Source organism: Myripristis murdjan, chromosome 13, assembly GCF_902150065.1.
Source record: "Myripristis murdjan chromosome 13, fMyrMur1.1, whole genome shotgun sequence".
In the NCBI taxonomy this organism is placed as follows: Eukaryota; Metazoa; Chordata; class Actinopteri; order Holocentriformes; family Holocentridae; genus Myripristis; species Myripristis murdjan.
The window spans coordinates 11,559,846-11,704,024 of record NC_043992.1 but is presented as its reverse complement, the minus strand read 5'-3'; the positions used below and the strand labels follow the sequence as shown (position 1 = coordinate 11,704,024).

Here is a 144,179-nt window from a genome sequence, read left to right as displayed (position 1 = left end):
ATGTGCTGGAAGGCGAATCTGAGATATTTTCTGTGAGGGAAATAAATAGGGATGTGAAAATAGGCGTCTTTTAGGTCTATGGATGTGAACCAGTCGCCTGGACACACGAGGCGTATCAGAGTCGAATGAGTCAGCATTCTGAACCTGTACTGCGCGTGGTTTAGAGCGCGTAGGTCTAATATGGGCCTTAGACCCCCGCTCTTCTTTGGGACCACAAAGTATCTCGAGTAGCACTTTCCTGGGAATGCACAGCTGCAGTGCTTCACCTTCTCTCTTCTTTTCCTCACAACGTTTTTGCATAGTGGCGACTGCTGGGCCGAATAAGCCTTTCAGGTCCACGGGAACGTCGAGGAGTTGAGTCTTCTCCTTCTGAGAAAGACTGGACAGGTTAAGCCATCTAGCTCTCTCTTGAGTGACCATCAAGGCCATGGCTCTTCCGGAGGCTTGGACAGCGCACTTGTGGAGACGCAGGCAGAGGTCTGTCGCCACGCACAATTCATCCCACAGGGCTGGAGTGGGTGAGTTCGATATGTCATCCTGCAGTTCGGCCTGGTAAGCTAGCAGCATCCACGAAATGTTCAGGGCCCTCACCAACATAGTCACCACCCTGTCGCCTTTCTCGGTCACCGACGACTGGAAGCAGTCTGCTTTGCCAGCAGTGGTTCGACCGGGGGCAGGTGGGAGAGACCTTTCCCCTCCATGTTGACACAGCCAATCGCCGTCCCTCCCTGGACGGGGTTCTTGGCTGAGAGTGGATTGCTCCATGACCGAGTGGCCTCCTCCAGGCACTCGGGGTAAATTGGCATCAGCTGTCTGGTTGAGGATTTGACTGTCGGCAGCCTCTTTCCCTTGTAGCGAGACGTGGTGGTCATGGTGAGGACGACAGGCCACGCAATGCCCAGCTTTGCAGCCGCTCTCTTGCAGACATCGTGCAGGTTCATGCTGGCAGCCGGATTTGGAGAATCACTGTTCGCACCACCCGTGGCCATCGGCTTTGCAGCCGGAGGGAGAATAAAGGGTTTGTTATCATCATCCCCGTCGTCGTAAGAACCGAGGCTGATGCTGATGGACTCGTCCCGATTCATCTACCACAACACCACCATGCTCCGCCATCAGGCTGGCTACGGGCTCGTCGGGGTCAGTTAGTGGGGCAACGGCGTGGAGCTGTTCGCCCCAGCTGGATTCCGCCGGGATGGTGTGTCCCTCAGGGCTCAATCCCTGAGGTGGGGGATTGGCTAACCCCATCATAGGGTCCGCTTCCGATAAGCTAGTTTGGCACGCTAGCCTGCATCGGCGGGTCTTGACTGAGAGGCGTGCACAGTGCTCACAGGTAGCCAGGGATGCTAACGCGGCCTGGACGTGCTGCAGCCCTAGACACACGTGGCAAGCAGAATGGGTGTCTGCTCAAGCAATTTTGTTGCCGCATGCACACGCCTTGGCAGGCAGCTTAACCTCGTCCATGGTGAGGACAAGTTTAGGCTCTGCCATTGGTCCGACCAAGTAGCTTTGTACGAGAAGCAGTGAGCGGCTGGTATGGTGTCCAGCCTCACCAGCTACTGTTTGGAGACAGTCCAGCTACTGACTCAGCACCAGTGCAGCGCCAGGTAGCATTCGGTGACCGAGTGGTTAGCTCGCTCTGTGAACTGAGACGCTAGCCTGTTAACTAGCCACCGGCCGTCTGAGAGATTGCTTCTGGGAGCGAGAAGAGGTTTTAGACTGAAGGTAGGACGTTATGTAAGGCTTTTATAGCAGAAGGAAGTCCCTCCTCTAGGAGGCAGACATCACATCTGTCTGCCAGTCAGGACTGGTGTAATTTAAAATAGATAAAATAAAATAGCTTCTGGGGGACAGCGCGGAGGGCGTGTCCAATAGTGAGATACCGAAACAAATGTTGAAAGAGAGCTATTATTATAACAGCTTCAGCCGCCATGAGCCTACGTTTTATTCACTTCAATGAGTTATGACGCACATTAATCTGGTTGATTTTTTGTGGCATGTAATTATTTGCTTGACATTCATTCAAATGTTTTAAGACGAGCAACAACCCAAAAATCAGTATTACATTCTCAGAAAGGTGTCATTTTTTTTAAAATCTAAAATAACTCACACCATACAGAGGTAACATCACTTTAATAGCACATTCTTTACCAAGAGTGGAAGAATTACATTTTCCACACATTAATGTACCTGACACTTTTTGAGCACTTTTACATTTTGAGAATTAAGTCAGCAATTTAAATTTCACTTGTAGCACTGTGTAATTGTATGATGTTTTAGCACAATCTATTGCTGTACATTTGTACGCAGACTCAGTTACAAGCTTTGTAGTAGTATTGTTGTAGTATTAATTATAAAGGCTGTATTTTTATACCACAACACAACTTATATTAGCACAAAGAAATAATTAAAAGAGCTGCAAGTCAAGCAACAATGATAGAGGCCAAACACCAGTCACAATGAATCTGCTGTTACCAGGAACATGAAGAGGTAAGGCTCAGTTAACTACACACAGCAGATGTTTACTTGAAGAACAAATGCTGAAGCTGATTATTAGTTCCATGGACGGTGCCACTGGTCTGACGGCCCATCATTCGGAAACCCCAATACTCCGAAAAATGTCCAATTGGACCAAAAACTCAGCTACCTTGACAAAAACTCTGTAGTAAAGCTCATAGGAAAAACCACAAGGGTCTTCGAATTATCACGGGATTGCTCAGGTCTATAAGTCTGACCGCCTATTATCCCCGAAAACCAATGCCTGTTGCTCTGTAAATCCACACTGTGGAATTGCTGGAGTTTTGCATCCCTGCTGAGAAATGCATCCACCCATTTAGCCTTTAACCATACCCTGAGGAAACCCCTGCCTAATGCTAAACCACATTCACAGAGTGGACACGGAGACATCCGATTTCCACCACTGCACTAGTCTGACACCTGGTCCTAAATGTCCCTTATGTTGCGTCGAAGTTAGAGATGTTCTGAGACAGTCACAAAACCAAAGCATGAAGCTGGAGGTACGTGGCATGGCAAGTTATTGTTTGCTTTCCTCTATTTTCCATGGCAACTCTTCAGTTCTCTCTAAATCAGCTCTTGTCTCGGCATCTCTCAGTCAAACTTTTAAGAATATCAAGCAAACTGAGGATGCCCACATATCTTCTGGATGTTGCTTCTTTTTTCACTTTTTTCGCTGTACTCATACAAGAAATATTGGCCCTAAAATGCAAGAAAAAAAATTCTTCCTGACTTTGGCTCCCACAGCTTCTGTGGTAACTTTCTGAGACCTTAGTCCCTCAGTTTCCTTCTACTCACACTTCTACCTTTCTTTCTCTGCCCCACAAAGAAAAAAAAGAGCACTTAATGAGGACTAAATTGTTTTTTTTTTTTTCCAGCGCCTACATAGATTTAAGTTGCCATGGCGACCTTGCAAAATAAGGGTAGGGCTTAGTTAAATGTACTCCTAATGTTTCAGCAATCATCTCGCTGTAATGAAAAGCAGCATGGTAGAAAAAAGACGATGTCACCAGCTCTCTGGACTCTCCATCTCCTCATTTTTGTAGTTTTTATCCCCTTTTTAATAGAGTTTTAAAAGTTTTTTATATCAGCCACTGAGAGTGATGTTTTTTCTTTTTATGCAAGCACAAGCAGTGGCCACCCAGAGCCGTATTAATTTAATTTTAAATGCAAGAAAGCTTCAAGTTGGTTAGTACACCAGGGTTGGGTTGACTAAACAGTGAGAGCAGCTCCCCTGGGTTCCAGCCTGCCTTCCTGCTGAAGACACCAACCACGAGAGGTTCACTTTCCCCACAGGGACTTTGCACAATTTAAACGCTTGCTTGCTCTCACACAACAAAAACGCCTTTTGTTATCTGAAGGAGATGGAAGCGATGGATGGCAGGAATCCGCTAAAGATGCCAATAGGCTTTGATCCCAGAGAGCGGCCTCAGCTCCGCTTTGGCATGTCCACGTTTGGACACCGATCATGTCCTCTCACATGCTGGGCTTGTACATACCAGCTGCACACACACACACACACACACACACACACACACACATACACACACATTTGTAGGTGTGCATGCTTAGATGTGCCTGCACAGAAATATCGACCAGTGCTGTCTTCAAACTTTGAACTTACTTGTCTGGACTTACTTAAGTGATGGGAGGGAAAGTTAGGAGACTGGAGAAAGAAAGCAAGAAACAAGAGTAGAAGTTAGGGAGGGTAAAAAGAGAGGGGAGAAGCCGGGGGAGAGCTGTTTCTCAGCTGTAATAACGCTGACTGTTCTTATCCTGTAAAAGGCGTGGAGTGAGACAGCATGGTTTTAATCACAACACGCTGTGTTTGCTTAACAAGTTTACACTAGAGTGGTTCCCCTCAGCCCGCACTGATGAGCCTCTCTGAGGGGAGGCAACGTTTCGAAGGATAGTTTCACAGCGAGTCGCTCAGGCGGAATAGAAGCAATCTGGAGGACATCTAATTCACACATACTCACACACTCACACACGTCTCACACGCACATGCACTTGTGCACGCACGCACACACATGCCTGCGCGCACATGCACCGGCACGGACGAACAACCGCGCGCTCACTCTGGCAGGATAAAAGTAATGAAATCTCCAGTGTTGCGCCTCTTCTCCTTTCTGTTGAGTGAGCTTCAATAATGTCTGGCAGCTTAATTAACTGTGTGGTACTGTGCAGTGAGCTGTCCACCCAGCCCATTCTCTCTCTGTCCAGTCTATCAGGTTCACTCAGCAGACGTCTGTTGTTATGACAAACCACGTTTGAACTCAGGTTATCTCCAATTCAAACAATATCGCCTCTAGCACTCTGAACTGAAGCCTGTTTTCACGGTTACCAGGCGCGATTACATTCGCCATGTTTCCTCTGCTTTGCCAAAAAACTGAGGACGTTTGCTTAAGAATTGAACATTTCGATCGTTCGGTGGAGAACCTCTTTACCTAAATCATATGGATGGGTTACATAATGTCTTCAGGGTTTCTTTTCTTTTTCTTTTTTTTTTTCAACCACAGGAAATGTGCTTATGTAGTCCAGGCTGTCTAGGCTTACTATTACATTCACGCCATTACACTGCTTTGAGTGTGTGTCATAGTGTTTCAAAAACATGGCTCTTTTGGTGGAGTGAGGAAAACATGCAGTCAAGCCTGCATACGCAAGGGCAGTGAAAAAAAAACAAAACTTTTTTTATTATGGGTGTTCTCATGCAATCCGCAGAGCCTGTTTGCAGTGTGACAACATTGGATCAAAGACCACAATACTAAAACATATGAAACACTAGACTCTAATGCCGGTGACTTGAACTTTATGGTTTGACAAGGTATCAGGTGTCTTGCTTGGAGAGAGAGAGAGTGATGTAACCCGCCAACAGAGGACTTTCACAGACTAGGGCAACACAGTCCATTAATCACTGTCTTCAAAGCGATGGCTTGCTGCACGTTGGACCAGTCAGAGTTCAGCTGGGATGCGAGACAAGCGGAGTCCAAAGTAAAACCATGCAGCAGCTCTATCTCCAGCATGTTCAGCACACGTCGTCTTCAGCGATGTCTATTCTCATATGTCTGCTTCACTCCCTGAAACTGTCTGTCATGATTTGCAGCAAGTTAGAGGTAAATGTAAAGCAAATTGTAAAGGTTTTCCAAAGCGCCCAAATTAGTGCGCTGTATATTTAAATCTTTATCATCAAAGCATCTGAAGTCAGGTGTGAAGATAGGTTCTCACGAATTTATAACTTTAAATATTCATGTGAAAAATCTTCAGACATTTGGTGAGGTGTCTTGTCAAAAATGTGCTAACACTTCAGGAACATCGAGACCTTGTAATCCCTGAGCAGTGCGTGGCCTCAGGCACTGGAAACAATAAAGTGGGCTTACTTTTATGTAGGGTTCCTTATTTAAAAGCACTCAACTCTGGGGAATCTACCTAATATTTCCCTCAGCATTACACATATGAACTCTGCCAAACTACATCAAGCCGTTTTGAGTGTGTGTGGAAGTGTTTGTGTGAGACAGAAAGAGAGCGAGAGTGAACAAAGCATCTGGATCCACTCCAGCTCTATCAACAAATTGCTGATCAAAGCCTGAGATTCAAACCTAGTCTCGTATGTCATTTTTGCAAAAATTACTTTAAAGAGCTCGCTATTAAGACACGTGAGGCATGCAAAATGAAGACGCTCACATGTATTTTGACCTAGCAGCTGAAAAGGCTGGGAAGCGAGAGCATGCCTCGTGGAAACCATGTCTTTGTGGCAAAGTCCACCTCTAGTTTCCTCAAGGAGTCAGGGATTTGTGACCAGGGATTATTATGGCAAGCCACAAAGGCAACTGCTGAAGTGGCTAAGAGTAGCAAGCGGCTCTGGCTGAAAAGAGGAGAGGAGAAGCAGGGGTCCGAAGCATGTAAATCAATCCTGTAACCAAGACAGAACCTGGTTGGTTTGTAAACCCACAGTGGTTGTACAAAATATTAACTTCCTTCTGATGCTGATTTGCTGCACTTTTTTTATCTTTCACTGTTACTGCAATGAAGAGTGTCCAATAAGAAACAACATAAATATGCATGCAATGCAGCTGTTTGACCAGGATTTTGAGAAGTTTATCGTCCAAAAAACTTGTCTTGTATTCCTATTCAGTTCCCAATGACAGAATTTCTAGTTTACTCAGTGGCAGCATTTACCATGACCACAGTTAAATATCCCAAGCTTTCTTGTTTATTTGGCAGTAGGCTAACCAGCAAATTAGATAACTTGTTTGGCATGTGTCATTCACACATACAGATGTGTGGTACAGATATATTCAGTTATGGATGGCAGAAATTATGCAGCTGTTTATTCAGCAGCTGCCTTTACCATGACCGTATGACTAACTACATTTGTTCACTAGTAGGCAAGGTAATGTTATCTTACTACTGACATTGAAAAAAAGTGAAACTAAAAAACAGTGTTCAAACCTCACCAGAAACTTGCTTAAAGGAAGGTAATATTGTCTCCTATAAATTGACGTACTTGGCCTGCATAGTCAGTACACTGGCCGAGGAGACCAGCCTCTACAATGCCTCTGATTGGATAATCCTAAACCAACCCCAATCATAACCTTAACCAACCTAATCCACAAAGGCAGCAATTACCAGCCAATCAGAGGCAGAGTATGCAGGCGGGTATGAAGGCCCAGTATGTCTATTTAGTTTCTCCCTTTAGGGTCCACATAGAAAATACAAACAATATAAAATTTGCAATGTATACCACAACAAGAAACAAAGCTACTGCAGCCAGATAATAAACAATTAGATGAGTAAATTGATTTTGCCTTCCATAAGAGTAAGTAAGTAACCCTGTACATTTAAAATAATGTCTTTATGTAATAACTTATAGTCCAGTTTAACGTCCTCATTCTTTCCTAGAGTAAAAGCAAATTATCATTCCCTGTTTGTCTTGGAGAGTGATAAGAGCACAGCCTAGATGAAATAATAATAACTCTGTACATACATTTCATTGTATCAGCATGTATATTAATATCAATATGTTTGCCTGAGGTGTCTGACTGAACTCTTATTAGTTTTGATCATGCTCTTGACTTTTTAGACAGAGACGAGTCGTGACTGACCACTGCAAAGTCCCGCTGAGGTGAGCTTCTTGGGTTCCCACTAAGCAGACACTGAAGCTTAAAATCCTTGCACCCCAACCATGAGCCGTGGTGTTCAGCTGTCATTGGTTTACAATGTCAGTGCCCCCTCTACACAGAAGCTGAAAATGCTGCTATCAGACATCAGGCACTTTATATTATCAAGTTTCTGATTGTGAGACTACTGCCCTTTTGCCACAGTCCACATCTCAGTTGTCTCAAAGCTTCTTTTTTTTCTCAAATCCTTCTCTTCCTCCTCAGTTATGTGAGTGGTGCAGATTTAATAAGGGAAATCATTAAGAGATAGTGGGTTTTGACCTGGATCAGTGTGCTATTGGTAGTGGTATCATTGGTGTTCAATGAGCAAAGCACTGATTGTCCAAAAGAGCTTGTGAGACTTTTTTTTTTTCCTCTGAGCCCTGACATGTTATCATGATGAGCAGGTGGACCTTGGGCTGGAAAAGGTTGCGAACCCCTGCTCTGATGTCAAAACTGGCCGATGATCAGCCGTCAGCCTGTGTTTGGCCATCAGTGAGCGTCTGGAGCCGGGGTTTTTGCAGTGTGCCTGGCACCATTGGCAATAATCGGACACCTTTTGCCGCCATGTTGAATCGGTGGCAGAGCCAATTGGTGCAAGAGATCACTGTGACTGGCTGCTCAGCTTAGCAAATCAGTGCACAAGAAAACATTTTTTGGAATATTCTCTATTAAGAGCAGATATATTACGAAGCCATCAGTGGTGAACGAGTGTGAAAATGGTAAGTACACACTGCCCTGTTTACGGCTTGTGTATCTTCATTCCTGGGTCTCCCGGTTTCCCTTTTTGAATGAGAAATACAGCTGCTGGTGTGGAGAGTCATTTCCTCTCATGCAGGTGCAGAATGTATGAGCTTTTTGGTCGCTGGCTGTCATCTTTGCGGTGTATTCAAGTGCAACTTTTTGGCCTCAGCACACAGTCGGCCTCTGTTGGTTTGGTGTGTCTGGGCCTCAAGCGCTCTCCCAGAATAGCTCAAAGCATTGTTGCATCATACCTGCTATACTGCATGTGACAATCAGTCAGTCAAAGCATTATGAGTGACAACCAAATCACCACAATATATTCTGCAGTGGATGTTACATAAAAGTGCCAAGACATCAGCTGGGGGCGCCCCCGTAGCTCACCTGGTAGAGCGTGTGCCATTTATCAAGGCTGAGGTTCAAACCCAAGCCCAGGCCATTCGCTGCATAGTGCTCCCTCTCTCTCTCTGCCTGTCCTGTCTCTCTCTACTGTGGCTGTCAAATAAAGCAGAAATGAACAACTAAAAAAGGAAAAAAAGACATCAGTCAAAGTGCTTCCAAGATCAGGTCAGGTCAGGTCAAGTTTGATGTAAAATCCAGTTGAGGTTAAGTCAAAGCCAAAACCAGAGTAAACCATAAATTTCAGGATGAACCTAAAATGCATTATAACGTTTACAGGTGAACTTAATGTGACCTTCTGTAAACTTTTGAATGCACATGTCCAACTGTTCAATGTTTCAGTACTTTTTGCACAAGTTGCTGTTCTCTAACAAGGAGTTTAACGGCAAAATTCACATCAGGTGTTTGATGCTCCAGCTCATCAAGGTCGTATCATTAGGGAATGGCTGCTGGAGACTGGGGTACCTCAAATGGAGTGGCCTGCACTTTCTCAGAACTGCATCCCATAGCAAACCTATGGGATCAGCTGAGTCGCCGTGTAGAGGCTCGGAGCTCTGTACCCCAGAACCTCAATGTCCTGAGGGCCGTCCTTCAAGAAGAGTGGGATGCCATGCCTCAGCAGACAATAAGTCAACTTGTGAACAGCATGAGACGTCGTTGTCAAGCTGTAATTGATGCTCAAGGGCACATGACAAGTTATTGACACTGACATTTTTTGTTGTGGTATATCCACCACTGTTGTTGGCTTTTGTTTCAAGAAATTGTTTGAGATGCGGAAATCACCAGTGTATGCTTCTACTTAAATGCCCTACTTTCATGATATATCACTGTAGCGTGAACTTTTTATATTTTCCATAAATTTCACCCAAAAGCCAAATATCCCTAACTTTTTGTGAGTCGTGTATGTAGGGAAAAGATGGGGGGGAAAAACTAAACCTCAACACAAATACCTTTTTTATATATTTTTCAGATTGGCAAGAAAAGGCCAAATCAACATCCAATAATAGCCAGGTAAGAAAGTAAGACAAGTTAAATTTGGCACAAAACTGAGACAAGTCAAAGATCTCAGGGAAGAGTTCTGGAAAGTGGGCTCAAGTAACACAATCCTGTCTGGACGAGACTCTTGCGCCATGTCCCACCGTCTCTCAGTAACCACAAGTGGCGCCAAGCCTCACATCCTGTACTCTGTCACCAGCACAGATCGGCTCTCTTCTTTTTTCTGCAGCTGATGAGCTTATACCTGCAGCTCTTCTCACAGTAACTAACAGCACCTTCAGTGTAATCGGCACCACCATCTCCCTAAAAGGCCTTTTACCCCGTAGGACTGGAGACGTGGACCGGACAGCTCTATTCAACAGACGATGAGGTCATGGCTACCTCCGTGAACCCCTCCCCCACCCCCCAAAAAAACCCAAAAAGGTTTAAATAAGGACCTCGGCACAATCTATCCAAAGACAACTGTCTGCTCTGTATAGTGCTCTAATTGGCAGTGAGGGGGGAGTTATGTGCCCCCTGCTTGACTTGATTTTTTTTTTCTTTCACTGACTGTCAGATTGTCAATAAGCCTGTCCCATATTAGTGTCGACTTTAACCACAACAGCCCCGCTGAGGCCTGAGATACAGAATTACTCAATCCTTGTGGTATTAAGCTTGGCAAAAGTAAATATTTAAGTAGAGAGACTTGGTTGTGCGCATATGTGTGTGTGTGTGTGTGTGTGTGTGTGTGTGTGCATGCACGCTTCATGTGAATGTGTGTGTGTGTATATGCATGTGAGGGAAATCTCAGGTTACCCCCCTCATCATTCCAATGCACTCTGCAATACATCACTGTCATTATGAATTTTGCCTCGTTCCAAATATTTTAGTCTGACAGGACCCACTTCAACATGATAGCGGAGATTCTTGTGCGCAGAACATCACAGACATTTATGATAAGCTGATGAAGCTTCATAGTTGAAATAAATAAATGGACTCATGTTATCAGTGTTGGCTGAGGCATGGAGTCCATTATTTGGCAATGGGTCGCACATGTATAAATCCTCTGCATGCCTTAGATACTCACTTACTCATGTAGAATAACCTACATAGATAACACTTATCTAGCCTATATGTACAATGGAGAGCATGAATGAGAGGGTCAGAGCAGGTGCCGCAAACTTGATATTGTAAAGCCAGATTACATGACAGGTGTTTCGCAATATTTCCTCTAATTGTCTGAAAGTATGCCTATGAATTATAATGACAGAGGCTGACAATTGCACATACCGGACAGATTTAGCATTAAGACAGGACTTATTCAGGTAGCTTAACTCGTCAGCACCGTCTCTGTGAGCCAACCCTCGTAGATCCCACTCAAGACTCCTTCATGTCCTGACGATAGATCTTCTGCTTCTGTTACTTTCAGCACCAGCAATTCCTGTTGCATTCTTCCTCTCCTGAAAGTCAGTACAATGTGTTGTGGAAATCAACACCTCATCTGTCCCATACCACCATGAAAAAACATAATCAACAGAAGGTGCATATTTGTTCAGTTCGAGGAAAACGGCATGGCCAGACTAAAAGACATATCTGAAAGAAAATCATTTTAACAACATAGGCACATTCTGCTTGACTATGAAACTCTTGAATTTGCTATTAAAATACATTTTGCCTTTGTAATGTTTATCATGGAATCCAAGTGCAATATAGAGGCTCATCCTATTAGCTCATGAGGATGTAATTCAAACCCAGTGGTGATTTCATAGCTCTGACCTTGAGGCCTGGTGCAGCCAAGCAGTGTGCTGCAAAACAAGAGCTGCAAGCTGTTAACCTCTCTGACACACACACACACACACACACACACACTGCTCTGCATTTTTGGAAGGAACCTGCTAGACAAATTCCATGCATTTGTTGGTAAAGGTAATGCATAGAGCACTTTTCCAAGAAAGGGAATGAGCAACAGTTCATGTTTTGCTGCCCACATTCCCATCTTGAGTGATTCCCTTTTTTGTCTACTTGAAGCTTAAATATGCAAAAAGCGCAGACATATAGGCAAGTATAGAAGCACTGTTGAGGCTGTCAGATGTTGTGTCTGGGAAACATATTTAACTGTATGATGTGTGTGTATTTTAATTTCTTGGCTTGAAAAACAATGACATGCTGCCAAGGAAATACTGAATATGGACAATCAGGGCTTGTGTCCACATAGCTCTATTAGCCATCATAGGCATCTAGAGAAAAGGTCTTTTTTCAGTGCACTTCGACTTTTTTTTGGTGGGCGTTCCAAGCGCTTGTAGTTGAAAATCTCTGAACTTTTTGGAAAGGCGTTGGTGTCAGGGTGCCCTGGTGGCTCGCCATGTAGAGCACGTACCATGTAACACCGAGGCTCAGCTGCAGCGGCCTGGATTCAACCCTTTGCTGCATGTCATCCGCTCTCTCCGCCCTGTGTGTCCTGTCTCCCTCCTCTGTGACTGTCTCATAAGGCACTGGTGTCGTCACTGTCGCTCCCTTTCAGGCAGCCAATCATATCGTCAACCTGGGGCTGACTCATCATCACCTAGGTGACAGCGTTAACTCTGTACCAACCAAGAAAATGGAAAAGCTTGATGATGATATGTCACACAGGCACTATCATAACAAAGAAAGAAAAGCTCATTTGTGGGAGCAGATCGGCCGGACCTTAGAGTGATGATGCTGGTATTTAAATCTTGTTGTCACAGAAACAAAACCCCTGGCGCGCAGTTTCCTAACAGTAAAAAACACTAGGTGGACACAACCCCTCAGGCTTCATGGAACAATAACACAAAGTTCGACCGATTATGGATTTTTGAAAGCCAATGCTGATACCAATATTTTTGGACTGAAGCTGCTGACATGTTGCGCTGATACACAGTATTAAAATTTAAATCTGAAAATTGTCAAAAAGGGTATTAATTCAGTGTTTACCCCCAAAATTTTGTTCTAGTTGGGCTCAAAAAGCTGGTCAGGAAACACCAGCCCATGATTTCAGAGGCAGACAAAATTGATGTGCTGATATTCAGTATTAACTATAATATTGGACTCATATTTGTGTAACCTTGGCGTAAACAGTCTTAACAGAAACTATATGGACGACAAAACTCATTCTTGTCATCATCATTATCATCTTCATCTTCTTCATCTTCTTCTTCTACATTAATTTCCCCCATCTTTTGTTTACCGTCTCTCCAAATGCGCGCCACAGTTGGCTTTGATTCCAAACACTTCTGTCATGTGCCTCTCAGTTACGAGAAGGCTGCTCACGCTGTAATAAACCGTGAGAACCAGACTTCCTCAAGTGTCCCTGCAGAAAAATGGGAGAATGCTGGCGAGAAACAGCTTTCACACCCATCGCTGCATGGTCAGTCAGGCTTCATCCATCACAGTCCCCTGTCAGCCGTTCAGTCACAAGTGGAAAGGATGAAGAAAATGATGCCATAAATGTCAGTTTTATTGAATACATTGTTGAAAATATATTAATGTGTTTGAATTTACGCACCTTTGCAAATTACAAAACAAAAAAACACAAAAGAGAATAAAATGAAGTGTTTCATGGGGCTTTCATCCAAAGTACCTCACAGACCTATGAGTGCATTTCCCTTCAGGATGGGAGCTGCTTTTAGGAATCAAACACCCTTAGTCATATGAAAATGCTCCAGCCGTTGAACTATCTGAGGAAACCGAGCAGGAACATTAAACAGAAAAGTAGGAGTAGGAGTCCTCAGGACAACATTTTGGGTTCAATTACACAGCAAAGTCACGCTAGGTTAATGGTGGATCTGACACAAGTTTTATGTCTGTGTAAAAATGACGAGCCAGAGAGAAGGGAGGTGAAAATATCCTGGCTCAGAGAAGCCCAACCAGACCCAGTATTTGCTCTGTAAAGTGAAGCCAGAGAAATGCCTGTGCCGCTGTAATGCTAACCATCTGCTGCTGCCTACTATTAACACTATCCACCCATGCATATGTAACATGCATTAAAAAAATTTGACAACTGAATGTCCCCTTTTCTGAATCGTTGAGTTCCACTGCTAAGTTTGGCAGACGTATGATCCAGCAAGCCACACTTTATTTCTACAAGTTTTAGAATTGGTTCACACTCTTTGCTGTTGCCCATAAAAGTTTATTTTGTAAGGTGAACGGGTGGACCATTTTACATGTATGATGAACTGCAGGGCAGCTTGCAAACTCAGAGAAGGTCTGGAGTCATACTTTAAAGGGATAGATCATCCATTTTGAAAAATGTGATATTATGTCACTCCCCCCTCCCAGCTGTTATGTAGGACAGTAGTGGTGCTGTCTTCCTCTCATTGTTACTGAGTGCTGGATACTGGCTGGATGCTCCAAATGCTAACTGTTAGCCTCCTGTTATTGATTTGGATTTCCCCCCAGTTATCGTTCTTAAAAATAACCACCTTAATCCACTCAAACTGTTAAAATAGGTGAACTGTCCCTTTAAGCAGTACATACCTTTGCTGAAAACAGGGTCACATTAAGTTCCCAGATTTTTTAATAGAGGTCGCTGTGACTTTCTCTCCACACAAGACAAGGACACATATTGATTCTAGTACAACACAGGCGGTATTTGTTTTTAAAATAGTCGACAAAGCAAAAATCATACTGGAAAAGTACACGCGCGACAAACTATTAATTCCATGCAGGCTCTAGAGTGGCTTGTTTACCCCGGGCAGATGTGTAAAGAGCGCTTTAGAGAGCTACATTTATCCTGAAACTGTCAATACTGACTGCTAATCACCAAATGTTCAGTGGCAATCAATTACACCTAATAGACTGCAGTTCCCATCAAGAGCATGCAAACGCAGTCCCACATCATCCGTTATTATTGACCTCAGATGATTACAGTGTTAAGATGGCCATTCCACTTGCATTTCCAGACTGGATTGCCACTTTTAAAACACTAGTGGCTGAATTAGACATCCATCAGACTCCTTTCATTGACAGCCCCCAGCTAATCCATCAGGATTATTGACTGTAATGTGGAAATGCCTCGGCGAGAGCCACTTGGGAGTAGTTTATCAGGCTTCTCCAGTGCTGTTGTGACACCAGCAATGATTCAAGTCCTGCTGCAGGTGGTCCCAGCTATGCTGCTTTAATATCCTCTTGGTAAGGACTGTTTAAAGTAGAGTGTCACTGCATTAATGCTTTTAATGTAATGGAGTGTCCTGGACTGATTCTTTTGCTTTAATGGATACTAAGTGATGTTTTAGTAGAGAAATAATTTTGTAGAATAGAATAGGATAGAAAAATATAATCAAACACCATAATCTCAGACTAATGTGCACATCCCCTGTCCTGTGGGAAATTATGGGCGGTGCAATAAAATAAAATCTTGGCCCTTTTCGACTTGTTGCCACGTACATCCAAATATTAGCAAAACACAAAACCTCCAAAGTTTATATAACACACTTAAAAAAAGACAGTGTAATCTTCTTTTAACAGCTATCCTCTTGTAGCGGCTGAAAGACAGAAGCCAGGGGTGTGAAGATGCTATGAGAAGCCGAGATTAAGAGAAGCGTGGGCGTGACAGGAGTGTTTGACTGCCTCACAGTTTCCAACTCCATTTATCATTCCCAGATTCCACATGTAGAATGTGTTCACTGCAGGGAGGAGAGGCGGGGCGGCACGGCCCTGACAGCCTCTGATGGATCACCTGCATACTTCACAAGATTTCTAATTAAATCTACTCCAACAGAAAAAGTACAGGTGCCTCTCTCTCTTTCTCGGGAACTTCTACATTTTCTACCTCTACAAGTTGTAGTCTGGACTGGTGACAGGTTTGGAAAGCGGGTCTGTCTGGAGACCGTTCTGACAGGAATGTAACTGTAGCAGCACGTTGCCAAATGGAGAAATATGCTGCTATTACAAAAGCACTTTCTGGCAAATTTCACCCTCTGGAAAAGCTCGAAATTCTTTTGCTATGAACAGAGCTATCTGAATTCATTGCGTCATTTTCCTCTGAAATAACCTCAGCTTGCTTGAAGCCCAATTTGGTAATTGTTTCTCCAGCATAGATATGGTAATTGTAATTATACCTGAGCTATTCATAAATTCTCATCCCATCCAAGGTAACCATGTAGTAATTTTCCCTTCCAGCCTTGGTGATTTCAGCCCCGGTGTCTTTCTGTTTTGTGCGCTCACAGGTGGTCCAATTGGTCTGATCATCCTAATCCCATCTCGGCAGTTTCCTTTGGGTTTCAACTCATTTGCAGATGATTTCAGCACCAGCCCTGCTGTGTCCTGATTGCCAAAGTGCATTCAATTTCATTTCCCTCTGTGAAAACGAGGCTGACATGGACTCGCTTCAGGACACTTTTGTTAATTTAATTGGTACGAACCTACTGACACCTAAACTATACACTGCTGCAGAGCCGGTTGGGCAAAGAAGGAGGTGAAAGCCTGCCTGGAGAGCTTCCCATGGTTTGACTTTTGTTCTCAAGCTGGTGTTTTATAAACCCCAAACATGACATGAAAATATGAGTACCTCTGCAGAGTCTCTGAGCCATGCATACACACATTTCAGCAGTACTGAGAGATGTTTATGGCAAAGCAATGAAATAAATGGAAATATTTTAATTACACTTTCACTCAGATTTTAAGGTTCATATCAAATTACACATACCAAGACAGGCTCAGTAACAAGCTGAATAACAAGCCCATAATCATGTATTTGTGCCTTTAGACTAAATGAAGTCTAGTTCCCTAAAACCCATCCCTGTTTGTACTCAACTTCCATTATGGGCTCATAAGTTGTTCCAGTTAATTGCTACATTATTAAATTATAAAAGAACTGAACTGTTTATGCACAAGTTTATGAAATGCTGATGAACTATGGCTGAGCACAGTGGAGACTCTGTAGACACAAAGACGTCCATATTCTTTTATCTGTTTTTTTTTTGTTTTGTTTTGTTTTGTTTTGTTTTTGTTTTTTTTTAGTCAAACCTAATCCTTGTTTTTGGCGTATTAACACTAATTATGGGTTCTCATTACCTCAGAGGCATTGACCTCTCATTGCATCAACCCATTAAGCACCATTCCCTTTTTGGTTTTTAGTTATTTTACTTTCTGACAAAGGGTATAGCGATCAGAATCGGTTGCATGAACATGTGAAACCTGCATTTCTGAGGGTGCACACACTGTTTTATAAATCCTATTGTTTTCGCCGGTTGCACATCTCCTTTTTTGTGCATGCATCACCTAAAAATACCAAATACTTAAAACAGAGCTGGCAATACCTCTAAAGCCTCTACACAGGCCAAGCAGTTAACTAACGGCTGAATAATGCACAGACAGACAGATAAATGGAGACTTACTAACCTCATGAATTTCCCTTGGGATTTATATGTTTTCCCGACATAACTGCGGCTTACTTTTACAAACGAGCCTCAGTCGGTTGGTTAAGAGAGCTCATCTGTCCTGGATCTGGCTCGGATCGTGTGCTATGTAGGACAAGAAGAACTCCGACCTCTGTCTAAATTTAATCCCATCCAAACCCACATGTATGCGCACTTCTTTTCACGTTTGTGTCAGCACCTTGCACGTCTAACGGGTGGTATACTGGAGAGCTTTGACAGATGTACTAATGAAGTGTTGTTTAACATGACTTTTAACGAGCCTGAAAAGTGCCAGCAGCGAAGCCTCACCTCTCTGTAATAATGGCACTGAAGTGTTATTACTGTCAGGAGCAACTCTGAGTCACAAACAAATCACAAGTGGCAGAGGAAACACACCTGCATGTACCAGCTATCATTGCAGTGTTCGTAAGTGGTGGTTCCACGTGTAACCATGGTGTTAACACCGTGTTGATATTTACTGGTGAAATCATGATCGAAGGAGGAGTGTGTTAAACTGGTTTATATGGCTGTTGGCTCGCTCGCCAGTGACCTTGTATTATCAGTCAGCGTTCTCCACCACCAACATCATGAATATAGTGTAGTTTGTTTGATAACATACTGTAGTATATTAGGTCTAATATTACACTGGCTGTTGTTTTTGAATTATCCAGTACGGTAATGCCCCGTTAGATTTCCATTTCTGATTTCACTCAAAGCTAAAAATTGTGTCAGTGTTGGTGAACAGAAAAGTATGGAGAGACTGAACTTTTTGGACATGATAACGTCAATAAAATTACAAAACAAATGGATGGACTGATTACAAAGTCAGTGCAAAGGGACACGAATTTGCGCTGAGCGACGCAAAAGACGCAAATTTCAGTGTCGGAAATTTCACGTCTTTCGCGCGTTCAAATTTTTCAACTGAAGAGAAGAAAAAATTGTGGCCACATTGGTGCAAATCTGAGATGCAAAAACACACAGCGGCAGACCTGCTATTAAAAATTTCTATCTACCAGTTCGGTGACTGCAGCTTTCTCCTGCGATATTGTAAAGAAACAGGAATGAAAGCCAAATGATCAATCAGGGTCCCATGAAAGGCTGCAACCGCTGGACTGAAGGTCGCATGTTGATATTGAACTTAGCTGTAGACGTTAGCTCTTTTAGCTAATGTCCTCTACTTTGTGTTGTAACATCATCTTCAAAATGACTACAATAAATTTGAAAACTTTCTGCAGTACAAGCCTTAACTTATTTGCAAGATATTGACATACTAATGCATTATTATATTACTCAAATGTTATAGCTGCAGCTCACAGTTAAATTTTGTTGTAACACATTAATTGAGCTCAGTGACGTTTGTTGATTAAATTTACTGCTGTTAAAACTATTATGGGTCAAAATTATGCTTCCCAAGCCACTTGTGGCTTTGAGGCTTTGATGAAGCCGGCTATGCTCATCTTACGATACTGAAAGATAATTTTGGAGTCTATATTTTTTTATTTTTATGCAAAGAACTGTTTGAGTTTGCCTGTTCACATCTGCTTCATGTTGCAGGTTGGGTTTTCTGCCATTGATATGTAAAATGACTGTCATGTGAATCATCAAGATATTGAAACAAGCAGAACAGAGCTGCATCGGTTTCTGATATAATTGGGGAAATGCTAACACTGATGCACACGCTGCTACAAATACTCTTTTCTCATTTTATTGTAGATTCCTTATCCACCGCTTTCTGTTCTGTACCTCGACCAATCTTTTCAACAAGTCCTCAACTCATATGATCACACAGGCCGTTTGGTCCAACCATGCCATACAACCAGCCAACAGGGGCGTCTCTAATACGCTTCCTGAGTGAGTTAACCAAGCATTTAAGCCATAAAAAATACTTGGTTAATGTTAGGAAGACGTCAGGGTTAAGGTTAGGTCACCCCGCGAGACATGAGGCAATGTGCCCGTGGGCAGGCCGCAGCCCAGTGGGAGCTGGGCTTGAGGTTGTCTGCATCAAAACAACATAACACACCACCGTACGGGATGCTTTCTGGCATTCAGCCCAACTCACTGTCACTCTTACCCATTGTCCAGCCTCACAGCCTCTCAGATTCCTGTTTGGCATTACACGTAGACCTTGTAGCTATTTTCTTCCAATTTATTACTCTCACAGAAACTTATTTTTGAAGGAAAAAAGAAAGAAAAACAGGTAGAGAGGTGGTGATGGAGCAGTTTTTCAGAAAACAGTGACCTTCACAAGCTGACATGGCACATTCATCATTTCGCCATCATTCGCTTCACTCGAGTCACATGGCGGTGATGACTCAGCTTGAAAAGATATCTCACTTGTGAAATCAGCAAAGCGGTTAACTAACAGCCAGATGCACTTGTTGCCAAACTGTTTGAGATGATGCGTTTTTACCGTAATATGTTGGAACATACCGGTTTGGGTTTATGTCATCTTGCAGTGATGTATTATCTCCCATGAAGGCGAGAACGCGATCACCCCGAGATGCTAGAAATACTGATAGCATCATGTCACATCTGGTTGGGCTATTTGGAGTTGAGAAACAACCTGCTGCAATGGTTGAAGTTGGTTTAATAGTTTAATTCTTATACGACCCGTAGTTCTAGCCAAGCAGTCCACTCGCTCGGGCCAGGTGGGCGGTCCAGCTGTGCTTTATGAGCCTGTAAAACACATCAGCACATACCCTGCACTTTGGTTGCTGACCAGTGGTAACCATGGAACTAGCTGGCAGATTTTACTGATTTCTGGATTGTTTTTTTTTTTTTTTTTTTTGCAACATGGTATTTCTGCTACCTATTGCAGCAACACCATAGTACCAGTACCATGCCAGTGGTCGCTGATAAGCCCATTAAACTTTGCTGTGATGCTGCTACACCCACAGTAATAATAAATAATAATCCAATTTTCTTTGTTGGTAGTATTTTAATGCATGTGAGTCATATGCAATGCAAACATCATATTCCATTTCAGAGATAAAACTATCCATCTATTCTGTCTGATGTACTAAATACACTATCTATTCTATAAGTACTGAATGATATTAGCACAAAACGGTTCCCTTTTAGGGCGAGGAGGGCACTTTATATGGTTTTCTAGCGAAAAGAACATGGCTGGGATCCCTTCAGAGCGTTCCAAGCCAGGCACCGAGCTCAAGCACCAAGTCCAAGAATTTAAAAGAAAAAAAAAAACACCTTTTTCTTTTCATCAGCCAAGAAAGCAGATTTTTGTAGAATTTAAAAAAGCTTAAAGGCGACATTGATAATATTTGTGTGCATGTAAACACATTGAATGGAGTGATATGTGGACTAGGGGAGTTTGGATGGACGGCCACACCTTGAAAGTGACAGTTTTGAGCGTCGGGGCCGCCGCGATCACACTGAAAACTGGATCTGCAGCCTCAGAAAGACGTTTGGCTCAATCTTTAATACGGCACACAGCACTTTGAGCTTCTTTTTTGGACGCTTTGGAAGGGTTTGCTTCGCAGTGTAAGGGTGGACCACAAGAAGCCACTATTCATGCAAATGAACACACGCATACACAGAAGACACACACACACACACACACACACAGCACATATATTACACCATGGATGCTATGGAGCCATATGATTCAATTTTTCAGATATGTGCGGACATATGCTGCCAATTAAAGTTATAATTTATAGGCCTTGAGGCTTCTAAACACTTGAAATTCCCCACCACATATGAATTATGTGTGCACGACTCATTGGTGATGAATTCTTGATCATCAAAAAAAAAAAAAAAAAAAAAATCAGGCATGTTCCCTCTTTCAGTATGAACTTCCTGTCCTTTAAGAACCATAATAGAAGCTTCAGAGGAGAAAATGTGTTCCTCAGATGATAAGTCTCTATCGCCAAAAGGTCTCATCAGAGCACCGTTTGGGTCCAAAGTTAATTTCAGGACTGGAGGGAAGCGGGTGGCATGCCTGTGTGGTCTCGACAGGTTTCCTTTAACTCGATTCACTCGGCCGTGTGAGCACTGCCACCTGATCCACCTGGAGTCACCGTTAACAGAGGGAGTGAGAAATAACCATTCTCACTGTGTTAAATTAAAAGTCAATCAGTTATATTGCGGCTTGTAAATCTCTAACAATTAGCGTCTAATGTGAGTGTGACTTCCTCGAACTGGAGCCAGACTAGAAAGGCCTCTTTGTGTCTGGACATTATTCAAACAGTCACCGTGTGTGTATGTGTGTGTGTGGGTGTGTGTGTGTGTGTGTATGTGTACAAGCCTGACTACCTGGGTGTACATGCATGGTGACGTATGGTGTGTGTAGACATACGTACCCGCACACAAACACACATGCATGACTGACAGCACCTGGTAGAGATTACCTTTCCGAGAGCCAAGCATTGATCTGCAATTAGTGAAGGCCAAGCGGCTGGCCGGGCCTGCTGGGCCAGTAAACAGCAGGGGGGGAGCTTAGCGATCGGGTTTTACAGCCAACACCTGCCCCTTACGGGCCAGAGGTACACTGCTCTACAGTCACACCATTAACCTGAAGAATAGGACCTTACTTGTGGTGCCACTGAGAGTGACCCCTGCAGTCACAGTACATGTCGTCGGAGGGATCTTGTGGACGACCACATCCACCTTGGGAGATGATGTAATATAAAGCCACCCATTGTACGCACTTTTTTTAATGGGATCGTCCATTTTTGTACCATTGCAGGGGGCAAGGAGGCAGTTTTTGGCTCATTCATGGGTGTTTTTTCATTTGGGGACATGGGGCGTCTCACCACAGCGTTCAACTCTTCAAACTGGTACAGTGCGATGTTATTTAGTTTATGTGTCATGCACAATATCTATTAAAAAAAAAAAAAATTCACCGGCGTGTTCCAGTATTTTTATCGACTTTTGGGGAATCTTTGGGGAAATTTTCCATTGCACAACTGCATTCCAGCATTTTTCAATTAGCCAAAGGAGCGTGCCACAAATATAGACTCAGTCGAATTTGTAATTTGTGTGGGACAACAGATTTTTTGCCATGTTTTATATCATGAACATAAAGCAATCTGGATGTGTTGCAGATATAAAAAATAAAAAAAATTCAAACCCAACAAATCCCTCAACCCTAACTGATAAAATGAAATAAAATAAAAAAATCTCTGTCTGAAACAATTGTAATGATTATTAAAGGACATTTTCTCCTATTGTTTTTAAGAGGAACTCAGGTCACCGCTCCAAACAAAAGTTCTTTGTGTTCCTAGATAAATACTACAGTATCTCCACTGTCCCCGGTGTGAAGGGGGAGAACAGTGAAGAGAACATGGCTTGAGGCAAAGCAATTATTAAACTTCACAGAACTGACAATTAGACAGAAAGGGGGGAGGGGGGAGAGATGGATTGATCCCAGTGACAGCTCTGAGCATTCCTCTTTCAGTCAGCAGCCGGGACTTCACCTAACAGAGCCAAAGGACAAAACAGCTCAGAGAAGGACCCCGACGCAGTGCACGGCTCTGGTTTCAAGCAGCCTGTCAGACTCAGACAAGACAGCCCTGAAACTGACTGGCTGACTGACTGACTGACTGACTGACTGACCACTGGTGATAGTTGCAGTCTGGTAAAAGCTATGCGTAATGCCACTCTGACACGCAGGGGCCGGCAGTGTCAGTGAAGCAGACTCAGGTAAACCTCCACAACAACACAGCACTTTGTCACAGTTGGCTGGGAGTCTGTCTACAACCAGCTGAAGGTGTAAAGAAGACACTTCCACAAGAATGGAGACAAGCCAATAGCTTTATGCAAATCATTCCTCATATTTAACCAAGCACTGCAACTGAGGAAGAATTGAAATTTTACTACCAAATGGGATATTTAATTTTAAAATTACGGCGCATATTTACCAAGCAGTAAGCTGAGGAACATTAGGCTGTATGTTGGGAGCATGAGGCATAGTGGAGCTTATGCCATGTTAATGTCAAGTCTGATTTACTGGATGTAAGACATACCAATTGAGCGTTGCAGTTTGTGGTCCAAAAAGCCGGAAACGAGCTTTTTGAAACAAGCACTTTGGGTTCCTCTGCCAGGTTTCTAATGCTTTTTTCCCCAGAAGGTTTTGTGTTTATGTAGAAATTAAGGTCCATGGTTAACATAAGCCTTAGAGAGTTTGATGTTTTGTTCTGTGACATAAATTACATCCATTATTTTTTCAACATGGCCACAGTAGGCGTGGCCTCCAGTGCATTACATTTAGTGTGAACGAACAGCAACAGTGAAACATGTGAAAGTCAAAACTCAAAATGAATTATTTCTGTTCATGAGCATGAAGTCATCTGTCTGTCACTAGGGAAACAGAAACACAGTGGCTGTGTTGTATGTAACAGTGTTTAAATCATTATCCGTTTCATGGAATTTATTTTATTTTATTCATTTTATCAGTTTGGTGGCTTTCGCATCTGTCTGCATGGGGCACATCAGATCACTCCTTCAGGACAGGATTCGGGACAAATGCTCGTAACACGGGACTGCCCCACATTTTTCAGGATGTCTGGTCACCCTACTCCAACCATAAAATTTTGAGCTGTTGTGTGCTCTTTAGGCATAATAAATAGGATTTCCCTAAAAAACAATGTATAGACTCATACAAAAATAATTCATCTCAATCATCACATATGATGCACTAGAAGTGTGTGTTGGTGTGTGTGTCTGCAGAGACCCTGCCCTCTGCCTGGATTTTCGTGTTGCGCTGAGCTCAGGAGTCTTCTGGGTGTCGGCGTGTGGGCAGTTGGTGTGTCACTCCCAGCCAATCACAGTGCACCATGCCAGATTGACAGCATGACATTCAATCCAGTGAGGAGAAACGCCGTGTGGACGAAGCTCAAAATGCCAGCTTTCTGCACACTAATTTAATTTAATGATGATTATAATGTTAATTCTGTTCTGTTCAATGTTAATTTGCAAGGTTTTTCTATTGTACACTTTAACAGCAAAAGTCTTTATGCCAACTTTGCAGAAATCAAAGATTATTTAGAGTCACTAAAACATAAATTCCAAGTTATAGCCATAAGTGAGACCTGGATAACAAAGGAGAAGGGCGCTGATTTTGCTCTAGAAGGATATGATTTTTTCAGTGTCAATAGGAATAATAAAATGGGTGGTGGAGTGGCATTTTATGTACAGAATGACTTTCAGTGTAAGGTTATTGACACCACAGTTGTTAATGAACTCATGGAAAGTTTGACTGGTTTTCAAATGGATGGTATGTAAAGCAGTTTTTGAGGGCTACAAGTGTTTTGTTGTTAAAGATTTGATTTATCTTATCATTTCTTTCTTTATCTGATACAGTTATGATATCAGATGTAATTTTGTCTTCGTTTTCCATTTGTATTATAAAAATGCTGAAGGGTAGCTTGATCTGTCAAAGGACAGGCTTAAAATAAGCATATGCTTCTGCCTGTGCCTTTTCAGTCACGTTTTCTTTTTTGGATGACACTGTCAAGAATGTGAACTTGTATTATTTATTGTTTGTGTGACTGAATAAACGCTCAAGCAAACAAACAAACAATAATTGAGTGTGTGGTTCAAAAGTCAAAAAAGCTGAAGAGTAGGAGTGCTGACTGGAACTACTTCTTATTGTTAAGATGGTGCTCTTTAGTTAAGGGCTGGGTCCATAGAAAAAACGGAAAAAAAAAACTGAAAAAAATACCAAGGCACTCATCTTAGAGAAAATATTAAAATGCTTTTATTTAGTTACGGGCCAAGCATGGTTAAACAGGAAGCCTTCGTCAGGGAGTGTGTGGTCTGACACCAAGACAGGTATAATTAAAAGCACATGTGTGTCTGGTCACATCTGCACAGTCAAAAAAGTGTATTGGTTTGTGGAGATGATCGTGTTGAACAAAATGTATCATAAGCCTTTGTTTCTGCCAGGGCATATTTGCTTAAAATGTCACAAACCCTATGGCAAAATACACTGGAAATCTGTCACAGGAATCCATGATCTGAGTAACTTCCATCTGGCCTACAAAAACATCCTCTCTCCAGTTGGCAAAAAACATTCTCCTAACGGTAAAAATACAAATCATTAATTCAAAATAATACAGTCAGTCGTCTTACAGAAATTGATAAACACCTGCTGCAATTCATTTGTGGTTTACTTTAAATAAATTTATAACTACAAATAATTTTTCACACATGTCCCAATGAGTTAAACACATGAACGCCTCCACACTGTAACATGTTCATCTTCCTCTGACATGTGAACGCAGCATCAGAGCCCAGCCATTGAAGAGGATTGTCATATCTGACTGGGCTGATCTGTCCACGTACAGCCTCCTCAACATTTGTTCTCTTCTTTTAAAAAAAAGCAGTGCCCGAACTGCAGGGTGTGAAGGGAAATAATGGTTGTCTGGTGTTTCAGTGTTACCCACACGTACAGCAGACACTGAATTCTTTGTCAAAGAGAGGAAGATAAATTGGAGGTATCTGGCAGCCACAAACGCCCCATACATCAGGGCTTTGGCAAAAGCAGATCTATTTGTTACGTGAGTATGAGGGCAGAGTGGAAGCTACGACACCATATCCCACTTTGTCACTTTGAAAACCTGCAACTATCTTCCTCCCAAAATGATAGGTGAGAGTGAGGAATGATGCCCCGGAGGGGAAATGCAGGAGATGAGCTGCGGGTAAGGTGGGTGCAATCTTTCTACACCTTCAACTATTGCGTATTTTGCGGTGTTGAAACCGATGTGAGCTCAGCACATGGAGAGCAAAACTCCGGAAAACACTGACGTCAGTGGAGCTGGCCAGCGGGGCACGTATTCAACACCCTCAGAGCCAAGAGATGGGCTGGCCACCATGAATCTTCAACGGCCTGGATGTGAAAAAAATCATTTATCTAATTCCAAGTGACGTCTAGATTCCCACGTGTGGACTTCAAGTGTTGCAAAAGAGCTCCATGGTTCCATTAAGGAGATGTCTTCATCAGCTCTGGAATGTGTTAACCAATACTGTGTGTGTCTGTGTGTGTGTGTGTGTGTGTGTGTGTTCATGTGTTACCGGCACTGCAGATTCAAAGACTCTCATGTGATGTGCAGACTTTGTTTATTTGGAGTTCCCACAGTGTGCACATTGCCAGAAGTGCGTATCTATTCCTTTGCAAGACACATAAAGTCAAACAATGTGCTGTAGAAATAACAAAGCAATAAAAAGTACATGTGTATGGGCATAAAGCCAGCGGATTTTTGTCTATAAACTTCTTCAGAACATGACAGAAGGCAAAAGAAATGACCCAAACACATTACAACACCATGTTCAAAACAAAAATCCAGTTTTGGTATTCACAATCGCTTTCAGTGGAACTACTTTTATATTACTGAGAGATAACAGGTCTCATTGAAATGTGGTTAAAGCAATATGGCTAAGATATCAAGGTGGCCTATGAGAGTTTGTATTGTGAAAAGAGAGGAGCTTGTTAGATCCTACCTCCCTACTATCACACATGCCCAACATGTGAAAAAAATAAAATAAAAACAATTTGTTACATGTTAGCATGTGCAATTTCATTGTGGGGTTGGGTTGGGAAGGAGAGATATTTAATGATGTTATAAAGCAGATAGCTTACAAATTTCAGACCATTACTATTTCATGTCCTTGCAGTAATTTTACTGTTGATATTTTCCTCATAGCTTGCGTGCAATAAAAGTGTCTTTCACAATTATTGTGAGGTACTGCAGAGAATAGCGCTATTTAACTTGGGCAATAAAGTGATTTTTACTGAATTGCAGTAATAAGTTCTTTGACTATTGACTGGGTTACCTTGCAGCTACACTGGGCTTGTAGTTGTGTTCCAGTAAGAGAACATGCGTGAGAGACTTGTAGGGTGGGGGGTGTGGATTTGCTAATTCCATATAGCGGTGGGTATTTTCCATAAACCAAAGAGGGCCGGCAATGCCAATTCTGCTGCTATGTCCCATCAAATACAATGACATCACTGTTTTGTTGAATTGTGTGTGTGTATGTGTGTGTCTCAGAAACTGTTCTGTAGTGTTGTACGGTGCATGGTCAGCTGTTGGCCTGCTAGGACTCCATGACTGATGGGTAGCAGAGCTATTGGCACAGACTTGCACAGCTGCACTAGATGATGCTTCAGCGCTGCCAAGCAAGGCAGTCGACACTCGGCCAGTAGAAAGAGAGATGAGGTAGTAGGCAAACGTAGAGGCACGCAACAGACAGAGGATATACATACTGTATATAAATATACTTCTACATAACACATGTATCTGCACTAGTCTCCATACACATGTGGATGGACAAACAATGTTGGCACAGGCATAATAATAATACATCCACCTCCTCGCTATCCTCTTTGATTTTATGATGACATTGTCAACTCTCATTGTAAATAATAGGTCTGCAAGTGATTTAGACTGGATAGAAAGCCTGCCTAACCATCACTTTAGGTTTATAGTTGTATACAAAATGATTAAATTGAACGCATAACAACCCATAAACATATATTGGACTCTAAATGTATGCCTTAGAGTTACTGGGCTATTTATCCACCTCTTGTATTAGCTAGTGGGATGGTTTCCATTCCAAAAAGTCCCCAATATATTCTCCTGCCAACACAATGAGTCAATGGAACAGCTATTGCATAACTGAAGCTCTGAAAGTCGACCACATACTGTATGATGTGGCATGTGTAAATCAGATTATGAGTTCATATTCACCAAGTGGATGTTTGAAAATGGCCTGTTCTGGTTTTGCAGTGGCACGTGGCTTGAATTATAAGAGCACTGACAAATTGAGGAGCTCATACTTGATGTCAAAAGACACTTGTTCCTGTTCAACAGAATGGTGCCAAAAAACACACAAAAAAAAAACACATTTGGACAGTTAATGTTAGTATTTCATCATTCGACAATGCCAGAACCCTAAATACAATGAAAATGATGCTGTAAATCTCCAGGAATGATCTGCCTTCAATAACTCTGGAGAGATAGGCCATATTACATATTTTGTATTTGCACAGGAGCAGGTTTGCACAGCCTTTGACGATGACAGCTCATGACAGAGCAAGCTCATTTGTCGCTTTCTCAGTAGGTTATTACGTTTCAACATGTCATTCAGATTTAAGATTATTTACCATTGCAGACAAGGATTCCACAATAAAAATAGTCCTAAACAGAAAACGGCATATATTGCACAACTAATACACAAAACTTCAAAGCAGTGGCCTGGTAAAGTGTCTTTGTACCCCCACTGCCCATGAATTTTCTGTTAGTCACTCTGCCTCTTTGTTGCAGTTTAGCTCAACCAGGAGAATCAGGAAACCACCATGTCTTAGTTATGGCATCCTCCGTCTCCATTAAGTTTAGTTATGGCCATCAGTGTGGCAAGAGCCAAGTCCATTGTGTGTGTACTTCTACGTGTTCACACACACACACACACACACACACATCCATGTTATAATGCTCAACTATGAGATGTGTAATAGACAAAGAAATTAGACATCCTGCAGTGGGTCAGTTCCCATAACCAGTGAAATATTAGAAAGACTGAGAGTTTTTCAAACCCCACTATTTTTACAGTCCTTGTAGCTTTGCCTTATTTGGAAGTTCTGCTCCTGAGAGGTTTATTTTTTTCTAGTTTATTTAACATTGTTTATCTAGCTCAGCCCCTCTGAGATCAAGGGTTTCTGACATTTGCAGTAGTTAGAGACAAAACACACAACTATCATGAGTAAAGAGAGAGGGAGACAGGAGCTTTCTGAAACAAGAGGAAACAGATGGATATTCCTAAAATAATCAGCTATATTCTGATACTTGTACATGGTAAGATACACACAGGAACAGTGAAGATAAAGAGAGATCAACTAAAACTTTGTTTTTATTCTTGCTCCCTTTCAGGAATTTTATACTATTTAGGCATACACAATTACAGGTTTCTAAGGAACCTTTCTTCAGATCGAGTGTTTTTCTGAGCAAGCTAGGAAACTGCAGCAGTGGAAACAGGAGATAAGTAGAATTTGACTGAGGACCAAGACAGTCCCTGGTGAGAAAGAGTCTGATTGGAAGGATGTTGTAGAGAGACACACCAAGGTGTCTGGACAGGATCCACTAGGGTCTTGTCACTAATGATGGAGATGTCTGGAAGAGGGATTTTCCAGGAAGAAGAAAAGCTCAGAGAAGTTGTGGGATGTGATGACAGGACCAAATAATCTGGCACTGACAGCAAAAAGAAGAGGCCCAAGACACATCCATGGGGAACACCAGTGGAGGCTGCAGTGAAGAAGTAGGAGTAGGTGCAGGTAGGAGGCAAACCATGATGGAGTGGAGCTTGAGATGCCAAGATCACCAAGGGTGGCAAGGAACATCTGGTGGTGGACAAACTCAAGGTCAACAGTTAGGTCTGGGACGATGAGGACTGAAAAGAGAATCTGACTGGTTGAGATCCAAGAGGCTTTCCTGTGGGAGAAATTGAGTTTGCTGGAGGCAGCATGTTTTGGAGTGAGAAGTCAGGAGATACCGTTCGTTATGATGTCAGAATAGGTCAAGATTTCTTGAGGAGTGTCTCTGGCTGAAGTGAAGGCAGCTGGTCCGCAGCCAGATGTCAGGGAGGAGTCAATGATAGTAGTCAGGAAGGGAAGCAGATGAGCAGCCATCATCTGGAGAAGGGAAGAGGGGATGGGGTCGAGAGGGCAGGAGGTGGGTCTTCTCGTTTTTGATGTTCCCTAATGAGCCATTCATCTTGTAGAGAACAACAGGACAGGCTGCAGGCGGCATGGTGCTCAAGCTGGCTGGCTTCCAGACTCAGCGCTCTGACCGAGTGATACGGAAGCTGTTTGCCATGTAGGTGTTCAACATCCATCATGAACTAACTGAGTGCTGAGGGGCCTGCTCCTGACAAGGCCGGTACTCTTTTTCCACTAAGGATCATTTTTCTTTCTCTGACAGGTTGTTCATTGTTTATATTAATACTCCAACTCAGGATACACTTGTTCATATGGTAGTACACATGACAACATATCGCCGTACATATGGATGCAGGGCGGAGGCTACTATACATTAGCATGCACAGCATATAAAAACTGCTGACATATTGTACATACATGAGTTATTTAGATAACCCTGAGTCCGATGTGAGTGGGTGAGGTGTGAATTTTTGGCAAAATATCAAGGTTCATTAGTTGGCAATTAAACATTTATTTTTCTTTTTTCTGTTTTGGAGCAATTAGATTTGAGTTTGTAAACCGCGATTCAAGTCCACGATTCAATTTAGCACTTTTGGCCAAAATATTTCCAAATATACAAATTAATCTGCTATATCCATTAATAAACGTGTAATAATACAAGGCTATTCTTGTTCTGAAATGTGATTTAAAAAAATGATAATGGAACTCCTTAAACTTTATTATCTTAAAAAAAAAAAAAAAAAAAAAAAACTACTGACAGTTGCGATTTATAGTACTCTGTTTAGTCACTTCAATGGTAATTTTTTTAAAAGAATTTCTTTATTTTTTATTTTTTTCTATCTCTTTCAGCAGATTAGTTCAGTTAAATTGAAAGAATTTATAATTGATGCATCAATGAAATCAATGAATCGTCACACCTCAACCAATGACAAACCCCCCCATCACCAATTCAATATCCTCTTCACATAAACCCATTTATGTGATTCCAACATACATGTACATCTTTTGCTGGATATTATAGTGAACACAGTCACTAGTTTGTATCAGTTTGTATAATTGCCACCTATGTCTGATGTGAAGACAGCTGTGCTGAAAGGAATTATTTACTAATGAGTGTTTTACCTTAGGTTTGACATAGGACAGTTTAAATGCCTCTTGTTGCATTCTTCTTGAATTTGCCACAGTCTCAAGGCTGATAATAATCTGCACCAGATCCTGAGAGAGGAATGAACACAATTCTGCACTGGTGGCTGATGTAGTATGATGTAATAAATCCTACTGATACTGCCTTTCTTTCCTGTCCCGGGCCAGGTTAAAGCTCTGACTGCAGCTGTTCCACATATCACTTTAATCACATCCCAAGAAATGTAAGCCTTTACTCACCACACTGTTCCAGTCAAGCTGTTTACAACAGTACAAGCACTGTATAAGGACTTGTTGACATGTTACAAATATTGAGCAACTTAAGTGGACAAATGGACGAAATAGGAGGGAATTAAGTATGTGTGTATGTGCATGTGTGTGTGTGTGTGTGTGTGTGTGTGTGTGTGAGAATGTGTGGAGACATGCGTGTTTGTGTGATGTTGAACTTCACAAGGACTGGAGCTGAACTGTTGACTTAGCGAGTGCACTCTATTTTGTAAATGGCAAAATATCCTTTTTTTAACTTTCTGTCAGCCTTGAACTGTTTTCCCTCTCTGTCTAAACCACCCTTTTTCTGGCAGCCAGGGCTAATACATCAAGAACAAAGCACTGTCTTTAAACTGAGGAATTTACACTTAGCCACATCTAGGCCCCTAGAAAGACAGTAATTAATGATCGCTATAGTGTTTTGGCATAAAGCCTTGCTCTTTGAATTTGTTTCTTTTCTTCTGGTATGTCAAGGAGCGAATGGCAGAACATTTTTTGGAGATGACACTCTTTAGCTCTGTGGATACTGTTGTTGTCTTCCTGTCTGCTACGCATCAATCAGAGAGCTGAAAGACCTGGAGCAGGTAAACCTCCACAGTGCCCAGCAAACATTTAGATGTTGAATAGACAGTCATACAACAGCAAGAGCAAATGTCAAAAACTTGTGGAAATAGAGCAGCAATGTGAAATCTGAGACAATGTCTGTATTCATTCATAGCTGCTACCTGTATTGTTTTGTGACTTTAATATCTAATTTAATATGGAGCAAAAATCATGATGTTAAAGGTGCACTAAGCAAAATCAAGTTTTTACAAAGGTAAGGACCTTTAGACTTAGGTGACAAAAATGTGGAATGAGCGTACCATTTATCAGTGCATTTTACGGAATGTACCTTTAATGAAAAACAATTTCATTAAAGGTAGTAGAAATCTTTTCACTATTTCATTAGCGACCTTTTTTCTTTCATTTTCAGCAATTTTATAAAAAGTCTGCTGAGGCTCATGTTAGAGAGGCTTCATTGTCAAAACTATAAACTTCTGCCTTTTTTTTTTTCTAAACAGACATTTATGTCTCACCACAGATATTAACCAACTTTATGTTGGTTAATTTATCATCCTCGGCTTACATCACAACAGGTTATGAATATTAATCTTGAAATTGTATTATTAATTAACACTGTGAATAGAGCAATCGTGAAATATTTTGCTTGAGACAGGTTACATAATACATAAAGAGGTCCACATCTTTGCATGGTCTCCTAATTGAGATAGATTTTTATGGCACGCCCGTCACCCGTCCAAGGCTGGGAAGCAGCGCAACACTTAGCATCAAACACACACCTCTGTGGACATGTACCATTGGCCACACCTGTAATTCCTCAAAGGACGCTGATTGGTCCAGCCATTTCTGTGTTCTCCAGCAGCACTTAGGATGGTTTCACGACCGTCTGAGCACACAAGATCAGCTGGCTGTGTGAAGTCAGCATGACGGATCATGGATTTCATTGTAACTACAGTATACCTTGAAGGAAGAACCCACACCCTGAATCCAGAACATTTGAAACTGAGCTTTGCTAGAGTGTTGGGTTGTATAGTTTCCTGGACGTGATGTGAGTCCACATGGTGGTGAAATAACGTCAGTAGTTGCTCCATGCTCCTCATGGCTGCTAATCCACAATACTGTATTTCTTCCACTCCATTCACACTCACTGCTCCGAAAGATGTCCCAAAATAACACTTTTAGCACATATTCAACTGCAAACAAAGTGAATTATGCCAATATATATATATATATATATATATATATATATATATATATATGAAAAAAAAAAACATTCCAGTACCATCTTTACACAGCTCTTTGCTTGTTATTTTCTCACCTGAATTGGATAGTAGATTTGTAGGGTCTGCAGGAAATGTCTGCATAGTAATTTTGCAACCCCCCAAAATTGTACCAGGGCTTGTTTCTTAAATTGGCATAATCCACTGTTTGCGTATGTTTGTGCTAAAAGTGCTATTTTTGGACTGGCTTTGCTGCACTGTGAAAGGGAACAAAGAGAAACAAATACAGCATTGTGGATTAATAGCCCAGCACTCCACCGAAGTTATGTTTTGCCTTAATCTATCATGTATCTTCGACTTTTAGCGGGGATGCCTGACAAAACACACTTTGGGTTGGAAATCTTACTGACAGAAAACTTCAGATTATTCTTTTCCTTCTGTTCAGCACTGGAACATGTAAACACTGTAGTGTGTGTTACGGCCATAGAGCCACACAGGCAGCAGGGACTCTGTAGGGACGATAACACTGTTTCTCTGTAGTGTATCATGGTGCCATGGTAACTCTCCATGGGGGCACAGATGACTCCAACGCTGGCAGAGAGCATGGCTCCGTCTGCTGACTGAAACCGTCTCGGGGGAGGGCGGGGAGGCTGGGGGGATGTGGGGAATTCAATAACTGCAGGACATCAACTGTTCACTCATATACATGCACCCACCTGCCCTCTTACTCACCGCCTCCGAGGAAAAACAATCCCTTGCCTGGAGATGTCATACTGAAGGAAAATATTTTTCAGGGGTTTTAAGGTTTTTGCTAATCCCTCTCTCTCTGTCTTTGCCGCTCTTTCAAACTCGCCCTGACTATTATGCAATGCCCTGAGAGAACCTCGAGGTCGGTAATTTCAAGTGACACGATCCCTCGCTGCTCTCAGGATCAGATGGAGTTTTAAACACTAAATATCTCATTATCTGCTGTATCTCCTTAACTGACATTACCATCAAGACATGTCTGTATTTTCTCCCTCCTTCACCCCTCCCCAACAGTTTGCCTTCCTTATCGCCTTCCCCGTTCATGAGAGAGAATAAAAAGCAGGAACGGTGGAGGGCATAGCACCAATATCTTCAACCACACTCGCACTGGATTTGAGAATCCACCCCTCAGTGCTGACTACTTAGGCTACTTTGCCCCATTCCTGCTCTTGTGACCTGTGGCACGAAATCTTATCATTGCAAAAGAATGATGCATGTTACATATCAGGTAAACAAGGAAGAGATTTAGACTGCACACTGTGGAGCAGGAGAGGGCAAACGTCCCACTGGTTTCAGAGGACAATGTCCCATTTATAAATTCTGAATCGTACTCTCCTTAAACTCTTTCTGAAGATTTGTATTTTGACTCCTGGATTACACCATGTGTTTTAATGCAACCGCACAATAAATATTGTTCTCATGATCAGTCTTAAAAGGGTTATTTGTATCTTAGAATTCTTTCATGGCAGTGCTCAGACAATCACGATCTAAAGACCGCAAATCCCCACACAGCCCTTGGCGTTCCAGATTCCCGCTCTCCAACTCAGCAGGACTGAACTGATTGCTAACTCACCTTGTAACCATGGCGATCCTGAGTGATATCCTCTGTTTTTAAGGATAACAGAAGTTCTCAGAGGGGATAAAATCATCACAAGCCTTAACATGTGGAGGAATTTAGCTGCTTCGAGGGTGTGGTCAGCGGATTGGTCAGATGTCCCGTTTGGCATCTCCCACGCAGGACTAAAACTGTTGAAACATTAACTTTTCAGAACTGTTGAAACATTTAATAATGAGGACAGATTTATCCTCATAACACGCAGGCTAAACCAGGAATATTTCTGCTTTTGAAACATAACGGTTGTTGTGGATCATGTCTAAAGTATCGCACGGCAGCAGCACCTCTGCAGGATCGGCTTCACTGCCTCCATCTCCAGCTGGGCAAAAAAAAAAAAAAAAAAAAAAAAATCTTTGGAAAGTCCCCGAGGAAAAAGGATCACGATAAGTGACTCTGATGGCATAACCTAATTGGTGAGAGTGCTGGAGCTTACGGACATCAGATATTTGACATGAGGTTCCCAAATGAGTGAGAGTGAGGCAACAGGTTCCACAATTAAGGTGCTTTACTGCCACAAGAATTTCCCCTTAATACCAGCAAGTGGCGGTCTGTATTAATTACATAAATAGAGAAATGGATAACAAAGAAATTAGTCATCATGTACTTCCTCATATAACTATTTTTAATTGACAAACAAAAGCTTTCAATGGCTGAGAACAAATTAAAGGAATACTTATACAGAGCACTACCACAGTTTGACATTGAAATTAGCTGTAAATGCAGCTAAATAAATACATTTTCAAATTCAAACAATAAGGATAACTCAGTTCTGATGCATCTGACAGGCATAAGGGGTGAGAGATCTTGTTGGTGGCAGAGCAAACAGTACAGACAGATTTCACCTGTAAACTGCAGATAGAGGGGTGGTCCTCTTTGCTCCTCCCAGAGCTCAACAGTGTCCTCACAGACCTGCAAGACTTCAACAGACACAATGAACACAAAGTGAAAAACTGGCACTTTAAAGAAATCCCTCAAGGAGCGGCCAAGCAACAGAGCCAATGCGGGAGCAGAGATGGCAGCATTTAGACAGGTAATGGACAGGTAATAAAAACAATCGAATCGCACTGCCGGTGATTTATTCTCAAATTTGAACTTCTATCAGTTACTGGTCACAGTTTAAATACTGGCTGTAGCTGCATGAGCTTTGTTAGAGGAAAACTTTTTCTGTGTAACACCACAGGCATCACAAAACTGCAAAACCTACAAAGTGACACTTTAACCAGAGACTTACGACCTCCACACCTGATACCGTCTGTTTTGAGGGGTCTGTACTGCCCACTATTTATCACACTGCTACATCTATGCATTATAGCTCTCCAGTGCCAGTAATTAACTTCATGCATGTAATTCTTTTCAGTAAGGCTATGCTGAGTAACAATGGGTCAATCGCTACACTTCCATCTACAATCACAATGTGCCATTCTGCTCAAAAACACAAGGCACACGATGAAAATGCACACTGTTCGATGATGACTGGATGATAATCCAGCCGGCCAACATCTATACAGAAACTTAATTATTACAATGTAGCTTCAATGCTCTAAATATGTAATGCATGAGCTTACAAATGGGAATGACATTAGCTGATAGAGTTAGTGCTGAAGTATATGAGGATACTTGAGAGTATATGGTGGCAAAATGAATTTATCAAAATATATATACTATGTGTAAGCTATATAAACACAGCTCTTGAACCATGTAGTTTGCCTGTAGGGCTCATCAGTGTGTGGATGATGTGCTCAAAATGGGCCTCAGCCTGTTTAGTCTGCCAGGATACAGTGCATCTAGTCTGCACTGTGCAGTGTGTGAGGTCCAGTTACATTTTGTCCTGAGGGGCCTGTATTGTATAACTGTCCGACGAATCACAGGGCAAATTAACCGGGTCAGCCACCTTGTTCACCTGTTTCACTCGGTGAGTTAAAGTAAAAGTTTGCTTTCCCACTTCTCTTGTAAAGCAAATAGACTGCAGCGAATCAGTTTTTGCACTTCTGGTTGGGCCTGAAATCTAACCTCTGTCCCTTTTCTGATGGGTGTAAAAATCATAAAGAGCAAAGGAGAAAGAAAGAAAGAAAGAAAGAAAGAAGGAGCTAAAGAAAGTGAGAACGCTGGTGAATTTGTGTGTCACTGTATGTCTGGAGAAAGAAGAATATTGATTTCTATTTTGGACTGAAGAATACATGTACTTTAGACTATTCTGGGGGTAAAAAGCATTTTTCTTTTTCTTTTTGGACAGGTTGCTTTCACATCTGTTGGGAATAAAAACACACAAAAGCTTCTATTTTGGGCAAATACTTTGAGCTCCTCCAGCATCACACTGAGGCGCTGCAAAGGTGACAAAATGGAAGAACAGAATTTGGCTGCACACTCACTGCGCCCTCAGATACACTGTTTATACTTGCAATAGGCCTAATGATGAAAATATATTACCGCATGTACATGGCGAACATGAAATGAGCTCATATTCTTTCTTTGAAAGGTGAAAAACAAAGCGCCGCTCGGCAGTCGTTTTTCCTCGAGCTGACTTCACCCGTGTGGTATGCTCTCAGTCAAGATCCTCGACTGCGGAGTCCACCTTGACTTGACATATGACTGAAATACTCTCGACACCTGATAGTCCATGAAACATTGTGTAAATGTTTTCAGAGATGTTAACTGGAGTGCGAACATGTCCCCAGAGGAGGCAATATAACGCTAATATCCTGATGTCATCAAGGGCGCACTAGCTCCATATATTAGATTGATAGCAAGGACCAGGACACATTGGAACAAACTGTTCTGTACATTCTGCACATGTAACGTTACACTGAGCATCAGTCATGCAGCCGGCAGGGCATCCAGACCTGTGTGCCAAAATGTCTTCATCTAAAGCAAAGCTACAATGGATCATTATGTGTGGGAGTAGTTGATCATGTTTTCAGGTCAAAAACGCCACCCCATTATACTCAAATTATACTTGTCATGGTTTTTTAGTGGCTCATTAGTTTTACCATAAACTCACACCAGTGGCTGCTGCTGGTGAAAATGTTTGGTGAAGCAGAAGTACCCCCCCTACACACACACACTCCACCCCACTCCACTCATTATTTCTAATGAGCCATTATGATGAAAAATGACTGTTTTTCTCTTTTGTTACACATATTATTTTGTATTTTTTGTGTGCAGTTCTTATTGTTATTCAGTTATTCCACAGTTATATACATTGTAGAACTAAAAAATGTGACAAAAAAAAGACAATAACAAAATGACAACAACCACACACACACACACACATGCACACGCACACACCCACAATACAGTGGGAATTTTAGATAATATTTATTCATATTTAACCCTTTGATGCATGAATTATGAAAGCCTGAGTCAAGATTTTTTTCTTATGTGTTTTTACTCTTCTTAGGGCATGAACACTTTTGTGAGTCTCCATACTTCTTTAAGGATGCAGGACTGGTATTATCATGTCATGATACTAGTATTAATATGTTTTCAGCAACAAGAATTGACAGTCTCTGCATAAACCTCAATGGAGGGAGCAGCAGAAAGCATTCTAACAGCTGATATGCAATTCCACCGTAGAAACCATTGCATTTAGGAGAAAATGACTTTTAAACAGCTGTAAACTGTAGTGACCGCTATGCACCAGAGGGTTAAGGAGTGGAACAGAAGGCTGGTGCACCGAGGGACCTCCATCAAGCAAGCCATCGTCCCGACACCTCAGCCCACCATCAGTGCAAAATCATAGAGACACTGCCCGGTACCGCCGCTCTGCATCTCAAACGACAGACACAGAAACAGACTTTAATATATTTCTGTTTGCTGGATTTGTTTAAAAAGAAGTAAAGGTCGTCTGAGGCTGCACAATGTTAGCTGGACAAATGTGCTCAAAATTTTATGTGGATATAGGGAGGATTGCCTAAAATGGTACATTGTGACTGAAATGGGTTTGGTTTTGTAATGTTCTATAATGTTCTAAAAAAAAAAAAAAAAACATGTGTATTCCGTATGTTCTCAGTATGGACCCCAGGAACAGTGGCTGTTATGTTGTAACAGCTAACGGGGATCCAAATAAACAATAAATGTCCATTTTCAACATTTTTGAACCAAAAATGTATTGCATATCAACATTTACACTTACAGCCAATGTGGTGGACTGTCATGTGACTGTTAACATTTGCACATTCATGAACGCTCACCACCGTTGGACTGTTAGCTCCTTTAGCCACCTCTCATTTGCTTTGTCAGCCACCTAAACCTGGTTAAGGTTAGGAAAAGGTCATGGCTATCGTTAACACACCACATCAGCTGTTAAGCATCAAACTCCCCCTGCTGGTCACATCTGTCATCAACAACCACAGACGAACGCTCAGTTTTCTCTCAACAGTGTATGTTTCCCAGCAAACGTACCAGACAGCATCTGTGCGAGCTGAAAACTGAGTACATTCCTGAAAATGCCAACATAAATGCTCATTGGATTCCTCTCCACTTCAATAATCAGCTTTTGTTTGTCCGTGTGTGTGTGTGTGTGTGTGTGTGTGTGTGTGTGTGTGTGTGTGTGTGTGTGTGTGTAAGCAGTAGAATTTAGTGCTTGAGGCCCTGGCGTGGTGCATGCTCTCTGAACATGTCAAATGAACAACACTGGCTCTACCTGGGCGGCACTGAGACTCAGTTGCTCACATGGCAATAAAGCACAAACTAGAAACATCACCGGGAGCTCTTTAGTGCAGCTGTAAATTAAAAGGTAAATGTACAGGAGGGTGACTTCGAGTCAGTGATTGGCGAACCAGTGTGTTGTCTGCACTCTTGCTAATTGAATCCAGTACGGGCTCCTTGTTGCGACACCACCGGCAGCTTTGGGGAATATCACTTTAAATTGCACAATCATAGCAGCTCCATACAGCAGTGAGCACCAGTACTCCTGCACGTTTTTCTACAACTAAATGAAAGATTCCTCAGCCTTTTGAATTTCCGCTCAGGCTCTTGAGACAGCCTTTTCATCGAGTGCTGACAGGGGATTGCATAGAGCCAGTGATCAAAAGACCGATGCTCTCATTTTAGGAAATGATGTATGGGGCTGGTTTTAAGGCCAGACCCCTCTCACCAAGTGGAGTGGCTGAAGCCTCTTAAAGCACAGACGGGGGAAATTTCATCGGTGATGTGGCTCAAGTGGAAAGGTCAAAGGTTAAAGACACCTTTGATCAGACGGGACGCTTTGTCCGCGAACATGTCGAGTCCAATGGGGAGGAACATGCACAATGCAGCTTGCAGAGAACACACACTCTAATCAGTCACATGATGTCATTCAGAGAGCGGGAGAGAGAGGTGTCTAAATTAAGTCAGCTGTCTAAATACAAGTTAATGGCATGGTTCATATCTCATCCACAGAATAACAAGGGAGACTGAGAGGGACTTGGCAGGAACATGAACTTTCTACACCGCCCTCTATTAAAACCACATAGCAGATCAGGCACACACACGCACAGCATATGCACATGCATTGTCTCCTGTGTGAGTGTGTTTGTGTGTGAGGCGTATTTGTTTCAAAAGCCCCCAGACGCAAAATGACACCTAATTACCAAAATATTCGCTCTGGGAGTGAGCCATCGTGTGAAGTATTTACATTACAATCAGCCAGGGCAAACTCTGCGCGCACACTGAGCAAATAAACAACCATCATTTCATTGCCAATCACTGGAGAGAGATCAGCTCCCAAAATCATTTGGACTTCCTGAGGGTTTGTCCCAGTGAAGCAGCCGCCCGCCAAAGCCCTCCCCGCGGCAAGTTTAAAATGAACCAGCACTGGATGTATCGCTTGCTGATATTGAAAATGGATATTGGCCTGGATGTGATGCAGTTTTTGTGCTTGCCTCTGCCTTTGCAACCTGTGTTTTCACCCTCAAGTGAGTGCTTGGTCTCAGAGTGATTTATAGGAAATTTGGTTGACAGAGATTTACTCCATTAGACAGTTATCATTCAACTCAGTATCAGTGATAATAATGTCTTTGGCAAATGCCCTCCAGTTATTGTCAAATGTAAAGATAGTTAAATTTAGATTTCAACCAATTATCGGTTGATTATCTGAGACAATTATTGGAATATTCAGAATTTTTCAATAATCAGTAATGTAATTTTGAGTAACGTGATAACCAAGATGAAAATTTTAAATACATTTTTTCTTTTTTTTCTCCAAATTTTTATTTTTTTATTTTATTATATTTTATTTTACTTTTTTAAAATTTAATTTTCAGCTCAACCAGCATTTATACAATAAATGTGCTTCTACATTGCTTGGTATAGGTATAACACAACATATCAAAAACCATAATACAATCAAATAAGGTTTTGAAAAATAAATATATATATAGTATAAATAAAAAGGGATAATTATAATATTTTTTTTCTCCAAATTTTTAGGTGATTTTGTCCCCAATTTTCTTTCTTTCTTTCTTTTTTTCAGCAATAATGTTAATTAAACATTTGCTAATTCAAAGTAAAGTTTGTGTTGGTGTTTCTATTGCTGTAAATTTTGACACTGTAATTCTCAAATTTACTTCAAATGAATACTGTCCCTAAATATTGGTTCTCAGTGTTCTGGATTACTAATAATCAGCATGAACCCTATTGAAAATCAGATACCAGTACCAATATCGCCTGACAGAAGTCTGTGCTGGTGGAAGACGGCAGAGCACATCAGCAGCTCTGGTTGTTCTCGGTTGTACAGCAGGAATACATTTAATACATTTACTTCCTTTCACCGCTGTTCTCGCAGGCATCTCTCCTCTCACATGGCCAAATGCCTCCAGGGAACGTGGGACTATAGCAGGTTGTTTCTGGACACTGGCCATGCCTCCGTCCCCCACCAGCTGTACAAACCAGCAACAGACTCACATCTGGCAGCATCGGTCAGCCGCAGCTCGACGTCAGCCGGTCTGAGGTCACCAGCCGGCTGTCACTGGGAGCCGCCCACCGCCCACCTGTCAGTCACAGCCCAGGTGCACAGGGGAATGATGTGTGGGTGGGAGGGAGGATGTGGGCATATGCAATGATGTAGCGGTACTGTAAATATAACCGCTAAACCATGATCTCCACTCTGTAATCATCATAAGGTAAATAACCACTGGATAAACAAAAATCAATTATACCTTGAGGTCAGCATTAATTTACATTTTTCTGCCCTTAAAAGATGCTATAATTAGTCATTTTACTTCAGTATGCTTTGACTCAACTGTTGTACCATCATGCATTTTAAATTGAGGTAATTAAAAATTGTGAACTCTCTGTAAGCATTACATCAGGAACTGGCCCGTCTCATTACATTGGTGTGATGAGAAAGCAAAACAAGCAGTGACATAGTGGTAAATCAAAAGTATGACCTCTAGTCATTGATCATCTTTAGACAAACAACCACTAATGGTAAGTACCTTGTAAGTATTTTCCTTGTAAGTATTTTTATTAATTTATTTACTATGATGTGTGCTGCTAATTTCAATAGTTTGCCTCCAAAACTACTTGGTTAAGGTTAGGAAAAAGTTGTGGTTAAGGTTAGGAAAAAAAAAATATGGTGGACGTTACAAAGCATTAATTTATTGTACATTATTTTGATAAAACTTACTGTGATGTGTGCTGCTAATTTCACCTTAAAAAGGGCCGACATCGACTTTAAAAAGCTGACTAAACTGTGTTTTGCAAATTAAAAATGTGGGCAAACTGGGTGTACTGACCCAACACCATCGCCAGAATAAAATATTGCCATTTTACATTTCTGCAAACTAATTAAAACTTTGAAATGTCACTCTTTCTGAACCAAAAATACATCGCATATCAACATTTAGATTTAAAGCCAATGTAGCAGAGGACATATCAAGGTCATGTGACTGTTAATAAAAGCTAAATGTAGCTACTTTAGCCATGGTTAGGGTTAGAAAAAAAAAAAAAAAAAAACATCTGTTGGTTTGTCACTTGCTTGAAAAAGTGACATTTCAATGTATTTTTGGTTTACAGAAACGTAAAATGCCAACTTTTTTTTCCCTGGTGACTGGGTTGACTCACCAGTACATCTTGAACTGTGTGTGTGTGTGTGTGTGTGTGTGTGCTTTGTAGTGTGTGAATGGGTGGGGGGAGGTATGTGTGTGTGTGTCAGAGTGAGAGACGGAGAGCGAGATCTCCTGCAGATGCCAGACCCACCACATTAGTTGGTAACCACACAGCATGTTGGCCAACACTAACAGCTGAAACGCCTGGGTGACTTTACTGCTCCGTCAGACACCATCATGTAAGCACCACACCCAAACCCAAGCAGGCCCAAAATCCCCTTCCCTCGCTCTGCATCTCGCTCACAACCTCTGCAAGCTCCAGGTAATGTGATGCTAACAAGACACACATGGACGACGGGGACGCAAGAAGGCAACTTTTTCTTCCTTGTTTTTGTTTTGTTTTGTTTTTTTGTTGCCACATTATCATGTAGCGGTAACAACACTGTCCTCATTTATCCTCTGTTGCTCTCCAAATATAGATACGAAACACACATGCCACACTTGCACGCTTTTCTCTTTGTGAAGTGAAATGACGTCATGATGTTGTCCGGCAAACTGGGAGCGGGGAGAAAGCCCCCGGGCTACGGCAGATGTTCTGCATTAGCATCTCTGCTAGCTTGCTCACACACAGAGTGGATGCACGCTGCAGGCCAGGGGTTTTCAAACTTTTTCATGGTCCGGACCCCCAAGTCGACTCTCGTTAAAGGGCCGCATCAGATGTAATTTAGAAGGTTTGGCCCATTTCCCCACATTTTACATGGCAACAAACCATTTTGCGAATCATGTGGGGGTCCTAAAGATTTCACAACACATAATCAAAATCCCTCGATTCAAATTTGAATTTTTGTTTGAAACACCCACTTTGTAATGTTCTGCTTCTGTGGCTAACAAAGGCGTCACTATTCATAAACCACAGAACTGATAATTGGATGTGTAATGCAAGCGTTTCCCCGGGAACTATTTTTCCTGGTGGAGGGACTGTTTCACTCCACCCAATTTCAAGTCATCAACACAAAACAGTGCTGCTGCTTTTAGGAAAACTAATGCGGGGGACTTTATTACAGTGATGGAAAACTGGTGTGAAGAAAGTCTAAAGTCTCTGGTAGTGGAATGAAGGGAAATGGATGACTGGATAAAAGGGAGGAAAATTATATTGGAGTTGGATGACTAAAATGTCTAAATTACAACATTTTTTAGATATTACGCTAAACATGCCGAATCACTGGTATGTCCCTTTAAGCCCGTACTTGAAATGATTTTTGGACTCTGATATGAAAAGACATAGTAGAATTATCTAGGTGTCATACTAAACAATAAAATCAAAGTGGTGAGATCAAAGTAACAATAAAACAATCACTCATATCGGGTTGATGAAGAAATTAAGGGGAAAAAATGACCAGAATATTAGTTTAAAAAGTAAATCTTATGTCAAAAAAATTATTGGGACTTACGAGAAGATTTTTTTTTTTTGAAAAATACAAAAATCATCGCAACGTAAGTAAAAAGCTATAGAAAAATTACAAGAAAGAAAAGAAAGAAAGATGAATAAGAAAGCAAAAAATAGAAAAAAGCATCTTTTTATTGCAAGAAAACTGTGTTTACAGTTAGTAAAATTATGTTTAAATATCAGAACAGTGATTCTAGATTAGATTTGCTGGTGAAAGTTTAAATTCAGGTGAAATTAAACTATTCCTCATTCCCTGGAAGGTCCTCAAAGACCCCTCGGGGTCCCTGGACCCCACCTTGAAACCCACTGCTGCAGACCATACTGTGTGTGTTCTTTATGTACAGTGAAGGCAACAGACGGACACACACACATTCCCTCCAACATGCACCGCTCACATGCAGATATCCTGCACGGGCAGCGCAGGCGTCCAGTTGTGTTGCATGGTTACTTGCACATCAGGCACAGTGGATGTGCATGGTTCCATAAAGGTTCTTCTTACATAACAGCCAATACATTTAGAGATGGGCTATATTTGATATCTAATCTGATGATAACTATAGTGTGATCAGTGTGGTGGAAAGTGAACACAGTAAGCTCAGTTGTCCTCTGAGAGCAATATAGCTTGAGGGTCATCATTACTATATCGTGATTCCAATGAAAGAGTGGCTTTACATACTACAGATGCGCTTACATAATGCCTGTATACACAGAAGGGGTTTTCTGCTAGAAATAGCTCGCATTATAAGGCAAAATGTTACTCTCCCAAACTTGGCCATTTGTCTCATTGCGAGGGAATTCTCAACACTCATGTATTGACCAGAATCGATGGTGACAATCAAGTCAAACAGAAGAGGAATGTTAATCTCATGAGAGAAATACTACAATGACCAATCAGATAATCGGATTAATAGGGGGCGGGAAAGTGCTGCCCCGCATTAGCCCCTCAGTCTGAGCATGAACAAATGCACAACTGTTTGGAGACGTTATCATCAAAATCATATGCCTCCTCTCTTCCTCCTCTGGCTCGGTGTCATGAGGCTTAAGCCCGTGCAAAGCTTTAGCAAAGCTGTGATACGGCCAAAACAGGAATCTGAAGCCTTGGAAATAGTCTGTGTCAGTTCTGTTAAGTTCCGCACGCTGTTTAGAGACACAAATACTTTTTACAAACACACATATCCTACTTGAGTGTACGCCTCAGTCATCATATGCATGTGTTGGAGCTGCTGCATTTTAGACCTTAACCTCTTCCAAATGTGCTGTAGCACACTGAAGAGATGACATCATGAATGCATAAACCATTTTGTGTTGGAGCCTCCTGCTCTGGAAAGTCCCTCTGTCTCTGGTGATATGTGAAAGCAATGCTCAGAATACTACATAACACTCGCCTCTGACCTTAGCTACCTCTGGAGAGGCTGACCAAGCACACAGGCATGTTCCCACCGATCTCTGGATCCGTGTGTGTGTGTGAGAGTGTGTGTTTTTGCTTGAGCTATGTGTGCTTGTAGTTGTTTGTCTTTTGTGTGCATGTATTTATGTGCATATGGGTGTGTGACCACGTGTAGACACATATGTGTGTGTGTGCTCCCACCGAGTGGTCCTGGAGTCTGCAACAGGTGCAGCTGATTAACTAATCCCCCTCTCTCTTAGAGGAATTTTGCGAGAGGAAAAACTCCACTCCGCTCCTCTCCCGGTGGGAACATTTGCTTTTCGTCCATTTGGCCCCGGTCCAGATGGAATAGAGAGATCTCAGCTGGTCTCTGAATGGACGCTCGTCATCCATCAACTTCCAAAACTCCAGCCTCAAAGCTGTTGGTTAAAGTGCAGTGGTCGCTCAGTGGGAATCAAAATATTTCAGGAAATCTCAACAGTAAACAACAAGGTGGCTTTTATGCTGCAGTACAAATCTTGATACAAATCTTGCTATTGCTTATAGCTTGTACAATAGATTACCTACACCAGAATCTAGGATTCAAATAATATGGGTTTTGAAAGACTAATACCAATGCCAGTATCTTCTAATTAAAGCCTATAATACACTCAGATTTTGTGCCACCATTCAGTATCCTCATACTTAACCATTTTCATGCCAGAAAAAAATAAAAGCATTGGGACACCAAAACCTTCCATTCATTTCCAGGATAATAACAATAAGAACACTCAAAATAATACTAATTATACTGTTACTGCTACCACTACTAAAAATAACAACATCAATAACATATGACTGATGTATCACAGACGTCCTCAGTGATTTTAGTCAGAATCAACCACGTCTGTGTCTCTTTACAGATTACTTCAACGATTACAGCAGAGAAAATTACCATCAAACTCAGAGGTCCACTGATAAATTTAATCACATCCCAGTGGAAACCTGTATATGAAATTAACAGACAGGTACATTCTTATTTTTTGTTTTACCATTTCGCTTTATTTGATAGAAGCAGGATAAGTTCATGAATTAATTGTGCAGGGAAAACAGGTGGGATTACATAAACTTCTTCCCACTCCTTTTTGAACATATTTTTCGTTGTCTGTTGTTATTCATGTTGTTTTGTTTTGCTGTTGTTCAAAATAACTTTCAAAATCAAATCAAAAAATAGTGACAGTACAGAAAGACAGAGGAGAGAGAGTGGATGACATGCAGCAAAGGGTCTGAGGTCGGAATCGTAGTCCGCCTTCATAGCTGGTACGTGCTCTACCAGGTGAGCTACTGGGACGCCCCGATGGGTACATTCAGGATTTTCACCACTATCGGATGCCAGGATTGTGTGCACACAGCTCTGTATAGCCCTGACGGTCTGTTGTTAAGGACACATTACAACACTCTCACCGATTTAGCTGGTAGGAGCTCTAAAGTTTGTCACACCAGATAGATATCAGTCATGGATCGATGACAGTATCCTGCAAGTGTGCTTTGGCCCTCGAAACCCAACTCGCTGAGGACAGCACTTCGGCCCTGTAACATTCAAGTCTGCACTTCATGCTTCAAGATAAAGTCTGAAGTCCACAGCCATTCATTCCAGCATGAAGGCTGTTAAGGTTTGGTTCACTCGGGTTGACGTTGGTGAGCTGGAAGAGTGCAGAATCTTCTTAGTTATCACGGGTCTGTGGTTTGCCAGGAGCTTTTCTGTAAAATACAACAGGGGAGGGAGGATGAGAGCTTTTAGGAAGGTAGCATCCAAGATCATCACTTAGGATCAGCGAGTAATGACGACACAAGAGGATACTGTTTGAAATGCAATACGTAACATTCATCCTCTCATGATTAACACTGTAGCACCCCACAAATCACAGACCAGCGTTGGCACAGCGCAGAGCAAAGAGGCCGCGCCCAACTATTGAATCATAGGTGTGAAAATTCCTGTAAGATATTAAACTGAATATTGTTTAAAAAAAAAATGCTAAGGACCTATAAAGGAAAATAAATGGCTGTGCTGATAAGCTGGGCCATGGCTATGACCAGACGAGCAGACTATCTAAATATACAGATGGCTGTTAAATTAACCTGCAGCCCCATCATTCATCAAAGAGGACGAGTGGTTCAGCAGACCGTTTCCTCCTCCAGATCTTCCTCCTCCTTCCTTCCACTTTTACCTCCTTCATTTTGCCACAATAATACTTGTCCTTATTACCTCCTTCTTCTGCTTCTCCTCCACCACCACCTCTTTCTCTTCCTACCCCTCCCTCACTTAGTTGAACACAACTAAAGGTGAAATCATGACCTGGAACCATCTGCGCCTCAGAAGGATTCTCATCTGCTGAGAAAAGAAATGGTAAAGATTTGATTAAAACATTGGCAGCAGAGTAACAGCAATACATTGTTTGAGTGGTGTTTAGCTGTGAGCAGGGATGGCTGAAGCGGGCTTGTTGGCCGCAGCTCCAGTGTTGATGTGGGTAATGTGCCTGTAAACTGATCGGCTCACTCTCCCAGAGAAAACCGGCCCCTGCGGTCTCACTGCTTCACTTGCCAAGAATGACATGAGCAAGAGCTGCATCTGTTTGACCCAATCAGTATCAATTGGTGCATACTGAATGTGCTGCGTGGAGGCTTTTCAAACATCAAGGTATCGTCAGATTAATAGTGATACTCTTAATCACCGTAAACGACTGAGACCGTAGTCGAGGCAGTTTGTAGCCTCGATCTCTCGCCAGTGTGACTGTTAGTGCGCTTTGTCTTTAATGATGTGATTTTTCTGTCAGCTTTTCACTGGTTCCACCATCTGCTGTTCCTAGAAACTTTGAAAACATTAGTTCAATTTGAGATGGAAGAGCAGCACCCTGTTACTGTTTTACGCCTTAAACTAGTAGTTCTCAAGCTTTCCGGTGTCAAGGACCCCCCACACTGATCCACATCAAGTCGTGCACCTGGATTTGATAAGCTGTAGTGTCAGGGCTCCCCGTCTGATTAGATTTAGGTAATTCCACAACTGTCTACACTGTAGTTTGGCAGATTAACAGTGAAGCGTGAAATAGTCATTTTTATTCATTTTCTCTTTGAGCTAACTACTAGTCAGTGAAATAATAGTGAAATTACAATATTCCCTTTTTTGGGGGGCGAGGGGGGTACCTGGAACAAGGGTTGGGCAATATGGACAAAATCAAACATCACAATATTTTTAGCCAAATATTTTGATATTAATATTGGGATGTTATTTTGGTGGTGACTGTTGGTGCTTTTACACAAGAGATTTTTGATAAACAATCACTAGTGAGGTGAATATGATGACCAAACAGGTAGAGGCAAGTAACAGAACCACTACAACAGTCCAGTAAGTTCAGGAAATCGCATCGCTTAATTATTGTGAAGCCTTTAAAACTAGGAAATGACAACATTTATGCTGTGTCATATGACAACACTGGAAATCATGATACATATAGATCATGATCAGTGATAAAAGGGTAATGTATTACACACTACTCGTTACTTTTCTTGTACTTTACTGAGTTACTCGCTGTGGAAACTAATTTGTTACACTAGCTGTTATATTACCTATGCATTACTCCACAACATCGCCTGAGATGCATTGTCACATAACTGCCAGTTAACAATATAACGTTAAACCTTACATATGCCCACGTTCCTAATCTGAAGGAAATATACAAAATATTTCTTTTATGCTCTTTGATAAAGTAATACCACAAAGCCGACAGCAGAGCCGCAGAAAAGCCGCCTGTTTGATGTTGTGTTCACGGCAGTGGAGAGTCATTTCTGGCCGCAGTTTGCACTTTACCGGCACATTCTTCTCCTTTCAGGCAACAAATCCTCAGTAATGTACATCTCCACTGTTCAAAAGTTGTAGACTGCTCTATCATTTTGCCTCAAACCCCATCCAAAATGAGGCGTCAACTCAAGAGAAGTCAGAGGTCAGGCGACTGTTTTTTTCTATTCGCCCATTATGCAGAGAAATAACTGAAGAACTTATGTAAGGCAAGTAATGCCATATATTGTTCATTTGTAGCTGTAATGTGATTACTGAAGGAACAGTGACACGTTACATTACCCTAACCCTAACCCACTCCTGCATAGGTTTCACAATAAAAGCCTCATAGGAAATAAATGGATTCTGTCCACAACGACAGAGGGCTTTTACTTTGAAAGATACAGGAGGTGTTGAGATTGCAGGAGTAGCCTCTCATGCTTGAATGCTGAGCTCTCCCGTCTTCTCACATCCTCAGTCGCTCATCCTCTCTGAAAATACCTGGAAAGTGTCAGAGTTGTTTTTTCCAGTTGACTTTATATCATCACACCACAATGTAAATAAAAACGGAATCCCCTCCACTGTCCATGTGCTACTGCAGGTCATCTTTCCTTTTTCCGGTTCTGACCATACCCTACCAGACTTCCTATATTTGGTCAGAAAGTCCAAACCATCCAAAAAAATATTTTCACACTATAGAAGAACTGACTTTTCAAACTGAAAGTCCCAAACTCCGGAGCAAAGGATGTAGGTGTGAAAGCCCTTAATTAAAATATAACTGTGTGTCTCGTCCGGTTAGTGTGCAAAATACAGGTCAAACCTCAAGCTCAGTAGTTGGATTTTTTCGCATGAGTGTTTCAACGATCAGGAGGTCAGTGAGGGACAGTCAGCTGCTGACAAAAAAAAAAAAAAAAAAAAAAAAAAAAATCTGTCCCCTAACAACTAAGAAACAGGAAAGGGAAAAGAAACCTTACCCCTGCCCTGGACACTGGCTCAACATTTCCTAAAATGGAGTGTAAAACTGTGTTTCTGCGCTTTAAGCTCACCTGGTGCTGGGCGAGTGCTTTTGAGAACATTATCAGATTTTTTGTCAGGAAATGAGGTCAAACACATCATTTAAAAGAATCTCTGGAAGGTCAATTTCCAACATTCCACATACCGCAGGCCATCTTTCCTTTTTCTGGTTCTGACAATAGCCTGCCGGACTTCCTATAATTGGTCTCAAAGTCCAAACCATCCAAAAAATATTCCCACACTAGAGACAAACCAACAACCTAAGCGGGTTTGAAACCTGTCACTATCTTTGTATTCGATGCACTGGAATGAGACTGGTGTCCATATTCTACTCCAGATCAAAGACAACAAGCTTGTTTCCCAAAAAACTGGCATGCTGCTCAAGTTAGAGTTTGGATTAAGCATCAGCAAACTTTACCCTTTGTGTGCCCACAACAACGCCAAGAGAGCCTGCCAATCTTCTTTGTGAAGTTCTTGTTTGTTCACTGTAATTTTAACATCTTGAAATAATGTAGTAATATTGAATTGATATTTAAAAGGAATTAAAATGTTAAGGCAAGGAGTGTTACTTCCTTGCCGTCCTTACAGACTGTGTTTTCACAAAGTTGCCTCCAGTTCCTCCGGCTGTTAATTAGCTGGACACATGAGTGCTTAATGGTTTTATGATGGCCATTTGTGAATGAGTGTGACCCTGAAAACTGCACTCAGGTGGTAAAGAACGGAGGCTGGGAAATGTGAAGTTGGAGGGGTTTTTTTGGCCAAAAATGTTCAAAAATCACAAGTATTTGTTCTTGTCAGGGCGGAAAAGAATCTGAAACAGCATCCAGACCATGAAATCCATTGAAATCGCTACACCTACTACTATTCAAGTGCTGCACCTGTATATCACAGGATGAAAGTGCACAATGTTCAACCGTTTCACATTCTGTTCAGTTATGTACTCAGACCAAAGCCTAAGAGAGAAAATCAGTATGACTTTTCAAGGTTTGAAGAAGAAATACTGCTGACCTGCACCATCCCACGACCCAGCTGGGTGTGCCAGAGGAGATGAGAAATCACTCAGTGATGCCTTAAACATCTGACAGAGCTCGTATATTCGCCCACAGAGGCAATGAAAGCGCTCTATGGCAGCTGCAGCGTAGGACAAGTCAACTTGTTGTCACTGATGGCAAGCTCCAAACTGTTCACCGATGGGTGTTTATTGCTGACTTCTGCAGATTGATCTTGAGGTCAACATAACAGCCAACTCAATGACGTTTTTTTATGTGGAGCAGCTTCCTGTTGCGCCCCAGTGTGAATAAACGTCCCGCTGGCAGCGTCTGGGATATGAGCTCCACTGTGAGGGAGTGAGATCCTGCAGCAGTTTTCGAACAAATGTCGCCTTCATCTTTGGTGCTAAGCAGTTACGCTTGTGGTGATTTTGCGGTAGATCATCCAGAGATGACGTCACGTCTTTGTCCTTGGATTTTCTGTTCTGATGACGTTTGACTTTCTGTATGTGGCACCCTTTTCTTTGTCTGTTCAGCCATGGTGTCCGTTGCTGCTCGTGCTAACAACCCAGTTCTTTCTGCTTATTGCAAACAAGCTGATTCTCCTGCCGGAAACTGCGCCGCTTCCTTTGCGGCAGAGGATTGTTCCCAGGAAAGAGCTGCACTGAGTGTTTAGTACGGACCAGGAGAGCTGTCATGAACTGCCTTTTATTCAGATAAAAAGATGACCTCAGTACATGAAGGTTTCCCATATTTCTCATCTGTTTCTTTGTGAAGGAAAACCTTGTTAGGCACAACAGAGGCACACTGACTCATAGTGGAAAAGTTTGGAGAAAAAGTTATAGCACTTCCATTTGAATGTCTTTTTTTTTTTCCTGCACTGTTATTGCCTCTGCAACTGCCACCTACTCTCCCAGAGGCTGAGATGAGATTTCACTTCATCATCTTTTGTTTTGAAAGAACCAGATGGGCCACTTTCTTGGAGTACAAAGCCCTCTCATGTTTTGCATAAATCACATCCATAGCGATTACATTGATGATTGGAGAGAGACTCCTCCAACTCCCATATGATTCCCTCTCTTAAATATCCAGAGATTATAATAGATAGAGAGATGAAAACAGCTGCTTCCATTCAGACTGTGGCCCCAACTGTGGATGGATAGATGGATGGATGGAAGATGGAATGGACAGAATGGGTGGTCTGGTCTTTCTCCAAACGCCATCCTGCATTATCTAATCTACACATTTCAAATTAGGACGCCGGCATGTTCCTTCCATTCCCCCTGAATGATTAGATCTCAGAGACCAGCTGAGGCCTGAGGGAGGTTTGACTTAGCCAGACTGCGATGAGAGTGCTCCTGCAAATGGGAGAAAAAGGAAGAAACAGACAAACGGGCAGGTACAAGGCAAAAGGCAGATCATTTGGTAAAAACGCAGAGGAACGGCAGGAGAGACGGTGCAGTCCCGAAGTTGAATTCACAGCCCAGACTCATCATTTAGTCCATATCAGGACTTTGTCGATGAAAACGTCTGTCCGTCAAAGACACTGTGATATAAGACTCTGCTGGTTAGTATAGACTCACATGGTCTGTTGGACAGCGAAGCCGACACATTCTCATCGCAGCTGAAGGAGACTCGCACCATCGAGTTTTACAAGAGTGTCCTAATCTGCCTCGCGTGAGCCAAGGATTTTCAGTTTTCCGCTAAATAGAACCGGTGTCCTAAAAATGGCATCCTTGCCATCTAGGTCATATTTTATTGTCGATTACATCCACACACCATAAAGCCATACACTTTGTTCATCAGTTTTTACACGAAAGGCGATTCCAGTTCTATTCATGCAACGGAGCGATAATGACAGAGAAGATGTGGACTTTTAGGTGATGTAGAACAATCAAATGCTGAGGGACTTGGGTTGACTTTACAACATACACAACTCTAAAAAAAAAAAAAAAACAAGCAGTTTAAAGCAGGTCTTACATGGTTACTAGGGATATTGACAACATTATAAGGTGACATTTCAAACAAAAAGTCAAATTTTGATTGTGTGTTGTGAAATCTACATGATTTGCAAAAAGGTTTGTTTCAATGTAAAATATGGATAAATTGTAGTAAATGGGCCAAACATTCAAAATCACTGGTGTGGTGCTTTAAGTGAAAGTTTTGACAGCAGATCTTGCATTTTGTCTGATTTTGACCTTTGTCAAAGATTGCTAAATGAAATGATTTTTTTTTCTTTTTTTCTTTTTTTATATATATAACAGGTCATATTCAAACTGAACAGCAAGTCTCCAGAGAGACAGATAGCAGCTAATTTTCTATCCAATCTGCTTCAATGTATGTAAACATAAACCTATGCTGAGATGAAGACTGTACTCTGGGAGGTCACACAGGGTTCAAGCCTTTGATCATCCACCAGTGCGTAGGCCAGTGCAGTCAGCTGCCATCTAACACCGTCTGAGAGGCTGCAGGTCTTCCTATAAACACAGAAAACCAGAGAAACAGACGCACTGATGACCAAGTTTGGCCAGTAGGACTGTACAACTTGTGCTTCAGTCTAACGTGCTGATACACTGACTGGTATGTCGACTTCAAAACAAAGTACATGCATCTGAAGGTTAAAGATGATTCCTGTATCATTTTCAATTTATCAGTGTCAGAGTACTTAGAATAAATGCCAATAAGTGGTGTTGTTAGTGCTCGTGTTTCTCAAAATCAAGACCACATTTCCTTTGTTTCCTTCTGCCCTTTGCCGTGCAGAAACTCTCAGACGTTTAGCTCTGTTTGCTCTGGAAGAACAGAGCCGGCTTCCTGTTTTGCACCATAAAGCAATGTGCTTTTGTGCTGTAAAGCAGAGGAGCAGATTTCACACCAGTTCTGGCCTGTCACACGACGTGAATTAGAGTGTAGAGCAGCGATTCTCAACTGCCACCCCACGGGCCTCATGGGGCCGCCAGAACACTGATGGATTCAGGAAATATGAGGAGAAAAAAAATAAGTTCTGGCATTCGGGATATCTAGTATTTTTTTCTTCCTACATTGAAACAACACCTAAAACAACTGAGAGGGAAATAATTTCATTAGGAATGATTTACTGGCCCCCTCCTATAGACACACACACACACACACACACACACACACACACACACACACACACACACACACACACACACACACACACACACACACACATAGATAGATAGATAGATAGATAGATAGAGAGATAGAGAGATAGAGAGACAGATAGATAGATAATCATCAGTCTCAGAACACGTTAATAATTTGTTGATGCTAACACGCTGCCTATATCTTTTTCATTCTTGGAATTTTATTCTTCCTCACTTGTCTGAATTGGTACTGACCCCAGCAACACACGTCTTGGCCCCCAGGGGCCAGGGTGACATTGGGTCAGAGCTTTGGCCCTGAGGTTGATTGACTATCAGTTAACCTCCCATTCACCTTCCCTCTGAACCTTCATCCACAATTAAGGAAAAACGTTTTCGGAAATTATTGTAACAATCCCTGGAGGTGTGTGCATGTACGTGCATGTGTGTATGCACACACAAACACACATACACACACACACACACACACACACACACACACACACACACACACACACGTATAAGGAGCTCTGTAAATGCAAAGATATGTTAAGCAGACAGAGTCCAAAGTGCATGTTTTTAACCCTCTTGGTGTGTGTGACTGTGTGTGGGGGTGTGTTTAAGTGTATCTGTGTGTAATATGCGCACGTCCTGAATGCTGCCACCACCACCACCAACACACACACACCTCATTCTCAGTCATGCTGTGTCTGTCCTGTGTGTGAGGCTCCTGTTTTCATGGCCGGTGCTGTTTATGGCTCTCAGCGATGGCGGCAGGACCTTGTCAGATTCATCCCTCCTCTGGCTGGCAGCAACACTGTATTTCCTATTTGCTTCAGGAAAGTAGCAACTGCAACAAAGAGGATATTGTTGATTTTATGTGAAGGCAAACAGGGAGTCGTGCTGGCTGAGGACAGCTGCACGTTAAGCATTAAATTTGATACAGCCACAGTAATACAGCACAAGCACAGGAGGATGGCAGATTGTTTGGCATGGCGCTCCAACTCGAAGGATCCAGGCCTGAGAGGAACTGAGCAGCTTGAAAATGCTGATACCACGAGCTCCATATTAAGTTCTGTTGAGTAAAATAAAATAAAATAAAATGCTTAACTAAACAAAAAGTGAAAGTTTTGTTGTTGTTTTTTGATTTTCAACTTTTGGATTGCTGATAGCCATATTCCATATCTTTTTTATTTATTTATTTATTTATTTATTTATTTAATTTTCATGCCAAAATACTCCAAGAACTCATGTTTTTTTTGTTTTTTTTTTACCCCAGAACTCTCTTGTCATCAGGGTGGAAAAGCCTCTGATGAAGTATTCAGAGCCTCATGGGACACTAAACTCTCCACTGAGATCCAGGAAATAATAATAAACAGTCATTCACAGTCAATAAACATGCATTTTGTGTGAAATCTGAGCAGAATCGGGTTAAGGTCCAGCATTTCATATCCATCATATTGAGATTTTCGTGGCAATTTCATCGGAATTTAATTTGAAATCTCATTTGTTTGTTTGTTTATTGATTATAAATTGATTGATAATTTTCTGGTAGTTTTTATTTTATTTTATGTAACGTTTATTTATTTTCTTTCTTTTGGGGCCCTTTTCTAGTAATGTTGTGCTACTTCTCTTGAAACTTTTTTTTAATACAAATTTCTTGCTAATTTTTGGGCCATTTCTTGCCAGTTTGCTCAACACTTTTTTGCATGTTTTTGCAAGAAATCAAGTGAACTTTATGTAATTTTTTATGTAATATTTATATCTATCGGATATATGTAAGTAGCCTATAAATTCCAACATATATGCAATTTGACATATTATTCTTCACAGCATCTGACAGTTTCCTTTCAGGCACAAATGTGTTTTGTGTCCATACTGGTGGCTGCTGAGCTCATGATGATCACCAGCTGGAGCTCATTGCTCACCCTCTTTTTTATTTACCACCACATCCCAGTCTGAAACTTAATCTAAGGATAGCATCTTGCTCAAGCACAGTTTAACACCGAGCCATTTAAAGCCCTGCGGTCTGTGGTCTGACAAATCGAGGCTGATTTCCCCAGCCTCACATCCACGGAGCTCAGCGGCAAAACGATAACAAACAGCAACACAAACCAATTACAGAGGCAGGGGAAATTAATTAGGGAGAGGAGGAGTCTGGTTCCAGATACAGCTGTGCAAGTGTTTTGACTGCTCAGCGCTTTTAGCTGCATTGCGACACCGAAGCAGAGAGCCGGCTGGTTTGGTAACCAGCAAACAACTGGCTGGACTGGGATTCAGCCTCTTCCAGATACCTCCTTCTCCTTCTCCTGTTCTCTCCTTCCCTTTCCTCTTCTGTGCTCTCCTCTTTCCCCCTTTCTTCCCCTCAATCATCTCTCCTTGTTCAGTCCCTTCTACTCCTGCTTTCCCCACATCACCGTCTACCTCCATTTGCTTTATTCTCATTTTAATTCTATTCTTCCTCACCATATGATCTCATTATTTTCCTGCTGCGACGACCCACTTTCCCCCCGTGGAGACCATTAAATTTTCATGTCATTTTGACTTAATGCAGATCGACTGACTGACAGACTGACTGAGCGCTGAGCTGAGTGATCAGCTTGGAAAGACAAAGTAAAATAAAAATCACACACAGTTCAAGGATGTGTTAGTGCTGGCTGCTATACAAAACATCCCTCTTTTCTTCACCTGCATACTCAAACAGAGTTTCCGCACCAGAAGCCATGGGTTTCATCTGAGGATATTCGCTGACTGTCCCTCACCTTGTTTCCATGAAGTTAGAGTTTACCACCTTTACATGGCAACAAAAAGCTTGATATGAATACATAGCAGCCACTGGGCGTACATTAAAGGATAGCGTTGGAATTTATCAGCCTAGGCCGTAATAAAATATTAATTCTCATCAGTTACAATGGAAAGTTTCTTTTCACATCAGCTGCAGGTGCAGGGATTAACATTAATATTTTAGTACAGTATGAGTTGAGATACACTTAACCTGAATCTGAATCTTTTAAGTTACATGAAGGCATTGTAAACTTTTTGAGAGGGAGAAATTCCACCCCACGCACCTTTAAATTAAAGTAAAGTATGGTGGTTGTTTAGCTCATGATGATGGATGGTGATCACCATTCGGAGGACCTCCAGTGTTTTCCCCAGATTTTTATTTATCACTACATCACTGCTTGGTTCTCTCACTCATCACATGTGTTATATACCAGCCAGCTTCTTATGTAATGCTCATGGAAAGCCTACAAGTGTTGAACTTTGTGTGTGATTTAAGCATCATACATCAAAATGTGCTTAAGTAAGAGTAAAATCACTGACTTAAAAAAATGCACACAAAAGGTACTCAGTTAAAGGTGCAAGATTAATTGTGATTCATTACTTTCAACTGGTGATGAAGTGACAAAAAAAGAAAAATAAACTATGATCATAAAGCAAACAACCACCAAGACAAACCAAAATTAATCACATTTTTAGAAGATCTAAAACACCCAGTCTTCATACAACTCAGCCGGCTGCAACCTGCTCTGATGATTTCTGTGAGTAACATGATAAAGATCCTGTCAGCCTCACATGGTTGTGAGTTTAGCTGGGTTCGAGCTCCTCTGCATCCCTGTGGATGAGAGCAGTGGGAGTAACAGGTGGATCCAGGCATTTACCCTGCAGCGCCTCCCTGTGGTTTCACTGAGGATGTGCACTGAAACAACAGTTTGGTAACACCGCCCTCTAGGGGTGAATGAATGAACACACACTAATAGAGAATATAAAGCCTGACATTTATCAAATACATCTATAGTCTGCAATGCAAATACAGAAAAACAGTAGAGGTAAAGCCATTCAATATGACACAGGATATGTTATCTAATTAGTTTCAAATGACACAGTCAGATGTTATTCTGTGTCATCAAGACAACAATGAAATGACCTCATAAGGCACATTTCACTCACAAAGTGCCACACATACAGTCAGTAAATAGCCTGTTACTAAAACATCACCATCAAACCTGAGAAGTCAAATGATGAAAACACATTGAGTTCAGTGAGGAAACTGAATTTTTGCAAAATGGGAATGTATTTCTCACCACTAGATGGTGCCGTGCAGTAGCAAAATGACATTAATTTGGTGTCTCTCAAACCTTAAATAGATGACCTCTTTTAATTGCCCTAATTAGCGACTGTGGCCATTTGTGCAACTTTTAAAGATGTGCATTATTACCTGCAGCATGTATAAAGATATGCATTTCCAACACCAGTACAGATGACAGACACAGGTTAAAAGGGACTGTCTGTGAAATTCTGTGCCTCAAAAATTCAAATTCAACAAAGCATATAGGCAAAATGTGCTTCATTTGGCAAATCTATGTTTCCCACGACTTTGCATAACGTCACGATTACATGTGTCCATCCGATCACATTATTACAGCAAGCTGTACAGGGGTTAGCACAACATCTCCAATGTGTAACCTATTACACAGAAAGCCTTACACGCAGGTTCCAGCAAGTATCTGCGCCTCAACCCTGGTATTACCGGTAATCACAGTCAGCTTAACGTGAGCAAGCACTCGGAGGCAGAATTTGCACTTGACTATGTTCATGACCTTAGTCGGAATGGTTTACATTTGTGTTGCTGAATGAGTGTCTTCCAAAAGCAGACAGCAGAGCCAAGGCTCGGCTTTGAGAGTCCAAGAGAAACCGTGGAGCTGCTCCACTCATGATAAATAGGAGACTATAGGGTCAGTGCGTACCCAGGATGATTCAGGGTGGATTTATTGCTGTAGAAATGTTGATACCATAATGAAATTAGACAGTTGGGTGGGGAATATCTGCCAAGTGAGCCTCTATCCCTATCATCAGTGGAGCAACTTAAAAACAGGTCTTTGGGTTTCATCACATTTTCCGTTTTTAATTTCTGCTCTCTAATTTTGAAAAACAACTTATCATCCTCATGAAACTTAATAAAACTCTTTAAGATCATGGGAATACCTTTGTGGATTCTGTTTTGGGTTGAGTTTCTCTCTTCCAGGGGAACTTAACTCAAACATCCATCTTTGTCCTCAGAGGATATTTCAGCTGTGGTGTTCCTGCATTTTATTATGTAAGAAACAGAGGAAAACAAGATTTAGGCAGAAGGAGAGAGGGTACAATGTGCCTCTCTTCAAAAGTCCACAGACCAAAGCATGTCAAATAGTGTTGGAGAATGTAGGGAAGGGATTGCATAACCTGTCAAGGAGAAGGAACATGTGGTTTCCATGTAAATCAGCCTGTGAGGACCGAGGCTCACGCTGATGTGAAACAAGACTTTCAATACATCGACTCCATGAAAACAGTCTGCGTGCTGCCAATTAGGAGGGATTGTGGGTACTACAACTCATCCGGAAAGAAAGCAAACCCCATGCTTCAACACTAATGACATGGCTGTTTAGTACAGTGGTTTGGAACAGGCTCTCAGTGGAACTAACCATCATTCCCCATTGCTATTATCATAATTATTATCTTCTTATCCTTTTATTGAAAGTGGTAATCGGTGAGATTCATGTTCTGTTTTCATGACGTCTGTCGTCTTTGATGTTACACACTTGCTGTACACGTTTCCCAGAGATCAATTGTAATTGTAAGTTTGTAATTCAAACTGTGAGGAGAGCTACTTACTCTATATTATGGTGCCAACAGGGCCTTAAACAGTGCAAAAATCAACACAAAGGTAGGTCTTTTTCAACACACTAATTGCTTGATCTCTAATGAGACTTTTTGGTAAAAATATGTGAATGAAAATAATCTTGCCAGGCCTTTCTCCTCCAGTTTTGATGTTACCTTGTCCATTGATTTAGCAATTGATCTTTGTATCGACAGCTGTAGCTTTTTCACAGATAAACTGAAAATTAAGCACTGATAGTACATGCCTTGTTGCAGAAAAAAACATGCTGTAGGCTGATTTTGACATTGATTTTTGGACAGTTCTGTGGCACTTTAGGACTTGATCAAAGAACTGCATCCACTCAAGCAGCTCTGTAGTGAAGCAGTGGATAAGATCCATCGGTATGATTGAAAAAGACTGGAAGAAAGGGTCCAGGTTGAAAGTGGTTGCAGTTATGCTTTAGAGTGCTATTTATAGCTGTGTCGCCTATCTTTAGCTCTTCCCTCACCTCTCATTAAGGCTTCTTCCATTGTGGGATCAAGGACTTAGAGGAAGGATCACATGCGTTTTTTTTTCTGTTTGGTTTCCAGCTTTGAAGTGGCCAAATAAAGAGGCTTTGCCAGTCAGGGAAAATCTGATCATGTTGATTCATGCTTAATTTGTCTAGGCTCCTTATTTTGTTTCTTTATCAGTGACGAGAATATCTTGGTACTTTTCCCACCCCTGGTGTAGACCAAGTAGGATTGCAAGGGGGGGGGTCGGTGCATTAATAAAGAAGGAGGACTGGGATGGGATGGGATCACCGTGGAAACCTGTGAGTTTCTTCAGACTATGTCAGCAGCAGTAGGTAAAAGTTGGACTTCATTTCACCACTGCCCCCGTCCCTCCGGGGCAGTTGCTACAGCGACCCTGTGTGTCGGTCTGGTCATGTCGGTGGGACGGTGGTAGCGCTGTTTGTAGTCCTGGCTTTGACCCAAACACTGCCCTGAAACACAAAGAGCACTCAGCACACACTTTCCCTTCAAAGGCATTGTTAATATGCCACGTAGAGTCACTGCAACGCAACTTCTCCAATGATCTCTGAGCATCTTTCCTGTGTCTATGACTTCTGCTGAGATCACTAAATACGAATACATTTTTTGGATAGTCAAATTCAAAGATGTTAAATATTGTTAAACATTGCTATATCACCTCCAAATACTGTATTGATCAAACCTTGCAGTAGATATTACCACTCTTGCCTCATTCAGAGACCCCCAACTGATGAGACAGTGCTCTCTGAATAGCTTTCCAGGAACAGAGTAGTCATCCACCAGACAGAGGGATTTACAGGCACAGCCTCCTTTGATATGGTGATTCTCACACCACAAGGTACTTTTCAAACCACTAGGACTCTGCCGTACATGTGCAGATACCCTGGGACTCTGAAAATATAGGAAAATAAGAACTTTCAAATGGTCCCATTAAATTATCCCATTCTTTTGTAAAAGCAAAATGGGAGCTACGTTTATCCAACAGACAGATTCACAGGGTAGCTCGGCCATGCTACAAACATGTACAAATGTCTTACATGCATTTTTCAAGTGACAGTCCAGTGTAATCGATGAGCGTAGCTTGTTATGTATGCTGATGTTTTAGTAAATTTGGTCCTCTTCAGCGCACGCTACCATCTGCCCCGTCTGCCTCAAAGCCTGTTCTTGAAAAACACCTGAATGAAATGGAAACAGGAATGAAATGGAAGTCACAGGATTAATGACCACAACACGAGTTTGTCTTGAATGTGGCTTAATATCAGCGAGGAGGAGTACTGAAATATTTCACTCAATGTTAATTCAGTGCAGTGTTTGCTCACTAAAATAAGTGCTCCAATGCTGAGGAAAATTTTCATTTGTCCATGTCTCAAAATAATGGAGGGATCACTGTTTGACTAGACATTGCACCAAAGAGGTGATGATGATTTTATCCGTAAATGTAATAAAAGGTTTCTCTGCAACACAAAGCCGCTCTCCACCTCCCCCATATTGTATGAGACATAAAGGTCAGTGGAAAAGGATCCAAGAATTTGTTCTGATTGTAATTATGGGGCGTTTAATGGTTTTCATCCATGCTTTTTGTTGTTGTTGGACATAAACCACAAGTCTGCAGGCTACAGCAGCTTGGTGGGGAGCATTTTGATCCTCAGTGAATGTAAAATATCCATCCAAATGGTTAAAATGAAAACATGGAAGGTCTGGATCCAAATCAGCATGTGTATGCAAGTCCACCCTAAAGAGGCCCAGCAAACTGTTTGCTGCTGCACTTACTATATATAAGATATCCTTATGACAATATAAATTAATCCCTATGATAAACTATTAAAAACAATGGCACGGCAGTGCTGGATTAATAACACTTAGATTGAACTTGGTTTGATTGATCAATCATTTTTAAGATAGCAAACATGGCAGTAAAACCCAAAATCCATCATTAAGTGTTATGAAGAACCTGTCAAACCTCACAAAGATACAACAAATCAATGCCAGCCTGAATTAACTTCAGCGATTGTTCTCATAAAATGTATTACCTTCTTTAGGCCAAGAAAATAATGAGTGTGAACCACAGTTTACTGTTTTATTAAACCACGTTTGGTCATTTATTGTTTTTTGCAAATATGCTCAAGAATGACCATCAAATGTTTAAAAGATTGTGATGGAATTCAGTTACACAATCAGCATCAGCAAAATCAACCACGGCGAACAGCGACAGTCACGTTCAAAGCATTTACATGTACAAAACAACACCACGTGTTCGCAAGTCACGCTGCACGGGAGTACAACAGAGTGAGGAGAGATGGGATCTAAAATCTACAACTGAATAAGACATGATGTAACAGTCAGGGAATTGAGGCCGGGTTGTAGGAAAGCTTTGTGTCATTGCAGGCTTACTGTGTTTGATTTCACACAAAAAGTAAAGCAAACTCTAGGTAACAAAGTGGTTCATTTTCCCGACAGCTATTTGCAGCAAATATAAGAAGGTGAAGAGAAATAAAAGGTGCATACAAAGCAGAGAGGAGGAGAGAAAAATGGGATTAAGGCTCACTGACTACCAATACATATTAATAATCAAATTTTAGTAGACAATAAGTGTTTGGTAAGAGAGCATATTAGAGCCACTGTAGGGAGAAAAAAAAAAAGATATGAGGCCAAGGGAGGGAGGAGTAATATTCTGTAAAAAAAAAGACTTGTTAATATTCAATTAAAAAAACAAAAAAAACAAAAATGATTAAAGTGTTAAACTTACAAGAAAAAAGTTTCTGAGAGAAAATTCGAAAATTCTGAGATTATAGTCACAAATTTACAAGAAATAAAACTATTTTCTTATGCTATCAGATTTAGTAGTATTACCTTGTTACTAAATCCCATTGCAAAGTATAATTAGATGAGGTCATCAACAGCAGGCAGCAGCATCTGCAGTGTGTGGCTGTTTTTTTTTCCCCTGAATATTACGCCCTCCCCCAGCTCCATAATTTTTTTTTCTCTCTCTACAATGGCCCTAATACGGAATCGCAGTTTGGTAGCATTACACGTGACACCGTATACTAACTTCAAAACTATTCTATGGTACTTAGACACACTTCAAAGAAATACGACATGACACAGGTCCTCTAACTCAAAAAGACAGTACAGTACAGTATATGTGTGTTCCATGATAAATATAACAACTACTACTGAAAAAAGTGCATTTGTTTGTCACCATGAACAGTTTTTTCTATGAACAGTATCTATGTACTTGTGATTTGACATGTCATCATATGGCATTCCTTCATGGGACAGACAGGCAAAGAAATCAGAATAAACTTATGAGGATAAATCTGACACACAATTCATCAAAATTTGACATCATAAAAAACAACACATGATAACAATTTCACTTCACGGACTTGTAACTGGGCTCCACTAAGGCGTGGTCAGCGGCTACACTGGAACTGCACAGTGACCAAACTTCATCGAGTCATCGTGTAAGGCATCACTAAATAAAAAGCACTTCCTTCCACCCGGTATGGCATTCTTCTCTGTTGGCAGTGGTACCCACATCATTCCTCTCAGGCCATCAAATTACACTTATTGACGGAGATCAAAACAATAAGTTACAATCAAGCAAATAAATACATCAATAAATAAGCAAAATCAAAAATCATCACAATGGCACAGAACAAAAGGAAGGAAAGAATTTAAGACCAGGAGGAGGCCATAATATCAAGATACAAGTGCAGCAACACTGGAATGACTTTAAAGTGGACACAGAGGTTGGGTTGGACCTTGTTCAAGTTTTTAACAGAATCCTTGCTTCATGACATTCGACATTTACTTTACCTTACCATGTTTTCAGGGCAGCTGCAACTGAAAAGAACGCCACCTTAGATCGAGCTTGTCAGAGCTCCTCAAACTTCCTTCACTGTAACTTCTGTCTACCGCTGCTCTAACCAGTGAGTGTGGTCGTCTTTGTGGAATATCACCCTGGCCTGTAGTTTAAGACAATCTGTGTTAAGACATGGGGATTGGACATCACTGTGACACAATCCATGTAACTTTAATAATGACCTTGGCCGTGATATTATCATTAGGATTTAGGATCATTAGGATTATTACAATTACCTATGCAACTGTCATGCTGCGTTTGTGCAGGCCCAAAATGATGGTACGAATGGCAAAAGCAATCTTTAAAAACATTCATTAGGTGACTGTAGGCTCACTGATGACTTCAATTGAAACAAAGCGATTTACAGTGAAGTGATCAGGGGAATGTGAGATTTTTGTTGCATTGTAACATGTTTTCAGGAGTTAGAGACGACCCCTCCTTATCCCTGGTATCTAATTGCTCTTCAGGAGCTCACCATACCAGGTGGAAACGTAGAGGTTACGCAGTTTTATTGGGACGATAGGGGAATGTAACAGCCATACTGGAGGTCTTCAGCTCTGAGAAAAATGGGTAAGACCAGTAGATTGCTTTTTTACACTTATGCCTCAACGATATGGCACTGACATGATTAGCATCTGTGCTCTTTTGGACTGATACATCTAAAGTGTTTTTAGTTATTTTAGTTAGTTAGTTAGTTAGTTCGCAAACCACAGTATCTGGTCAGATAACAATGACTGTCTTTGTTGTTAATACGTATGATTTGTCCAGCAGTTAATGTTCGTTAGCCTTCAGCAGGAAATAGCTAGTAGCAGCAAGCTTACATTAACATTAGCTGTTTTAGAAAATTAGCATGCCAGAAAGTTCACTAGTTAAGAAAGGCAAAAAATCAACTGTTTCTTCAGGTAAAGTGAACTGACTCTTCTCAAGCTAAAAGTCCTAACATATTGGAAACAAATCTAAATGAACAGACCCTTCATTTTTACTTTATCAATTAGTGAATCTTCACTTACACAGCTACTTTTTTCTAGGTATCTCTTCTTGTAGCCTAGTTGATAAATATTCTCATTCATGACGGCAGTAGCTGTGGCTGTTAGGAGATTTGCCACAAAAGTGCCAAGCCTCTACAATATTGCAACACAGTCTAACACATGCGAGTTCTGCATCTGAACACTGGATGGCAGGTTAAAAAGAGATTATGACGTGAGGCGTCTGATCATCTAGGAAGGCTCAGATTTAGGAAGTGCGCTTTATCACGTGTGGCGTTATGCGGAGCAGGTGGGAATTTGAAGATGGGGGCAATAGAGACCAGAAACAACAACAATAATCCCCAATAGCCGCTGCTGAGCCTTAAGTGTGGGGGAGAAAGGCAAATCCTGCTTCTTCAGACCAGAGCAACACTGGGTTTTTCTATCCATGGATTCTGGGAGGGGATAAGGACAGAGTGTGAAGGCCATCTGAAGTGAGTTTGTCCAAAGCCAGAGGTTTTAGTGAGCAGGAAGAGGCTGAATGTGGAGATCGGGAGGCTTTCCCACATGTTTAGACCCCATCGGTTTTCAGTCCAGTACATCAGAGACGTTCTGGGATCAAACACAAACCAGGTGCTCTCATGTAATCAAAGCTGGTTCAAATGTGTGCTATGTAGGTGTACGTGCTTGTGTCTGTGTACAGCACACCGTGTTCAAGAGCCACATACGTCAATACATCAAGGCTAAATTGGAGACAGACCCGAGTGACCTCAGGGTCCAAATCCTGGAGTTTAAAGAGGGGACAATGAATATTCAGTCTCTACAGATGCATTCACTCGCACTCCCATTGCAATGTTCTTGTAGGGGGTCTAGTCTAGATTTGTTCCCTCATGCCAGCAGTTTTTCTGGGTTCTTGGAGAGGCTCTGCAGCAGGCTCCTCTCGAAGTCCTCCTCGGGTATTTCAGGAATCAGGAACTCCAGGAGAAGGTCGCATATGCAATAGAGCAGGTGTCTGAGATGGACAGAACCAGTGGTCAGTAGTGTAGAGACACCAGTTAATCTGCATTTGGGTCAAAATGCACCTTTGTTCTCAATATGTGTGTGGGGGAAAAAAAAGAATGAAACTTAATGGAAAAAATGTGATTCTCATATTGGGCTGTGACTGGGAGTACATGTTTTGGTCTGGCTTAGAAGTATCAGACATGCCTCTGCTGACCCGTCCTAGTCAGTTTTATGTAACTGACCCAAATACCCTATCCAAAATATTCCAGGAAATGAATATACAGTACATTCCACCGTACCGGCACAAGCCACTTTGATATCAATTAAAATTCCTGAGATATTATCCTTTTTCTTTTCAGGGCATTTTTAGGAACTGCACTGCAATGTCATATTTATTATTGCCTTCATATTAATGACAGTGAGGACATGTTATTTTATCCTGGCCAGCGTGGGGATCTTCTGTTAGACTCGGGGCCCTGTTACCCTCTCAAACAATGCAAAAATTATACTTGTTTTGAATAACAACAATCTCAAAATCCCAACACTCCTCTGGTACAAATTATATTGTGAAATCCCTCGCAATATCCAGAGGCAGTCACAAAACAGTCCAGAGGAGTCCCTCCATGTGAAACCCAATAAAGTGCAAGCTCGATTTTTGAGTGTCAGTGGATTTCTGTTATGTGAACAACACTCTAGCCCAAAGCGGACAAAACAAAACAAAACAAAAAAAAGCATCAGTACTTAGTTAAACATTTCAGCAGGTCGATTTGGATGCATGTTGCTTTGCAAAGAAGTGACATACTGATTGAGGTTGATCATCTCCTGTTGACAAATCTGCCATTTGACTACCATGCATATCTAAATGAATGTGTTTGGCTAGCACTTTCTGTATCAGACCACACCATAAAAAGGGACAGACTGATTGCAGAACATTACATTACTTTTACAACCTTTATGCCTTTCACACCTGTTCAACAGTTCCCTATATTATGGATCGATGATGTCATGTCTATACAATGTCAGCAGCCATTAAGTCTGTTGTTTGTGGTGAATAAATCACGTCGAACTGTCCATACTGTATGATTGCAGGTGAATCTGTCTTTGTGTGTGTGGATGTACATAGTCACCTGTTAATATATGGGTCTTGCAGAGAGTCCAGTGCATTCTGCCAGCTGAGTTTGTATTTTTCAGAGCCCAACATGTCAGAGACCAGATCTGTGCACAGATACAAACAAAAAGGTCCCACAGTCATACAAATCACTCAAAGTCAACTGTTTATTTTATTTAGCAGTGTCTGACTAATTGATGCATGTGTGTGTCTGTGTGAGCATACGAGTGTGTGGCAAGCACAGAACAGAGACTGAGCTTTACATTGGAATAACCATTAAGGGATGCCCCAGTCACATGACACACAATAGCAGCATGTACTGCTGTAAGTTAGACTATGAACAGTAAAACCGATTAACAGCAAAGGTAACTGACAGGTTAACAGGTAAATGCTAAACAACATTAGAGTTCAGTGACCTTCCTATTAATCCTACCAGCTCACCTTCAGCACCAAGGACAGCAGCTGCAACGCTCTGCCCCCTCACCTAAAACCAAAGCCAATATCTACACAAGATTTCACCAGACAGAGAAATACCTGGAGTAGAGATGGAGAGGCAGAAGCTACAGGTGGAAAAAGGGAAACTGGGGATTTGAAAAGTACAAATTTGCTTGGAAATTCAACACTGCGAGCAATGAGCTAACTATACCACTGAGGGCAACTATCTTTTGGAGTATATAAAATCTAATAGGCTAGAATATATTACAGGCTGTCACACATAATTATAAAATATGCATAAAATTATACACAGTAAATACATACATAACTCAATTAAGCTTATTCAGTTTGCATAGAGTTTGAGTTAGTTTAACAAGTAATTGGTTTGCTGTTTGGATTTACAATAATTTCTTGTTCTGCTCACAGAAAGCCTGCATAGTAAACCTTTGAATGTTGATTCTCCCTCATATTTCCCACCAAAGCTTCAAACATAAGATAAAAAATGTTTATTCCATGTTGTAAACTAATGTCACAAACATATTCTATGTCTGCTGGTTGCAGAGTGTCACTGAAGCTACATCACAACTGTATTGAGTGAAACATGCAAAGCCAAGATGCCAGTGTTTTACAGCTGTAGCATTACACCTAACAGAAAATATGTAGATGTCTTATGCAAGTTCAGCAGGATATATTAGGTGTCTTACAACATGGGATCTCCATGTGGAACAAGGTACGGCCTTGCAGCATGCATCTGTGATGACAAATCCACTGATGGGACTCACTGGCTTGGCGGAAGAGGCTAATGACGTGTTAAGCACAGACTGTGCTGGACATAACTCTTTTTCACAGGTTAACTTCAACCAATCAGATCAGCGAACCATATGACGTGGTAGAAGACTGATGAAGAGAAAACGACAACAAGCCACCATCTGAGGAACTCTGACAGCTAGTAAGCAAGTTGGTGTAGCTATCTATGAATTCAGTGAATATAATGAAAGAAATCGTCTCCAGTTCTGATATAACTGATGCTATAGCAGCATCTATACTAACCCTGACACCCTCTTCAGGATCCGCCATTGTTGTCACTTCTCACAATCGTCACACATAACCCTCACCTGCAGATGCCAGTAGAAGGCTGATTGGTCTGAATCACTGTGTTTTGGCTATAAGCACATCACTTGAATCCTGGCAACATGGATTCTCACGTGATCCTGATCTCACAAACCCAGCTGCCACATAAGGTAAAAAATACAAGTGCAACCTACAAAACTAGTTTCAACTATAAAAGGCAATAGAGAGTTTGTTTGTGACCCACACACCAGTGCTTGGGGCCTCGATGATGCATCTACTAGACAGTCCTTCATTGCGACAGAGGACACATCTGCGATCACGCTACAAAACATATGTGGAGAAATGGGTCGAAGGTCACCTCCAAATATGGCTTGAGTGACTGGATCTGAAAACATTTTGTGTGTTCACACCTGTGTTTAGTCTGTCCATTTGTTATCAAATCACCTAAGAAAAGGCAAAAACAACTTCATGCGAGCATAAAAACTTTGTTTTGTGAAATTTATTTATTTATTTTCACATTGTGCCATTTCCATCAACCTTCCCTGATGCGATACTTCAAAATATCCATAAAAACACGTTTCTGGAAACACAGCTATAGAGATATTCATGTTTTGTAGAGGCCTGCTGAAACAATCTCTCTCAAGTGCTGTAAGTCCATGTGCCCATGTACAATGCAAGGATTGGTCTGGTCATTCAATATTCTCTCCTGGTGAAAAGTGCACTGGTTATGCAGTGCAGTTTTGAGAGGAATATGGTTTACATGGCCTGGCCCACAAGAGGTGGAGATTAAAAATCATAGCCTATAAAGAGTCTGGCAGATGCTAGGAGGCCTGCTTGGGGGCCTGTTGGTGATTCAGGGACAACAGAAAAGCACTGACGCAGCTAACTCAAAGTTATCCTTATGGCAATTACACTGAGGAATTTGTCAAATTGTCACATATTTTGTGTGATGAGGATTTCCTGCCAGTGACCACCCCTAGCACCAGAATTTCATTTGGCTAAATCTACAGCATCTCAGAGAGAGGGGATGGGACACTTATCTGTGATGTAAGTCCAGCTGTAATTTAGGCTGATAGGACAGGCGAAGTGTTGCCTAGAGCAGGTTTAATCAATTATAACTTTGCCTTATTTACACGGTGTTGTGTGTGTATGTGTGTGTGTGTGTGTGTGTGTGTGTACGTGCGTGTGTGTGTGTGTGTGTGTGTGTGTGTGTGTGTGTGTGTCTTTGCTGCTCTACCTGGTAGGAGTCTCATCAGACACTGTAGGACCTGCTGCTTGGTGTCGTCTTTCTGCTGCTGGCTGCGTTCAGGTGCAGGAGCAGCGGGCAGCACTCCCCCTGGCCAGACGGCCTCCTGGATGACCTGTAGATACAACACCCAGTACTGGGTACATGTGAGGTTGGCCACGCTCACATCCAGCCACCTGTAATGCACAAACATTAAACAGTAGGAAGTTAGTGCAGAGAATGAATGGATGGACAACTGGGTACATATCAGGATAAAAAGAAGGAAAAAAGATTTTATGATGGTGTGGGAAATCTAGCCTTTCAAAACAAGCCTGAGCTTTGGTAAAGTGTTGGGTTGTATATTTCCCTGGACATTAGAATTCATATGGTGGTGATTTCATTAGTTGCTCTGTGCTCCCCTGAGCGCCTCAATTCACTTTAATATGCAGAAAACAGCTCCCAAAATAACACTTTTAGCGCATTAATGAATACAAACAAGACTGATGATTATATGTGAGCATACTATCAGCTTGGATGTATGTGTCGCAAGGCTATTATGTGGAACATTCCTGCAGATGCTACCTCTCAGATCAACTTTCCAATTCAAATAGGAAAATAACAAGAAAAGAGATTTTCAATTTCCTCAAGAAACGAGTATCGGAACTTGTTGCTTTTTATATTGACATAGTCTGCTTTGTTTGTATTTGTTTTTCTGCTAAAAGAGTTGTTTTGGTACCTGTTTTTCCTGCACTATGGAAGTGAATGGAAACAGACAAATCCAGTATTGTGGGCTAGGAGCCCAGGGGAGCACAGAGCAACTAATGAGGATATTTCACCACCATTTGGACTCATATCTCATCCAGGGAACTACACAACCCAACACTCTACCAAAGTTGTAAACAATATAAAATCATTTTCAGAACTATTATTGTAACTATTATTATTGTTCACTTAATTCAAATGGCAAAACTTTTGACTGGAAATTATGCCTATTGCTCATGGCAGTTTATGACTTCATGGTGATGATACATGGAGAGCTTTGGCAGAGAAGACAGAAGGTGGAGACAGCAGAAAGTATATCAGAAAAACAGCAGGGAAACATGCCATGAAAGAGAATACCATGTGTGGAGACAATGCACTTGGAATAAATAACTCACACAGCTATCTGACCATTAACATTTCAGGTCCGGTTTCCAAAACATCCACCTCTTACACAGAACAGTCCATATCCACTCAGGTTCATCTTCTCTTGGCAACAGTTGCTTGACTTGCCCTCACTGAGGTGCCAGAAACACCCAGCAAGTTCAACGTGTCGTGACCTTGTCATTACGCCTGACCCGGCCAGTCTTGAATGATCCTGTCTTTAGACCAGTCAGTCGTTTAAGACATGACCCGTGTCTCATTGCATTCCCACACAGATTTGATGTTCTCGTGAACTCCAAGTGCAATAGAAAATTAAGATTAGTAGAAGTAGCCAGGCTTGATTGGCGTGACCTAGTCCCATGCACAACTGATCTAAAATCTCATTAATTTCCCCGCTGATCCACGTAATGACATTCCAGGTCTTGTGAAGGAAAAAGTAAATGAAATCGTCTATAAGAAGCCAGGAAACTTTGACCCTGTCTTTTTGACCTGACCTTTTTCACACTAAGATTTACTGTCTGAGGGGTGGAAACACAGCCAGCTGCCATCCAGACTGGATGGAGAGGTTATTTAAAGTCCAAAGTAAAGACTAAAAACATCTCAATGTAGCTCAAGCATTCAAACACGTTCAGCCTGTGAAGTCGCAGTGGACACAAGCAAGCTGATAGCATGAAAAAAGATCGAAGTCTGACTTCCTTTGGTCGACTACATGTTGATCTCAGGGTATTTTACTGCACTGCTACCTCTGTTACATCACACACACGATCTGCCAATTCAGTGTCATTGGCAATAAGATGGTAGCTAAAAGAGAAACCAAACTCTCAAGCACTGTATGATACTTGTAAGATCGACTGAGTTGAGCATCCTATCACGTGCAGGAACACACGTGCACAAACACAAAACAAAGTGTAACACATAGCACTTTTGTATCCTGATCCATCATTTCAGACGGAGACCTGATACAACCTGTTTCAGTGATATTTAACACCATGCAGATGCTGTTACATAACACCGTTAAAACCACAGACCAGCATTAAAAAGAAACAGGGACCTCCCTGCAGGACCAATGTTATGCTTCTTCTGCTCACTTCATTGGGCCCCTTAATGAAGTTATTTCATTAGCTTGCTTTGCCTGGTTACCACACGCTGTTTGGCAGCACACAAAGAAACTATGGATCAACAATTGTGCCAGCTACATTTTTTTGATTTTATATGATTTTACACGCTTTTACCCAAAGGTACTGCATTTCGTAACGACCAGAGAGGAGCCAAACCAATCTTTTGACATTTTCTGCTATTCAGGTTGGACAACTGCCGCTGAAACTCAATTGTCAGCGGTTATATCTTTCTGGTAAGCTGATATAAAACAGCACTGTGGCAGCAGAGTGCACAGGAAACAAGAGTACATGGAGCTATTACAGTACCATTGACAAGAACAACACTAAACAAGAAAAGTGAGGGGATGCCAATTTACAGAGATTCAACATTGACTTATGGCTCCACAACTATAAACTCCTAATGGTACAGAATTAATCTCCTGATGCTGTCAGGTTACTGTGGAATACAAAAAAATGTTAACAATTTATTGTTCCTTAAACTTAGAGTTATAATTTTAAAGCTGCACTGAGATGCTGCTAATTAACTTCTTTATGCTTAAATGAAAGTCTGGGTTGAAATTCTGGTGTCAATGTCAGTGGTAGGACATTTTTTTGCACATAGGGAGTGACAAATTGAAACTTAAGAGTGAAACTCAAAAGTGTCTTTGATATGGTGTAAATTTTCTGAACCAAAAAGAAAAAAAAAAACAAAAACAAAAACAAAAATAGTGTACAGCAACAAAGTATAGCAGGGGCAAGATGCATGAAAATGCATGACACTATACATTTAAGACTGAAGAATCTATATATGCACAAAATTGAAAAACATACACATGCAGTCTATTTCAAATTCATAAAGTAAATCTGCTTTTGAGTTGCTCATGCATTGTTTCCTTTTACATACAATTAATCAGAATATATGGAAATTAGTCGGAATAAACTGGAGAGTTATACAATTGCAGGTTAGCCCATAACAGGGAAAAAACATCTGGCAACATAATCTTGGTTAAAACAACCAAATTTAATGCAAATTCAGTTGAATTTCTGCCCTGCATTGTGCATTCCTCCATCACATACTCAGATGATTTCTAAAACCCTAGTTGTAACACAAGAAACGTTGTTTGCTCTGCAGTTTTTTAAGTGTAATATAAAACTGTCACCTACTGTAATGATGCCCATTATAGAGAGGAAAATATAATAAACTACTGAAATTGAAACAAAATTATCCCTTTAAGTATTCATTCATGAACAGTACACATTCACATTTACATTCACAGGTTATTGTGACTGTATCAAATACAGGCTTAAAGGCTGAAAAAGCACGCTAAGTCTGTGCTGATCCAATGAACAGCTTCTCAGAAATCACACCAGGCCACACAGAGAGGTTGTTCAACATTGTGTTCCTCTTCTGGCTGGGGTGTTTGGAGTCTATATCATAAGGCTGAGCATATTTAGAACGGCACAGTCACGCACAACACAAGAAACAGTATTATCACTGAGTGTATTTCTCAGGAGAGCGGTAAAAATAAAATAGTTAGCTACTACCATTAACACTACTGTTCTCCAGCAAGACCTCAACAAGCCCAATTTTCACAAGCCTATTTCACATTCTAGTACACGCTCTGATTTCTTCTGACACTGTGAAAATATAAACAAAATCTTTATGGCATACTCCAGCTGGAAAATGACCTTGTCTAATTGACATTTAGAATTAGGCTGGAAAAAGTGACAAGGTAAACAGAGCTGGGCTGGGTGGTTTTGCAAGTTAAGAGAAGGGAAGCCAATGTTCATTTGGGTAAGTGAGTGAGACAATTAATGGACTGTCTGTAGCTTGGCAGAAAAAGAAAGTTGATGAGCGGCTGTTTTTAGATCTTAGCACATTGGCTTTGATACTGTTCATTTAGACTATCCATTGCCACTTAATGAATGTCTGTTGGCTCGGGCTGGGTTAGCCTGCCAATGTTCATTTGTCAAAGAGAAAGATAAAACATGTGCCGGCTATGCACACTGATGCTTAAACAGGTGGCCTAATATTTTACAACAGCTCAAATACAGATATCTCTTTTGATGCATGTCGGTGTAAGAGCTTTTTCCTGAAAACATTACTTGTCGTGGTCTTGGCAGATGATCTAATGCATCTATCATCTTCAGGTTTGGGCAAGGTTGGTTTTTAGCTCCTGTAAACAAGACATGGTATGACTTTTTTCCCTAACATTAATTCCAGAATTACTGATTCATGCCAACTGATACCAATTCTCATTGCAGCCAGTTTACATCTAAACATAAAACAAACCATCTGAGTAACTGACTTGTTCCTTGAATAGATCTTGATCTTGAACAGATCTTTCACATAGGACAAAAGACCAGAGCTTACTCTACCCAATTACAGCAACTAGAGTGGCTTTAACTAGTTATTTCCCATATCTGGTGAAACTGATCAAAAAATAATCTAGGTACAGTACCTCTAAAAACAAAAAAACAAAGTTCTGACTGAGAAATAAAGAGTGGTACTTACACTCGCAATGCTAAGCAAAACTCTAGAAAAGCTTCATGAAATGAAATTTGTCCAAAGACCTTCAAACTTGAGCTCTATATGGTACAAATCACCAACACATACCAAACACTGATCACTTTGTCAAACTCCACTTGATGCCATAAATATAAATATACTAGTAATGTGAGTGAACAGCAAAACTGTCCAAATTTTGTTAAGCAAAAAACAATAAACATTTTCTCTGCAGTTATATGCAGAGATCATGAAAGTGTTTTTCAGGAGCTATAACAAATAGCGGCAAATAGAACTATGTAGTAGTTTTTTCCCTAACTGTAGGCCTGGCAGACATCATGTGCTATGGTCCTAAAATAGCCCGCTGGTTAAAAACAGAGTGTCCCAATCGAGCTTCACACTTCAGTTCAGATTAAGATGATGATGTGGTCTAGTCGGAGCTCTGATCTAATTGAAGACACAGACAAACTATTCAAAATGTTCCAGACTAAATTTCCATTTTGCTGAGACAGATCAAAAAATATCAAGTTAATTAAAATCCAAAAAAATATTAAATAGGATTACTGGGCCACAATTAATCAAAGACAAGCAGGAGATATTGATTATAATCATGGCTTCATTGCAAGCGCAGTTAGGGTCATTTCTCAACATCAATATGAACACACTGCCAACCTAACCCCTGCATACATTCCAAAAGGAAAGCCAAAGCCTAATTGGGACACTGTGTTCAAAGTACAAGATCATTTAGCTACCAAGCAATCACACTGCTGACAAAATTGGATTCATAGCCAATATAGGCGACTACATGCTTACTACACGCTCCAGCTTTCCATAGTTCAGTATATCTGACTCTACAATGTTAACTTCAAAATGACTGATGAATGAATTACATTTTGTGTCATATTTTGTGGCCATAATTAAATAAAGGCCTAGTTTCAGATAAAAAAGAAAAGGTCAATTTTTGAGTGAAAATTGTTAAATAAATAAATAAATAAATAAAACTTTGTTTTCTCCAATTTTCTCTCTGGCCTAAATGTTTGGTAGTATCATCTGACTGGCACGGTTTGTTACTAACTAATAGCTGACTTTGAGTTGCGCTATTTTGCATCTCAAATTGAATTAGGGCAGGGTGCAGAATAGCTGCAGAGGGATGCTGCCATGTTTTGACAGCGTAAAATAATTAGCAAGTACACTATAGCCCTCACAGTCCAGATCTTAATACACATAGTCTATATGTCCATGGTGCTGAAATCCCAATCACCTGTTACCACTGGCAAAACACCATGGAAAGCATTTACACATGACATGCAATCTGTAAGCTGGAATTGGTGAGCCCCTGCAGAAGACGTGGTCAAAATGTGGGGTTTAGCGCATGTTCAAGTTTATTTAGAGCCTTTAATCACTGATATAGTCTCAAAGGAAAAACATAAAATGAAAAAAATGACACCCCGACTTAAAAAAACATTAAAAAAAAAAAAAATAAAAAAAATCATAGTGGGCACAAACAAACAAACAAACAAAAAAATAATCTGAGAACAAAATAGTGGGAAGAAATCTTGACAAAGAGAGGGAAGCCCTTCTAGGCTGGCAAAGAGTGCAATGGGTACAGAGTGGACAATTATTAGCTCTAATCAAATAGTCAATTGGTTAAATGCAGACAATTCAAAACTAATCAAACCAAGAACAGAATATGACGAATGTTCAATGAATGATGAATTAAGCTTCAAGATTAGATATTATCCTTGTGGTCTTTTCCCCTGGTGCTTTGCCACAATAATTAGCACTATGGACACCACAAAATCTGGACTCAACGTCAATCATTTAGAGAGTATTCACTGGAAAAGCACAGTAAAGGTATAATTTGCAGTCCAGTGGTGGTTACAATTTGCCACTGCTTATTTAACATTCGGCTCATTTCTCTGCAGATGAATCCACTGCTAAATTTGGCCACAGACACAGAAAAATGACACGACCACAGAATCACAGAGCGATACAAGAATCGCTGACTGATACAACAACTTGCGGTGGGATGATAGGAAACTAAGTGAAAGGACTTCATCTGCCGCTGCCTGTTTTAGCTCACACAAATCATCAGCATCGGCTTTACCCATGTCTACTATCCGAGCAGGTTTCTCTCAAACCGTATCAGCCAGAGATCCAGAGAGAACCTCATCTTATTGGGAGGCGACTCATTTACTGGGGTCACATTTACTCAGACGGGATGCCGCGTCAAAAATAACAAATAAACACATTTTCATGGCTGGTGTATTGGAGAGCCTCAAACACTGTGCTTTGCTGCCTGGCTGTTATCTTAAATTTTCTCCAGATGGCTCAGCTACAGGCAGAGTCTCATGAGTACAGTACACTCCTGCCCATAAAAACCTTTTCACCTTCCTTTTCAGACCTGAACACATGGCAACGCATGAAACTGTGAATACCTGTAGGATGAACACATTGAACCATCTCTAAATCTGTATACCTTCAACTACTGTTAGCGTTTTCCTGCATCAAGATATTGAGGAGCTGAGTGCTGTTGCTGCAGTCTACAGCTTCATTACAAATATCACTACATGTGAAATGGGTTTTGACTTGTATCAGAATCAATAAAAATATGTTTTTCCTGAATTTTATGAGAATTTTTCAGGAGATAAATTTGAAACAATCAAATTCACCTCCAGACAATATGCTTATCTCCCGATTCGATACTATCATGATACTTGGCTTCTTATTCTAACCCTAACCCCTCTGACCCTAAATTTGGAGCAATATTTAATCCCCTTGCCTACAACTTAGCTTGACATGCTTGGTACCAACAGATTTCTAAGGTCATCAAGTTTCATATGACACCTTAGATGATATCTTTACTTTATTCAGTAATGCAACAAAATAGATTAAAATAATCAATCAATTAAAAAAAGAAATGTGATATTTAAATTCATAATTTTTTTCCCGACCCCTACTTTCCTGATTAAGACAAGTCCTAATTTTCTTACTCTGATAGCAGGTAAACTGGGTCTCCTTTTTAAGTTGACCTTGCTTACAGGGAGAAAATCTATGTGCAAAGATATTCCTTTCTTTCTCTTTTCCCCAAAATTTCAAACCCTCACAAACTAATTCGAGGTTCCCCTTTATTTCTTTGAGAGAAGAGATCCCCATTTACTAAGAGTGAAAAAACAAAGACCAACAAACCATCTACGATCTGCAAACAGCATCTGATTCATGAGAAGAGGATGTCTTTCATTATTCATGGTTGGTGATTTAAAGAACTCTAAGCTAATAGTTAAACTATTTGTGTGCCTTGTGCACTTATTCTACACTATAATGTAATGTAAGCTTTCACTTTTTGAATACAGTTATATAAGTCCAATTCTGCAAGCTATTTCAGCGATGATACTGTAAGTTGATTTAACAATATAGCTACCTGGGTCCATTTGCAATAACGAGGCTTCTCTTAGATTCTGCCTAAGAGAACAGGATGAAACTGTGGATATCATGCGAACATGCACAGTTTACATCTCCACAGATGAGATCATTTAACTGCAGCCTGCAAGTAATAAGGGAGAATTGCGGGTCTCGCAGTGAAGACAGTCAGGAGCCATGAGCAGATGAGCTCTGCACAAGATCATGACCCTGGAATTGTCTGCCTGTCCAGAGGGCTTTATTTTTGGTACAAATTCAGCCAGACTCAGAGCTTCACCTGGACAGGCATTACGGCTCCAGGTTTCTACCTCCCAGAGAAGATGTAGTTGTTGCCAGGTAACTGTCAGCATGTATGTGAGGGCAACAGAGTGAGGAGTTTAAGATTTATGTGGGATTTCAGGTGAATAGTTGCTAATTGCCCATATTAAAGATAGGAATCCTGAGTAACATGCCACCATCGAGTTTCTTATTTTCAGTCAAATCAAGCAAGACACCCCTTCTGGATAGAAGTAGGTAATGACTAAGAAAGTATGCCGGCTGAGTCGGCCCCTCAACATTTGCGAAGGCATAATGAGAATGCATTTAGCCAAACTTACTGGAAGGCCACCACTGAGTGCCTCATACCTCCACAACAAGGAGATGCTCCATAGCAATTGACTGCAGGGCTAATAATGAAAACTGTATGGGACTATTGAAAAGGCTGTTTCTTGTCCTGCGGAGCTTTTGTAAAGCATGTGTATAGCTTTGTGTGTAGTGGGCACCACAGTCATCCAAACACCTAGAGCTGCAGTTATCTTGTGCAGACTAAACTTAAGTGAAAGCACTGAGATAACATCCATATATTGGTTCCCACGAGGTCCTCTGACTGAAGCAGGAATAGGATCATAATTAACCTGTGTTTCTGCGCTGGTGTCCTGATGTGATTCATTAAACCTAAGAGGTCCACAACAATCTGTCCAGTCAGTGCAAGACATTGTCTACTTTCCTGGTCACCCCTACTACCATCTGCAATGTCAGTAATATATCTGCAAATTGCTGTAAAGTTTCTGGGAGGGAAAAAATCTTGTAAATTCCATCGTTTCTTTTGCCAGCACATCGTTCATGATAAAAATAACCTCAGTGCCAGGTGCTCACCATAACCAGCACTATTAGAGTGACAAGCAGGGACAAAATTAGAGGTCAGTCGATGTTGTAGAGTGTTAACTGCCCAGCGTTAACAGCCAAGTCTCACTCAAAACAGTCATGGCTATAAACAGCAGCGGACACTGTTAAGATTATTAATTCTATCTGTGTTTATGTGTGCTATTTATGGAACATGTTCATGTTTTTTGTGGATAAATAAATCAAATTATCCTCTGCTATGGTTACATACTGATCCAAGTTTTCTGAGTTTCTGTAAACTTTTTCAAAAACCTCAAAATAGAAAACCCAAGTAGGATGACTGTTTTCCCAGAGGCAAATTTGTAGTGCAAGAATGACTGGATGTTTGCACCAAATTCTATGTCATTCGAAGCTGATGTGTGTGATATAACTGTTTATCACAATGTTCAGTTTGAATATGTAATTGTAGCTCTTTCTGCCTTTCAAGATGCTGGAGCACAGTGATGAGTTTCCATAACTCCCCCAAATTTTTGTCAAGATCTGATGGACTGTTTGATCTCTCCACTGTGATTTAATTGTGGGGAGCAAAAATCAGTGCTTGTGTATCATTAAAATGATTCCAGCACAACTTGTAGAAATACAGACAACAATACAAATGCTGTGAGACAGAGAGACAGTCTCAAGGTCTCGCACACTTCTCACACAGCTCATTCACACGCACACAAAAGCAAAGGCTGCCATCCAGACTTTCTATGTGTGATGTGTCTGCTCCCGGTGAGGCATGCAGCTCAGTCCGGCTCTCCGGCCCCAGGCTCGTCACATTACTGCCTCCATTCATGCCGCGACGCCATCTTGCAGCCGTCTGCCCTGCCATCTAAGGTCAGGTCTGTGTGTGTGCATGTGTGTGTCTGTGTGTGTGCACATGTGTGCCTGGCCTGGTTTTATTGAGACTGTCGTGGCGCCTGGTTCCCCACGGCTGGTCAAAACACTGACATCTGAAGTTACAGCACCAAGCCAGAGCCTGATCATATGTGGTCCAGACAGGTTTACATTCACACAGTTCATACCAAAACACAAACTGACACACTCAGCAAGTGACACACACTGAGATAGTGCGAACACCGAGATACAAACACACACAGCACACACAGGTCAAGATCCATTGCCTAAACAACAATGACATTCATTGAACTTAGTCTTTGCAGTCATCACCTCTAGGGTCTTCTGGCAATCAGCAAAGAGATTACTTTTCCCTTTGGTGCAAGCAACCACAGAAATACATGCTTACACACACACACACACACACACACACACACATATACATACACACACACACACACACACACACACACACACACACACACACACACACACACACACACACACAGACATAGCTGAGTCCCTTCAACCAATTAGGGCTGACAAATGCCAAGTAATTCTATATGAGAGATTGTGGTCTGGTAGCGCCTTAGACTGTACAGCGTTATTGCTACCATGAAAACCACCAAACTCATTTTCCAGTTACACTCTGTCAAAGAGATATTACTTAAGCAGGGTGAATGAAAAGGAGAAGGCCCACTCTGTGCTCTGATGTCTGCCTGTGGGCTTAATGGATAAAGTACACAGGACATGTAACTCAGCTATAAGCACAGTGATTCTCCTGCTGAGTATGCCTGCTGCATTTTAAATCATATTATTAGACCAGCATTGTGGAATCCCATTAGGAGAAGAAGTTTGTAAAATATGCACATCACCAGTTTTGTTAATCTATCAGCCTTCTAATCATCCAATGCAAGAACTGCTTACTGAAGTCTGTGGCTGCTTTACTGGTGTGCTAAGAAAGCTCAAGGAAAATAAAACCTTAATCAGAAACAGAAAGTTACACATACTGCTTCAAGAGTCTGACTTAATATAGACAGGGGAGCAGGCTGTATACAAGCAGTAGGCGCGTGTAGCTGGCCCTAGACAACCTGGGTGAAATACACACCTCTCACACGAGAGGAGAGGGAATGAGCCAGCTACTCTCTCTGGTAGTGATTACTCCATCTCTTTTTTTATGTGTGTGTGTGTGTGTGTGTGTGTGTGTGTGTGTGTGTGTGCGCGCGTGTGTGTGCGTGTGTGCGTGCATGTACGTATGTGCGTGTGTGTGTGAGCATGCGTGCGTGTTTGCATGTGTCAAGGTCTGCCAGGAAAGAGACGTTTACAGTGGCAGGTGACATATGTTATAATCCTGAGAGGAAAATCACCCAGAGCATTGCCATGCGGTTTCCAATGGCACACAACTAGCAGGGCTAGCACTAGCTGAGACAGAGAGAGTGCCAAACCAATACAGGCTCAGGAGAAGGCCCACTAAAGAATTAGGGAGAGCAAAGAGATGCACAAATCATATTTGCTTCCTCACTTTACTGATATAGATCAAATAGAAGTTGTCAGTCTGAGGGACAGCTTTAAATCCCCAGATCTTCAGCCCACTGCCAAACTGAACTGGGCTGAATGATACCTCACAATCGAGGAGTCCATAATAAACCACCATATTATCCCGTTCAGTGCTACTTTCCACTAGGTCCTTTTTGGGGTCTCTGTCCCCTTCATTTTTTTTAATTGATAATTTGGTCCTGGATTCTAAAAGACCCAGCCTTTGCAAACCCTTCGGGAATTTCAAGATACAATAGATACTTGAGTTACTTTTTCTACTACTCAACTATCCAAAGTGGAAGCAATAGTTTTGTTTCCTCAGCAGACCACTGCACTGTCTTCGATTTCTCCATCATCTCCATGCTTCTGCTACAAGCATCTCAAAATTAGGTCCACGAAACGGAATAAAACTGGTTCCTTGTTGGAGGAAAAGGCCATTGAGTGGGCAGACTAAGAGGGCAGTCAGTGGGATGACTGAACGGTTTTCATGTGACAGTCTCCCAAAGACAATAACAAGTTCATAGAACCAGATCTCAATTCTGTAGCTTCCCAGACGAGGAAAGGATTTAGTCAGCACAATTCACTTGTGCACTTCTTTTTGTACACTTCATTCACTAGCCCTCAGCTACCACCATGAATCCTCTAGAGGCTATTTCATATACTCTTGGCCTCAATATGTATGCAAACTGTGCGTAAGGCCAATTGCAATCAGAGGCAAAAGGGTCCCAATCAACTGATTAACTGAGCAACAATTATGCTCAACTGCAACTATTACCCTACAACAGTCAAGATGAAGGAGATGCTGTGAATACTTGGCAGGAGACCAATAATCAGTGACGCAAGTGAATCCAAGTTTTACACACAAAACATCAACTGTGCTGGCCTGCAACTATTCGTGTGTTGGCCTCAAGAGGGACTTATTTTAGCTATGCATTACCATTTACGGTAAATAAAGATGAGTATTACCAGGTCCTGTTTGAGCTAAAATAAGCCTACAGCAAACTTTCGACAGACAAGATGTCATTGCGCAAGTATGCCTCTGGAGACCGAAGATGAACCACGACTTTAGTAACAGAGCCATGTCTTAGGCCCCAGGCTCAGGTGAGCACTGAAAACAGACACCAGCAAAGTGAAGAGGGCAGAGGATCATAACATGACTTCATCTAACTACTAACCTTATTTAAGACACAGTGTTTATCACTTATCGAGTGCATTTCGCCAGCACCCTGATAGCATTTCAGCTTGTGGCACTCATTGGAAATCTAACTTTATCAAGACTGCACACAATAATGAGCTTGGACCGTCTAATCATCACGGTCACAGTTTCTAAAGACCTCTTTTCGTGTCCTATCATTGGAGCCGCCTAGGGCACTGGATTTAGTCTGGCCTGATACAACTCACTTACTGCAGCGGGCTAAAAAAGGGGAGATAAGTGTGTTTCATAACCTCAACAAGAACTGACCTAAGTGCACCGTTGCGTCCTCATGAGACCATTACATAGGACAGTCAGAATAGGACCAAGTCACTGCCAAGTACTGTTACCCAGGAATAGAATTGAATATTTATGGTTCAGTAAAAACTCCCTAAAGGCTCAGTATATAAGAAGTGAATAATGTTCTGAGCAGAAGTGATAGTGACATGATACATGGCAAACTCCCAACTGCAGCAATGGGTGTGATAACAGCCACTCAGACGGTGTGATCCCACTATGTAGAATGTGTCTGCATTTGCCTCTCGTCTCAGGAACAGCCTGTTCATGGATGTCACACCTCCTCCACTCAGCCAAGGCTGATAGATAATCTGCAGTGTTATGTAACAAGCATCTTTTCCATCTGTTCATCCATCCATTCCCTCCCTCTTTCCTCTTTTCCACTATTGCCAAATCTGCCGTTAACTGTGTGGCCCACCTGTCTGACCACCGGCACAGTCGGCCAGAGAGTGAACTGCTGCTGAAAGAAGACTGAGAGATTCGTGCAGAGGCTTCTACTGTTCATGCCTCACGCCTGGCCCCAGCATCCAAGTCAAAGCAGCGCAGATGAACAATAAAAAAGCAGGAGACACTGATATCACCACAGGCCTTACAGCAAAAACAACCAGCGGTGTCAAAAGACGTCCCAAGTCAAGGAGGGATCTCTGTTTTGGGGCCAATCATTCAGAGGAATAAGACTGAAGTCCCTGGATCCCCCGCATCACTGTCATGATGAATCATTAGGTCTTCACACAATAATGAGGCATGAGGTCTAATGTTGTGTTAAGACATGATAAAAAATGAACTCTGACACTTGTAGAGTTGGAAAGACATGCCAAATTAAACACTCTGTCCAAGAGAGAAACCTTAGATAGAAAGAACAACAATTATTAAATTCAGAACTGGAACACAGTGGAATTATTGCCAGGTTACAAATAGACTTGTCTTCAGAAGCAGACGCATATGGCTATTCTCTTAATACTGGTAATATCTCAAACAAAATATTTGCTAACACACATTTGTACATGTAGTAATTTCAGACCAGAGTGCCTAAACCTATTAATTACAACCCGTCTTTTTCTTTTGCTGGCAGTGATTGAGGGGAAGCCTGCAGTAGACTTTCAGGCAAATGACCCATTTGACATGAGTAAACACTGCAACATATGGATCTGCTCAGCACATGACAACAGCGCAGAGCTGCCTGGAATGCTGATTTTCTAAAGCTCCAGCCTTTGCACTGATGAAATGTGGGCTAGGAGGTGGTAGTACACTGGTGTTCATTTTGAAACAATTTTATAGTTTTCAGTTTAGTCTTATGCTGCAGTCCTAGACTTTCCACTGTGAGCTATGGCACTTGTTCAGTCGATCACTTTGTTATGACTAACTGGTATGTTAGACAAATTATGTGTCTTTGACTGCTTTGGTATTGCCTTTAATAACCCTGCATCAATTAACCTGCAAGCACTAACTGAGCAGTGTTTAAGGTGCATTTGTTGACCTGCATTAGTGACCAAGAGTTGCATCACCAGGATATCTGGGGAACAGCTTGCGGTGGCAGAAATATAGATCCAATTTTGAAATACAACACATAAGCTAGCTAATTACAGCAGTGATCCAACAGAAATGTTGAGTGAAGAGGTAATATATCAACATGCAAAATACTGGAACAATAAAAATGGCTTGAGAACAAAACTGGTTGCAATGCACGTTCACTTGTAGCACCAACCACCAACTGAAAAACAGGTGGCTGTTCCACACACAGAGTACATCTAGGACACTAAGATTTTGAAAGCCAAAAAAGTGGGCACCTAAGATTTTGAAAGTGAGAAATCTCAGCGTCTAAGTAATGGTGTGTGATGGAGCAGTAAAAATCTTACTTATTTCCCTATTAGTGTCTATTACTTTCACAATAAATTTTACTCTTGTCACATAAGATGAAAATGCGTAAGTCCTTATAGTCTAGTAATCGTTTGAGATTTATTGTGTCTTATGTTGTAAAGACAAATTTGTCAGTGTTCATCAACACAGATATGAGCTGGTAGCTAAAACATTGCATTAACATTCATTCAAGTGGAAGGACAGCAAACACAGTGAGACACTGGAACTGAGCTTGCAAAACTGCAGACTGTTGGTCTTGGAAACAGCATTCGACTTTGCTCTTAAGCCACAAATCTGCCAGTCTTCTGTAAAAACAGGCCTGTTTAAAGGTATCTTTCCTTCATTTAATGTTAAATAATACATTATGCAATAGCATGTGAGTGGCCATGTGGCGATTCTAATAAAATATGCTACTTAGAAAAGCCAGTGTTTATAAATATATATATATTTATATATATATTGTTAATTCTGGAGGTCTGACTACATCCTTAAAGTTCTCTTCCCTCCAAATACCACGATGCGGTCATTGGCTAAATAGCGAAGTGGAGAGACAGAAACTACTTCAACTGAAGCCAAACAACTTGTTGTTCACTGCCGATGAAACCCAAGTGGGCTAATGGATCTCAGTGGCAGGTCCCTGGGTACTAATTACCACTGTGGCAGAGAGACAAGGACGGACAGAAAAGAGAGGGAGAGAGCACGAGAACAAGAGAGAGAGAGAGAGAGAGAGCAAGACAGCAAGACAGCAAGAGAGAGAGAGAGAGACTCGAAGAGAAAGTTCTCTAAGTGATGACAAGGTTTAAATCCTCCGTCTTCCCTTCCATCTTCACCTCCATCATCAAGCTGTCATCAAGGACTTGTGGTACCACTGGAATTGTTTATGAAAGTATTAATATACCATTTTAGGGAGCAAAAATAAAGGATCATGTCATTGCATGACAGGTGCAGCTAAAGACCAACAGAGCAGAGATGCCAAATGGTGTCGAGGAGGTGAATCGTGCTCTACAGCAGAAAGGCAGTGGCGGCAGCACTTCTGACCAACAAGCAGTCCATTGACGAGCCAGGGAAAGACAAATGAGTAGGGTGTGTGCACATATGCATATGTGCATGATTAGCGTCAGCACAGTATAACAGGTGCATGGACAAAGAGCACCTGTATATTTGTGGTGGGATTGTGCCATTTGTGCTGCGACATGGTACAGATGTCAGTCGGTCTTCAGATATGACGTGTCATCTGGACCTGCAGGGGAATGTTCCGAACTACAGTACAATCTGTTACTGACTCGAGTCCAGTGGGCAAAAAGCTTGCCGAGAAAATCTGAACCACTTGATGCAATTTGATTAATTACAATCATTATATTGTATCATCATCACAACTGACCCAGTTTCTCCTGCACACTATTACAGCCAGAGATTCTCAGCGCACGTAACCAAGCAAAGGAGATTCAAAGGGCATTGATTCTTTTGTCTCTTTGCCTCTGAATCAGGGATGTAGTGCAGGGCATACCCATCTCAACTCTGTTTACATACATTTAATTTGTTTAAACATCATTTTAAGACTGACGATCTTTATGGGATAAATTCATAATGCTCATTATGCTTTTCTGATTATTTCTTTATCTTGATGGTTGTTTGCCCCATGATGGTCGCCTAGTGAATCCTCTATTTTTTATTCACTGCTATGCTCTGGATGTCCCCATTTTCTTTCTGGGGTCAGCTAACCACATCAGCAACGTGCCAACAGAAGGAAGCATTATAGGTACAAATCCATGACCAGTGAACATTCAGCCAAACAGAACACAGTCTATTCCATCAAATGTTTGTGATGTTGAAACAGAACGGCTGCACTTCTGGAAGCGGACCTGCTACATCTACATCTAGACACTGACAACAATCTGGCCCCGGCTGGATTTTCCATCCAGACTGCTGTCTAAGAGAGAGAGACTATATTCATCTTAAACTGTCCCACTTTCCAGTCCATAAAAATCAGACATCTCCCAAACCAGAGCCTTGACTTGGACCTCGTTTATAGGAGCAGAGAGTCCGCTTTTCCAGCCAAACTTGTCACACACAGACCCAGACTCGGTCTGTTGGACCTGGGTTCCATCTTTCACTCTATCTCTCTCTCTCTCTCTCTCTCTCTCACACAAACACATATACACACAAAGAGTCTCCGTCCACTCTCAAGTCCCAATTACTGTATGACAGAAATGCATGCGATGCAGCTACAGACCAGTATGGATAAGGTTTCTGAATGCCTGCAGCATATATCTGCTACTAAACAGCTATGTCAGATTATATCATAACTTTGATAACACTTGACATATCCTGTCAGTCTCATTTACTAAAAACTTTCCAGATGGGATTTTTGCAACTGCTGGTTTATTAACAAAAATCAACAAAAATCAAAAATCAAACCAAATTAAAAAGACGCTACATTTCAGATTTTGCAGAAAATCTTGAAGATTTTGAAGCAAATATCTAACTACACTGTTGAAAAGGTGTGTCTTTAATGTTAATTTGGATCTCTCTAGCCCAAAAGGGTTACAGTTGTCTTTTACATGTTTGTAAAACATAAATTAAGACAGGAAAAAAATTATTAAAAGCGTAACTAAATAATGAAATAGAAATAATTAAGAAAGAAGCAAACTTTGCAGCAAGCTTTGACAGTGGACTTTATTGGATATCTGTTAACGTGTTACAGTGATGAGCTGTCACCACCATAACACCATGGCTGTCAACTTTTATTTGAATTCTTCATGATGTGTACTGATCTTTATATCTGCCTCTATATTAAAAAGGTCCTGCAAAAATGTAGGCTGCATATTGTGGTACCCCCGTTGTTTTTGACTTATGCTTCAACAAATCCTTCCCATCATATTGTAATGGTTAATTTTGCACCCCTTAGACACTGTTTTACAGCTTCCCCGTTATACTTGGTTCAGTTTCAGTGCATAACAAGTAAGACAAATAAGTTGTCTGTGCAGGTTCTCACTCATTCAGGTCATGGTTATCTACATGGAGTTGAATCGAGGTCAACTGCATTTGTTTGCATATTCTTGCAGACTGCTGGGGAATCCCCAGGTATTTCAGCTGTGTGATATCAATGACCTGAATAACGTCCCCACACAGGTGAAATACCTGGGACCCCTACCAGTCTGTCAGAGCTGAAGAAGCCTCTTAGATGAGAAGTGAAACATCTTTGAGATTCTACAAACAGTCCAGATGACCTCGATTCAACTCCATGAGGATAAGACAAATAAGTTCTAACCCACTCTGTAGAAAAATGTTTTTTTTTTTCAGTTCCAGTATTGACTCATGGAATAGCTTTTATCAGCCTACATTAGGGAATGACAATCAAACGATTTTGACAGCTCTTGGAAAAAGTCAACAACACAACATATGTGATGATCAAGTCTGACTCTGTGTGATTCAATTCCAACACCAGCATTTACTGACACTCTGATAATAATCCAATTAATATATTTTTACAGCTGCACAAGGCAAGTTAAACACCTCTCCACTCAAAAACATGTTTTTCTTATGTTTATGTGTCCTTAAATGTCTGACCTTGACTAAACTGACTTGTATCTGTGCAAAATCACTAGAGGGGTGTTTTCACACTCCTCTGCTGAAGGCGGAGGTGTGTGTGGACGCCCCTAAAATCTGAGATTACGCATGCCAGGCCAGCTAGACTTGGTATGTCACAAATCCCACAGCCAATCCCATCAACTCTCGGGACAGTGCTTTGCATATCATTAACCCCGCCAGTGTGTGGTTAAATAAATGAATGAATGAAGAAGCAAACAAACAAACAACAAGACCAACTTGAAATGGCTGCTTTCTATGAACAATATTAGTGTAACTAAGAGATTTTTTTTTTTTTTTACATGGCTAGATTATCAAATTGGTTACAACTTTTATGAGAGTCGCTATGGGGACTTTGTGGCTCTGTGTATTCAGAGCCGTACCACCAAGTGTTTTATTTTCTAAAAAATCAACAAGACCAACTCGAAATGACTACTTCATATGAACAGTATCAGTATAACTCAGAGATTTACTGAAAAAAAAAAATCACCATTTTCATGGATAGATTATCAGATATAATACAACTTAGCAGGCCAGGGAGGTGGACAGGGACTATTTGAATATTCATGAGTGCATACTTTATGAATGTATACTTAAGAAGCGCAAGATGTGGATTTATATCTAAGCTGTTTTAAGGTATGAAGGAGTTTTTGGAAAAAAATAATAAAAAATTTATACTGATGAGACATTTTTACGGGTTTAATCTATGGCTGAAGGAGGCCTTGAACATATGATCCAGTTAAAACAGCAGCAATAGATAACAGAATTTGAATACTTCATGACCCAGAAATCTGGGTAACATGTTGATATTTACCAACCCGGCTGGTTTGTGATGCTTTATATTGAGAGAAAGGGCTCAAAGAGGCAAATCCAGGTGAAATCTTGCCCGCTGATGTTTAGCAGATGGCTCTGGATTTAATTTTTAAGTTTTCTTTTATCACTTCCATGTCCTTCCACTGATAATACCAGGCACCAACTTTGAATCTAAATGGTCTTCATTAGTGGAAAGAGGACACTCCTCGCTAATGAAGCACAAATTTGTGATTTAGATTGATATAATGTCTGGATTTTTACATAAAAATCTGTCCGACTAAAAGGTGAAATGAAAGGTAATATTGGCCTCTCTTCTATTTCTGTCCTCCCAAAGCAGACTGTACCTAAGTAATTGCAATTGTGCAGCAGTGACTGGTTAAGACGAGACTATTACTGCAAGGACATGAAGCTTGTATGACATAATGTGCAATTAAATCATGTCATTTTTGCTGTAGCCAAAGAGAACCTGGTCTCTGACAGCCTCAGGACAGACACTTTGCTTTGAGAAAAAAATGACCTGATAAATCCAGAGAAATGACCCAAATAAATAAATTTTGTGAACGAGTGAAACAGACACTATACTGCATCACACTAAATGTCTAACAGATGAGTAACATTTGAGTCACATTTTCTGCTTCACAACATGGGTTTGGACAAACACAAGAAGAAGATAGAGTTAGGATCATGTTATGTGGGGAGGAGAAACTGAAAACCTGAGACTTGCTCTCTTCTTTTTTTCTCCATCATTTCTACTGACAGTTTAAACAAGAGTTGAAGTACTGCTATCATATGAAACTAGAAACTAGACAACTATGACAACTATGACAACCAAGGAATTGATTGATTTCAAGTATGTCGTGCTAGATTATTGCTAAGCGGGATAGTTATTGCTACAAAGTTTGGCCAAATTTTGGCAAGAGAAAAACTAGCATTGCTATTTTCAAAGGGGTCCGTTAACCTAACCTCCAGATATCTGAATCAAAATGGGCTCTGTGGGCACCCTCAGCTCTCCCCTTTGCAGACATGCCCACCTTATGCTGATCCCATGCAGTTTGGGGCACAAATCATGCACTACAAATGTGTTCTTTTGGCCTGCTGTAAAATGGTATTTGTGCAGACTGGGGCCTAAACAGTCTTGAAGTTGCATAAATTGGGTTTGACTGGAAAGCTGAGACTCTTGTGGATTCAATTAGCCCAATTGTATTCATGTGTGATGATGTTAGTCCTGATAGCAGCCACATCATTGTAGTGAGACCATTTTTTGAAACCTGACGTCACTGTATAAAATGATCTATTTCGACCTGTAGGACATCAGAGTCTAATGAAACTTTACATCCAAAAACTAGAGACAGAGGATGAGAGGATGCCTGTTTTTTAGGTATAATGACAATAAGCGGGAATTTCTCAGCAAATTACAGAGTACAATGCTCACTATCCAATTAACAACAAATGCATTTCTCATAGAAATCTCCAAACGTCAAAAGTTTTTGATACCAAATCAAAGCATGAATTTTCTATTTTTCAAGGTCTTGGTGTATATTGGAGGGATTTTGACCATTTTATTAATTCTCGAGTGGTCAAACATGGTTAAATTTTGCACCAAATCTGTGTAACAAACGATATCAACACAAAAATGTCTTGAACAACTTATGATACATCACTGAACATGGGAATGGCCATCATAAAGTCCCATCATAATGATCTACCCTTCATACACTCTAAATAAACAGGCACCTATGTTTATTACAGATTTATGACTATAATAAACTGATATGTAGTGCTGAGGTGCATCTCAAATTAATCTTGAGGTTCCCAGCTTTCAGATGATGTTAACCACTTCTGTGTGGCATCTACTGTTGATGTTTTATTTCTGCCTGAAGATCACCTGCCCCCTCACTAAATCTGGTCTAAGAAAGGGCCAGAACGGTAAGGGGTTAAAATTTTATGGTTTGCTGGATTGGGTCTGGCTCCTAGGGTGGCTACATATCACTCTTAATATCCTCTGCATCAACACAGTAGATTGATGATGGTCCTGGTGATTATTAATAAGGCTGGAATAAAGACAAAAGGTTTTATCCCTGAGGTTTTTCAAAGTCCTGCCACAAGCCAGCAAAATCAAAACCATCTTTCAAGTAATTCTTATATAACTCTCTTCTTACACAAGGCTTTAATACGATGTTTTACCAATTATATCCCAGCTGTAGTTGCCCGTTTTTCATGTTTTCTCTTCTGTAACCCTATATTTATTGGTATTCTGTGATTTTTTGTGATTATTATAGTGATCTTATTGGCTTTTATTCATAAACCACCATGTTTTTAACACTTTTGAGAAGGCCGATATGAACAATAATAGAATTACTTCATTATTTACGGCTTAGGGTTAGGGTTAGGGTTAGGCTGATACAATTTTATATTTAAAATATCTGTCAATACAAACTGATGGCTAGAGCTTCCCTGCCATTCACCACAGAGTATGAGAGGCTAGTGAAGTTATGCAGCTGATGAGAGAAGAGCAGATATCTGCCACAGAGAGCTGTCACTGTGGTGCTGACAGACTGATGCCAAATATAGAGCGGGCCAAACAAAAGCACAGGGCCTTTCATACTTGGCTGGTGGTTCTCCTTAAAATAGAGGGCCTAACATCAGTGGGGGGTATTGATATACCGGGGCCCCTGACACCCCAGGGAACGTGAGGTCAGAGTACTGAGCAGCAACAACACTAGAAGCAGGGAACATTGTCTGAATGTTCGGTTTACTGGTAGCAGGAGCTATACCCGTCTGTGACAAATAGTTGGGGACTTGATGAAGCCATGTGTCCTCTTGAGGGCCAAGTGGTGCAGGCAGGCATGCCCCACACACACACACACACACACACACACACACACACACACACACACACACACTGATGCACATTTTAATATGCCTGTAATAATAAAAAGGCCATGTTCATGCTGTCCAAAAAGTGAAAAGGCTCCTCTACTCAAATGAAGAGCACATGTGACTTTATTGTGGAAAAAATAATAATAATAAAAAATACACATGTACTTCTTTTGATAGGCAGATTTGAAGGGCAAGTGATGCCCCTAATTTTCAGATTAAGACACAGACGCCACAAAAGCCGATAGATAACCCTTGTCGAAAATGTCTAGTCTCTTTATTAACAATTGCACATGAGCCAGAGTCCCCTCTCCAGCTCATAAACAGCCCTCTGCGTGGATCTCCACTAGGAAACATGTGTCTTCACGTCCAGACCTGGCTCAGTCTACAGGCTCAGTAGCCCTTCCCATCTAGAATTTTCCATCACTTCTTTGCAGCGGAAAGCCTCGTAAAAGCTCTTCAGGGCAGAGAGTCATCCAGACGCAACCGTCGTTACAAGGGGAGAAAAGTGATTTGTATTACTGTGGCAGTACCACTCATGTTTATTTTGAAAGAAGTAGGTTGAGTGTTTGAAAATGTTACGCGCATCTATTAAGGTCTGGCACAAGCCAATACATAATAAGTTAATTTTTCCCTGATATACAGTCAATGTCACTTTTGCCTACATTTTTACTATCAGAGCCCTGCTTCTGTCCATCACCAGTGATTATTTTATAGCCTCCAGCAACGAGTAGCAGTGGCTGCAAATATCGCAGTGCTGTCCTCTAATGAAAGCTCTGACAGAAAACCTTAACAAGACAAGAGAAACTACAGCTGCTATAAGTATCATTAGCTGATTTTGTGACATGGCAAATGGTCATTTTCTGCCTATACATTTGAGGGGAGTAGTTAGCATTTGGAGCATCCAGCCAGTATCCAGCACCTAGAGGAAGACAGCACCACAACCGTCCAACATAACAGCTAGGGGGAAGTGAAATATTATCAATTTTTTCCAATTGGATTAACTATTCCTCTTGTGATTTTCTCAAGGAAAGGCAATCTAAGAAGAATTTGCATTTTTGGGGGCTTAAAATCCCCATGCCTTTAAACTAAAAATGGAAAGATTTTTCTTATCATACTGTCCATTTCAACCAGCAAATCACTGCAATGTTGTCTGACTTGCAATTTTCATAACTCCTAACACTTCTTGAAATAAACACACTGTAATAACCATCCAGTAATCCTGGATCTCATCTAATCTTCGATCAATCATTTTTTATGAAATGATCCAAAAAGGTGAAAAATACAATATTGGTATACTCATTCCCCCAGAATTTTTTTTTATTCAACTCCCTGACATTCCCTATCTGGAATACCCCTCCCCAAAATTCCTTGACATTCCAGGAATTCCATGACGAGTGAGATTGTTGTTAAGAGCGAGTCTCCAGGCCCGATGAAACACACAGAGAGACTGAAGTGATGGGTTTCAATTTCAGCCAAACTTTCCAAGGTTTTCCATGTGATGGTCGACTGATATGAAAACGGGGTCTGCAGAAAAGTCCTTAATCAAACCGCAGTGACATTGATATCTGTTCCTCATTTTATAATTGAAACCTGCAGCCAATGGCTTTTGGACTGCACTGAAGCCACTGTGAAAACCATTTAGCCAGCTTTTGCACAGCCGTCATAGATCTGCCCGCAAAACCAGCCTGACCTCCTTTCTTTTCGGCAGTGCTACATTGCTTTTGCTCTTATAATGTCATCGTAAAAACATGCATCAGTACAAAGTGAAAGAAACAATTTTATGGGCTTAAACATTAGATTGCCAGGAAATTTTCAGCTCACCTAACCAACAAAATATCACCTAACAAAAGCATGTTGGGAAGTCCCATACAGTAGTATAACGGGTTGTTTGAGATCAATCACGCATTAAGTCCTCTGTTTTCAGCACGTGCACATTTTCTATCCAACACTTTCTTCCCCTTCCTACCACCACCTCCAACTATGACCACCCATCTGATGTGGAATTTTTAAGGCCAAATTTCATTACATTTGGGTTGATGCCAATACTTTGTGCCAATGTTCAATTCCTTTACATTTGGACATTTTCATGTCAACATTTTTTTAATTAGAAATATTCAGTGGTTCCCCTAGAATTTCATTCCTGGCAGGGTGGAAAAGCCACTGAAACAAAATTTAAACCATATGACATTAAAACTCTCAGAGAAGAAAACAAAAGAGGGGCGTCCCTCAGACAACCAGTGCTGAGCTGATTAATTATATAATAAATATATGTACAAACAAAGCCTCACATCTATCACATCAGATGTTAACAAGACTGATTTGACAGATGTCTGATTTTCAATAAAAGGCCAATTTCACTTAGACAAACGGCATCTGCAAAGCGTTACATCAGTCTGACCTCTTGACTCAGGTGTGCTGGCATCTCAGCTAGACAAACAGAGCTTTTGGGATATCAAAATAACAGCATTTAGAACCACAGACAGCCATTACTCATAAACTGTTGTGACTCACAGCAGAGCATGCACAGTTAAAAGGCTTCTCGGCAGCTTGGATGTGGACTGTGAAGGAGGAGAGGCTGTGAAGAAGAAGGAGAAACCCGTTCTCCTTCACAGTCCACGTACAGTTCGCATACCATGTGTGTGCGTGTGTGTGTGCCGCCAACCAACCAAGCACTGACCAGACATACCTTACGGCCAAGCACAGTACTGCTGAAGTGCAAATTCTTTTGAAGGTCAGAGGACTGCTCAACTGCAGAACAATTCCCAGTTATTCAGAAAGCAAACTTATGATACTGATATAGGATTATACTGGCATTGTTACTACCTCACATTAGAGAAAGGATTTTTGCAACAATATTACACATTTACTGCAGACTGTGTGCAATATCAGGGTGCATTCGTGGTTATAAAATATAGATCTAATTAGTAATCATTTTATTTGACTGTGATCCCAGCTCTCTGGCTGCCTGGAAGAACTGCACCTTCATCATATTACATATTACATACATGCATAGAAATACCTCTATCGCTCCCCTCAGTTACACATGCTGGCATGCAGACTGATATTACGGAGCAGCAAACAAAGCTGGATACAGACTCTGTATCCAGCTTTTGTGAGGCAAGTGTACATGTCCTGCATGTGGTGGACAAGAGGGAAATGTGCTGCATAAAAAGTATTCAAATACTGATTTGCCGTTGATTGCCATGGCATCGACTGAAACTTCAAAGCTTCTAAGCATTCGGGTCAGCCCGAGTATACACATCACTGTATGGCAGCATCCATGTAACCTGACAGATGACAGACCCAGAGCAATGTTCTTCCATGGTGTGATGTCGTCTCAGTTCATTTGCATATGAGAGCAGGATTATGGGAGTTATGTGAAAAATAGGAACCAAAATGTTTGTTTGTTTTAAGCAGAGTTACAACAAACCATGAAATCATGCAAAATATGAAAGATGTTTCTATTTTCCATGCAAAACCCTCCTTCTTTGAAAATGGCTTGCTCTGAGAAAAAGAAAGTAGTGGGTGATCTTCTTTTTTCACCAAGTAGCTGCGTAGTGAGGCCAAACGCCACATGTGTCAGAGCTTGAGGACAATGCACTCTGACAAGGAAGATTCAACTCCCAACCGGCCAGCTCGTGATTGTATCAAAATTTGTCTGAAGGCAGTGCTTTGATTGATGCAGCCTTCCTGGTCAATGCTTTCCAACCATGGTTGAGATAGCCCCAGGAGTAGTTTCTCTTTATACATAAACAAGACTGGAGATTACTTCCTGCTGCTCTGTTAATTGCAGAGAACAAACACACTTTTACACTTCTTGCTGTTACCCATTAACTGCTCTGCTTTTACACCGCTCATTCTGCCGCCCACACACACCTCATCTGCCCCAAAGTTACGCACACACCTCTCAAGATGGTACCCGTGGCTACCCACACTCCAACGCTCCTAAAGTGTCAGCTTACCCCTGTTTAAAGACCCAATGCCTTGTTGTCCAGAGTGATAATCACACCTAGTAAAGACTTTATAAATGACTGTTCCTTTTAAAGCATTTATTTGATAAAAGGGAACATATTTAACAAACCCACTACACCATTAGTCTACAACCTGGTTCATTTAAGGTGATCTGAAGTTGTTGTCCAAATGAAAAAAAAGTTTTGTGAAAAAAACCATCAGGCTCGTATTTGTTTTGACAATGATTACTGCAGGGTAACTTGTCAAGCTAAAAAAGGACTGTATTTATGCACAACTACGAGTCATCTGTAGCCTCGTTTGACTTCTACCCCCAGCACTACAAAGATGCTTCTGACGGTGAGTGAGTAAGGTTGACCCTGGATGGCTATTTTGCCATGTTAGTGAACTCCTGCACCACTGGAAATTATTTACACATTAATCTCTTTTGCTTCTGTCATGAGTGGCAAAATGTAAATTCATTTATTCAGTTTAGATTTGAATTTAAACTCACTCAATTTAGATTTACTATCATTACTTATGGAGAATCCAGACAGTATTACGTGTGTTTGGGTGCTGGACCTTTCCATTATAAAAGCAATTCTTTGTCACTCTATGACACAATGACTATTGATTAACTAAAAAAAGATGAATAAAATTAATTCGGTGTATTGCTTCATACAATGTCAAGACCATAGAGGACCAGAACAATCACTTAAATAACAAAAGTGCATTTTCAGGTGGCCTAAAATTCAATACAGTGTTGATACTACATTTCCCTACCTGTTCATGTTCTGTATTTCTTCTAAATGTTTTTTTTTTTTTCTATTCCGTGAAAAGACTGAAAAGAAACAGTTAAGATTCCAGTGAAGATTCTACTGTAGTTTGCAATGGCAAAACCATATTTGGACGCAAGAGCACTACGGTAAAACGACCGCTTCCTAGCCAAATATTTGTTTGTACTGAAATTTAAGGGAAGTTTTTTTTTTGACAGTTTGAACAACAAGTAAAGAGTCTTGTTTAGTCTACTGCACCTCCTATCCTGCTCCAGCTGTGTCAGAACACAGCAGCAAGATAAGATATGGAGCAAAAAAAGTTCTGCGGAACCAGTTACATAAGAGAACTGGTTTTGCTGGCAACATGTAAAGCAGATGAGTGTGACCCCTACTTACACTGCAGGCCTCTTAGCTCCCTCTGAGCCTCAGATCTTCAAAACTCCCTGAGTCCACAGTAAATAAGGTTACTGCCATGTTTACATTTACATTTTAAAAGATTTGCTCTTATGGAACATTTTCCCTGTTCCATTTGTTTCTTGTTTAGCGGACTATCTCCAAAAGTTCAGAGCGGATTTGCATGAAACTTTGCAGAAAGGCTCGTCATGGGCCAAGGAAGGTCTGATTAACTGTTCACACCGATTGGCCAAAGTGGGGCGTGGCTTCACATCAAAAATGCATGTAACATCTGAATGGATTCACACAACATCAAGACACTTTGCACAAACAACTAATTCTTTTTTCACAACAACTGGCCACAGGGGAGGGTGGTGGCGTTAGGCGAGATTAACTTTTGGTGAATATCCAACATGTAGAATTACCACATCTTGACAGTTGCATAGTGTTGGCAGAGGTGTGCACTCTACTAGGTGCTTTCTGATTATGGGTTGTATTATCTCATTGTATGTCACAGATTTATTTTTAATTATATATTTTACTTTGTATACTATTGTTTGGTTAATCCCCATGAAGCACCCCTCTATATAGTAATTACTGAACTTAAGTTTAGGTTTAGCGTTTTTGAGGAGAGATACTGCAGAGGGTCACCTGTTAATGAGGGTCCCAAACAACAACCTGATGGTCCTCTGCATGTTCTCGGTGCACAGCCAGCTCCACTGCTCCCTCATCAGCAGACACAGGATGTTTAGAGCCACCTCAGCCAGTGCCGTCTCAGACCCTGCACCCACCACGTGAAAAATGCACACAAAAATGCACAATGTCACTACAATTTCATTACTGTGCGATATACAAAGACCTCTGACACTTTGAAAGGGTTCAGATTCATGGTGCATGGTGGCTGGAGTCAACAGCAGATTCTAATTGATGCTGTGGCATTTAGTGAATCTAAAACCAAACAATATCAAGCATTTCAGAGTAAGACATTTACTTTGTAGGCATCTTATGATCGCTTTCATACACTGATCAACACTGCCCTCCAGTGGTTAGGCTGAAATGCTGCTGGTTGTAATTTCTCCTTTGCCTATTGCTGCATTCACATCGCAAAAAAATAAAAACATGAAGTCAGGTCAGAATAAAGCAAAGCAATAAAAAATGAGACTTTAGACTAGATTGAAAGGAAGATATTGAGGTGGTAGTTCTAATGCTTTTTTGATGACTCACTGGTGAACAAGCTGATAAAAGCATGTCCAACTTTCTCAGTGACTTTAAAGGGATAGTTCACTCATGAGGTGGTGCTATCTTTTTTCAAATGCCAACAATCTTTCTCCGGAATCACCAACTCCACCTTTAAGATTATTCTGAAAAATTAGACAAAGGTTTCTAGATGGAGACTTGATCTTAGAAATTTTGTTCTGTGACATGCTTAATGACCTCAGATGCACCAGGTTTAATCTGAACAAAGTTATGCTGCATCCAGTTTGAACATCAGCTAAGCAGGACAGAAGACTTGCTGGGATCATTTGGTTTGATTGACAGACAGTAATGAAATTATATATTATGCTGATGGATAATCTGACCTAAGGGCAACATATAAACTGAAAATAAAACAGGCATCAAGCCTTGGGGAACACGACAGCACAAGTAATTTTTGCAGGCGATACTGTTCACCTTGGCTTAAAAACAACATATTCATTTCAATAAGGACTTTCATCATGTAAGTCATTCTTTGGTCTGAACTCTAAATGCCATGGTGTGTACAAAACATTAACTCAATGTATCACTAACCAAGTGCGAGCATGAAAAAGCAGGCCTATAGCAACTAAAGACTAAAAACTGTAGTTCTGCTGTAGAGATCAAATAATGGGTGAAATAATTTAAAATGACCATCCCTAGCCCTGGACAGCCTAAAACAAGTTTCCACTCGTTGCTTTGAACGGTCAAGGCGTTCTGACAGTTATTCCCGTCTGACATGAACACAGCGTCTCTGTCAGTAAACTGTCACTTTGTCTGGAGCGGGATATCTCAGAGGGGTCTGGTCAGACGAAACAGGCGCACCACTGACCCTGACTGTCTGGACTTCATGCCTCAAAAAAAAAAAAAAAAAAAAAAATCAAAATAACAACTTCAAGCAGACAATGACCAGATGTCTAACACGGTACATCAGGCAGTTTGGATTGGATAAGACAGGGAAGGTCTTGTTCCAATGTCAGGCAAAGGCAGAAACATTTCCATACAATGTCATCCTTTTTTCCTTTGAAATATTTTTTTCAGCGAGATTCACCCTGACCAGTGCATTAAAAAAAATGTAGAGAAAAAGCCAATTTAAAGAGGTCTAATCCAACTCCATCAGTGTCTAAAACAACAGCCTGATACTGAGGAGATTTTGCCCACTCCGTTTTTGTTTCTTTATCTCTTCTTTCTCTTTGTTTTCAGCTGCATTGCTGCTACTTTTCAACCACAAATTCACTCTCTTTTTTTTTTTCCATTTTGTCTTGGCTTTCCAGTCATAGTGAACAGACGTCATCACTTGACAACCACAGTGTCAGATTTAACCACAAACACCCACATATGACAGCTTTGGGAAACCCAGAGGGAAAATTGGATATAAAATGTGGTTTATCAAAATTACATTTACAGTCTTTGTTGAACTTATTATAGCACAGACTAATTATTTTAGGACTTTTGCATGATTGATATTTTTTAAATTAACATTTTAAAATCATCTCACATACACCCTGCAGTACTCCCACATACCCCTAGGGGTATGTGTACCCCATTTGAGAACCACTGGATTAAAGACACATTTCACAATAAATTAAAACTTTAGCTTAGGAAGGGAGAAGTGAGAGAACAGTGTTGACTCCCACTGACACCAAGTCATATTCTTGTGGATTCTGCTCTTCAGCAACATGCGAGTGGTTATCAAAGACACCAGGCCAGTCTGATGAGCAGGATTTGACTGGAATATCGATCAATCTCTTTTTAATCCCAGGGTAAACTGTTATTATATTTAGACACTTAATGGAACGGCAGGCAGTGATGCAAGAGGGGGATGCAACAGACGATGAGTCAGTTGATAAGACAGGAAGGGAAACAAAGAAAAAAAAAAAGCCAGGGTGAGTCAGATGGGGAGGCTGTGGCACTGGTTGTGAAAGGCAGGGATGCTAATGAGATTCATATCTACTTGAGTTCAGTTCTTGGAGTGCACAGCTGGATTTGATCAAGTTTGAAATGACCGAATTCATTCCCGCTGGTCCTCAAGGTGGCACTCAGTTAACACATTTTACTTACTATACTGCATGTTACTACTATACAAACGTTTACAGTCAAAGCTCTCATTAGACGTCGCAGATATCTCTGACCACCACATCAGCAGTTTTGCAGTCCCACTACCTTTTTTTGGAATTTCCATTACTAGCAGTGGGCAAAGAAAGTTCAGACCAAATAATTCACTGTTCCCCTTTTCTCTCAAGCCTTTCTTCACAGAAGCCATTTTGACATGAAGTAGCAGGTACACGTGTTACTAAGGACATTAATTAAGGTGTTACGAAGAAGGGAAGGGAAAAACAATTTATTTTAAGACTTATCTGTGGATACACTGTTCATACAAATGTGATGTGGGACTGGACTTTACTGTCAAATATGAAAAAAAAAGAGAGGGAATTTCAACTTTTCTGCCCGGGCTCCAGCCACAACATTCCTGAGGTTAGACTTGAAAAACAACTTTGGTTGAGTCATTTTCTTGATAACTTCTTGAACCATTACTGCAGCAAATGAAAAGGTTTGGTGGCTCCAGCCTGGACGGATGGATGACTCATAGTTGTGCTGTCTGCATAGACAGTGAAAAAAGATTTCAGCACCATTTGGGGAACAAAGGAATTTCACTGAGCTAACACTTCACAGACTTGAAAAACTGACTCTGAACTAAAATTAGGGCAACCAGATCTGACTTGGATTGAAGCTGGTATATTAGACCAACACATTCTGTGTGTGTTTATCCTTTTGTCCTTGTTCTTACCAGCTTCCTGGCTCTGTGTTTCTCTCAGGCTGTCTCCCTGACAGACTTCTAACTCTTGGACAGGCGGAGCATCCTCCCTCTCTGCTTCTGGGTCTTGCACCGCCACTCTGTTGGCCAGTCGCTCCTGTTCATTGATGAAGGCCTCCAAATCTGCTAAGGACTTCCTGTTGAATACCTTATGGAGTATAGGGGAGAATGTTGCAAGATAGGAAGAAATGTTAATGGTCTCATATGGAACTGCTGCAAAAAATAGTAACAGGATGCATTACAAAAAAATATAATATGAAGGAGGATGGAGTGGAGGAGCACTATGTGGTGAGCCAACAACACAAAATGAGTTATATGAATGAAAACTACAAAATATGAATGCCAGCATGTGTCAGCAGCAGAGCATGAAAATGTTTGAAAGGAGTTAGAGATATCTACATTTATGTGATGCATACAAAATATAAAATATTAAGAAAATAAAATCTGTCACTTTATAACTGATACACATGATGCATGTTCAGGTCCTGCCTCATCATGGACATTCACAAATAAAACTTTCCATGGTGAATCGCTGCTTCTGGTGAAGTCCCAGTGAAAACCAGCTACTTACTGTGCTGTTTTGCTCCCAGCAGAACAACACCGGGGGTCTCATGTCTGAGCCATTCATAAAGGGCGTGTTTTTACTGGAGAACCTCAGACGAGACCTGAGAGGGTACAAAATCATGAACACACACAACCCGCAAAATACTACATCAAACCTCGATAAGCAGACAGTTATTTTTAAAATACAAGATACCACCTTGGGAGCTGTCTTTCACTTTTTCAGTGAAATATCTTAAACAGAGCTTATATCAGTTTAATTATTTCAGCCCAAATAGAGCATGTTTGAAATACATTACATGTGAATGCTATTAATTCACATTCAGGAGGACGCAGGATGGTGTGTGTGCGGGTGTGTGTGAGGGTTGGATGGTGCTGGATGGGACTTTTTGAGAATGTTCCTCTATTACCAAAGAAGGTTTATGGTGATTGTTTTAATGTCTCACGTTTAATGCAGTAATGATTTATTGATGTTAAAATGCTACCTCTAACACTTTTAACAACCACATGTAGTGTAAAGTTTGCCCAAACTCTGGCCACATAAAAATGAGAGCAGGAAGTCTCTGGTGTGGGTTTTTGTTTCCTGTACATGTAAGTAAAAGGCAATCCGAGGGCTCTTTTCCCCTGAAAAAATACCAAACCCTTTGGCACTTCTGTGGCACCAAAAAAATAGCAAGTTTACACTTTCCGTTTGGTTCAGCTCCAGTTTCAGTTGACTTTCTTGGGCTCTGTTCGACATGGAACTCACAGAAACCAACAAGATCCTGGGGCAGGACTACAGACTTTCTCTGTCACTTTGTTTATATTGTGCGTTTCTTCTACATTGTATATTTTAGCATATTTTGGTATATCTGCTTTTCTTGCTTGTTTTATTGGCTTACTGTATTCCTTTTTTGCAAGGCACTTTCTAACCCCCGTTGAGAAAAAATGCCATAAAAAAATGTATTTATTAATATTATCATTATTACTGTTATTATAGTTATTGTTGCTGTTGTTGCTGTTATTGCTGTTATTAGTATTAGTATTGGCAGCAGCAGCAGTAGTAGTTGTAGTAGTGGTAGTGGTAGTACCATTATTATTGTAATTATTATAGTATCATATAGTATAGTAGTAGTATTATACGAGTATTATTATAGTAACATATGGTATCATTATCATGATTATCATTATTACTATTATTAGTAGTAGTAGTATTGGTTGTTGTTGTTAATGTTGTTATTTTATTTTATTTATTTTTTGGTTGGTTGTAGTCTTTTGCGTAACCGAGGCAAGTGACCAGGTTTAAATTTATGTTGGAACAGCATAATTTTGTTATTAGCTGCCATCATCTGAGGAGTCAGTCAAACGTAATCTGAACGTCTGGTGCCGTACTTGTTCTTCTTGTCAGATGTGATTTTCCCTCCATCCATCTCTGACTCATTGTCCTCCGTTGGGCTCTGAGGTTCAGAGCGAGGAAACGCCGTCTTCAGGGTGTCCACGATGGCGTTCACCACAATCTACACAAACACACACACATACACTCCGCATTACAAGCTGATTATGAGCCAATTAGAAGCACAGACAAATGTTTCCTACCACATGACCAAACATCATGAGGCAAACAGAAAATTACATTTAATGCAAAACTATACAAGCACGACTTCAAGTCAAGCGTTAGCCACGAGATATAATAAAACATTGAGGAGCAAACCTTGTCTATGCGTGATACAATAAAAGGCTTCTTGACAAAAGCAATCCTGGCGTCTGTATTGAGAGCCAAAAACTCCTGCATCTCTTCACTGTTAGCTGTTTCAGGGATCGCACAAAGTTGCTGAAAAAGAGAGAAGAACGGTGAACTTTTCCTTGGGTTCCCACTGTGGTGACAATGTAAATCTCTTGATGACTTATGAATTTTCAGAAGTAAGTCAGAGCGTTCACATGGTCAAAGAATTTTCTTCCTTCCAGCGGAGTCCAGCAGACTCAATATATTAGACCAATATATTTCTATTTTTTTTTTTTTATAGCTTTATCTGCTAGAATGGGTCTATGCAAGGTAAAAAGTAATGCTTTATGTACATGTGCAGTTTACCAGAACAACTACATCAACGTAACAAAACAATAACCAACCTTTAAAAAAGTCTCCAGCAGTCCTTTCCTGGCCTCTATCTTTTCACTGTCCATGTTTCCAAATGGCATGTCTGGAAATATCTTCTTTGGTCCTTTCACGCCTGAACCACAGCAGTGACACCAGTCAGCATAACTCTCAAAATGCTGATTCCAGTACCAAGTGTAAATCAAATGCTGCACAAGGATTCAAACATATTTTGGGGCCACTTACGAGACCAATCATGTTTTTGTCTGAACCAGATTAAGTGTTAAGGCTGAATTATGCTTCCGCGTAGGAAGAGCGTACGGAGGTTGTGCGAAGCGTACGGGGGTTGTGCGACCGCCGCAGAGCCTTGCCGCGCGCCTCCCAAAAATTGTAACTACGCGGACCACACGCAGCCCCACAAGAGCTGTGATTGGTCTGCCGAAGTACATCATTTCCGGCATTTCGTTGCAACCGGCATCACAACATCCTGTTGTTGTGCCGGCCGGCAGCGCCGTTTTTAAAACAACTGTTGTCTCTCGACTCGTAGGGTTCACCCTTAGTGGCAGCTCCAAACATAACAAGAGGTAACTGTTTGAAATTTTTCAACTTAAAGTGACTGTGTAACTCTGTTTTGTCACTAGAGGAAGTACTGTTCATAACAAGACACGCAGCTTTTCAACCACACCACCCACCACCTCCTCTTATCATCGCCTCTTAGACACACTGACAAAATAAAGTTCCAAGCAAGAAAATGTACAATGATGGCTCTACATTGCTTCTTAGGATTATAGAAATTATTTATGATTTCGTATTGCTATCATGTTTGGTACTATATGCTTCAAAACAGTTATGCCAAATTACCTAAATTTCGGTCCATACTTCTCACCAACTTCGCTCATCCGGCTAATGTTAGGTCAACAATTTTGTTTAATAATGTTAAGGATGAGGCTGAGGAAGGATAAAACCCCTCAGGTTCATCCCAAGACTGTTGTTATTATTATTAGCAGTAGTAGTCATAGTAGTAGTAGAGGTACCAGCAGCAGTAGTACTATTACATCCATCACACAATCAAACACAAGTTACGACTAAACAAAACACACTATGCTACTTAATACACTACAAATGAAAACGTATTTCTGGTAGTTCTTGTCCTTAGCCGGTTTCTGAAATATTACTGCAATTTGGAAAGCTCAAACCAGGCAACAATTGGCTGGCTGTTAACTGTATGGTGGAAAGAGATCTACAGTGTTGATTCTCACATTACAAGCGGCCATTTAACAGCAAATAAACGCATGTAATACTGATCCAGAGTCCCTGCACCCTACCTTTGATAAGCTTCCGCAGTTCTGGTTTCTCTTCCAGGCGTGTCTGCAGGTTGAGGAACTCGCTGTATCTTCTGTTGACCATGTGATAAGCCACCGGCTGAACAGATGCTGAGCTCTCATAACTTGCCTGCACAGCCTCTGCCTCTTCAGAGCCTGGCTGGATGCTGCCTGAGTTATCACAGCTCATCGCCGTCTCATACTGCAAAACAAATACAACAGAGGTCTGAGTTAACTGAGTTCATTATGTGTAAAACAGTTTTACCAACATTTTTAAACACGCTATATTACTGGCTATATGAACAGGAGTTTTTATAAGCTGATATTGATATTTGTTGGTGGGAAGCTGCCCAACAGCTAATATTTTGTGTCTATATTCAGTATAGCTAAATGTTATCATTTTCATGCAAAGTTATTCTGTGTTTCACCTAAAAATGTATTCTTGTCAAGGTGGAAAAGCCTTTGAAACAGCATTTAGATCACACAAGAGATACACACAAAATCTCTAAACTGAAAGCCAGGATAATCTGTTTAATGACTACATACAAGTATGGTTATGCACATTTCTGTGGAATGCAACCAAAATGTCTCATTAGAATTGATTCAAGTCAAGGGTATACAACCACTATTGCACTAATACAAGCCCAATACATATGTCCTTACATGTGTCACCTACTTACCTTGATGGTGTAGAGAGTGTAGGGGTGAGAGCCGGTGCCTCGGTGCTCCTTGGCTGTGATAGTGCCAGTGATGCGTAGATTCTGAATGATGACCGGTCCCTCAGGGCTGCTGAGGGGCTCAAAACTGAAGGATGGCAAAGGGGAAGAGCCCTGCGAGGGACTGACTACAGTAAGCTCGTTAGGGTTTCCCAACCCCATCTGGTCCACCCCTAGAAGGAGCTCTCTGGCAGGGTTTGCAGAAGTACAGCTGCCCTCCCTATCCAGGTCCTGGAGGCTGCTGGAACTGGGAGTCACCTCTGCTGTCCTTATTGATGACAGGCCACAGCCATTAGGTTGGTCCACCGGTTCTGAATTCACCAGCACTTTGGGGCAAGAGCCATCCACAAGGCCTGGGTAAACATCCTCCAAGTCCACACCATTGTTGTTCTCGGTGGATGTGGCACATTCTTTCTGTCTCTCATCCAGGCCCTCCTCTTGGCCTAGCATGACTAGGGAATCAATGGAGCTCCGTTTATAATCAGTCAAGGGAGAATCCAGATCAGAGTCATTTTCCTGGTAGAATGGGTTCGACTTGCCTGGTCTAAGGTAATGTCTTAAAAAAGGTCGAGTGGGTTCTTCTTCTTCGATGTTGTTCTGTGGGCAGTACAGCTCCTCGGAGTCAATGATATCGTAGGCAGCTACATCAGGCATGGCTGTCTCCGCATCATTGGCCATGTCAGTCTCAACTCTTGATGTCACAGGGCATGAGGAATCTTCAGTGGATTTTGGAGGCCCATGTTTGGTCTCTTGCTGTGGACCTAGCTCCAATTCAGCAGGCAGTGGTGGTGGCGGTGGCGAAGGCAGCGGCTCTTTTGTAACTAATTCCTGATTTTTATCTGACTTAGCGAATACTTCAAGAATGAGAACATTTAACCAGTCTGGGTCAGATAGTTTGTCAATAAGAGGGATGAGGACATTGCAGGTAATGAGCTCTCCGACAACAAACCGTCCAGTGCAGGTCTCCAGGTGAGGTGGAGGGACCAAAACATGCAGCATTAGATCTACTATTGTCCTGGCATAGTTGACCTCCATGGCAGTGCTGATCATAGCAGGGTGAGGTGTGCTTATCTTGGAGTAGACCTTCCACAATTGGTCACTCTCATTACTGCTGTTTGGTGCAGGAGGCCTCTGCTGCTTGGTCACTAATTCCTTGGCTTTTATGTAGTTCTGCAGGTGGCAGCCACACAAATCCAGGATCCTCTGACTCAACTCCTGCAGTGATTCAAAAGGTTATACATTTCCACATACATTATCTAACACTGTGCCTTTCATATTTCAGAGGTTCAATCATTTCATACAGTACAAGATAAACTTTCTTATATGAGTAAAGCTGAAAACATTCAGTATTCGGGATTCAGAATTAGTCATCAGAGTTATTGTTTCCGGAGAGATTTGTGAGTGAATATATGACTATTGTGTAGGCCTACTCTGGCACACGACTTGCTTTCCATGTAGTTTCCAAAACTGAGACCCAGAAAGCCCCAGGCATCCTTAAGGGACTGACAGCACAGCGTGGGAAAGTCTACTGATGAAAACCTACGTGCCACTCAAACCAGCCACAAATGTGTCCCATTCTACATTGATTCCACTCAGGTAAAGCAAATACTGTGTGTTAGCTTATGTTGTTCGGTTCTGACACTGTTGAATATCCCATGAAACAGTCCATATATTGAATTAAGAGGATTTTTGCCACACCGCATCAATCACACGTTGGTGGTTATACTGTGAGGTTGTCATCTAAATGAAGAACCTTTGAAGGACGTATGGGGAAAGCAAAACATTTCCCAGTGGTTGACCTCTTGTATCATAATGAAATCTCTCTCTCTCTCTCCCAATATGCTTTTCCATATATATTAATTGACTCCATGACCCACGGAGAGCCTGTGTGATGCCCTCATACTGTCCAATCAATAAGCTTGTAAGAATACATAATGCTTATTCATACATTTTACATCACCAGTGAAGCACTACAGCTTGTCTAATAAAATATAATTAGTCTTAAATGCAAGAATCTTACAGATATTTCTAACTTACTGAAGTATAAATCGCAGCTGGTCTGACAAAGCTTATTATGTATAATGTATGAACTGATGTTTCAAATTAAGTCACCTTTTTCTACAAATACTCAAAACGCAATGGAAATGCTCATGGTAACATCATAGGGTACTATCTGTACAAAATAATGTGTGATAATTCACGTTTTACATCTGTATGGTTTGCTTTGAGTGAAGTGTCAAAAATCAGTGACAAATAAAGGTGACAGATCGAAAAACATGCAGCATTACATATAATAAGATACTAGGATGCTGTCAAGAAATCTAGAGGGAGTTAACACCACTCTTTCAACAACCCAGAACAAAAGTCAAAATCTGGATACAGTACCTTCCTGTCCACCTGTCTAGCGCGCTTCTTCAGCTCCATGGCCATGGAGATCATGGCTTCCTGCACCTCCATTTCAAAGCCACTCTCGGTGGATACAGTTGAGTACCAGGAGGAAACAAAGTCCCTGATGATTTTCCTCACCGTGTTCTGGATCTCCTGGTCCAGCTGCTGCTCATCCTCCGCAGACGGTGGAATCTGCAATAGAGAAATGACTCAGGAGCTATGTAGCAGAAGTGAATCAGAATAAAGCTGACCTATTAATTCATGGTTGTGCCCATCCTACTGTTACTACAAATCATACAAATATTTGCATATCAATATTTTTGTCCTGGAGATGCTATATTGCTTTTTTTCTGCAACCCACATCCACAATTTTCATAGCCTCCTATTGGATGTTGTGCTATCAATCTGACATTGTGTGCTGTGACTGGCAGGGAGCTACACCCGCACTGCCCAAAGGCCGATGCAAAGAAGAGTCCCGAGCTCAGCAAAACAAGAAAATCCAGGCAGAGGGCAGGGTCTCTGCAGACACACACAAACCAAAACATACTTCTTGCGGGCCAAAAGTAATGTCTTTAGGAAGATCCTCCTCACTCTGCCTTGAAATTTATCAAAGATTTAGACAGAAAAGCCTATGTTTCTGTGTCTATGATAGTCTACATTTATTGTAGTTATGCACTGTTTGGGGATGCTGTGCAAAGTGATGTTTAATATATTATGTTGGCACTTGAGGTTGGAAACATGTTATTACAATGCCGTACCATAAAAAACAAAACAAAATTTGTACCATCCTTGGCTGTGTGGTCAGCATCGTATTGAATCTCAGAAGTGGACGATAGTGACAGGACAGTACTACATTTTAACACTACAAATCACAAAACAATATACCAGCCTAACTCTCGCTGGCAGGTCATATGTGTTTGTCATCACAATCATTTGCAGTTAAACCTTTTAAAACCAAGTCGTTTGTAGCAGTTGCACAATTAGCATGCAAAAAATAAAGACATAAAAAATAAGACATAGAATAACACCAGAGCTGGAAAACAAACTTAAAGGTGCATTTACCGGTTCCAGGGTGATAAACCTCTCCAGGTGAACAACACTGTTGGACTCGAGGACAGCCTGCGAACCCAGCCAGCCCCCCAGCACCACCAGCAGGCTGGTGAACACACACAGCAGCCAGATGTTTACCAGGAGGTGGAAAAGCACCAACCAAGCCAACACAACACCAAAGCCCACCAAGCTCCTCTGTCCCAGCACCTCAGCCATGGTGCTGTGGGCAGCTACTGTCAGGCTTTGGACCCTCAGGATGGGATGTGAAGACCACACATGTCAGAGCACACCTTGAAACACAAATACAGTGGACACTCTTGAGTTAAAGTTTTTTTTTTTTTTTTTTTTTTTTAAATGCAGCAAGGCAGCCAAACACAATGTCCTCCTGAAACAAACTGTACTGAACCACTGAACCTCCTTATTAATGAAGCAATTAGCCAGACTATGTAGTTTCAAAGGAGAGGGTATCCCACCTTGTTACGCTGTAAAGAATGATGAATGCAACCCAATTCTCAAGAATAAAATTTTGAAATGCCAAAGGAGTTCAGGACAACTTTTTTCCCCCGTCATAACCCAAAATATAACAGCATTTCACTCCACTTAAAAGTGATTAATTAATTCCGCGGGTTATTATTCTTGACATGAACCTGTGAGGTTTTACCCATCCCGTTTCAAACTGCATGGTCCACCTTTAAAGTTTTTCAGAACCTGAGTTATCCAGGATAACTTACAACTGTGGTAACTCATGACAGCTGTGAAGATAAAGTGCATTAGCACTTCATAATATGAAGCAAAACTATGTTAATCGTGTATTTGGAGACATTAAACATTGAACAAATTGATAGGAGGATTAAGTAACTCCCAAGCCCAAACTACGACTTTCCAGTATTCTTCATCATAACAGCAACTAGCTAACTAATATGTTTGGCTTGCGTTCTCCCCACTGCCCTCTGCTCTCTGGAACTCAACACACACGACGCTCCATTCAAAAATAAGGCAACTCAGTTCGTTTGCTTATCGCCAAACGTAAAACCCTCAGCAAACACTTTTTAAGACCTTAAACGATAACTAATGAACCACTGGCAAATTCGGCCCACAAGTGACTCACACAGACGCACTCAATTTCACCAAAATGTCCACTTTTAGTGTAGACTCGCACTATTAGTTATCGCCCTTCCAGGCCGTTTTTTTCGTTGATAGCAAGTCTACAAGTTTAAATTTTGATGACATAAATGCAGCTTGATGTATCAGATGTATACCGAATTGAAGAGCGGGTCCTGGTACTTTGTGTAATGTTTTCAGTCGTGTTGTGTGAGATGTACTCGTTTGCAAGGAGGCCAACAAACATTTAATTGCCAGATTTTAGCGCTAACGTTGGGTAACAGTGTTAGCTTACAGTGCTAATAGCCTCAGAGCGACCAGCTAACACGTCGCATGCACAGTGTAACGTTAAGAAGCGTCCTGTCATATAGAATTTACCTTAATGACTTAGATAAAAGGCTATTTCAAGATGTCATCAGTTTGTCAGCAGCAGGACTTTGCAGCTTTCACCATCTTGACAATGGGGATGACAGCTCCGTTTGTTTGTTTACTTCCTGTATTGTGACGTGTGATGCGTACGTGTCTATAGGAAAACAAAACGTCAGCCGTTCACGGCTGAATTATGCTTCAGCGTTGGAAGAGCGTACGGGGGTTGTGCGAAGCACGCATTTCCTACGCAGCGCGTGTGTGTCCAACATACCTCTGCAAACACACTCTGTGTGTTTGCACTGTAACCTTTAAGTTACAGTGGAGGGTTGTGTTCACGTGTGCTCGTCTGAAGCTGTCAGCACATCATGACTGAAAATGTATGGGGACATCTGCTGCTCATGGTCAGCTTTTCACACAAAATGCATGCAATTGATAAGTGAGATAGTTTTATCAGGTTAAGTAATAAAAAAAAATTGCAATGTCAGTTGCAAATATCTATATCTATATCTATATCTATATCTATATATAAAGATATAGACATAGATATATAGATATAGATATAGATATATATAGGTATATATATATCTCTCTATATATATATCTATATAGATATAGATAGATAGATAGATAGATAGATAGATAGATATAGATATATATAGATATAGATAGATAGATAGATAGACAGACAGATAGATAGATAGATAGATAGATAGATAGATAGATAGATAGATAGATAGATAGATAGATAGATATGTGTGTATGTATATATATGTGTGTGTGTGTGTGTGTGTGTGTGTGTGTATATATATATATATATATATATATATATATATATATATATATATATATATATATATGTGACCTAGGCCTATGTCATGTAAAAAAGTTCTGTCCTGCAATGATATATTTTAATTGTACTGCTCCATTATCGTAGTTTTGAAGTCCCTGCATTTGACAGCAGAGCTGCTGTGTATTATGCCTGAATTCAGGGACTCTTAGAAATCAGCTTCCGTCGCTAAACCATAACTTGTTGAGTAATATGACAAGCAAAGGTGACATGAGAGGTGCTACCAACGCAAAACAAAATAGGACGACCATCTTTACCACAGGACCAGAAGGCACCAAGTGGCACATGTTGACGTCATCGGAATTGTTGCTTCCAGAGATGTGTGTGTGTATGTGTGGGTGTGTGTGTGTTAATGTATGACTGGACTATAGGTTCAAACTGAGGCCCAAAAAGTCCCAGGGGTCATTAAATCATTAAGACCCCTGGCCTCCAACCCACCCCAACCCCTGCCCCCCACCAACCTACCCACCCACACACGCACACACACCCCCACCACCACCACCACCAAATAAAACAATAATACATATAATAATAAGATAAAGCGCAATAAATACATTTTGTGTAGTCCATAACATGAGAACTACCAGTCTTTCAGCGCCTTGGAGATCTGTCTATCTTGAAAAAAAGGAGGTTTTGGCCTTATTTACAAAAGTATTTATGCATTTTTTTCCCCACAGCATTCTCAAAGGAAACGTTTACTTCTAAGACCACGACGGAAACTAAAGTGGCGCAACACATGATGGCGACTGTGTAGGCCTGTACTGGCACACAACTTGCTTTCCATGTAGTTTCCAAAACTGAGACCCAAAAAACCACAGGCATCCTTAAGGGACTGACAACACAGTGTGGGAGTCTACTGATGAAAACCTGTGTGCCACTCAAACCAGCCACAAATGTGTCCCATTCTACATTGATGACACTCAGGTAAAGCAAATACTTATGTTGCTTATGTTGTTCAGTTCTGACACTGTTGAATATCCCATGAAACAGTCTGTATATTGAATTAAGAGGATTTTTGCCACACCACATCAATCACACATTGGTGGTTATACTATGGGGTTGACATCTAAATGAAGAACCTTTGAAGGACGTATAAGGGGAAAGCAAAACATTTCCCAGTGGTTGACCTCTTGTATTATAATGAAATCTCTCTCTCTCTCTCTCTCTCACAATATGCTTTTCCATATATATATATTGACTCCATGACCGATGGAGAGCCTGTGTGATGCCCTCATACTGTCCAATCAATGAGCTTGTAAGAATATATAATGCTTATTCATACATTTTACATCACCAGTGAAGCACTACAGCTGGGCTAATGACATATAATTAGTCTTAAGTGCAAGAATCTTACAGATATTTATGGCTTAATGACGCATCAATCGTAGCTGGTCTGACAAAGCTTACAATGTATAAAGTATTCTGATGTTTCAAATTGAGATGTGTTTTTCCATAGACACTCAAAACATACTGGAAATGCTCATGGTAGCATGATAGGGGACTTTCTATACAAAATAAAGTAGCCTACAATGTGTGATAATTCACTTTTTACGTCTGTTTGTTATGCTCTAAAGTGTCAAAAATCAGTGACAAGGAATGACAAGTTAAAGTGACAGATCCTAAAACATGCAGAATTTTGTATAATGAGATCTCTCTCTCTCTCTCTCTCTCTTTCTCTTTCTCCCAATATGCTTTTCCAAAGACACACTAAGTGTACAGTTGCAAGAACTGTACATTTCAGATTATACATTAACATGGCCGAGTCTCATCAGTTCGGTGACCTCAGTGATTTGCCATACTTTGACAAAAAAGAAGGAATAAAACCTGCCCCTTGACCTGAAACAATGCTGTGATCAGCTGTAGATCAACCCTGTATTGCTGGATGTCTTCCTAACCCACATGATGTAGATGTAATAGATCTGTAATATAGGTCATCCAAGTGTTCAGATCCAAATTACCCCACTTGCGAAACACGACGTGGAAGGTTATCAGGATGTAAGGAAAATGAAAACTCTTTTCCCACCCCCTTTTGCTTTCAGTCCCATCTATAAAAGCAATCTTCTGTGGCAGTGGCTGTAGCCACAAGAAAAAAGGGTGAGTAGCACTGCTTTCATTAAAAACAGACCATGATTATTACCAATAGGTTCAGTAAAATAACTAAAACTAACGATTTTGCTTATAATATTAAGAAAAAGTAGTAAAACCTGGTTATGTGCTGTGGTTACATTTAGTGGTATAAATCATTTTAACACCATCCAGCCTTTATTTTGGTCATCCCGCCTCATATTTTATAACTTTGAATGAGAAAAAAAAAAACTTCTTCTCGGGCCAGATATTGAAATGATTGAGGATGGGGTGAAATGAGGTATGCTGATGAATAGTATAACCTCACTAATCTGATTTGTTCAGTGTGGTTGACTCTCGAGCCGGTGTGGGAAAATATTTCTAGAAGACCTGAGGAGCCACACAGTCCCTCATTAAAATACGTCGTGTGCAATTTCACACATACCATGCTTCCAGATTTCCAGGCTGCTTTTGCCCGGGAGGACGCTGCACTTAAAGTTTAGTTTGCTCTCAGTCAGGGACCTGCACATCTTTTCTGCAATCATGCATAGGTTTACGACAACTTATGAGACGCTGCCTTTGATGATGGTGAGTGGGAGCATGAGAGCATCAGTGGTGTGTTTTCTTTGCTCATGCAATGTGGGCTGTTGTTACTCCTGACTCCTTGAGCTACATTTGCTCTGCATGTATGCTGTAAATTAATTCTGCAGTAACTTTTTTGTTATTGTTCAATTAGGAAAGAGGGGCACGGCTTTTTTTTTGTTTGTTTGTTTTTTTGTTTTTTTGTTTGTTTGTCTTGCTAATTAATTTCACATCTCATTAGATTACAATGCCCCCTCAGCCAATCCCACTGACAGTGTCACATGGTTGTCTCGGTTAGGTTTCAGTTTCCTCCCATAGTGTCAGTAGCAACAGCAGAAGAAAGAAGCCAACACCCTGGAGCTCCATTCTCAGCATGATCCCTCATATGGCACTGTGCAAATTCTGTAAGTATGATTCATCCTTTTTCCATCAGCTGTTTTTAATATGCTATATTAGTATGATGATGCTGGTGTGATTATTAAATGAGGAAATCAGAAGCGAAAAATCAGGAAAGTGACCTTTGAAATAGGAGGGAATATACTGTAAATGAGTCCATCATAAAATCTCTGGAGTTATCATGCAATGGAGAACTAATATGGGAATATTACTGCAAAAATCCAATATAAGCTATTTTGAATGTTTGAATTTCCTTGTCACAGACAACTTAGTTTTGCTCTGACAAATTTTCCGGTTTCAGTTGCATTTGTGCAGCTTTGAAGGGAAGAAAGGAAAGTGGAAGCTGGATGGTTGTTTAGTGCCCATTTGGGGGATTTTGGGATCACTGTGTGAAACCTTTGGAGTTGTTGTGACTGTGTAGATTGATTTTTATTTATGTATTTATTTATTTTTTGTGTTATCATTATTTCTTCAGTCATCGGAACCTTTGCAGTACTCAATTTGTATTTTCTGTCTGCTTCAGTTCCTCTGGTTCTCGTCGGGGTCATAGTTTTCACTGTCAGCGGCATCATTGGAGACCCTCTGTTTGAGTGCCTCCAAGACGCAGACTACAGCGACCTTCTCGAGATCGTGGATAAAGGTCTTCCTGCCACAAAGACACCTCGCCATGTGGCAATCATTGGCGGGGGCATCGCTGGACTGACTGCTGCCAAGTTTTTGGAGGATGCCGGCCACAAGGTGCAGTGTTTTACAGAACATGAGTCACGTAGCTACAAGGAGGGCTGGTGAGGTGAAACACAGAGATTTCATTGCGAGGGGGAAAAAGCTGGGAAGGTGAGGAAGTTGCCTGACTGGCTGGCTGAAGTGGGCAAAACAGGTCTAGTGTGTTTCCAGATGTTTTTGTGAAAAGGTTTTAAGCTTGTTTCTTAACAATAAATGAGTTTCTTTTGAAAACAAGAGGGTTTCAGGGGTTCAGATCACCCATGGGGTCTCATTTGAGTTACAATAGATGCACTGTGTGTTTTGATGAGACTGATCTTGTGCTGTGTGGACAAAAAGGTGACCATAATAGAGGCCAGTAACCGTATTGGAGGACGCGTGGAGACGTTCAGGAACCAAAGAGAGGGCTGGTATGCAGAGGTGGGGGCTATGAGGATCCCCAGCTTTCACAAGTAATACCCCACTTTGTTCCTCCAGCAACTCTTAAGAAATAAATCATCACCTGAAAGCATATGTAGCATCCAAAATATTTGCAAGTTTGCAGTGTTTAGACCAAAAGAACAGCAATTACCCTCTTCTAAACATGGTCAAACATGTTCAACTCGCAGGATTCTGCTCTCCTTTGCGTCCAAACTGCACATTGCACTGAACCGCTTCATCCAAGATGACATCAACACCTACTACCTGCTAAACGGCATTCTGCAGAAAAGCTACGCGGTGGAAAGCAACCCCGATGTCCTCAACTACACAGTGACTGAGGAGGAGAGGGGGAAGTCAGCTGCTCAGCTCTTCAATCAAGCTCTGTGGAAGGTTTGTACAAATTCAATCGCCGTTCATTGTGTACTTTCCGGCACACAGTGGTTCTTTCACCCGAAAATACTTACATTTATTATGAACTGTGCTCTGCTGGCAGGTGCGGGACTATCTGAAGACAAAGGGCTGTAGTGCCATGCTTGACAAATATGACTCCTACTCAGTGAAGGTAAATAAATAGCGTTGTTCTGACAGGAGGCGCACAGCTTCATTTGTTTTGTGCATGACTGATTGGGCTCTGTTGTCGCTGACAGGAGTATCTGGTGAAGGAGGGTAACCTGAGTCGTGGAGCCTTGAGGATGATCGGGGACATCCTGAACGAAAACAGCCTCTTTTATACATCACTGACAGAGATGCTGTACATACAGGCAGACATCAATGACAAAACCGAGTAAGGAGCACAGGGAGGGGCGGGGGTGGGGGTGGGGTGGGGTGTGTGTGTGTTACAGACAGGGGTGTTTCCAAGTGGCCCTCACTCAGGGTGAATTGAGTAAGCACTGCCCTAAATGAGATGCAACTTGTTGATTTATGAAAACGTGCACCTAAGTAACTTATCATTCACACACACACTAACTTCTGCCTCCATTTCACTTGTAGAGCATAAACAAACTCGAGCAAATCAGAATATGTCAATATGAAAAACATGACTTGTCGCAGTACCCATGTTTGGAGGAAATTAAATGGTTGTTTTCTTATTTTGCTGAAAACTTCCACATAGTAACCTTGTTCCAGAAGTAAACCTGATAGTACTTTCACAAATAGCTGTAATTACATGGAAAAAGGGGGAAAAGGGCACTATGACTTGTTCTTTATATTGGCATAATGTGTGTTATTTGTTGGTGCAGATAAAACACAGTGTTGTAGATTAAACAGCCCAGAGGAGCACAGCTAATGAGGATATTTCACCACCATGAGGAGTCATATAACATCCAGGAAACTGTACAACCAAACACTCTGCAAAGTTCAATTTTGCTTTGGTACTATCCTACACTGAAATATTGCAGTATTACATATTATTGCAATATTTCGAGTGGTTGTGTGTGTATGTTCTGCGTGATTCCCCCAATCCAAAATCCACTTTAACATTTAAAAAACGTACTTGTATTTTATTTCATACCAAATTCTTCTAAATTAAACGTTTCATGTACGTGAAGTGTACATTGTCCAAAATTCTCATGTGCACACTGTTACTGTTATTCTGTGCCTCTGTAGGTTTGATAAGGCCACAAACATTGCCATATTGGATATTATCAGATAGTATCAGTTAGTGACGCTGCACACTTAATGAATAAAAACAAAAGAAGTCTTTACCAGCTGCGTTCACTCTTTGCAATTTTCCAACTGGCCATCAAGTTTAAAGAAAAACCGTGGCTCTCTGACTCCGCACATTGAAGCTTCGCTCACAATAACTTTTGAAACTTTATTAAACTACACTGAAATTATATCATTATATAATTATAAATTATGTATGTATCTATCTAACTAACTAACTCTATCTGTCTATCGATATATTATATATTATTTATACTGATCTATATATATGTATATAGGGACATAAAAACTGACTATTAAAAGTTCATGATCCCCCAAACGTTCTTGCCCAGGTACTACGAGGTGACCGGCGGCTTCGACCACCTGCCGCGGGCTTTCTACCAGCTGCTCAATGCCACCATCCTGCTCAACTCCAAGGTCAAGGTCATCAACCAATCAGGCGGCAGCAATGTGACCATATCATACCAGGACTGGCGTAATCCAGCCTCCCTGACCCACCTGACTGCAGACTACGCCCTGGTTACTGCCACTGCAAAGGCCACCCTGTTCATCGACTTCCAGCCTCCGCTCTCCGGCAACAAGATGGAGGCCCTGCGCTCTGTTCACTACGCCAGCTCCACCAAAGTCGTGCTCAGCTTCACCGAGCGCTTCTGGGAGAAGGAGGGCATCAGAGGAGGCAAGAGCATCACAGACCGGCCTTCTCGCTTCATCTACTACCCCAGCCACGGCTTTCCGGGCACAAAAGGAGGGGCGCTGCTGGCGTCCTACACCTGCTCCGACGACTCTGCTCTCTTCCAAGGGGTGAGCGAGGACGACCTGATGGCTCTGGTCCTGGAGGACTTGGTGAAGATCCACGGAGAAGACATCAAGCCGCTGTGCACAGGGGGGCTGGTGAAGAAGTGGGGTTTGGATCCTTATAGTCTGGGCGCCTTCGCCCTCTTCACGCCGTACCAGCTGGTGCACTATGCCACCGAACTGTTCAGCAGTGAAGGAAGGGTGCACTTTGCAGGAGAACACACAGCCATGCCTCATGGGTGGATTGAAACCTCCATGAAATCTGCACTCAGGGCAGCTAAAAACATTAATAACCTTACACTTTAGTTTTACATGTAGCAAATATGAAGTGGCTACAAGTGTAGTCTAAATATATGTACATTTTAATCATCTTCTGAGATTAGATTTTCCATTATATTGGACTGATATATGCCTTTTATTTGCAATCAGACATCATCCAGTCACTGTCACCCACTTGTGTCTATATTTATTGTAAAATTTCATAAACATTGTACTGATTGCCTATGGGAAGCCCTCAACCTGACTGAATTCTGCACACACTTAGAAATTATCATATTTTTATTATGATGATCAGCATCCTGTGGTTCAGCGGAGTTTTAATGTCTCAGAAGCTTTTCCGCCCTGCAGGCAATAAAACACTAAATATGTGTGATGAACACATGATGACTCATCAGCATGAACATGGACCTGTCAAATATCAGCAGCTGTAATCCAGAAATCCACATCAGTCTAACCCCACTGTTGTCAAATCGTGTACCACAATGGAGAAAGTTATGGGAAAGAAATTAGGGAAAAATGTTTACTACATCTGTACCAGCACTTGTCATGTCTTTGATATTTGTAGGTCTGTTTTTTTTGTTTTGTTTTTTTTTAATCCCAGGGCTAATCCATCTTGCTGTAAAGATCCATAACTACACTCCAATGTTTGAACATGGTAGGTTATTATAGCACCTTTTGAATGTACTGTTAGATGCATGTTTACATTGAATACAAAATAAAAGTTTTTGATAACAGATACATTGTTAGTGGAAATACTGGTTAGCTTACTTTTTTTATCGACTTTTTTACAGATAAAAAAGTGTTGGAAGGCATCAGTAAGACAGTAAGATCAGCAGAAGATCAGTAAGATACGGATGATAATATCAAACCACCAGACCAACAAACTTAACGGACCTGGTCCAAATGTGATATTCAAGAAAACAGGTTTGCCTATGATTAGCATCACAATAGTCATTCTGAATTGGATTAGTTCTTGTGAATAAAAGCAAAATTTAAAATGAGTAAGCAAGGCTTTTGATGCTGCAAATCAGGTCTCAGCGAATCACCTGCCAAAGTTACACTCTGGTGTATGGACACTTTGCACACAGGAAGTGACAAACTGAGCTGAAACCTGAGAACGCTTTCCAGCAATACTTATTCTATTCATCTCAACGTTAGGAGCAGGATACACAATATCAATTGGCAGTGCTATCGTGGTTGGACACATAACGTTTTTGGGCCTAGAGGGATGAACATGGACTGGGTTAGACAAGTGGTGCTCACCTTATTTCATTATAAAAATTACAATCACTTTCATATGACATCGCATTACAGCCATTGTAGGAGAAAAACATATGGAGCGCGGGGAGGGGGGTAACATTAAAAGAAAATGTCTCTTCAAAGTCCAGATGCTGAGGATAATATTGTGATTCTTGGTTAAAATCACCAGAATTTCCTTCTTACTAAATCCAATGGTAAAAGAAGTTTTCCAAGTTTTTTCTAATAAATTTGTAGGGTTTTTCTCATAAATTTCTGACTTTGATCTCTGAATTTCTGATTTTTTCTCTTACAAATTTGGGACTTTATAATCTCAGAATTTTCAAGGTTTTGTGACTTTTTTGCAAATTTGCCACTTAAATATCAGAGAATATACCATTTTTTTCTTGTAAATTTACAAATTTGATCTCAGAAATTCCGAGGGTTTTTTTTCTCTCTGAATATTACCTCCTTCCCCTGGCACTATACATTTTTTTCTCCCTACAATGACCCTAATACACAGCTGTACCTTAAATCAAATATTCAAATACTTACCGAACATCATTTAAAGTAGTTTGAAAGTTTGAAATGCAGAAGTGTCTGATAAACAGCAGTGAGCAGTGAGAGCTGAACCCGCTGATGTTAAAGTCTGCTTTGGTAACTTTTTTCTGAACAGTTTGATAAATCACCATTAATCACAAAGTGTATGAGCCAAAATAAATCTTCCTGGCTGCACCTGGGGCGAGAATCTCATTTGTTAAAATCTGCTCAGTGTGAATCAAATAACCAATCACCAACATCACTGCCTCAGTCCAGTCGTGTCACGTGCACACACTCCTACACTACTGTGTACATCTTTAATCCCAAACAAACATAGCCAAGGCTGGCATAGCAATGGTTATTTCACTTGGCTTAAAGGACCATTCCAGTGATTTTGCATGATTAGCATAATATCTACAAAATGTATGAACCTCAAAGCAAGCAGTTGTATTTTAGAACTCAGATGTAATTTTTCCTTTCCTGTAATCTTTTATCCAGCTGTTGGTTTTCATTCATTCCACTACGATATGAAAATGAACTCTCAGAGACTTCAAACTTTCCTCACACCCCTATTCCATCACCGTAATAAAGTCGTCCACATCAGTTTTCCTAAAAGTAGCAGCACTGTTGTGTTTTGTTGACATGTAATTGGGCGGAGTGAAACGCTCCCTCTGCCAGAGAAAATAGTCCCCGGGGAAATGGTTGCTTGATGGTGCGTGTCCACAGGATCATTTTCATACTTCCCAATAACTGTTAATGTAAGGAGCCACGCAGTGCATTCTGGTAGTGCTGCATTGTGTTTTTAGGCTATTTTAAGCAAATTAGGGGTGTCCGGCATGAACTAACCATTGTTGATCTAAAAGTTAGACAGATTCAGCAGCTGTGTTTTCATCAACACATTAAGTGAACTACTTTCGTAATATGACGTGCTGAATTTTTGGTGGAGGGAGCGGATGAGCAGCTGTTTGAGTTAAAATGTTCCGATAAAGTTCCACCCATTCCATAAAAACACTGGCACAAACTTATTTTGTTCTTTTGTCCCTTTATAAAGCATCACAACAAAGATTTGGTAAACATGAGAATGCAGTTTACTGACATCACATAACATGATCCCTGGGTTTTGAGGTCCACAAAATTCACATTCACACATGCAAAGCTGCCCAGTACATACTGAAACTAGGCATCATTCTGTAGGGGGTCCCTGTGAAACTCCTAAAGGACCCCTGAGGGTCACAGGACCCCAGCTGGAGAACAACTCATATAAACCATATGCAGCATTTTCATCATCCTCCATCATCGTGTTACAAAACATTTCATGTCATACCAACAATGTTTGATCACATCTGAGGAACATAAAGGTTGACAGTACAGGCTATGGCAGATGCTTTTCACTAAAGTATTTCCCAGGCCTGCTGGCACTGGCAGTCCGTCATTAATGAGTGCCCTTCTGCACTATCTGCGTGAAGCGATTGGTGATGGTCAAGGTGGTGTCGATGAAGCGCTCCACACAGCTCACCAAGCACGTCTCTGTCCGGGAATCCAGCTTCGAGCCCGGACTGTCCACACACTTGTCCCAGCAGACGTCGGTGAAATTGTGCACCTGAAATGAATTTGAACATCCACATAAACAACAATGCAGAGAGTCGAAAAGTAAAAAGCCAAAAGTTTGTGTCCCATCCCATCCACTGGTGACTGCACTGCAACCTTTTATCCAGTATGTGCAGGGACGTAGTGTGAGGTAAACCCACCTGAAATCAAAGTACTCATCTTTTTGTTTGGGGAATAGTGTTCCACCTTTTTACACTAACAAATCCTTCTGCGGTAAAGTATATATCATGGTAAGTAGTATGTAAGTTATGAGGATAAGGTCTCACGAAGGACAGGTTCACTATTTTGGAAGCTAGTCCTTATTTACAGATTGTCCGGCATCATCCTCAGATGTAGAGAACATTATCAGACCGGTTGCTTCAGTATTGATCCTCGATGTGCTGCAGGCTCCAACTCGGCTCCAACAACTGTCAGTCGGGGCTTTGAAAAACTAAGATAATATTGCTTTTCCAAAACAGGAAGTTCGATGCATACTCTCAGAATGTTCTCTTGAAATAGTGCTTGCAAACTGATAATAAAATTAACGGAAATGCTCCATTTGGAAGAGGACTATTTTATTTCATAAACTAGGCACTACCTTTCAAACTGTAGACTTCTGTGCTGTAGCTAGACGCTGTCCCAGAAGAATAACACTGTCTAAGATCATAACTATGGACAAAATGCTTTTTTGTCCATTGTCTCTCCCTAACATCCATCTGATCGGCAGCAAATACAGAGCTTCTCATTTCATTAAGACGACCCAATCTTAGCTTTTCAAAGCCATTCACGATTGCCAACTGACTGCTGTTGTAGCTGAGCACAAGACAGCTGCTTTTCTGAAAATATAATCTTTTTTAATACAGGTGATTGACAGGTTTTCCTTATGGAGACAACTGACAAGTATATATTATGATCTTTTTTAGAACATAAAAGACCACAAAACAAAGCAGCTTAAGCCAATAGGGGGAAAAAACAAGTCCCAGTACCTACTTTTTCGTGTAATTATAGGTATTTGTGAACACTGGTCAGGTTGTTTTCTTCCTGGCACTAAGCTACTGTGCAGACTTGAAGACACAACCTATCAGATCTACTTTCCAATTCAAAATGGAAAACAGCAAGAAAAGAGCTCTTACATTTTCTTAAAAAAATGTGTACCATGACTTGTCTTTTTTTTTTTTTTTTTTTTTTTAGACTGGCATTCTGCTTTGTTTACTTTCATTCATGTGCTAAAAGTGTTATTTTGGGAGCTGTCCTGCCAGCTGTGGAAGTGAATGGACAGATTAAAATCCAGTATGGTGGATTAGCAGCCCAGAGGAGCTACTAATGTGGATATTTCAACACCAAATGGACATATATAACACCAAGGTAACTACACAAGCCAACGTAGACTGCAGCTGTGGGAGGAACCCAATGCTGAAATATAAATGATAATACACAAATGGAAACATTACACAGTCCAAGCACGCATTGGGCTACAGGTCACTTCAGTCATGGCCTTTATAAACACTCAATAGCGGAACGCCTATGAGTTTTGGAGACGTTTCCCACCGCCTGACACGATGTGAAAGCATGTGCGGACGATTACAGGAGTCCGTGATAATAGTTAAAAAATAATTTAAAATTAAGGTTGCTTGATGGATTAAATAGTGCCGAAATGAAGAGTGGGTCTTGATTTTGAGCCTACGTGAAAAATTTTGAGTCATATTTCACCAGTGGCTCAGAATACTAAATATAATCTGGATGGCAATGTTTTTAAACGGAGGCTGGGCTACACGTTTTCTGTGAGAATGGCTGTATCGCGGCATGCGACGAGGTTTGCCGGATAAGCAGCCAGTCATACGGTAAAAGGCTACATGGCGAACCAACCTGAGCCTGGAACTGAGCTTTCTGCTGCTCTATGGCGATCATCCGCTGCAGCTCGGACGCCTCGGCCTTCTCCGACGCATTCAGATCGAAACTGTCCATGGCTGTGGCCGTGTGCGCCGGGCGGAGGAGTCGGGATGACCTTCGGTTTCCCCGCAAGTGTGCGCGGCGTCTTGTCAAACAGCGCCGATCTACAATTCAGTCGCTGGCCTCAGTGCACTGGGCGCTTCCTGTGCTTGCCGTTTGGAAATCGACGTGCGCACTTGACGCAGGGGGGGCACGCACACAAAGATTGTTGCAGCTTCACCGGATCCGGCCCTCAAAAACATTTCAGTGTTCAGCTCTGGGCGCAGCAAGTCTAAGTGTGGTCTCAGGTGGTCTTCAGAAAAAAATAATGAATATTTAATTTCCAACCTGAAAAGTTTTATGAACACCTTTTGCAACTACCGTGATCACCTAATGTCCAATGTACTCACACAATTCAGTAATAAATAAACGACAGCTAAAATCCCATATGGATCCCTAGGACAAAAATATTACATATATGTATTAAAAAAAAAAAAAAGTTGCTCAGTGGCTCTATGCTGTGTCTATTTTGAGGTCTGTAATAGCATGCGACCATTTGATTACAACTGTGGTCCTACTGACTTGACAAGGGCCTTTGTAGCCTACTAAATAAAACCTTTGCATACCATGTAAGAATAATAATAAAAAAAAAATGCTAAAAATCTATAGACCTTTCATATTTGAACCTTTGGATAGACCATATGTATGATGAAATATATCTGCAAAATGTCTATAGAATAGAGTATGTTTATATTTAATAGATGAGCACTCATAATATATAATTTTAAGTAAAATTTCCATGTGGCAGTCTCTGATGCCTGGGTGGCAGAGACTGTCAGACTTGGTTCAGCCTCATGGAAAACATAATTTATAATTCAGCTTTTAAGTATGCATAGAATAACAGTTGGTACATAATTAAATCATACGGATATAGATATAGATGCATATGTCTATAAAATTTTGACTTCGTAACTTTGTTTTAAAAACTGCTTGTTAAATGTGAAATATGAAAAAGTGTACTACAGCCATAGAGCAAGATAAACTCCCTTGATCCTGTTGTGTGCCTTGTGTCGCTGAACTTGGTTTTCTTTTTACTGGCAGAACAGAATCTCCCTGCAGGCTAAACTCAGACTACTCATGTTGTTGTTGTTGTTGTTGTTGTTGTTGTTGTTGTTTTAGAAGACATAAGTCATTTTTGTTTATTTTTGCTTTATGATGATTGCATACTGAAGGCCGGGTTCTAGGTTATTATAGTTTTACATTTTTCCTTAGTTTTGTATTTTATTTCAGTTTAACCTTTTCTTTTCAATTTCAGCTCAGCTTTAATTAGTGTTTAAAGTGGGTTTGCTAGAGTAGTTTAGTTTTTATTAGTTTCAGTGTTAGGTTTAGTCCTTTTTTTGTAATATGGGGCACTCATCAGGGGCAAGATATACCATCATAACATCTAAAAATGCCTTCACTTAGTACAGATGAACAACCAACTAAACTGAGACAAATCCCTTATTGTTCTAGTTTATTTTAGTTAGTTTTGTTAACACACAACACATTGTCAGTTATTATTTTATGTAAATGAACATAATGTTTTTTTCTCACCTAGTTTTCGTTATTTCGTTAGTTTTAACCCATTTTCTGAGCAGCTTGTGTTTGTGCAGGCTGTCAGGCCAACGGGCTCAGACGGAAATCTGTCGGAGTTGCATGTCAGCTGCATATAAACGATCTTTGTCCAGCCGCCGAGCCAACGAGCACATCCGGGTCACCGTCCTGACCTTGGTTGGTTGATCATCATGGCTGCCATCGTCAGGTTAAGTTCTGTTTGTCACAGAGGACTTAAACGTAAGTACTTCTCTCTGTTCCTGTCATGTGGAGCTGAAACGCGTGTATTTTGTCCACTTAGGCGGTGTTTTTGTCAATAGTCCGTGTCAAGTCAAGTGAGGCGAGCACCGCGCACCGTTTACCAAAGAAGGAAAATCAGGGCAGGGACTTTCAAGTTCACGACTAAGCCGACGGCAGGATTTCACCAAGATGTAACCAAATAACATTAATATGAGAAAATAACCGTGACTTCAGCTAGTGATTGGTAATACATTTTCAATCAGTCAACCTCAATGACGACCGGGTGGTGATTTGTGCCTCGGGGAAAATTGAAATTGGCCACCGCGGTGACATCCAACCCCTGGTACGAGACGTTGGTGCTCCTTAAGAAAGTCCGCTTAGTCAGAAGTGTGTTTAAAAACGTGTTGTAGTTTTAGATACATGCACTGTGAAACAAGAGTGGGTACCTTTTGTCAATTACTAAGACACACTCTTCAATTCGGCGTCCACCAAAGACACTTGTATGTTAGGGAAAAGTCAAATTCACACACAATTTCACTGTCCTCCCTGAGAATTTACAGCGTTATTTTGAAATAGGAGTGTTGAACTGAAAATTCCACTAGTTGTACAAGTGGATTTATTGATTGAGTAACGATTACTGTGTGCTAAACCGGTGGTCTTGCGTCATACTTTAAGACGTACTTATCCTTACCGATAAGCAAAGGTGCATTTAGCTGCCAGGGTTTAAAAGGCAGGTTGGCAGTGTGTCTGTGGACTTGTCAGCTGAAAAATGTGTGTGTGCTTATAACAACATATACATTGCAGGCTGAAAAGCTCCAAGATGAAAGTACGAAAAGAGAAACAAAATGCACCAAGACTACAGATAGTTAAATAGTATTTAATGGAAAATGGAACAGCTAATACCCTACTGTTACTGCTGGTACTGCTGAGGCTAATTGTTTTCAACACCAGTACTAAGATCTATAATTTACATTTGATGCCTGTTGTACAGGGCTGGGACGATATGTGGTGCTGATTCTTAAGTATTGCAAGTCAGTATTCTGATTTATTGCAGTATTTGTTTTTCATTCATTCTCTCATTTGTGGATATCAAGTTTCATGAGATGTGATTATCCTGAAGGTCACAACTAGTCATTTTATACAGTGACGTCAAGTTTAAAAAAAAAAAAAAAAAAAAAAAAAAAGGTTCTCACTACAGTGAAATGGCTGCTATGGGGGGCTAACATCATCACACATGAATCAAATGTGGCTCACTGAATCCACAAGAGTCTTAGCTTTCCAGTCAAGCACAATTAATGCAACTCCAAGTCTGTTTAGGCCCCAGTCTGCACAAATACACCATTTTACAGCAGGCCAAAAGAACACATTTGGACTGCATGGTTTGTCACCCAAACTGCATGGGATCAGCATAAGGTGGGCATGTCTGCAAAGAGGAGAGCCGCGGCTGCCCAGAGAACCCATTTTTATTCAGATATCTGGGGGTCAGAGGTCAAGGGGCCCCTTTGAAAATAGCCATGCCGGTTTTTCCCCTCACCAAAATTTATCTGAACTTTCGAGTAATATTTATTCTCCTTGCTGTCAAACCTTGCCTGACATGCTTGGTACCAAGGGATTCCCTAAGTCATCTGGTTTTCATACCAGTATCTTTGCCAGGAATCCATTCAGTAATAAAAAGAAAATTAGTTAAAAAAAGAATCATGATATTTAGGTGAATCTATTTTGTACCCCACCCCTATTAAGTTGATTATTTTCCACCACCAATACTAAGATCTATAATTTACATTTGATGCCTGTTGTAACACAATGGCAACCCAACCACACCCTGTCATATGTTTTCCTTTATTTTCACTTTGGCTGACTAACAGAGGTTAAGCTACAAATTTTAGTCTTTTGATTTACTTATTTATTTATTTTTACACAATGACATGTTCTCTAAAGAGAATACACATGTTAATGAAACGTTAGAGTGTGATTAAAAATCCAAAAATCCATTAAGGCTTGTGAAAGCATCTCACTTAGATATAAGAGAGGCAAAAATGCAACAATAAAGTAATATGCATTCTAAAGAACAACAAAGGTGAAATTAAAAAAAAAAAAAAAGACTGTCACATATTTTTGACATCTCAGTTAAATATCAGAACTTAACAGCCAAATACTTTGTTTGCATGTTGAAATCATGTTTTTTTTATTTATTCATTTTTTTAACCAATGGGATCTTATGATTGTAGGGTTGAGTCATCATTTCTTGGTAATACTGGGTTAAATATAAGATTTTCCATCAAGCCCCAATTAAATGAAGCTTATAATGCAAGGAAGGTTTTTCAGCAGAATGATACTTGATAATTCATGCTTCCACAAATAGTATTGGAAAGATTAAAAATATTATGTCATGTATTCACAGGTACATGTATTTAAATAGGTTATTCTGATATATGATGTGAGATTGTTTTACTTGTGGTTTACAGACCACTGAAGTTAAGCTGTTCACAAATGATGTCTGTTTGGAAACATGATTTGGTTGCCCCGTCTCTCCTGTCCAGCTCTGTTCTACCGAAGCACTCTGCTTGCCAGACCGCTGGTCGCACCACACAAAGACCAGGAGAGGCCCTACCTGCTGACAGCAAGGATTCACGCATCGCAAGCTCTTCACGGTCAGTGTTACAGAGACTACAGAGCAATGACGTAAATCACAGAAAAGAGCCAGCAGTTGGTTTGCATTATTAGAAAACTGAACCACATCACCACCTCAGAATATTGGACCTCACTAAGTCTTGTAGTCTATGAATGATAATAGAATTTACAGGCGTGCAACATTTGGCCTAATGCTTGGGATGATAATGAGTGGTCAAAGTCTAAAGTATTGTACTGTAGTTACATAATGTATTGAGATATTAAACCCACTGGACAGGCACAGGCGGAAACTTTTGTTTACTCTATAATTCTGCATATTTTTGATCTAGGTCTTATTTTCCTGCTTTCTGCCATCATGTGATTAAACAGCTCAGTAACAGTGTCCTTTCAGGCCTTGAAAACCCACTGATTTCTACAGTAAATGTTTTCTTCTTGCCACAGCTCATTTTTTTTGGTGGAAATGCCTGCCTATTTGACTTCTAAGAGCTCATGTAAAGCACTGAGGGAGAGACTAAATGGACTTGCTGGGCCTGCATACCTGCCCTACTCTGCCCTCATTGGTTCGGCAGGTTAGGCTTAGCCAATCAGAGGCAGAGAAGGGGTGGGTCTTGCCAGCCTGCTGGGTATGCACGCCCAGCAAGTCAGTGTAGTCTCTCCCAGAGCACCTGGTGGACCTCTCCCTGTCATTGAGGATGGTTTTCACAATTTATATCTATTGATCCCAAATTAGTAGTGATGCAAGCACTGGTTTGTTGGTTTTGAAGAAAGTTGATGAAAAGCTGAAGAAAATAGCAGGTGAGCACAGGTGTTACTAATGACATGAAGTAAGCTTCTGTTCCAGGGTTGTGGTGGTGTCCTCACTCGCTCACTGGACAGACTCTACTTCACTAACCAAACTCAGCATTAATTAATGTCATTAGTAACACCTGTGGTCACCCTGCTGTTTAAATGTCTTAAATTCACCAATCGAATGTCATAAAAATGTCACAGACGTGGAAAAGAAGTTCTAGGATTTATTTGCTTATGTTGAAATTAGAGAAAAAGAAAGGGTACAGGAGATTTAGGATTCATTGTTTTGTTTTACTGCGCAGACACCGCATTATGTTTGTGCAGGATGTCAAAGTAGAGGACACAGAAAATAAGACACTTTGACTTGCTAAGTAGTTTTACTAACAGCAGTTAGTTATACTGTAAGCCAGCAACCTAGCTGTAGATTGATGGATAAGCAGCGTAGTCACAGGAAAGTGCAAACTAAACAAAAATTGGTTGGATAATCCTAAATTTTGTACCATGGTTGAGTCTCAGTGAAGGCAACGAGTACAAGGCCTGCTACAAACTCTTCAAGAAGCCTTTTCAGGTTTGCCACAATGGGAATCAAAGCTTATTCACCATTTTATGTTTCAGTAAACATTGGGACAAAGTTATTCCTATGTTGTTATTGTGAGCTTGGTTGTAAACGTCACTCTGAAAAGCATGAAAACAATCTTTAAAAAGTTCGTCCCCATGTCCTGACTGGCTGTACTGATCATGAGGTCCCATCGACATGTGATCATCCAGATTGATTGATTCCATGGTCACATTTACATTAGTGACAGCTCATCAGCCTCAGGGGTGACCTCTCTATGTATTAGTATGCTCTTCCCCAGTTGGCTGTGTTTTCATTGTCTACTTATATTTACGTGAAAACAAGTAAACGGCAAACACGCTCTGTTCCAAAAATGATGCAGCGATGTAGTAGAAAACATGTTTATTGTGTTCCTCAGGAAAGGGGAAGAGGGTTACTGTCTTAAGCATACAGACAATTAAACACCCCCCACACAGGGCAATAAATGTGATTAATTCCGGTGCAATTAGTAGTTTGATGTCATTTACACCCCTGTTATCAGACGTGGACCTGAGTTTCCTCTATTTACTGATGATGTCATTTAACCCCACACCCTCGTTTTTTTATTGGTTGTTTATCTATTTACAAAATACCTTGGATTTTCTACCAGCTGCACAAAATTGCAATTGCCGAGAAACATGAAGAAAAGGACGGAAGCACACGTTAAAAACGTCAATATGGAGGTGGTGTAGTTGGTTTTCACAGAACTAACATTACAGCGTATCAGGAACTTGGTGCTTGCTTTACATGAAACAACTGGTGCAATGAAACCATTCTCATTTTTCAGTAACTTATCAGCTAGATGTGCTTTACATCACCCAAAACAAAAAGAAACATAAGGAAGTGATAGCTGTAAAAACACATTCAGGTGGCCCAGTTTAATGAATTCATGTCAGCGGAAAGGCAGTGGGTGCAAGCTTCCTCCCAAAAACATTCTTCCCCTCAGCTTTGATTTTGTAAATACTGTTCGCTTGGCTTTCAGATGGTAAATATTACTCGGGAACTTAGGGTTTGCCATTGATTCCTCATTTCTCCTCTAGTCAGTTGTGGAGGAAATATCTCTAGTCAAGTGTAGGCAATAACTCTCTTAGAATAAATAAAATGAAATGAAACGTCGCTTTATATGTTTTCGTGATTACAACTCTCTATCAATTGTGACAGTAGGATACAGCTACATGCTGGAGTTTGGGTTTTACAGTACATGTTGGTTTCGCTGTAAAGTGCGAACCACTGAGTTCATGTGCGTTCAGTGTGGAAAAGCAGGCAGCAGCGACTAAAGTCAACAGAGAACTTTGTTCATGGCATCATAATTTCAGAAGTAAAGTCACGTCAAAGTTGTCAGTCCAGCTAGCCAGGACTGTTGCTTGCATGTGGTCTGTGGTGTCACTCATGACTAGTCTGTAGACCAAATTTAGCAGCTCAGATGTTGGACTGGTGGCAGTATTCTGACACCAGGTTCATCTGAGGGCTGCTGGAAGTTTAGCAGCTAGCTTCAGGTTAGTGGGTCTTTTCAGCCACAGACACAAAGAGACTCTCTTCTTATGGAGAGGCAGATCTCAGATTGATTAACTTATGCTCACATGTTAAACCCTGCTATCACACCGAGTATGGAACAAACTATGATCTGTACTATGTGTGAACTGATTTATGGTAAGACAGGAAAACCACATGCTACAAACCATTTGGATTTTGGTGACATTGTCTCCTCCACGCCCACTCAAGCCAAACATGTAAAGCAGGGGTCATCAACTACATTTGTCCAAGGGCCAGAATTTTTCTGAGCAGACACTGTGGTGGCTAGACTCTAAAATTAACAGAATTTACATTTATTTAGGCCATAAATAGCCTATTATTGTTTAATATTTTCCTGTCTTACTAAATTAATGTTATTTTTATTAGCCTGTATCAGTGTGACCAGGCATTAAAAAACATGGTAAATCCATAATAATAACCAGATAGTTCACTTGAAAATTCACTCAGGAGAGTGTAAACCTCCGCTAATGAGGCAGCTCACAGAGGAATGATGGTTCAAATCTGGAATCGCAGATGGAGATATTAATAGACCTTATCCAGTTTTGATGCTATCATGCAGCGTCCTGACTGGGGGAAAACGTTTCAATACTTACATAAACAAGCCTCGTCCCGTTCATAAAAGACAGGAAGTGGATTTGTGAGTAACGCTGGCCTCACTCTTGCATCCGGTAACTGATAATAAGCTGACACGTGGTTTTATTACTTCTCTAGCAGAGGCCCAACACGGATATCTGTGGTCAGTTAGTCATTCAAAATAAAATAATTACTGTCTCAGTTGTTTTTGGTGTTGATTCAGTATAGGAAGAAAAAAATGCAGGCTATCCTAAATACCAAATTGCTTCCTCACATTTTCTGAATTCATGAATGTTCTGCAGGCTGGATGAGAAGCTCTGATGGGCCGGGTCTGGCCCGTGGGCCTCCAGTTTAGTCACTAATGTAAAGAAATGATGTATGCACAGCTGTCTACATCTACCACCATCTGTATCTCGATTTCAACTCAATGAATGTCATGCGGCCTGCTCTGAGGACACAGTCTTTGGCCATGCTGAGAATGAAGGCTGTAATGTGTGTCATTGTGCTTCTCTTGCTGTACAGCGGGCTCCGGCTCCAAAGCTGCCTCTCTGCACTGGACAGGAGAGCGAGTGCTGAGCATCCTGCTGCTGGCCATGGGGCCGGTAGCCTACTTCTACCCAAGTCCTGTCATGGACTACTCCCTGGCCGCCGCCCTCACCCTGCATGGACACTGGTAAGACACTCACCACAACACCCACTTTATTAGTTCTTCCTGCTGCACAATACTTATACTGCCACAAAGCTCAAACTCTCAAACCCAGTGGAAATGATTAGGAAGGTGATAATGTATATCTTCTCATAGCAAACTAATGCAATGTGATCAGTTCCACACTTAGTAAGTACTCAGACTGGATGATATTGGTCACGTCATAAGGCAGGACATTGACGCTGACCAACCAATATCTTTTTTTTTTATTATTATTTTATTTTTAGCATGTAAACTCACAAAAAAGACAAACAAAAAACACATAACTGGCCTCATCAAAACATTTTAGATGTCATTCTCTACAAACTGATACTACAGACCTTGTGTGCCACGCGCATTTTTGCCTTATCTTTGACTTTCCAGATGCTGGACTTAATAGTAAAGATACTAGTCAGTGTGGACAAATCTAAAACCAAATAAACAACTTGTATATGGACAATACTCAGTACCAAGCTTATTTAAGAAGAACATGGAGTGGTTTGCATTTTTCCATTCAGAACTGATAGACTTGGAAAGCTCACAGGTCCCTTGGTGGCCATTGAGCAGGAAATGGAAAGACAAAAGCAGCCACACAGTGGAGTACATGTCGCCCAGAAATGTACATTGCACCCTAGCTGTAGACTTGGGCAATATTGAAATTCATCTGTTGATAATATCGTGGTGATAATGAATCTGACATTGTAGCCAAATCAGCTGAAAAGCTATCACTAAAGCATGATACACATTATTATTATTATTGCTAATTGAGTTGAAAAGCTCAGATTATTGCAGTTACCAAATAATTTAACACCAGATCCAGCAATGACAGTTTGGGCTGGCGCGGAGACTTTTTTCCTTGGATTGAATCCAAAGAAATGCCAAATTAGCATTTAAATTTTATCTGCCATTTTGCCATCATTACAGAAAAAAAGAGGCAGAAAAAAGAGGCAGAGCGATAACGTTCAGGTGCCACAGCTCAGGACCTACCCTTGAGTCATTTGGATTAGGAAAACCATGATGGTGCAAGTGATTGGAATCAGCGGAAAAAAATCTGATAACTAGCATTTCCTCCGATGGCCTGTGCGGTCAGTGGTCAGCTGCTCAAGAGCCCAAACAACAGTCTCCATGCTGAAAAACCAGATGTTCCCTTATCGTCAATATGCTCTGTCATTACCTCTTAATGGTTCCCAGCTTGAGGAAAGTGCAGTGCAAGCGCCCAGCGTGTTTTCTAATTGCGGTAACTGGACATCACATCTTTAAACATTAATTACAGTATATGGTGTTCTTCCTCTAACACTGCTGAATAATAGTTTGAAAACTTACAACTCAGTGTCTTATTCTTTTTTTTTCTTTTTTTTTTTTGGTTTCTTTATTGTGCTTTTAAATGTGTCTTCAATTCCATCTGACATTAAAAAGCTCCTAGAAGTTTTAGATAAGGCTTCCTAAAATCTGCAGATAATTTCACATTAGTTACTTTATGATGACTACATTGTTGGATTGCTATTACGAATTATGTTAATCACTTCGCTTATGAAACAATTTCTGTAATCTATGATGTTTTTAAAGATGAAAAAAAATGTCCATTTGAAACAAGAGGTTTCTTGTAAAACCATTTTCAGAATACAGTGGGTCACTGTTACTACCTCTGCCTCCTGCCACAGCGCTCGCATTACTTGGCTGCACTTCGGTCGGCTCGGTAATTACACAGGCTGGAGTCTAAATGGAGCAGGATCTAACATTTGTGTGTGTGAGGGCCCAGCTTGGCTTGTCTACAGTTAACCACTCCTCTGTGGTCTTAACCAGCCACTTGTTATTTCACAGATCTACAGCACTTTGGAGAAAGTTCTGCAAACTTATTTCTCAAAAGCCTCTATCCGGCACCAAGGTTTTGCTTGTCCACTGACCCGCACTGGACATAATGCAAACTTTGTGGTGTGGGGGTTTTGCAGGGAAATTCAGCCATCTTGCCGTAGTTTTCAGCAGTCATTAGTTCAGCCTTCATCTGCGCTGGCTCTGTTTGCAGACTTGAGAAGGCGGCTTTGGCTTAGCGTCCAGGCGATGTGCTCTTCCATCACTCAGAGCGTGGACTTAATGACAGGGCAGGTGTGGGGCACAAATCCTGGTCATGAGTGGTGATAAGTCCTCTTAAGCAGTGGCTTTTGGGGCACTTGGATATCCTCGAGGGGTGAGATATGCTCTCTTCAACCAAAACCAGCAAGGGCAATGCTCTGTTGTCATTTAGTGTTCACCATCACCGTTGACTGGAGCATGAGAATGTTGGAAGGCTTCCTCCTCTGAGCTGGTGACTGGGGATAAGCATATAGCGTATCCCTAATGGGATTTCTTGCCATTAAGGAATGTTTGACCTAAATGCTTAGTCAAAGAACATAGCTTGAATAAATCATTAAGCTGCATGAATCTGGGTGGTAATGATGGATGTCCAAATATATGTTATGCACAGTATTCATTTGAGAAACAACTTTTAATAACTTGCTAACAGTGCTCTGTTCTTGCTTCAGCTCGGCCAGTTAATCTTTATGTCTTCCACAATTTGTTTTACCAAAAATTACTCAAACAATGAAATGAAATGCAGTAAGGCAGAGTCTACTGTAAAGTTTAAGATTTACTGTAAAAGTAGCAAAGTCTAACAAATTCAGCAAAGCAAGGCTGGGTCCCAAATGCAGACACTGAAAACAAAGTCCCTGGGTCCTGCCTCTTATCTCATGGAGAGATCTGCTGACTCCGTCTTTCATTCGGCCCATCATTCCCAAACTTGTCACATTTCGGTCATCGCTCATCATTTTAATTTAGCAAGCACCTTTTTAAGACCATTTATGGATTTTCGTCCACCCTTAGCTTTTGACCAGGATGTACTGACGCCATGGTTTGTCTTTGGCGGGTGTTCCTTGGGGACCCAATTCTGATGGTATTACTCTTTCTCATAGAAATACATCTGATCGTCATGGCGCCATTTCTGCTGACCTTACCAGAGTTCTTGGTGCGCTTGTTGCTGATGTCACCTAATTCACTGTTGCCCCTCTTGCTGCTATGGCCGAATTAGACCTCCCAAGGAGTTCCAGGCATCACAACTGTGACTCTGTTAGCTCAAACACAAGGGCTCCATTGGTGTTCCAGCTCGCTCAGAGCAGACACATTACCATCTTAACAACTTATAGGCTATAATGTAGATATATTTATATCTATACACACACACATAAAGTCAGTGGCCACTTTATTAGGTCCACCTGCACAGTCTAGCACAATCCAATCCAACTGTTGTGCCATAAAGTTTCCTTTCCTGCTGCCTATAATGCTCAGGTTTTCTTTTTGTCACAGTAATAGAGGTGTTCATTCACTTCTGTGTTTGGCATTGAGCTCATAGTTAGTGCTGTTGTTATACTGGAGTTTTATTGAGAGCTGTTTCCACTATTCTGTCCCCCTCATTGTATATAAATAGGGAGGACACAAAATTAGAAACACCCAATATATATGTGGTCCAGTACAAGAGCTCTGCAAACTACAACCTCAGTAATAAACACAGAATTAAATGTACACAATGTCAACAAAAACTGAACATAAACATAAACTTTATTAAAAGGTAAAATTTATGGCCGAGCTTTGTCATTGAGCTACTTCAGATTGTACAGGTGGAGCTGATAAAGTGGACACCATATTATTCTGAGCTCACTGGAAATCCACCACAGTTCCCTTCTGGTTGGGGAAAAAATGGATGGGTCAGTTTGATTTGATATTCTGCAAATATTCTGCCTTTCTCCTTATTGTGGCTAGAAATTGCCATCATGTAAAGGTAATGTGCACACTTGAGGATTTTGAGCTGGTGCACCCCTGCTCACAGCAAAACTGCCATCATAAAAAAAAAAAAAAAAAAAAAAACCTGACAAAACAGCTAACTTACTAACTAAGTACCGTTTCTTCCTGATGCGTGTTTAGTCATTAACTTTTGGGACCTGGATGAAGCACACATGTGTTGTCTCCATTAAAGTTCTGCTTTATTTCTTTCAGTGAATAGATACTGGGGTGGCATCCATATTAATCCCTTCCTCTTTTCTGACAGTTTCCTCTTGTGTTTGTGTGTGTGTGTGTGTGTGTGTGTTTTTTGTTTGTTTGTTTTTGTTTTTTTCTTCCTGTAGGGGCATTGGCCAAGTGTTAACGGACTACGTTCACGGGGACACAAAGATCAAGATTGCCAATGCAAGTCTTTTCGTCCTGTCCACCGTCACCTTCGCCGGTCTCTGCTACTTCAACTACAACGACGTCGGCATTTGCAAAGCCATCGCCCTACTATGGAGCAAATGAACATGAGACTGAGGGCGGGGAAGTTTGGGAAGGGTCAAGCAGACGCTGGAATGGGAGCCATCCTGTCCTGGCTGATTGTGTAAATTCAAGGGATTCTATGTAAATTGTTATAAATATATCATTTTTGGCAATATGACAGTGATTCACAAGTGTAATTGTAATTAATGTTTATCAATTCAGGCGCATCCTGTTTTTTTTTTTTTTTTTTTTTTAACAGAACTCTTGTTGCTCAGTTTAGTTACAGTGATAATTGAGTGACCGGCATCCATATTCTGTTCTGACATGTTAGTGACAGGGTCCTGTTGATGTGCTTTATGGTTTCAGTTTAAAGCTACATTCACCTTCATTTTTCATTTAAAGCAAGAGCGTTTGTTCATTCATGATCCCACTACCCATTTTACAGATAAGAGGTATATAATATCCTGACATGCAATCGTCATGTAATTTAATCTTAAGAAACACAACTTTAAGATGGAATGGCAGTGAACTGCGACCGAAACGGTGTTGACATTTTAATTTATTTTTCATGTTCCAGGCCTTTTTGTGGGCGTCTTATTGAAGTGTGTTTTGTGTCTGTCACATTGTGTATATACTACCTTTTTTGTCCTTAAACCTGTCAGGGTTTCATGGGCAACACCATAGATGAGAGCAGTGTTTGTTTCAGATCTGAGAAGTTGAAGTTCACGCCACCATCGTGATGGGACTCTCAGTCAAAGATTTCATAAGATGCATTCTAACAGCATCAAATCGGGGATGTGAATCTAACCTCATCTCTAACTTGACCAGCAGGAGTAAATCCGGTTAGCTCTGTCAGAGATTGCATTGTCAAACCTCTACCCTCACAAGCTGTATACACTTTGCACACAATTCACAGATTATACGTGTAAATTGTGGAGAGCGAATTAGACCTCCTAAGGAGTTCCAGGCATCATGATTGTGACTCTGTTAGCTCAGACACAAGGGCTCCATTGCTGTTCCAGCTCGCTCAGAGCAGGAGGGGTCTGGAAGCACACTTAATTTCCTTGTATTTTCCATTTGCAACCAGGAAGCTATTATCCCCATTAATGTGGCAAAAGTTTCTTTTAAGATAAGAGAGTGTGCTGTAAATGAAAGCGATCTTTCTGCATTCTTGTGCATTTTGATCAGCAATGGAAAACGAGTTTAGATGAAGTAGAAAATCTTGTCCTCGTCGGAGGAGTTCATAGCTGCCAAATGCTTGTAAAATTTGACTTTAGCACTCTCACACTGTCCACAAAGCTTTTGAGATATCCCTTTCAATGCCAGTCATGTTAGTATTGTTGTACTTGATAATGAATCACATACTGCCTCTACAGTGTATGTGTGAGCATGTTTTGTATAAAAACATCCTTAACATGAAATAACAAGAAGGCTAATCTAGTTCTATACCTACCATCTCTCTCTTGCTCATATTTACCTCCAGTTGAATGCACCGCTGTGTAGCCAAGGCTTTGTTCTCTGTAATTCATTAGCCGGCTAATTGAAATTGTTAGTGTTAATGTGTTGCCCTCAAATATTTACTCATGGCTAGTTTTATGTACACAACACAGTGCGAGCATGCAGTTATTTGAAACAAAGCTTTATTTTTGTACTGCTGGGATGTGTTGACGGAACACTTACAGGCTGAGATTATAATCCCCTGTAAAAGATGAGTTTTGCCCTCAGTCTGTCCTTACACTGCTCACGCAGTAAATGTCTCCAAGAGCTTACAAGTTTGGTGTTGGTGCGTTTACTTGCTACATCAAGTTACAACTTGTCATTTTTCTTCAGTTAATCTGTCCTTTACGCACAAAATGTGATGTTGTCAGACAAGTGCTTTGTTCATGCCTCACCAGAATAAAGTTGGATTTCTGGATGGTGTTTGCTTATTTTGACCAACATAGGAATTGTGATATAATATTGGTTATTTAAAAAAAAAAATAGAAAATACAGAGTTTAAAATATAGCATCAATTCTGTACACTCCTGCATACATTTTCCTCTAGGCACCTGAATAATTCGAATACTCACTCCAGAAATGATTTACACAACTGGCAATAAAATGATGAAAGCAAGTTTACAGTGCATCTTTCATTCCTTTTAAAAGCCAAATGTAAATTCTAAGTAGAAAGAATGTCCCTTTGTTAAAGCAATTATCTAATAATAATTAATAAAAAATAATTTGACAAAATTACACTTTATAAACATTGACATATAATTGCCAATCTACCATGGCCAGTAAGAGTGAAACGGTAACTGGATTGTAAATCAGCCTATATTATAATCTAGAATGTAAAATATACACTCAGTGTCCACTTTATCAACTCCACCTGTACAGTCTAATGCAGTTCAGGTCAGCAGCTCTAATTCTACCTTTTAACAAAGTTTATAATGTTCTGTTTTTGTTGACATCGTGGAGAATAAATTTAATTCTGTGTTTATTATCAAGGCTGTAGTTTGCAGAGGTCTTGTACTGGACGACATTATATTGAGGTGTTTCTAATTATGTGTCCTCCCTATTTATATATAATGAGGGGGCAGAATCGTGGAAACAGCTCTCAGTAAAATACAGTCCAGTCCAACAGCAGCACTAACTATGAGCTAAATGACAAACATTGAAGTGAATGAACACCTCTATTACTGTGACAAGAAAAGCTGAGCATTATAGGCAGCGGAAAAGGAAACTTTATGGCACAACAATTGGATTGGATTGACTGTACAGATGGACCTGATAAACTCAGTGGCCACTGAGTTGTTTTTTTTTTTTGTTGTTTTGTTTTGTTTTGTTTGTACCATAAGACATGAAGTAAAGACAAAAGGTAAAAACAGCCCACCATTTCTCCCCATGTATTAAAAACAGGAAAACTCAAACACCTTGGTTGATGGTAAATGTGCACACCTCATACAACTGGCAGCTTTGATTGTATTTTTTGAAGATTTCATTACTCCCCTGCCGAGGCACGCACAAAGCTTTTCTGCATCCATTTCAAGTGAATTATATTCAGGATTTCACTGATGGATTCTTCTTTACATAATCGCAACTGTGGGCAACTAGGAGCTCCCACATACTAGGTTTTACATGAAAGGACCATCTCATCGAACCCAGTGATCCCAGCCCATTATCAGTTCTGTGGTTAAGCCAGGCAATGACTGTTAGATGCACAAGCAGAACATTATAAGGTGGGCATTTCAACCAAAAATTCATGTTTAACGATCAAGGGATTTTGATTTGATGTTGTGAACTCTGTAGTGCCCCTGCATGATTGACAAAATGGCCTGATGCAATGTAAAATGTGGGTAAATGGGCCAAACACTCAAAATGACTAGTATGACACAGGGTCCCTTTGCAAAGTCCCTTCACAACAACTTCTAAATCATTGTATGGTGCTTCTACTACAGTAATTTGTACAAAATGAAGGGAACATTTTGAAATCTCATCCCAGAGACAGTTTAGCCTATATACTCATTAATTCATCAATCAAAACACTCAGGTGTGTGAGCCTGCCCAATGTCACATCTGTTCACACGTCACCATATTTATGCTGACTCATTCATACATTTTCATGATGGAAGCCTCGTCTATCTGGTCTATCTGTTTCTTTGGGGGACGCAGGACAAGTCTGCTGTAAGACGGGTCAGTGGCGTCCTTCTCAAACCCCAGGAAGCGAGAGCGGCAGAGGGATGATTCCACTGTGAAGCTACAATTCCCACTGCACAAATTGCAATTTTTCCAAAAGAACAAAGCTTCGTGTCCATTGTCCCCAATTTCGTTTGGAAGATCCTGCAGAAATACAATATACATGCATGAAATTTAAATGAGAGGAGGTGAAAAAAATCAAAGGCAAAGAAAATTAGTCCTTCAGGAAAGAAAGACTTAATTTTGTAGTAACGTCAGCTACATTACAACTGGTTATGGTGCTGCCAGTAAAGTCTTCTTTTTAATCATGTGAAACACTAAAACTACTACATCTTTTTGACTGTGAAGGAAACAATAGAAATTGCAAGTTTTTATTTCCTCCTTTGTTGAGTTTCCACAAGGCAGACGTTACAAAAGCCCTTTCATTTTGAGTGTGTAAAATTAAAATAATGACAAATAAATAAGAAAGGCATAGTTTCATTGTAATTTGATTTTTTCCTACCACCATTAATACCCATAGAAAGTCTATACCCACTGTTATGTTTGCCTAGTAAGACTAATTGTTGTTTATTTATTTAGCCACATTGTGAAATATCTTGTTTGCTGGAGGTGCTCCTAGAGTTGTGGGGTGCCCATGCATGACATGGTAAAGTAGAGGAGAGTGCCTTAGTGCCCTTTTCTTCTTTATTGTATTCAGCCATTTAGAAATGTTTTGCAAATGTTGTTCATGCAATTCTGAAATTTTTATTTTCATCTTTTGCCAGTTAACACGTCCAGGTGTCTTCAGAGGCTAGTTCAACAAAAACTAGTTTCAGACACTGCCGAGATGCTGTTCAACTGTTCTTCTTCATATTTTAAGATAAAGTATAGGTAGCAGTTTCCTCCCTCTTCACAGATAATGATCACTACCTGATGTAGTAACTTTCTACATTTCCCAGAATACCCTTTGGCAACCCCCAGAGACAGGGTGTGAGTTGTTGCTTTCAGTCACAGGGGAGCATATGGACCTGCTGGCTCGCTGGCAAACTAGCTTGTGAACATTGAGATGTGATCATGACTGTGGCTGCAGGCCTTACTCAGAGACATTTAGTGCGTCCTATCTGACCCCAAAACCGAATGTTGCTCCATCATATCTGAGACAGTCCCAACAGGGTGGCAGACAAAAAAGCTGCTCAACACTCACTCACACAAAGCAGGATGCACAAAAATACAATGGCAGATGTACCTACGATATGTACAGATACAACAAATACGACCCAGAAGTCAACAAAAACACAACAGCTATAATGACTGCGTAAACTTACCAGGGTGTCAACACGAATTTCACCCGTCGAACTGCAGCATACCACTTTCTGCTGGCTGCCATCTCTGACAAACAGGGCGATGGGCTTCCCACTTTGTTCATTTGAATTTTGTACGTTTTTAGGATAAAGCTGAATGTAGAACTTGAAGTCTACAAAAGAACAAAGAAGGGTAAAGGATGGGAAAATGCAACACTGCAGAAAAGACACAATGCATGATAAAAGCCATTACAGTTATTAAAATAGCAAACTATGCTAATGGATCCATGTGACTCACTTTACACAGGAAACAAACATCTAGCACACACCAACTGTAGAGTGTTTGTTACATGCTCTCCCTCCTTGGTTTTTTCTCCCTCTTTTTATCTCTTTGTCTCTCTCAGGTGAGCGTGATCACCTGATTGGAGGTTTGGCCCTGCTCTAGATAAGGAAGGCTGGGGCAGTAGGAGTCTCCCCTCCCATAGAGCAGCCTCCTGATCATCCCAAAGCATTTTTTTTTGTCACTTTGCTCCTTATTTCATGTTTGTTTCTTCTGAGGATGAAGGTCTGGTAGTCCAGTTTTCGCGACTTTGTTTCCTAGTTTAGTTTAAGCACTGGTTTGGCACACTGTGTGTTTGGCCCAGACTTCCCCATCCTTTTGTTTTTTTTGGCCGGGCTTCCAGACTTCCGTAGTTTTGCTTAATTTCTGGCCGTAAATTAAAGTTCATTTTGCTTAGGAATTAAATGTCGGGTTGTGGCATCCTCTCTATATGTTGCTGGTCACAAGGTGGAGCCAAATGTTTTTGTTGTGGCCCTAACATGTTTGAAGATAGATTCTTTTTCCAGAAAGAAATATCCACCATCGAGGGAGAAAAAGAACAGTTTAAAGGTTTTTGTTAACATAAAGTCAGGGTGTTCAGCTTTCATCATGTGCGATTAATGTTAGACAGAAAATACCCACCTGCAGTTAAGTAAGCAAGTGTTAGTGTGCTCTACAGCCTGCTGGCTGGGTTGTATCAGACGCAATTATCGGTAAAAACACTGGACCAGAGTTCAGTTTGAACTCTGGTCAGTTTCCTTTTTTTCTTTTTAGGCTGGCTAATGGTAGCTCTCCCATCAGGTCGTCCATCAGACTGTAAAAATGAAAACTGACTGGGTTGTTTTGACTTTTACCCTTGTGACAGCTGTTAAACTTTTCCAGCAATTTTTAATTTGCTCCATGAATTCCGGCTTCGTTCAACTTTTCAAAACAACTCGTACATGGATTCCACTTAAAGGTTATATAAGCACAAAACAGCAAAAGTACGTATGCCAAAAAATATTCAGATATATAAAACTGTTCTTAAGTACACCTGCACACAATTCCCCCAAATCTACCTGAAATGTTGCGCACGTGCATGGGGTTCATCTTCCACCCCATGAACACCCACTATTAGCCATATTTGGTGAAGAAATGCTGTTCATGAATGCTGATATGGATACTGAAGAGTTTGTCCATTCATCTTGTTTTGGGGTGCAAATGGCACAATTAGAGCGCAAGGGACAAAAAGGCAGCTTTATTTATATAGCACATTTTATAGAAAAGGTGATTCAAAGTGCAGAAATAAAGTAGTCAGACATAAAAAAAAAAAAAGAAAGAAAAAAAAGGCCAACAAGTAAAGCCTTACTGGGCATGGTGACAGTGTGGGTGCCAGTTTGGGGCCGGGCACAGAGAAGAGTATCTGGCAATAATAATTACACAGTAAGTCGCCCTTTTTGGAGCGGTGCCAGATAAGGAGGGAGAGGCTGGTTTGGCTGGTAACGCTGCTGCAGGTGAAGGAGGTCGGCTCCAGGCCAATCTTTCACATGTTTACCAAATACTGCACCAAATAACACTCTCATACTTTCCATTCCTGTCCTCCTGCAGTGGCAGT

At 41.0% G+C, this 144,179-nt stretch overlaps 4 protein-coding genes and 1 pseudogene across 4 annotated transcripts; 2 read left to right on the top strand and 3 right to left on the bottom strand.

Annotated features, from left to right (window-relative positions):
• The window catches only part of LOC115370492 (uncharacterized), a 2,624-nt pseudogene extending 1,379 nt beyond the window's left edge, over positions 1–1,245 (bottom strand).
• A 61,443-nt stretch (positions 1,246–62,688) lies between these two features.
• Positions 62,689–111,466, bottom strand: snx19b (sorting nexin 19b). Its single transcript, XM_030067126.1, has 14 exons — positions 111,347–111,466; positions 109,880–110,157; positions 108,815–109,009; positions 106,394–107,644; positions 105,717–105,915; positions 104,427–104,527; positions 104,011–104,130; positions 103,692–103,816; positions 102,331–102,424; positions 101,733–101,907; positions 98,363–98,492; positions 70,298–70,482; positions 67,574–67,661; positions 62,689–66,456 (listed from the first exon to the last, which is right to left on the bottom strand). Exons 2-14 carry the CDS (start codon positions 110,081–110,083, stop codon positions 66,333–66,335), a joined length of 2,991 nt encoding a protein of 996 aa, XP_029922986.1. The 5' UTR covers positions 110,084–110,157; positions 111,347–111,466; the 3' UTR covers positions 62,689–66,332.
• Positions 111,467–115,140: 3,674 nt separating this feature from the next.
• On the top strand, positions 115,141–119,151 carry il4i1 (interleukin 4 induced 1). Its single transcript, XM_030066784.1, has 7 exons — positions 115,141–115,234; positions 115,750–115,964; positions 116,286–116,398; positions 116,555–116,756; positions 116,860–116,928; positions 117,014–117,150; positions 118,364–119,151. The coding sequence occupies exons 1-7, from the start codon at positions 115,204–115,206 to the stop codon at positions 119,130–119,132; spliced, it is 1,536 nt and encodes a 511-aa protein (XP_029922644.1). The 5' UTR covers positions 115,141–115,203; the 3' UTR covers positions 119,133–119,151.
• A 2,760-nt stretch (positions 119,152–121,911) lies between these two features.
• Positions 121,912–124,590, bottom strand: timm8b (translocase of inner mitochondrial membrane 8 homolog B (yeast)). The gene is made up of 2 exons (XM_030066783.1): positions 124,335–124,590; positions 121,912–122,481 (listed from the first exon to the last, which is right to left on the bottom strand). The coding sequence occupies exons 1-2, from the start codon at positions 124,431–124,433 to the stop codon at positions 122,314–122,316; spliced, it is 267 nt and encodes an 88-aa protein (XP_029922643.1). The 5' UTR covers positions 124,434–124,590; the 3' UTR covers positions 121,912–122,313.
• A 1,544-nt stretch (positions 124,591–126,134) lies between these two features.
• sdhdb (succinate dehydrogenase complex, subunit D, integral membrane protein b) lies at positions 126,135–139,231 on the top strand. The gene is made up of 4 exons (XM_030066782.1): positions 126,135–126,230; positions 128,771–128,881; positions 132,874–133,024; positions 137,188–139,231. The coding sequence occupies exons 1-4, from the start codon at positions 126,182–126,184 to the stop codon at positions 137,351–137,353; spliced, it is 477 nt and encodes a 158-aa protein (XP_029922642.1). The 5' UTR covers positions 126,135–126,181; the 3' UTR covers positions 137,354–139,231.
• The last annotated feature ends 4,948 nt before the right edge of the window (positions 139,232–144,179 follow it).

Coding starts and splice junctions, on each gene's coding strand:
- timm8b (XM_030066783.1), bottom strand. CDS start 124,433: ATGGACAGTTTCGATCTGAATGCGTCGGAGAAGGCCGAGGCGTCCGAG. Junction 122,482..124,334: donor AAGCTCAGTTCCAGGCTCAG/GTTGGTTCGCCA, acceptor AATTCATTTCAG/GTGCACAATTTCACCGACGT.
- il4i1 (XM_030066784.1), top strand. CDS start 115,204: ATGATCCCTCATATGGCACTGTGCAAATTCT. Junction 115,235..115,749: donor TATGGCACTGTGCAAATTCT/GTAAGTATGATT, acceptor TGTCTGCTTCAG/TTCCTCTGGTTCTCGTCGGG. Junction 116,757..116,859: donor TCAATCAAGCTCTGTGGAAG/GTTTGTACAAAT, acceptor CTCTGCTGGCAG/GTGCGGGACTATCTGAAGAC.
- snx19b (XM_030067126.1), bottom strand. CDS start 110,083: ATGGCTGAGGTGCTGGGACAGAGGAGCTTGGTGGGCTTTGGTGTTGTG. Junction 103,817..104,010: donor TTGTATCACGCATAGACAAG/GTTTGCTCCTCA, acceptor GTGTTTGTGTAG/ATTGTGGTGAACGCCATCGT. Junction 101,908..102,330: donor GCTGGGAGCAAAACAGCACA/GTAAGTAGCTGG, acceptor ATACTCCATAAG/GTATTCAACAGGAAGTCCTT.
- sdhdb (XM_030066782.1), top strand. CDS start 126,182: ATGGCTGCCATCGTCAGGTTAAGTTCTGTTTGTCACAGAGGACTTAAA. Junction 126,231..128,770: donor TTGTCACAGAGGACTTAAAC/GTAAGTACTTCT, acceptor TCTCCTGTCCAG/CTCTGTTCTACCGAAGCACT. Junction 133,025..137,187: donor CTCACCCTGCATGGACACTG/GTAAGACACTCA, acceptor TTCTTCCTGTAG/GGGCATTGGCCAAGTGTTAA.